The sequence below is a fragment of the Bos indicus x Bos taurus genome, chromosome 7 (assembly GCF_003369695.1).
Source record: "Bos indicus x Bos taurus breed Angus x Brahman F1 hybrid chromosome 7, Bos_hybrid_MaternalHap_v2.0, whole genome shotgun sequence".
Taxonomy (NCBI): Eukaryota; Metazoa; Chordata; class Mammalia; order Artiodactyla; family Bovidae; genus Bos; species Bos indicus x Bos taurus.
The window spans coordinates 88,609,182-88,752,892 of record NC_040082.1 but is presented as its reverse complement, the minus strand read 5'-3'; the positions used below and the strand labels follow the sequence as shown (position 1 = coordinate 88,752,892).

At 46.0% G+C, this 143,711-nt stretch overlaps 3 protein-coding genes across 5 annotated transcripts; 2 read left to right on the top strand and 1 right to left on the bottom strand.

Annotated features, from left to right (window-relative positions):
- The first annotated feature begins 3,958 nt into the window (after nucleotides 1–3,958).
- IL5 (interleukin 5) lies at nucleotides 3,959–7,101 on the top strand. Its single transcript, XM_027548850.1, has 4 exons — nucleotides 3,959–4,144; nucleotides 4,351–4,383; nucleotides 6,407–6,535; nucleotides 6,643–7,101. Exons 1-4 carry the CDS (start codon nucleotides 4,001–4,003, stop codon nucleotides 6,739–6,741), a joined length of 405 nt encoding a protein of 134 aa, XP_027404651.1. The 5' UTR covers nucleotides 3,959–4,000; the 3' UTR covers nucleotides 6,742–7,101.
- Nucleotides 7,102–55,589: 48,488 nt separating this feature from the next.
- Nucleotides 55,590–63,611, top strand: IRF1 (interferon regulatory factor 1). The gene is made up of 10 exons (XM_027547081.1): nucleotides 55,590–55,833; nucleotides 56,870–56,961; nucleotides 58,239–58,338; nucleotides 59,135–59,311; nucleotides 59,434–59,483; nucleotides 59,591–59,723; nucleotides 59,915–60,037; nucleotides 60,345–60,394; nucleotides 61,250–61,385; nucleotides 61,700–63,611. Exons 2-10 carry the CDS (start codon nucleotides 56,875–56,877, stop codon nucleotides 61,810–61,812), a joined length of 969 nt encoding a protein of 322 aa, XP_027402882.1. The 5' UTR covers nucleotides 55,590–55,833; nucleotides 56,870–56,874; the 3' UTR covers nucleotides 61,813–63,611.
- LOC113895646 lies at nucleotides 57,669–133,478 on the bottom strand. 3 transcript variants are annotated; one of them, XM_027547083.1, is made up of 4 exons: nucleotides 132,179–133,475; nucleotides 124,541–124,656; nucleotides 94,916–94,954; nucleotides 57,669–58,369 (listed from the first exon to the last, which is right to left on the bottom strand). In XM_027547083.1, the coding sequence occupies exons 1-3, from the start codon at nucleotides 132,503–132,505 to the stop codon at nucleotides 94,933–94,935; spliced, it is 465 nt and encodes a 154-aa protein (XP_027402884.1). In that variant the 5' UTR covers nucleotides 132,506–133,475; the 3' UTR covers nucleotides 57,669–58,369; nucleotides 94,916–94,932. The 3 variants fall into 3 exon arrangements, with proteins under 3 accessions (XP_027402884.1, XP_027402886.1, XP_027402885.1); XM_027547084.1 differs by lacking the exon at nucleotides 57,669–58,369 and adding an exon at nucleotides 73,607–73,700 and having other exon boundaries at nucleotides 132,179–133,477; XM_027547085.1 differs by lacking the exon at nucleotides 94,916–94,954 and having other exon boundaries at nucleotides 132,179–133,478.
- Nucleotides 133,479–143,711: the final 10,233 nt, after the last annotated feature.

Genomic DNA, 143,711 nt, shown 5'->3' with positions numbered 1-143,711 from the left:
GCCTTAGATTTGCAGGAAAGTTGCACGATTATAGAGAGAGTTCTGAGGTACTCTGTACCCAGTTCCCTCTTTTGTTCATGTTATCATAGTAGCTATTTCACAGCTGGGTAACCAACACCGGCACATTACCAGACTCCACCGTTTTGAGAGGGTTTTCTTAGTTTTTCCTTATCCTTTGTCTGTCTGGGACCTCATCCAGCATACTACATTGCATTTAGTCATCATGTTGTTTTAAATTACTCTGAGCTGTGACAGTTTTCAGACTTTACTTGTTTTTGATCACCTTGACAGTTTAAGAGTACTGGTCAGGTATTTATTCCTTCAGTTTGGGTATGTGTAGTATTTTTCTCATGGTTAGATAGAGGTTTTGAGTTTGGGGGGAGTAAGACCACAAAAATAAAATGCCCTTCTCATTACATCATGTTAAGGGAACACACAAGCAACATGACCTTTGACTGCTGATGTTGACCTTGATCACCCAGCTGAAGTTTGCCAGGTTTCTCCATTGCAAAGTTACTCCTCTCGTAATCCCCTTTCCAGACTGCACTCTTTGAATTGTATCCTACACTTATCTTAAGTGTATCCCACACTGAAAGGGAATTATACTCCATTTCCTTGAGGCTAGAATATCTACAAAAATTACTTGGTTATCCATTTCAAATAGAGCAGAGTGTACACGTTGGTCCCAAACTCCCTGTCTTCTCTTCCTCCATTCTGCCCACCGCCCCCCCAATACTGAACCCCGGCAACCATAAATTCATTAGCTAAGTCTGTGAGTCTGTTTCTGTTTCATAAATAAGTTCATTTGTATCATTTCTTTTTGAAATGGATAACCAACAAGGTCCTACTGTACAGCACAAGGAACTCTGCTCAATGTTGTGGGGCAGCCAAATGCCAGGGAGGTTTGAGGGAGAGTGGATATGTGTATATGTTTGGCTGAGTCCCTTTGCCATCCATCTGAAACTATCCCAACATTGTTAATCGACTATACTTCAATATAAAATAAAAAATTTTAATTACCTGGAATTCTGCACAAGAGATTAAAATGATTAACTTTTGTTTGAAGTTTTACATTAATAAACCTCTTTCAAATACATTATTTTATGGTCCCTGCTCAGAGAGAGTTTGCAATCAGGTTGGGGAGATCAGACTAACAGGGGAATAGTTAATGACTTATGACAATATTATAAGAAATGTAATACTGTACATTCATGTTCATAATGGCATTATTCACAATAGCTAAAAGATGGAAGCAACCATAAATGTCCATTGATAAATGAATGGATAAACAAAATGTGATATATACTGCCATGGCCTGAGTTTAATCCCTGATTGTGGAACTAATCCCACAGGTGGTGTGGCATGATCAAAAAAAAAAAAAGAGGAAGGAAATTCTGCCACATGCTATGAGATGGATGAACCTTGAGGACTCTATTCTAGGTGAAATAAGCCAGTCAGTAAATGACAAATACTGTATGATTCCACTTATGTGAGTTACCTAGAACAGTCAAATCTGCAGAGACAGAAAGTAGAAGCGTGGTTGCCAGGGGCTGGGAGGGAGCGGCGAAAAAGAGAGTTGTTTAATGTGTACAGAGTTTCAGCTTTGCAAGATAAAAAAGTGTTCTGGAAATGGGTTGTACAACATTATGAATGTACTTAACACTAATGAACTATATACTTTAAAATGGTTGATGCCACATTTTATGTCACATGCATTTTACCACAGTTTTTAAAAGCTTTCAGGTATCTAATTTTGAATAAGAGGATTTTTAAATAACTTGCCCTCCAATAGGGACCCATGGTTATACTATAGATCAGAGGCTGAGAAACAGCACCCTGTATGGTTTTGAAAACTATGAATTGCCAAAATTTAAAAATCAGGAGATTGTACATGATACTCAGGATTTCTGACTTCTTTGAGAAATTGGATGATTTGGCAACATAAGCCCAAGGATGTCATATGGCAACAGTCAGCTGGAGCTGAGCAGCGCTTGCCACCTGGAGACAGACCACTCTGCTGCAGTTTTCTGCAGCCCCACCATCTGTGTTGGGTCACACCTGGCCCATTTCACTCATTTTTGTAACCAGCCAGCATGACTCCCCAAAAATGGTGGTTGGTGAGCTTTTCTCCTGCTTTAGTGAATACTAGTACAGTGGTATCTTAGTCCTCCACCACCTAGATTCCCTGTGCAACTCTATAACAGGGAGAAGTTTAAAACTCAGAACTTTGTGTATTTAAGGTACTAAAATAACAAGTAACATGGCAGGTGCTCTGAAACCTTCATCTAAGCCCACACTTTCTCGGCATAGCCCGTAGAAGTCAAGGAAAAACAGCAAACTCTCTGTGAAATCTTCTGGGGAGAGAAGGCTCTGCTATAATCAGCTTTGGTTTTGAGAGCACCATTTTAAGGGCACCATGACCTAGTCCATTGTGATTCCTACCTCACTACCTCACTCCTGAAGTCTCAAAAAAAAAAAAAGGTTTTTCGAGTGTTCAAACAGAGTCCAAAAGTTTAGCACAAACAAAACCAGATGTGAAGGCTGCTACTGAACTCCCACACTACTTTTACCCTATCTGTTCAGAGGTGTGACTACACACACAGGGCATCGACACGGAACCACTTTGGGAGGCTCACTGAAATTCTCCATCACAAGCCATGGCTTACACCTCCATTATGTGTGCTCAGGCCAGGGAAGAAGGAGGAATGTAGTCTAGAAGAGGGCCCCATTTTACTCCCTCCCGGAATTATGTGGCCTACCCAGGGTGTGAAAGGATTTCCCCTCACTTTGTGGGATATGAATGTGATGGGTATTTTTGGTTTCCTTCCTAGGATCTAGGTCCCTCTTACTACTACCTAGGACCCTAGATTTCTCAGCTATGCAATTCAAGTGGGATGAAGCCCACCTCCAGCTACATGGAGAGCTAATCAGTATATCACATAGCCCTGGCCACAGTTTAGGGGGGAACATGGGATCAAGGGTGAATAAGGCTGAATTCTAGAACTTATAATTGAGCAATCAGAAAAACACAATTTGCTTTCCTCTGTGGCTCACGAACAGGGTACATATAGATTTAAAAGTTTGGACATCATATTGGGTCTACAGTGACCCAAGGAATGGGTCACTGGCTGAGAATGGAGACAAAAGTCCCTGAGGCAAGCAACGTAAAGGAGCCTCCACCCTGGATCATTTGACTGTATGAGATAACAAGTCCCTCATTTGGCTTCAACCAGTTTGAGTTAGATTTTGATTACTGGCAATAGAAAGAAAGTTAAAGTTAAGTTGCTCAGTTGTGTCCAACTCTTTGTGACCCTGTGGACGGTATCCCACCAGGCTCCTCCATCCATGGGATTCTCCAGGCAAGAATACTAGGGTGGGTTGCCATTTCCTTCTCCAGGGGATCTTCCCAACCCAGGGATCGAACCCAGGTCTCCCACATTGCAGGTAGATGCTTCAACCTCTGAGCCACTAGAAAGGATCCTAATCAAGAGTGCAGTGAACACAACCTGACTGCTAAGTTTTGATGGTCTCTAATCACCATCTTCAATCACCAGTATTTTCAATTTCTTTCTTACAACTGCATTAGAGTTTACTTGATTTGAAAATAACTTCTCAGTATTTACATATTTCAGCATAAAATTCTATGTAGTGGTTACATTATACTTCTTTTTATACTCATCTTTTAAAAGGAAATTCAATCTTCTGACTTCAAGACATGCAAATGTGGGGCAATGATATATCAGTCTAAGGATTTTCTTTGGTAACAAGAAATGTTTTTAAAGGGGAAAAATAGGGATTTTGATTATTATTAAAAGATAAATGTAAAACTATAAGATACAGGCATTGGAAATATTTAGTTTCATGATATGCCACTATTAAGCATTCTCTATCTGATTGTTAGAAATTATTCATTTCCTCAAAGGGAGAGAATAAATTGGTTGGGTATGCAATCTTGTACTATGCACTTTCTTTGCCAAGGCAAACGCTGAACGTTTCAGTCATGAGAATGCATCTGCATTTGACTTTAGTAGCTCTTGGAGCTGCTTATGTTTGTGCCAATGCTGTAGAAAGTACCATGAATAGACTGGTGGCAGAGACCTTGACACTGCTCTCCTCTCATCGAACTCTGCTGATAGGTGATGGGGTAATTTTCTTTTTGATTCCTACAGCCTTTAAAATATATAGGTAATCATTTGTGGTGGCTAATTTTTAAAGATCTGTCATTAGTCATGAAATTATGAGAGAGTTAATACAAATATAATTGATAACCATACGACTAGCAAGCATTTTTACTAAAAGTTACGAGTGTTAGAGTGCTTTTAAAATGAATGTATTTCCTTTCCTTTTCAGAACTTGATGATTCCTACTCCTCAGCATACAAATGTAAGTTAAATCATGATTTGATAAATGATTGAGTGAATAAGTGAATTTCATATTTTAAGCTATAAAGCAAAGTTATCACTGGAATGATTTACTTTTCTCCATTTTGTTTTTATATGTGTAAATACAAAAGTATGTACTTAAAAATAATAGGAATGTCTTTATAACAAGTAAAATCCATTAAATAAGTGGATCAGGCCCTCTGGTGATGTCAGTTCTACATTTCAAAGAGCCTCGGGTCAGGCATTCTTTTTTTTTTTGGTATTTAATGTCTTTTTTGCTATACTTTAAAAATTAATTTATTTTTTAAATTGAAGTATAGATGATTTACAATGTTGTGTTAATTTCAGGTATACAAAGTGATTCAGTTACATGTCTGTGTGTTTACATATACATTATTTTATATATATTGTTTTTCAGATTCTTTTCCCTCCTTTCCATATGTTATTATAAAATAGAGTGATAGGTGATACTCAATAGGTCCTCGTTGTTTATCTATTTTATATAGAGTAGTGTGTATATGTTACTCCCAAATTCCTAATCTATCCCTTCCTTCTACCTTTCTCCTTTGCTAACCATAAGTTTGTTTTCTATATCTGTGACTCTGTTTTGTAAATAAGTTCCTTTGTATCACTTTTTTAGGTTCGACATATAAGTGATATATGATATTTGTCTTTCTCTGTCTGACTTACTTCACTTAGTATGATAGTTTCTAGATCCATCCCTGTTGCTGAAAATGACATTATTTCATTCCTTTGATAGTTGAATAATAGTCCATTGTGTGTATATATACACCACATCTTCTTTATTCATTCATCTGTCAATGGACATTGGCTATTGTAAATAGCACTTCTTTCTACAAAAATCCCATATTCAGTGAGAGGATCCTCCTAGTCTCCATTCCACTCTGACCACCCATGACTTTCCTCACTTTTATGTCCTTCTGAAACGTGAGCAAGTTAGGGTTATACTTTTAGAATCATGATCAGTAGACATTAAAACATACAATGAATGCCCTATATTAATATGTGTGCCATTTCTACATATTTAAATTATTATGGTTATATAAAGGAATTGCATACATTTAACGGAGAAGGTGATGGCACCCCACTCCAGTACTCTTGCCTGGAAAATCCCATGGACGGAGGAGCCTGGTAGGCTGCAGACCATGGGGTTGCGAAGAGTCGGACACGACTGAGCAACTTCACTTTCACTTTTCACTTCATGCATTGGAGAAGGAAATGGCAACCCACTCCAGTGTTCTTGCCTGGAGAATCCCAGGGACAGCAGAGCCTGGTGGGCTGCCATCTCTGGGGTTGCACAGAGTCGGACACGACTGAAGTGACTTAGCAGCAGCAGCAGCAGCATACATTTAAAGTAAGTCATGGTTGTATTAAAATGTAAAATATATGATTTTATTGCTGCTGCTAAGTCGCTTCAGTCGTCTCTGACTCTGTGAGACCCCATGGACTGCAGCCCACTAGGCTCCCCAGTCCCTGGGATTCTCCAGGCAAGAACACTGGAGTGGGTTGCCATTTCCTTCTCCAAAGCATGAAAGTGGAAAGTGAAAGTGAAGTCGCTCAGTCGTGTCCGACTCTTCTCGACCCCATGGACTGCAGCCTACCAGGCTCCTCCATCCATGGGATTTTCCAGGCAACAGTACTGGAGTGGGGTGCCATTGCCTTCTCCCATATGATTTTATTAGTCTAACTAAAATAAAATTACCAGCTAGAACTACAAAAGGAAACTCATGTGAGGTCAATCAGTATTGTAGTTACATTATACTTCCTCAACATTTTAACTTTGGTTAAGGAGTTAATTTATATCATTTGTAAAACTCCTCAGTTAATTACAAAAATTTTATCTACTTTTGGAAATTATATCTCACTGTGAAGTGGTCTGGAAAAGGAACAAGTAAAACATTCTTTGGAGAACGGAACTCATGTAAACAACACAACTAACTTCTGGGACCAAATTTTTATACCTTGTCTTGATCATTTATTGTTTTTAAATCTTCCTCATTTAGCACCAACTGTGCATTGAAGAAGTCTTTCAGGGAATAGACACATTGAAGAATCAAACTGCACAAGGGGATGCTGTGAAAAAAATATTCCAAAACTTGTCTTTAATAAAAGAATACATAGACCTCCAAAAAGTAAGCTAAAAACATTTAGTGGAAACTGAAGTATACTTGTCTGGCTCTGCCTACATTTATGGGGATTGACAGTTTCCTACAATGCTTATTGTCTGTTCTTTTCACAGAGGAAGTGTGGAGGAGAAAGATGGAGAGTGAAACAATTCCTAGACTACCTGCAAGTTTTTCTTGGTGTGATTAACACAGAGTGGACAATGGAAAGTTGAGATCTACCTCTTTCACTGTAGTGAAAGTTTCTGGAGGAGGAGAAGGAGGTTTTAATGCAACAAGGATGAGGGCCAACCAATGGTGGAGCCTTAATATTCAGTGTAATTAAACTTCAGAAGCAAAGTAAATATTTTAGGCATACAACAGTTTTACCTCACACAGGCAGAAAGTGCATAAAAACAAAAAATTTAAGTTGTATTTCAGATGTCAGAATCACTGAAGTATTTTCCACCAGTTTGCTCCAGGCAAAATAGATACATATATATATATATACTTTCTATCTTATTTAACATAACATTTTGTAAAATGTCTGTTAATTTAATATTATTTATGAAATAATTGAGAACTTAGAAAATTAATATTTATTTCACCTTAAGCTATGTTTCAATAAAACAAAAATAGACAACCCTAGTTCAGTTTGTTGCTGGCCTTTGTCTTACTCCTGAAGTGAGCACAATCTGGGTGAGACCATGCTGAGTTTGGAGGTCTTTCCCATCTCCTGGGTGGCAGACGTGGCAGGTTGCTAGGTGTGCTGCGGGTGGATGTGACCCAGTGGGACTGAATGGGGAAGGAGGCAGCAGGGACAGAGACAGCAGCAGGCAGAGGCTGAAGCCTGGCTTCTGCTCCACTATGCCCAGAGACTAGGATGGTGCAGGCTAAACGGCAGGTGAGGCATGAATGAGTGAATGAACGAATGAATGATTATGAGGGCTGGCCAGAGAATTCAAATGAGTTTCACCACTTCGCTAGGAGAGGAGGGCACTGTAGGAATCTGTATTTAGGTCTCTTTCCAGTCTATGAGAAGCACGTTGCAGACCAGTCGCACTGCCAGTGTGGGGAAGGGGCTGGAAATGCTCTTTGTGGAGCCCGGAGCACTGTGGACCTTGGGGAGTTTTTCACCACACCTGACATTGTGGCCTAACAACGGGCAGAGAAGCACTGGTAGGCAGTTATAACGGGGAGACTCTGTTCTAGAGGTGCCCACCGTCTATATTCCCAGGGAAGAACAGCATTAGGCAGAACAACAACCCAATCAGCCTGTTTACCACTATCGGTACCATATTTGAAAGTTCCTCTGCTTGAGGAAATTTCTGAAGCATTCAGAAAATACGTGTTTTAAAGATGTACTTTAAAACTGAAATCTGGGGTTCGATCTCTGATCTGGGAAGATCCCACAGGCCACGGAACAACTAAGCCCATGTGCCACAGCTACTGAACCTGTGATCTAGAGCCTGGGAGCCGCAACTACTGAAGCCCACATGCCCTGCAGCCCATGCTCTGCAACAAGTCACAGGAATGAGAAGCCCTCCAACCATACCAAGAGCACAGCCCCCGCTCACCGCAACTAGAGAAAAGCCTGAACAGCCAGAAATAAATTAAAAACAAAACAAAACAAAAACCTGAGACCTGAAGGAGAGGCCCAGTAACAACATTTATTATGCCACTAATTCCTTCCTTCGTTTACTGATCACAGGTCCAGTACAGTGAGCTGGGAGAGTGCTGCACACATGTTCTAGAGGGGCTTACAGATGGTGCCCTTAACCTGGCATTAGCTGCGTGGATTGCACATGTTGTGCTCCACTGCTTGTGTGACAGAACTACTCCTGCTGTTTCTGGGAGTGGGAGAGGGGCCAGGGCCATCACACACAGACTCCCAGTGGGAGAATGCAAGTCCTTTTGTGCAAGAAGACGCATTTGCCTTCCAGTGCAAACTCAGGCAAGGTGGTCAGCACTCTGCTGTGGCTTAGGTTCCCAGTCTGTGCACCCACTAAGCTCCAAGAGCTGGGGCTGAGCTGATTAAGAGATGTCAGCACAGCACCACGCTGAGTACTCTCGAAACTGACAGGAAACAGGAAACTCAATTTGAGAAGAGACTGAATGTCAGTTTAACTCAAGTCAGCAAATATTTATTGAGCTCCCATATGTTCCAGGATTGTTCTAGGAACTAGGATTCATCAGTGAATAAACAGGACAAAATTCCCTGCCCTTGTAAACGTATGTGTCTGTGTTAAGTTGCTTCAGTCATGTCCTGTTCTTTGCGGTCCCGTGGACTGTAACCCATTAGGCTTCTCTGTCTATGGAATTCTCCAGGCAAGAACACTGGAGTGGGCTGCCATTTCCTCCTCTAGGGGATCTTTCTGACCCAGGGATCAAGTCTGTATCTCCTGTGTCTCCTACATCACAGATTCTTTACTGCTGAGTCAAACAGGGAAACTATACATATATATATATATACATTAGTTTATATATACATATATATGTATATGCTGCTGCTGCTGCTGCTAAGTCACTTCAGTCGTGTCCAACTCTGTGCGACCCCATAGACAGCAGCCCACCAGACTCCACTGGGACTCTCCAGGCAAGAACACTGGAATGGGTTGCCATTTCCTTCTCCAATGCATGAAAGTGAAAAGTGAAAGTGAAGTCGCTCAGTCGTGTCCGACCCTTAGCATGGACTGCAGCCTACCAGGTCCTCCGTCCACGGGACCTTCCAGGCAAGAGTACTGGAGTGGGGTGCCATTGCCTTCTCTGATATATGTATATAACTCTCTCTATATATATATCTAATGGAATACTACTTAGCCATAAAAAGAATGAAAATTTCCCATTTGTAACATGGATGGACCTGGAGGGTATTATGCTTAGTGAATTAAATCAGACAAAGAAAGACAAATACTGTGTGTTATCACTTATATGCAGAATCTAAAAAATTAAACAGGTGAATGTAACAAAAAAGAAACAGACTTATGGATATAGAGAACAAACTGGTTACCAGTGGAGAGGAGCCGGCAGGGGAGGCAATATTGAGGTAATGATTAAGAGGCACAAAGTACTATGTATAAAATAAATAAGCTACAAGGATATGTTATACAGTACAGGGAATACAGTAAATATTGTATAATCATATAAGTGGAGTATAATCTATACAAATTTTGAATCAGTATATTGTAGACCTGAAACAAATAATATTGTAAATCAACTGTACCTCAATTTTTAAAATAAAAATAAAATTAATTTGGCAAGAAAAAACTGTCATTTTCCCACTTCTTTATCAAGGTCCAATATAGTTATTGTGGATTTAAGGCTGGAATATCCTATCTAAAGTCCTACTCATCAACTCTTACCAATCTACCAGTCTCAGAGAAGCCAAAAGCTATAAGGGTTGCATGGCACTCACAGAAATGGAACTTCTTACACCTACCAAGGATTTTTAAGGTGGAAACAATGATTCCCCAGCTAAGTCTGTAAAACAATTCCAATCAGGTGGCCCCTGGTCAGGGATAGGGGGACTCCTATGAGTTATATGAACCACTTCCTCACCTAGGCCTGACTACTGTGGGGCTCCAGAACCCAGGACAGCAGAGGAGAGGGCCTGGCAGGCTCCAGGTTACAGAAGGACTTGCATGAGTCTTGTTTGCCCTCTCAAAAGCTTATTCCAATAAAAGAGCATCTATTTGCTCTCTGCCTTAATGACGCTGCTGTTAATGGCCAGTGGGAGGCACCAGATTGAGATATCAGGCTAAGTTTTGGAGGGACACAGAGGAACCTTCCCAGAGAATACCTTAACACAATGCGTTTAAAACCAAAGCCCCCTCTCTGTCATCCATCCCCATCTCCTCAAAGCTACTGCTGCTGCTCTTGCTTGTCCTTCTTTGTCCTTTTCCTTTGAGGTTCCCTACGTGGCTAATACAATCATGACTACCTTCGTATTTAACTTATATTTAGAGTACATCACGAGAAACACTGGAAGAAGCACAAGCTGGAATCAAGATTGCTGGGAGAAATATCAATAACTTCAGATATGCAGATGACACCACCCTTATGGCAGAAAGTGAAGAGGAGCTAAAGAGCCTCTTGATGAAAGTGAAAGAAGAGAGTGAAAAAGTTGGCTTAAAGCTCAACATTCAGAAAACTAAGATTATGGCATCCGGTCCCATCACTTCATGGCAAATAGATGGGGAAACGGTGGAAACAGTGGCTGACTTTATTTGGGGGGGGGGGGCTCCAAAATCACTGCAGATGGTGACTGCAGCCATGAAATTAAAAGACACTTACTCCATGGAAGGAAAGTTATGACCAACCTAGACAGCATATTAAAAATCAGAGACATTACTTTGCCGACAAAGGTCTGTCTAGTCAAGGCTATGGTTTTTCCAGTAGTCATGTATGGATGTGAGAGTTGGACTCTAAAGAAAGCTGAGTACCAAAGAATTGATGCTTTTGATCTGTGGTGTTGGAGAAGACTCTTGAGAGTCCCTTGGACTGCAAGGAGGTCCAACCAGTCCATCCTAAAGGAGATCAGTCCTGAGTGTTCATTGGAGGACTGATATTGAAACTGAAACTCCAATACTTTGGCCACCTGATGTGAAGAGCTGACTCATTTGTAAAGACCCTGATGCTGGGAAGGATTGAGGGCAGGAGGAGAAGGGGACGACAGAGGATGAGATGGCTGGATGGCATCACCGACTCGATGGACATGAGTTTGGGTAAACTCCGGGAGCTGGTAATGGACAGGGAGGCCTGGCGTGCTGCAGTCCATGGGGTCTCAAAGAGTTGGATACGACTGAGTGACTGAACTGAACTGAACCTTCCTATCATCCTTCTGGAAGACTCCCTGACTTTAAACCTCTGTGCCCTTCCATCAACCATTCAGCTTCTGGAATGTCTCTCTGATTCCCCGTCTCCATCATGCCTCAGTTGAGGCCCTCACCTGTCACCTAGACTAAGCCATCACCAGCTCCCTACTTCAGGCTCTTCCCACACCTGCCAAGTCAGGGCTGTTGATAAAATAGACTCATGTCCACATGTCACTGCTGCAAACAAAACCCTCTGGCTTTCAAGTCCATTTTCTTTACAGGTCATACCATTGTCCCTTCCAAGCGCTACCATTCAGAAACACAGGCATCTCTCATTAAACATTGCTTGAAAGAAAATGCTGAACAGAGGCCTCATTACCATCATTTTAAATGGGAAAACTTTTCATGCATTACATCTTAATCCAAAATCCTCAACCAATTTTCCAAAACATAAAACACAGTAAAATGCCTGTGTATAACCAATAAGCTGACATACTAGGCTGTAAAATATTTTAAGGTTTATATTTCTGTATTTGTTTGTTTAATAAATTGTAGTGAAATAAGAATGTAAAATATTTAAAACTGTACTTCCTGATCATGAAACCATTACTATGGCTTCTTTATCCTAATAATGTGCTACATGTCCCCTTAGTTGACATTCTGAGCCTTTCCAGTTGTTTTCTGTGAACTTCAATATGCTACCAATTATATTGGGAATAAACCTAAAGGTTTTCTCTGTTGAGCTCCCTGCCTCATCACTCTGTTTAAAAATGCATCAGGGTTGGGGGACATATACATAGTATTGTATTTTGAAAGGCATATGTATTCTATGAATAAATGTTCTATGTGGAAAACTGGGAAGAAGTTCTGTAGGGAACGCAAGCTCTTCCCAGCATACCCGGGACTTTTTTCACCTCTGTGCCTTTACTCACCCTGTCTCAGTACGTCTGTCTTTTCCTACGCAGGGAACCTGCAATTATCCTTTGGATGTTTTCATTCATCCCTCTATCTCCACTCTCACAGCCAGGCTCCAATACTAGCTAATTACACTAATTAGTTACACTAATATCTTTGATTCTCTCTCTGCCTAGCCCAGCAGTATTAGATGCCCTGCATTACTTTCAGCATTCCTCTATCAGAGACCTTGTTTTTATTTTATTTTTTTTGGCTGCATCTCTACAGAACAGCTTGTCAGATTTTGGCTCCCTGACCAGCAATGGGACCTGGGCCCTCAGCAATGAAAGTGCAGTCTTAACCCCTGGACTAGCCAGAGAATTCCCATTTTAGAGCTCTTGTTTTTATATTGCAGTCTTTCAGATCCATCTTATACAACTCTGAATATGCATCAGTCAGAATCATCTAGAGGATGCTAAAGTAATAAATTACCTCTGGATCCCAGCGGAGGGAGACAAGGGGAGTTTCTTTCTTAATTGCACTGTGGGTGTCAACTGGACAGCCCTGCACAGCAGCTGTCCTCCATGGGTTGGCTCAGTGTTCAGGACGCTTCCATCCCAGGGTGCTGCCATACCAATAGCTGCCGGCTGTCCAATGGTTAACCACTGCAAGGGGCATGGGTCTGATCCTTGTTCAGGGAACTAAGATCCTGCATGTTGCGTGGTTTCACCAAAAAACAAAAAAACAAAACAATTGCTTTTTTCCATTATCTTTGGAGAATCACACCTCAGTTCTAGAAATCATACCATCACATGGAGGCAGGAAGACACACATCAAGTCTCAGCAAGTATGTCTGCCCATCACATCCTGCAGAAGCATTGAAAGGAGAAAGAATACCTTAGAACAGTCCAGAGAAAGGGCAAAGGAGAGGGGAGCTGATATGCTGGGCTCCCTTTTCTCTCCCATACCCCATTAGTCAAGGTTTACTCTACCGGAGCTTCCCTCCCTGTACTTTCAAGTCACATCACCTGGTCGTCAGCAGCCACACGAGAGGCCAGACCTCATTTCACAGTGTGACATTCCATCTACATCTGCAAGAGAGGGCATACAAACATGTGTCCTATTCCAGACAGGAATTCCCAAAACTGATGCCAGAAGGCAAAGGAACCCAGAAGGGTTCTACAACCAATAAAGAAATCTGATCAATCATCTAAAATCTTCCCACAAAGAATACACAAAGGCCAGAGAGTTCTCTTGGTAAGTCTCCACAAATTTCCAAGTCAACATGTAATTCCAAACATACATAAACTTTTACAGAAAATAAAATGGAATACTTTACAGCTCATTTTATGAAACTAATACATACTGTAGTAAAATCTGAGGGGGATTGTATAAGAATAGAAAATTATGATCCTAAACTCATGAACATGGATGCAAAAACTGTAAACAAATGTTATCAATTCATGTCCAGTACGTATAAAAATATATTGTGTAATAAACTAAGTTGAATTTATTTCAAGAATTCAAGATTAACTAGATTACAAATCCATTAATATAATTTACCACATTAACCAAAGAGATAAACTGCATTATATTGATGAAATAAAACAATTACTGAAATTTAAAATCCATTTATTGTAACTACTTTCAGCAGGGTTGAAATAGAAAGAAATGTCTTTCAACTGATAAGCTTACAGCAAATACCACACTCAATGGTGATGACTAAATGTATTTCTTAGAAAGTGTGGACCATGCAAGAAAACCTGTAGGACCACTGAAGGTAGGTGTGAACTGCACAGTCAGCAGGAAGCACCGTTTATATCACAGACATTGTAGATTGTAGATTTGAATATGAATCATGAGGGTTTCCTAGTCTTTAGGAAAGACGGTGTGGCCAGTATATTACATCATCTTCCTTCACGTCTTTCTTACCTCACTTCCCCGTTCTCCTCAGCATCACCAACCTAGGCTTATAACTGCCAAATAAAGTGTCAGCTCTCCAATCCTTGCCTCACGTTCTGCTTTCTGAGGAGAACTGGGCCATGACAATCGGTATCAGGTGTGATGAATCCTTGGAATGGAATTTTGGAGTTGGATCACTCACCTCTGTAGAATAATAAGAGCTTTTTTTGCTGAGAATACGTGGACTGGCAATAACTTCTGATGTGTAGAGGCTTGGGAATGTCTTAAGCTTTAAACTCTGGCTAATTTGGGTGAAGGGAAAATGGAGAACAAGGCAATGGCAGTTAAAGTGGCCGGGAACTTATGGGAACCATGTTGTTAATAATTACAAGGATTGCAGAGTACTCTCCTGACCTTACCAAAAGAGAATGAATGATGGGTTCAGGACAATCCAATTTCACTCTAAGATATGCTCCAATTGCTAGAATATTCTATAGCAACTTTAAAGGAGGCCCTTATCTCCTACAGTCTCAGGGCCAATAATCAGAGTCAGATCTCAGATAGCCTGTATAATTTAAGGCCCAATTAGAAGACAGAAAGTGTACTGGTTACTTTAATAGAATTGAATATTAATAACTGTTAAGCAGGTATTTGAATACAGGGAGCGCAAAAAGGGAACAAGAAGGTATTTCATGAAGCTAGCGGCTGTTGGAAGCAGGTCTCACCCCTATGGCTGGGAGTCGAATGGAAGGAGTAGAAATATTAAAACCTAGAACCTTGGAGGGCCTGAAACTCAGGCCCCTGGAGGAGGGGCACTGCCCTACTGACGGTAGTATTTCTGAGCCAGGGGAGAAAAGGGGTCTCTGGGGATGGGATCCAGACCTCTGAGAGGGTGCCAGGTGGCTGGTGCTGGGATCTCAAAGGGAGATGAGTTTGTGCCGAGGTTGGTTCTATGAATGTTGGAAAACCTGCAAAGTGTAATCACTTGCTGCTACCGGAACAAACTGCTACAGCCAGGGTTAACCTCAGGGTTAGGAATACGAATATCAAAGATGCGAGTAGGAAGCAAAAATAAGGACTAGGAAACAAACAGGAAGAGGCAAGTCCCTTCTTCCTCCAGCTTCCTTGTCTAGCACCCGCTATCGACAGATTCTAACAGAAAAACAGCTGGCAAAGAAGAAGTTGGTCTGCGGAACCCAGTCCTAGCCGAGCATAGAAGGCAGGTGTGAAGCTGAAAGGCAAGGGCTTCAAAACTGACATTCAGTCTTGGCAGGGAAGCAACAGGCCCGCAGAAGCTCACTAATATGCGCTGTCCAAATTCAGAGCACAGCGGACCTAAGGCTCTCAGTCTAGAAGAATACAGAGTTGAGCAGGGCTGAGTTCACTGACAATGCGGGCTACTCACTGTGACTCAGGATTTAATGTTTTGGCAAGAACTCTTGGAGCCGATCCTGACAGTTTGCTGGAATGGCGCTTTGAAACCTGACCTCGATGATGGCCTACGAAATAGTGAAGCCAGAACTTCCTTTCTGTAGTGTTGAAGCTCTATGTTCCCTAGACTCTAGGGCCTAGGGAACACAGGGGATGCTCTTTCACTAACACAGCAATAGTAACTTCACTAACACTAGTGAGGAAAACAGGCATCATGACACAGCTTGGTAGTGGATGTTCTCTGTAAGCTGGGTGGAAGGTGGGGGATGCCGCCATTGACACGAGCTTCCTAATATCAATGGGCGTGATGGGATCCCTGGAGTGGCAGTGGTCAGTTTGGGAGTACATGGTCATCAGAGGCAAGGTGGACATCATTCTACAACTGGCAGCCAGGCCATAGTGGCAGTCAGGGTCCCTTGATCTTTGACTCTCAGGGCTTTATTGTGATGGCTATTACATTCAGTTGCTCTTAGAGCAAGAAAGATGGATTATCAAATGCCATTCAATGTACAGTCATCCCTCAGGCTTAAGCAGACCAGCTTTCACAAACTAGCCCTTTGGCTGTAGCCCACCAGGCTCCTCTGTCCACGGGATTCTCAGGCAAGAATACTGGAGTGGGTAGCCATTCCCTTCTCCAGCGGAATCTTCCCAATCCAAGGATGGAACCCAGATCTCCTGCTTTGCAGGCAGATTCTTTACTGTTTGAACTACCCAGGAAGCCCTAAAAACAATTAGGAAAGTTGGTTAAATAGTTTTTAAAATCTCTTTTAAAAATCAGAGCACAACAAGGCAATAAAGACTTAAAATAGCAAAGCCCAGAGAGAGGGAAACTTAGAAGTGAGCCAGTCATGGCATAGCTTTTAACTTGAGACATTTACTGACTAATAAGCATTGGTCATACTCAGCTGAATGCAGAGGTCCAGAGAATAGCAAGGAGAGATAAGAAGGCCTTCTTAAATGAACAATGGAAGTAAATAGAGGAAAATAACAGAATGGGAAAGATTAGAGATATTTTCAAGAAAATTGGAAATATCAAGGGAACATTTCATGCAAAGATGGGCACAATAAAGGACAGAAACAGTAAAGAACTAACAGAAGCAGAAGAGATTAAGAGAAAGTCACAAGAATACACAGGAAAACTATACAAAAAAGGGGGTCTTAATGACCTGGATAACCATGATAGTGTGGTTACTCACCTAGAGCCAGATATCCTGGAGTGTGAAGTCAAGAGGGCCTTAGGAAGCATTACTATGAACAAAGCTAGCAGAGGTGATGAAATTCCAGCTGAATTACTTAAAATCCTAAATGATGATGCTGTTCAAGTGCTGCACTCAATATGTCAGCAAATTTGGAAAATTCAGCAGTGGTCACAGGACTGGCAAAGGTCAGTTTTCATTCCAATCCCAAAAAAGGACAATGCCAAAGAATGTTCAAACTACCATACAATTGTGCTCATCTCACATGCTAGCAAGGTAATGCTCAAAATCCTTTCAGCTAGGCTTCAGCAGTGTGTGAACTGAGAGCTTCCAGATATACAAGCTGTGTTTCAAAGAGGCAGAGAATATGTGTGTGCTAAGTCGCTTCAGTTGTGTCTGACTCTTTGCAACTCTATGGAGTATAGCCCACCAGGCTCCTCTGACCACAGGTTCTCCAGGCAAGAATCCTGGAGTGGGTTGTCATTTCCTACTCTAAGGATCTTCCCAACCCAGGGATTGAAACTCTGTCTCTTATGTCTCCTGCATTGGCAGGCAGATTCTTTACTGCCAGTGCCTCCTGGGAGGGAGCGGAACAAGAGATCAAATGGCCTACGTTTGTTGGATCATGGAGAAAGCAAAGGAGTTCCAGAAAAACATCTGCTTCATTGACTCTGCTAAAGCCTTTGACAGTATGGATCACAACAAACTGTGGAAAATTCTTAAAGAGATGGGAGTACCAGACCACTTTACCTGTCTCCTGAGAAACCTATTTGCAGGCCAAGAAGCAACAGTTAGAACCAGACATGGAACAATGGACTGGTTTCAAATTGGGAAAGGAGTACATCAAGGCTGTATACTGTCACCCTGCTTATTTAACTTATGTGCAGAGTACATTATACGAAATGCTGGGTTGGATGACTTACAAGCTGGAATCAGGATTGCCAGGAGAAATATCAACAACTCAAACACGCAGGTGATACCACTCTAATGGCAAAAAGTGAAGAGGAACTAAAGATCCTCTTGACAAAGGTGAAAGAGGAAAGTGAAAAAGCTGGCTTGAAATTCAACAGTCAAAAAACTAAGATCAAGGCATCTGGTTCCATCACTTTGTGGCAAATAAAAGAGGAAAAAGTGGAAACAGAGACAGATTTTATTTTCTTGGGCTCCAAAATCACTGTAGACAGTGCCTGCAGCCATGAAATTAAAAGACACCTGCAAAAAAAAAAAAAAAAAGACACTTGCTCCTTGAAAGGAAAGTGTCCAAAAAATATGTTAAAAAGCAGAGACATAACTTTGTCCACAAAGTTTCATACAGTCAAAGCTATGGTTTTTCCAGTAGTCATGTATGGATGAGAGAACTGGACCATAAAGAAGGCTGAGTGCTGAAGAATTGATGCTTTCAAATTGTGGTGCAAGAGAAGACTCTGAAAGTCCCTTGGACTGCAAGGAGATCCAACCAGTCAATCCTAAAGGAAATCAACCCTGAATATTTATTGGAAGGACTGATAGTAAAGCTGAAGCTCCAATACTTTGGCCACCTGATGGAAAGAGCTGACTCATTAGAAAAGATCCTGATGCTGGAAAAGATTGAAGGCAAAGGAGAGGGAAGCAGCAGAGAATGAAATGGTTAGATAGCATCGTCGACTCAATGGACATGAATCTGAGCAAACTATGGAGAGAGTGAAGGACAGAGGCGCCTAGTGTGCTGCAGTTCATGAGGTGGCAAAGGATCGGACATGACTCAGAAACTGAACAGCAAACCATCAGTCTAGAGATTGAGGAGCTGAGCCACAGAGACGCTAACAGAAGAGCTATGGCTGAGGGGCTGTGGATAAAGCAGAGTTTTATGAAGTCTCATGGGTAAGGGGAACGAAAATGGGAGTTCCGTGCCCACCAGGTAGGAACTGTTCCTGTAAGTACTGCCATTTTCAGCTGGGACCCTTGAAGATTTATACTCTCAGAATAAGAACTAACACTAACTTAAAATAAACCAGTCTTTTAAAAACCAAAACCCACAACCAAGAAATGGGCAGATCTAAATAGACATTTCTCCAAAGAAGACATACATATGGCAGAAGCCCATGAAAAGATGCTCAACATCACTAATTACTAGAGAAATGCAAACCAAAACTACAATGCGGTATCACCTCACACCAGTCAGAATGACCATCATCAAAAACCGCATGAACTATACAGTCCATGGAATTCTCCAGGTCAGAATACTGGAGTGGGTAGCCTTTCCCTTCTCCAGGGGATCTTCACGATCCAGGGATCAATCCCATGGTCTCCCACATGGTGGGCAGATTCTTTACCAGCTGAGCCACAAGGGAAGCCCAAGGATACTGGACTGGGTAGCCTATCCCTTCTCTAGCAGATCTTCCGGACTCAGGAATCAAACCGGGGTCTCCTGCATTACAGGCAGATGCTTTACAGGGGAGCTATCAGGGAAACCCTCAAAAAGTCTGCAAACAATAAATGTTGGAGAGGGTCTGGAGGAAAGGGACACCTGTGACACTGTTGGTGAGAATGTAGATTGGTGGAGCCACTGTGGAGAACAGTATGGAAGGTTCTTAGAAAACTAAAAATGGAACTAATGTTGTTTAGTCGCTTAAGTCGTGTCTGACTCTTTGCGACCCTGTGGACTGGAGCTCGCCAGGCTCCTCTTTCCAGGGGATTTCCCAGGCAAGAATATTGGAGTGGGTTGCCATTTCCTCTGCCAGGGGATCTTCCTGACCCAGGGATCTAACCTGCATCTCCTGTGTCTCCTGTATTGGCAGGTGGATTCTGTACCACTGAGCCACCTGGGAAGCCAAAAGTGAGAACAGGGTGTGGGAAAACCGTGAAGGAAAATGCAGCCCCTGAGACTAATCACAGGAGCTGCAATGAGAGAGAGAATAGTATCTACAACTTTGAGCTCCAGAGGGCTGTGTGGAGAGGGTCACTGGTAGGAGCCAGGACCCTCAGCCAAGGGACACAGCCATTGCGTTGCACAGTGCTTAGCAACCTTGCAAGATGGGAGCTGGGAGGACACGTATCCTACCTTGACTGAACTCCCAGCCAAACCCAATGGGGGGCCTTTGAGCAAAGAATCATTTCCGGAGTCCACACTGGTATGCCTCCCAGGACACAGGCTAAAGAAGGGTGGCGAGGGCATCTGAAGGGGCACACAGGTGCTCTCCAGCACCAAGACAAAGATTTTGCAAATAAATCCCTAAAGTAGAGATTATTAAAGGAAAGATGGATACAGTTGACATTTCTCAAATGTACCATAAGGAGGGGGAAAACACAAGCCACAATCTAGGACAAATATTTGCATCATGTATAAAAGACAAAGGATTCATTTCTAGACCATGTAACAAAGCCCTCATAATCAATAAGAAAAAGATAAATAACCCACTACAAAAAGAAGGTAAATGACATGAATAAGCACTTCTCAGAACAGGAAACTCAGATGGCCAATAAACATATCAGGAGATGTTCAACCTTGTTAGTAGTCAGGGAAATGCAAAATTACACCGCAATGAGATAACATTTCACACCCACCAGACTGGCAAAAATGAAAAAGTCAAATATTACAAGTCTTGCCCAGGGTGTGAAGTAGAAGGAATTCTTACACGTTGTAAAGTATAAGGGTAAGCAAGAGTGTAAACTGGTACTTTTGAAATGTAGTGCCCAGTAAAATGGAAGATGGGTGCACTCTTGGACCCAGAAATTCGATTTACTGTGTATTCTACAAAAATTCTTGCATGTATACACCAGAAACTATAAGTTTGTGCATAACAGCACTGGCTTTTTAAAAAATAAATTTTTATTTTAGTTTTAGATTTACAAAAAAAATTGTAAATTTTGTGAGGAGAGTACAGAGTACCCCACACTGAATTTCTCCTATTATTAACATTGTATATAAGTAATGCAGTGCTTCCCAGGTGGCACTAGTGGTAAAGAATCTGCCTGCCAATGCAGGAGACGTAACAGACCTGAGTTCGATCCCTCAGTTGGGAAGATCCCCTGGAGGAGGGCATGGCAACCCACTCCTGTATTCTTGCCTGGAGAATCCCACGGGAGGAGGAGCCTAGCAGGCTACAGTCCGTAGGGTTGCCAAGAGTCGGACACGACTGAAGCGACTTAGCCCGCGTGTGAGTAATGTACATTTGTCACATTGATGAACCAATACTGATATGTTATTATTAATTAAAGTCTATACCTTATTCAGATTTCCTTATTATTTATCTAATCCTTTTTGCATCGTTGTTTTTAATAGCGAACACTTGGGACTTCCCTGGTGGCCCAGTGGTAAAAAATCTGCCTGCTAATACAAGGGACATGGGTTTGACCCCTGATGTGGGAAGATTCCACATCTTAGTTGTGGGGGCAACTAAGCCTGTGTATCACAAATACTGAAGTCCACATGCCAAGAGCCTGTGCTCTGAAACGAGAGGAGCCACCTCGACATAAGAAGCCTGTGCACTGCAATAGAGAGAATGCCGCCCTCCGACTCGCCGAAACTAGGGAAAGCCGTCTGGGACCAATAAAGACCCAGCACACCCAAAAATAAGCAAAAAATGAACAAAAAACATTTTTTAATATAAAAGTTGAGGGGAAATGTAAATAAATTGTGGTTTATCCACTCACCGATTATAGTAAATACAGTAAATAAATGTACAGTTATATGGGTCAGCATGGATGAATTTGAAAACATTTTGTTGAGCAGTAAAAGCCAGTTTTAAATACCGATTCCATTATGAGAAGTTCAAAACCCAGCAAAACATAATCATATATAATTTGAGGCTATTTACATATGTGATAAAACTATAAAGAACAGCAAAGAAATAATTACCAGAAAATCAAGATAGTGGTTACTTCTGGTGGGGACTGAGAGGGACGCTGTGGAGGAAACACATTCGACGGGGATAGGGTGGTGGGCACACGGGTTTTTATTTTGTTAAACTTTAAATTGTCCATGTGCACTATATTTTATATGTATGACACATTCATAATAATCACTTTAAAGCTCTTTACCCTTCTGCTCTTCCCCCCCTCCCAAAGCATATTTTCCACACAGTCCTCATCCTCCAGAATTCTGGTTTAAGGGAAAAGGTGATGCGTTAGAGTCAGAGGAAACAGGAACCCCAGCCCTCCATGCCCAAACCAGAGACATGTGATTACGTCTCTTATCGTCCTTTCAAACCCCACCACACATCATGATGCTTCCTGTTTCTCAGAAGTTAAAAAAGGTGCTGACATGATGTAATGAGTGGAAGCCAGGCTGCTGTTTATACAAATCCATTCGCAACCCTGGGTATCAGGCTGGACAGGGTTGGACAGGCTGGACTCCCAGCTGTGGTCAGGAACAAAGGCCAAGCGGAGGCCCCTCATTAGGGAATGACCCCCAGTTTGAAGATTGATGACCTTTGTTGTAAGAGCCAGCAAGGTCACGTCCGTCACTTACCCTCAGAGAAGACTTGTGCCACAGTGATGGCACTGGGCTCTGGGCGTGGCCTCCCGCTGGGGCCTAAGACGTCTGCCACCACCCGTGCCCTCAATTCCTCCACATCCATCCCTCCCTTGTCTGGTCACATGGTTGACTATCCATATTGGTGAGAAAACACTCACCGAGCACGCATGATGCACCACACTGTTCTCAGTACTGGCGACGTGGCAGGGAGCAGGACCCTGGCCTGCTCGAGCACCATTACACCAGCAGAGGGGCCAGACAACAGGCAGACCGAACAACTAAACTGTGGTGAGTGCTAGACAAAGGTGGAGGAAAACATCCGCCAGGTCAAGGTGTAAGTGTGAAAGTCAGGCTATGTGCTAAGTCGCTTCAGTCATGTCTGATTCTTTGCGACCCTACAGACTGTAGCCCGCCAGGTTCTTCTATCCATGGGATTCTCCAGGCAAGAATATTGGAGTGGGTTGCCATGCCATCCTCCAGGGAATCTTCCCGACCCAGGGATTGAACCCGTGTCTTCCTGCGCTGGCACGCAGATTCTTTACCACTAGTGCCACCTTGGAAGGCCCGAAAGTCAGGCTACCTGAGTTCAAATTCTACTGCCCATTCTTTGGGCAAGTTAACCAACCTTTCTAGGCCTCAGTTTCCTTTTCTATAAATTGGCAGTGATAATCAAACTTACTGTATAGAGTTGGCTGAACAGTGATTTGTTCAAAAACTATTTACTGAGCACCTCTATGTGCCAGGCTTCCTTGGTGGCTCAGATGGTAAAGAATCTGCCTGCAATTTGGGAGACCTGGGTTCGATTCCTGGATTGGGAAGATTCCCTGTAGAAGGGACTGGCTACCCACTCCAGTGTTCTTGCCTGGAGAATTCCATGGACAGAGAAGCCAGGATGGCTACAGTCCATGGGGTTGCAAAGAGTTGGACACAACTGAACGGCTAACACTTCCCTGGGCCAGGCACAAAGCATCAGTTGTGAAGATGACAGGCAAGGCCTGCCCTCAACATGCTTACATCATAGTGGAGGAAGCCAGTGGTTAAGGAAAGGACATTTCAGAGAGTGGTAAGGGCCGGGTACTTGATGTGACGGAGGAAGACTGAGGAGGTTGTGGGGAGTGAGGGCCACCGTACGTATCAGGGAAGGCCTCTGTGCTAATGGTGAAAAGGAGCCAGCTCTGTGGACGGCACAGCCAAACAGCAGGAGCAGCAAGCAGGAGAGTCCTGAAGCGGCGTGAACTTGGTGTGGCTGAGGAACAGCAGGAAGGCAGAGACACCAGAGCGTGTTAGTTGGGGGTCTGAAGACAAGGCTAGGGAGAGAGGGAGGGCCTGTACAGGCCATGGAGAAGACTTAGCATTTCTTCTACTGTGGTAACTCACTGAATGTTTCAAGCAGAAGAGGGACATTATCTGACATGTTCTTAAAAAAAAGAAATTCTTGCTTCTGTGTAGAAACAGATGAGGGTACTGTTTAATCAAGGAAATCAGTTAGGAGTCTATTGCTCCACTGTCGGTGGCTTGAATTTGGGTCTGTGATACAGGGGAATGGTGTGGGATGGACTGGTGGGAGCAGAATCCCATCATGTGGGAGCCTGATCTCTGTCTTCTTCTACCCCTGCGGCTTCTTCCGTGGACCTAAGGTCCCTGCCCCCTATCTCCCCACCAGCTGCTTCATGGCCCGGGAGCCCTCTCCTGTAACTCAGAGATGAGTGAATGCTAGTCTGGTCTGGCTCCTGAGACCTGGATGAGCAGGCTTCAGCTCCCATCTGCCCACCCACAGTCTTTGCCAAGGTAGCCGCAGGTTCCAGGGGCTTGTGTTCGAATGATCATCATTGGCTCCCTGCTCCTGCAATTTGTGGTCTATCCAGATACTCTCTGAGTGCTGCTCCGAGCATGCAGCCCTTTCCACTGAATCCTGTTCACACAGCAAAGCTCATCAGCCACCCAGACCTCTATGACAGAAGCAGTCTCAAACTGAGCACTAGTGTTCTTGGTCTTTGAAGTCGTGTGGTGGATTTTCCGCTTCTCCATCTCCTTTTTCACGATCCTCGTCTCCAGCCTCGTGCCGTCTTGCCAACTCCCCTTCCCTACTCACCCAATTCCAGTTCGTTTGTTATACAGAGCGATTTCCTAGAGGTTTGGGGACCTCAGCTCTTTTCACCCAGGGACCCACCACCTCAGCCTCCTGGCTCCCTCTACTGGCTGATTTGGGTATTTCCCTAATAATTCCTACTGAAACCGGATACGGTGACTGGCTGCAAGGCTGCCATTGAAGCCCCTGCACATATAGTGGTCCTAAGAGTTTAAGGTGCTTTAGACATCAGGAAACAAATTTAAACTGTCTGATTCTGACACGGAAATCTGGGCTAAAGGAAACCAAGCTCTCTTTACTGTTCCCTGGCTGAAGGACAGTTTCCTGGCGTATTCACATGACCCAACACTGCCCTCTGGTGGCTGACAGATGTTAATTCTAAAACCCACTGTTCCACCTCTTACCGCAAAGCCTTCCCTAACCTTACGCGGATCGGCTCACTCCCTAGATGGAGACAGAGACAAGTCCTTGGACCAAGTTCTGTCTTCTGCGAAGGGGCCATTATATTTCTGGGGGCCTACCCAGTTGAGTCTCAGCAGTTATCTGAGTTCAGTCAAGGGAAGAGGTCAGGTGGACCTTGAACCTGAAAGGCCAAGGGGAAGTAGAGGTGATCCATCTTCCATCTCAAGTCCTTCTCTTGACCACTCCCTATCTCACAGCTTCTTGATTTCCACCCTAAACATTGGCTCGGTGGGCAGCGAGAACAAATCCAAGGGACAAGGGTGAGTATGGCCAATGGCCTAGCAGCAAATGCACTGACAGAACTAAAATTGTGTCCAAGCATCCCTTTTTCTCTCCTCACCCCTCAGGCTTGTGTCAGTGCTAGCTCAGTGGCGGGGAAGGGCCTGCCCTACTCCCTCAGATCCCAGCACAGTGCTGGCAATCCACAAGTGTTGATGGCAGAGTGATCAGATGCAGGGAATGAATGTGTATGATGAGCCTGGCTCATTCGTTCCCTCCTGCCTTCTCAATAGCTTCCCACTTCACCATCTCCCCTGCTTTCCCATCTCCAGCCCCCAAGTGACAATTTTTCTGGTTCTTCTCCTGGCCTCGGTCCCCAAGATCCGCCCTTGTTGTCAGAACACTGAGCTAGGTGTCTGGACTCCCAGCTCTGCTGTCAGTGACCTCTCGGAGGCTCTCATGGCCCCAACCATAACCAAAATGGGGCACTCCCAGCCCTAGGAAGTAAGTGGGATGAGAAGGTACCCAACCTTCCTTAGGACTGTGCCGTCCTAACCCAGAGTTGCAGTTCTCTTTTTTTCTGCATCAAAAGAGTTATATGCATGGTGTAAATATATATATATGTGTGTGTGTGTGTGTGTATGTGTGTGTATTCATGATGTATAAAGCAAGATTTTCCCAAATGTATCCTCCAGTCAGTTAGGGATATGTTTCTACTTTATAGCCTTGGTCTTTTTCACTTTGCCAGGTGGGCACTTTAATTACCCATCTTTCATAGGTGAGGAAAGTGAGGGTTAGAGAGTCCAAGTAACTAGCTCAAAGTCACACAGCTTGTGAATGGTTGGGATATGGAATGAGGACAAAAGATACGTGCTGGGAGAGCAATCTGAAAAGAGGAAAAGTTTTCTCATGTGTTCAGCTTTACCATGAGCTGGCCTGTGTTTTCTGTCACTCAGGCTGTGGATGCAAAGTTAAAGTGTTAGCGGTAACCAGCTGCAGGAGGATGTCTGAGTTGGGTGGGGATTGGGGTGGGTGGGGGTGTTTCAGCTTTGGGCTCCCACAGTTTCTATTCCTGTAACTCTGGGTCACAGAACTGTCAATTTCCTGGACACCGGAACCTGTGCTCCTTGAGGGCAACCACTGTATTTTATTCTACGGCTTTACTGAGGTATCATTAACAAAGGAGAAACTGAACTTAGTTAAATTGGGCAATTTAATAAATTTGGAATATGTTTGCATCTGTGAAACCATCACCATAATCAAGAGACTGAACAGATCAATCACCCCCAGAAGTTTCATTGTGCCAGTTAGCAATCCTTTCCTCCACTTTTTCTTTTTGGCCTTCCCTCCCCCAGGCAGTCATGAATCTGCTTTCTGTCACTATAGATTAGTTTGCATTTTCTAGAATTTTATAAAAATGGGATCATTCTCAGACTGGCTTCTTTGACTTGGCAGAATTACTGTGCGATTTATCATATTGTTGTATACATCAACTTTGGCCACCTGATGTGAAAAACTGACTCATTGGAAAACACCGTGATGCTGGGAAAGATTGAAGGCGGGAGAAGGGGATGACAGAGGATGAGACGGTTGGATGGCATCACTGACTTGACAGACATGAGTTTGAGTAAGCTCTGGGAGTTGATGAGGGACAGGGAAGCCTGGCGTGCTGCAGTCCATGGTGTCGAAAAGAATTGACATGACTGAGTGACTGAACTGACTGACTGTATACATCAGTAGGGCTGGCTTTTGAACAGCCTGGGTTTGAACTTGGCAATAAATCCGCTTAACGAAGATTTTAAAAAATAAATACGCATATGCGCTGTAAATGTATTCTGTCTTCCTTACTATTTTCTTAGTAACATTACTTTTCTCTAACTTACTTTATTCTAAGAATATACTACATAATACATATAGAGAATATGTGTTAGGAAATTCCCTGGAGGTCTAGTAGTTAGGACTCTGTGTTTCTACCGCAGGGGGAAGAGTTTGATTCCTGATTGGGGAACTAAGATCTCACAAGCTTCCAGGTGCAGCCAAACAAAAACAAAAATATGTGTGTGTGTGTCTGTGTGTGTGTGTTAATCAACTGTTAACTGTGAGGCTTCCAGGCAACAGTAGGATATTAGTAGTCAAGTGTGGGGGCAGTGACAAGCTATATTCATGTTTTGGCTATATGGCGGAATCGGATCCCTAACCCAGCGTGGTTCAGGGTCAACTAGTTTATTCTTTGTTTATTTTTATTTATTTAGATTTATATTTAAATTAACTTACAGTAAAACAAAAAACTTTTAAAATGCTGCTGCTGCATCAGGTCTCAGCTGCGGTGCACAGGATTCTTACCGTGTCATGTGGGATCTTTTTTGTGGTGTGTAGACTCTCTGGCTGCAGCAGTAAGAGCTTAGTTCCTCCGCCACATGTGGGATCTTAGTTCCCTGACCAGGGATCGAACCCGTGTCTCCTGCTTTGCAAGGCGGATTCCTAACCACTGGACCACCAAAAAAGTCCCCCACGGGAAAAAAAAAAAACCCAACCTTTTGGTGAACAGCTCTATGAATTTTAACATGGGTATGGATTTGAGTAACCAACACCACAGAATCAGAATACAGAACAGAAAACTCCTTGATGCTATCTCCACCCCGAATGTCTGGGAACTAATGATCTGATCTCCATCAACATAGTTTCATCTTTTCAAGAATATCATTTTAGTGGAATCAGTAGCCTTCTGAGATCAGTTTCCTTTACTCAGCACGATGACTAAGAAATTCACCCAAATCGTGGGTTCATTTCTCTCTTTCCTTCCTTTTCTTTTCTTTCTTTTTCTTTCTTCCCTCCCTCCCTTTCTTTTTTTGAAGAGTAGTATTTCATTGCATGGGTGTCTGAGTGTGTTTATCCATTCACTCGGTGCATATTTGAGTTGCTTCCAGTATTTGACAGCTATAAATAAAACGGCTATAAACATTTGTGCACAGGTGTTTGTGTGGACATGTAATACATCTTCATCTATCTAGGATAAGTACCTAGAAGGAGGATCGCTGGATCATAGAATAAATGTTGTTTAACTTTATAAGAAACTGTCAAATTCTTTTCCAAAGTGGCTGTATCATTTTGTATTTCCATCTGAAATGTATGAGAATTCCAGTTGCTCCATTTCCTCACCAGTACTTGGTCTTGCCAATATTTTTATTTTATTCTAATAGATGTGTAGTGGTACCTCATCATAGTTATAATTTGCATTTATCTAGTAGTTAATGATGCTGAAATATTTGCATCTAATTACTGATATATTGTGGCTTAAATCTTCCTTTTTTTTTTTGTTCATTTTCTGTTCTCTCATTTCTTTGTTTTCTCTTTCTGAGTTCTTTATACATTAGGTATGTCTTTTGCCTTCCCTGGTGGCTCAGAGGTTAAAGCATCTGCCTGCAATGCTGGAGACCTGGGTTCAATCCCTGGGTTGGGAAGATCCCCTGGAGAGGAAATGGCAACCCAGTCCAGTAGTCTTGCCTGGAAAATCCCATGGACAGAGGAGCCTGGTGGGCTACAGTCCACAGGGTAGCAAAGAGTCGGACACGACTGAGAGACTTCACTTTCACTTATCCAATATAGGATTTCAAATATTTTCAAATCTTAAGCTTAACTTATCATTTTCTTGATGATGTCCTTTGAAAAGCAAAAGTTTTGTATTTTGAGGTCTAATTTGTCAATTTTTCGTTTGTGGATTGTGGTTTTAGTAGTGTAACTCAGAGCTCTTTGCTTAAAGATATTCTCCTGTGTTTGCTTCTAAACATTTTATAGCTTTAATTCTTACAATTATGTCTATGACCCATTTTGAATAGTTATGTGAGGTAATTATATAACTTCTTCATGAATGTAGATAATCAACTGTTCTAGCACCATTTGTTGTAAATACAATTGAATTGTCCTGACAACTTTACTAAAAACGAATTGACTATAAATGTAAGAATTTGTTTTAGTACTGTCAATTCTGTTCCAAATATATATGTGTATAAGTTTGAATAAGATATGTGTTATCTTTTGATTACAGTAGCATTATAGTAAGTTTTAAATTTTTTATTTTCATTGAGTTATATTTGAAACACAATACTGTATAAATTTAAGGTGTACGATGTATTGATTTGGTACAGTTATATTACAACATAATTGCCATAATAGCAGTTATTTTATTGTTTTGATGCTATTGTGAATGAGACACTTTCTTTTGCAGACGTTTTAGTGTATAGAAAAGCAGCTTATTTCTGTGCATTGATTTCATATCCTGCAACTTTACAAAATTCATTGATTAAATCAAGGATATTTTTAAGTTGAGTCTTTGAGGTTTTCAATATAAAAGATCATATAACCAGTAAATAGCAATAACTTTACCTCTTCCTTTCTAATTTGTATGCCTTTTATTTCTTTGTTTTGCCTGAGTGCTCTAGGTAGAACTTAGCATACTATGTTGAATAAGAGTGGTGAGAGTGGGCACCCTTATCTTGTTCCTTATCTTACCAGAAAAGCCTTCCATTTTTCTCTATCAATTATAATGTTAGTTGTGGGTTTGTGGTATATGGCCTTTATTACATTTAGGTATGTCCCTTCTACATCCAACCAATTGAGGGTTTTTATCATGAAGGGATGCTGAAGTTTGTCAGATGCCTTTTCTGCATCTATTGAGATGATCATATGCTTTCTTTCATTCTATGAATGTGAGATATCACATGTATTGACTTGCATTTGTTGAACCATCCTTGTATCCGGGGATAAATCTCACTTGGCCATGGTATATAGCCTTTATAGTGAGTTCTTCAACTAAGTTTGCTAATTTTTGTTGAGAATGTTTGCATCTATGTTCACCAGGGATTTTCGTCTATAATTTTCTTTTCTTGTGGTGTGCTTATGTGGCTTTGGTGTCAGGGTAATGCTGGCCTCGTAAAATGAATTTGGGAGTGTTCCCTCTCCTTCAGTTTTTGAGAAGAGTTGGAGATGGCTTGGGGTTCCTCTTTAGTTGTTTGGTAGAATAATCCTGTGAAGCCATCTTGCCCTCGAGATTTCTATATTGGGAGGTTTTTGATTACTGGTTAAACTTCCTTACTCTTTATTGGCCTGTTCAGACTTGCTAGTTCTCCCTGGTTCAGTCTTGCTAGGTTGTATGATTCTAGGAAATTATTCCTTTCTTCTAGGCTATCTAATTTATTGATGTAATACAGCTATTCATAATAGTCTCTTACGATTGTATGTGTTTCTGTAGTGTGAGCTATTGTTTCTCGTCTTTCATTTTTTATTTTATTTGAGTCCTCTTTTTTTTTCCTACTAGTCTCACTAAAGATTTGTCAATTTTGCTTATCTTTTTAAAAAGCAGTTCTTAGTTTCACTGATCTTTACTATTGTTTTTCTGATCTCTATTTCATTTATTTCTATTATTTTCATTTATTTTCTACTATGATCTATTATTTTTTTCCTTCTGCTAACTTTAGGCTTTAATTTGCTCTTCTTTTCCCAGTTTTTTGAGGTAAAAGCTAAGCTTTCATTTACAATGTTTCTAATTTCTTTTCTTTCTTTCTTTTTTGAATGAGCACTTTCTCTCTTTCTTTTTTATTTATTTACTTACTCGGCTGTGCCAGGTCTTAGTTGCAGCCTGCAGGATCTTTAGTTGTAACATTTGAACCCTTAGTTGCAGCAAGTGTGGTCTATTAATAGTTCCCTGACCAGGGATCAAACCCAGGCTTCCTGCACCGGGAGTATGGAGTCTTAGCCACTGGGCCACCAGGGATGCATCCTTAACAGTTTGGCGCTCAGTTGTGTCTGACTCTCAGCGACCCCATGGCTCCTCTGTCCATGGGATTCTCCAGGCAGGAACACTAGAGTGAGTTGCCATTCCTTTCTCCAGGGAATCTTCTCGACCCAAGGATTGAATCTGGGTCTCCCGCATTGCAGGCAGATTCTTTACTGTCTGAGCCACCAAGGAAGACTTGACTACCAGCAAAGTCCCTCTAATTTCTTCATACAAGCATTTATCACTATAAAATTCTCTCTTAGAACAGCTTTTGCAGAATCCCATAGGTTTGGGTAAATTGTGTTTCTATTTTCATTTGTTCTGAGGTGTTCTTTGATTTCTCTTTGATTTCTCTTGGTTGTTCAGGGGTGTGCTGTTTGGTTTCCACCACGTGTAGTCTCCAGCTTTCCTTGTGTTGTTGATTTCTAGTTTTGTACCACTGTGGTCCAACGGCAAACCACTTCAGTATTCCTGCCTTGAGAACCCCATGAACAGTATGAAAAGGCAAAAAAGATAGGATATTGAAAGGGGAACTCCCGGGTTGGAGGTGCCCAATATGCTACTGGAGATCAGTGGAGAAACAACTCCAGAAAGAATGAAGGGATGGAGCCAGAGCAAAAACAAGACCCCGTTGTGGATGGGACTGGTGATAGAAGCAAGGTCCGACGCAGTAAAGAGCAACATTGCACAGGAACTGGGAATGTTAGGTCCATGAATCAAGGCAAATTGGAAGTGGACAAACAGGAGGTGGCAAGAGTGAACATCAACATTCTAGGAATCAGCGAACTAAGATGGACTGGAATGGGTGAATTTAACTCAGATGACCATTATACCTACTACTGTGGGCAGGAATCCCTTAGAAGAAATGAAGTAGCCATCGTGGCCAACAAGAGTCCGAAATGCAGTACTTGGATGCAATCTCAAAAATGACAGAATGATCTCTGTTTGTTTCCAAGGCAAACCATTCAATATCACAGTAATCCAAGCCTATGCCCCAACCAGTAATGCTGAAGAAGCTGAAGTTGTCTCTTTAACAAGTGTTGCTGGGAAATCTGGTCAACCACTTGTAAAAGAATGAAACTAGACCACTTTCTAACACCATACACAAAAATAAATTCAAAATGGATTAAAGATCTAAACATAAGACCAGAAACTATAAAACTCCTAGAGGAGAACATAGGCAAAACACTCTCCGACATACATCACAGCAGGATCCTCTATGACCCACCTCCCAGAATATTGGAAATAAAAGCAAAAATAAACAAATGGGACCTAATTAACCTTAAAAGCTTCTGCACATCAAAGGAAACTATTAGCAAGGTGAAAAGACAGCCTTCAGAATGGGAGAAAATAATAGCAAATGAAACAACTGACAAACAACTAATCTCAAAAATATACAAGCAACTCCTACAGCTCAACTCCAGAGAAATAAATGACCCAATCAAAAAATGGGCCAAAGAACTAAATAGACATTTCTCCAAAGAAGACATACAGATGGCTAACAAACACATGAAAAGATGCTCAACATCACTCATTATCAGAGAAATGCAAATCAAAACCACTATGAGGTACCATTTCATACCAGTCAGAATGGCTGTGATCCAAAAGTCTACAAATAATAAATGCTGGAGAGGGTGTGGAGAAAAGGGAACCCTCTTACACTGTTGGTGGGAATGCAAACCAGTACAGCCACTATGGAGAACAGTGTGGAGATTCCTTAAAAAACTGGAAATAGAACTGCCTTATGATCCAGCAATCCCACTGCTGGGCATACACACTGAGGAAACCAGAAGGGAAAGAGACACGTGTACCCCAATGTTCATCACAGCACTGTTTATAATAGCCAGGACATGGAAGCAACCTAGATGTCCATCAGCAGATGAATGGATAAGAAAGCTGTGGTACATATACACAATGGAGTATTACTCAGCCATTAAAAAGAATACATTTGAATCAGTTCTAATGAGGTGGATGAAACTGGAGCCTATTATACAGAGTGAAGTAAGCCAGAAGGAAAAACATAAATACAGTATACTAACGCATATATATGGAATTTAGAAAGATGGTAACAATAACCTGGTGTACGAGACAGCAAAAGAGACACTGATGTATAGAACAGTGTTATGGACTCTGTGGGAGAGGGAGAGGGTGGGAAGATTTGGGAGAGTGACATTGAAACATGTAGAATATCATGTAAGAAACGAGTTGCCAGTCCAGGTTCGATGTGCGATACTGGATGCTTGGGGCTGGTGCACTGGGACGACCCAGAGGGATGGTGTGGGGAGGGAGGAGGGAGGAGGGTTCAGGATGGGGAACACATGTATGCCTGTGGTGGATTCATTTTGATATTTGGCAAAACTAATAGAATTATGTAAAGTTTAAAAATAAAATAAAATTTAAAAAAAGAAAAAAAAAAGAAATAAATGAATTGTAAAAAGTAAAAAAAAAAAAAAAGAAGAAGAAGCTGAAGTTGAATGGTTCTATGAAGACCTACAAGACCTTTTAGAACTAACACCCAAAAAAGATGTCCTTTTGATTATCAGGGACTGGAATGCAAAAGTAGGAAGTCAGGAAACACCTACAGTAACAGGCAAATTTGGCCTTGGAATACAGAATGAAGCAGGGCAAAGGCTAATAGAGTTTTGCCAAGAGAACACAATGGTCATAGCAAACACCCTCTTCCAACAACACAAGAGGAGACTCTACGCATGGACATCACCAGATGGTCAACACCAAAATCAGATTGATTATATCCTTTGCAGCCAAAGATGGAGACACTCTATACAGTCAGCAAAAACAACCGGGAGCTGACCGTGGCTCAGATCATGAACTCCTTATTGGCAAATTCAGACTTGAATTGAAGAAAGTAGGGAAAACCACTAGACCATTCAGGTATGACCTAAATCAAATCCCTTATGATTATACAGTGGAAGTGAGAAATAGATTTTAGGGACTAGATCTGATAGACAGAGTGCCTGATGAACTATGGACGGAGGTTTGTGACATTGTACAGGAGACAGGGATCAAGACCATCCCCATGGAAAAGAAATGCAAAAAAGCAAAATGTCTATCTGAGGAGGCCTTACAAATAGCTGCAAAAAGAAGAGAAGTGAAAAGCAAAGGAGAAAAGGAAAGATATACCCATCTGAATGCAGAGTTCCAAAAAATAGCAAGGAGAGATAAGAAAGCCTTCCTCAGCGATCAATGCAAAGAAATAGAGGAAACAACAGAATGGGAAAGACTAGGGATCTCTTCAAGAAAATTAGAGATACAAAGGGAACATTTCATGCAAAGATGGGCCCAATAAAGGACAGAAATGGTATGGACCTAACAGAAGCAGAAGATAGTAAGAAGAGGTGGCAAGAATACACAGAAGAACTGTACAAAAAAAATCTTCACGACCCAGGTAATCACGATGGTGTGATCACTCACCTAGAGCCAGACATCCTGGAATGTGAAGTCAAGTGGGCCTTAGAAAGCATCACTACGAACAAAGCTAGTGGAGGTGATGGAATTCCAGTTGAGCTATTCCAAATCCTGAAAGATAATGCTGTGAAAGTGCTGCACTCAATATGCCAGCAAATTTGGAAAACTCAGCAGTGGCCACAGGACTGGAAAAGGACAGTTTTCATTCCAATCCCAAAGAAAGGCAATGCCAAAGAATGCTCAAACTACCGCACAATTGCACTCATCTCACACGCTAGTAAAGTAATGCTCAAAATTATCCAAGCCAGGCTTCAGCAATATGTGAACGTTGAACTTCCAGATGTTCAAGCTGCTTTTAGAAAAGGCAGAGGAAGCAGAAATCAAATTGCCAACATCCTCTGGATCATAGAGAAAATAAGAGAGTTCCAGAAAAACATCTATTTCTGTTTTATTGACTATGCCAAAGCCTTTGACTGTGTGGATCACAATAAACTGTGGACAATTCTTAAAGGGATGGGAATACCAAACCATCTTACCTGTCTCTTGAGAAACCTGTATGCAGGTCAGGAAGCAACAGTTAGAACTGGACATGGAACAACAGACTGGTTCCAAACAGGAAAAGGAGTGCGTCAAGGCTGTATATTGTCATCCTGCTTATTTAACTTTTATGCAGAGTAGATCATGAGAAACGCTGGCCTGGAAGAAGCACAAGCTGGAATCAAGATTGCCGGGAGAAATATCAATAACCTCAGATATGCAGATGACACCACCGTTATGGCAGAAAGCAAAGAGGAACTAAAAAGCCTCTTGATGAAAGTGAAGGAGGAGAGTGAAAAAGCTGGCTTAAAGCTCAACATTCAGAAAACTAAGACCATGGCATCTGGTCCCATCACTTCATGGCAAATAGTTGGGGAAACAGTGGAAACAGTGTCAGACTTTAATTTTGGGGCTCCAAAATCACTGCAGATGGTGACTGCAGCCATGAAATTAAAAGACGCTTACTCCTTGGAAGGAAAGTTATGACCAACCTAGACAACATATTAAAAAGCAGAGACATTACTTTGCCAACAAAGGTCCATCTAGTCAAGGCTATGGTTTTTCCGGTAGTCATGTATGGATGTAAGAGTTGGACTATAAAGAAAGTTGAGCACAGAATAATTGATGCTTTTGAACTGTGGTGTTGGAGAAGACTCTTGAAAGTCCCTTGGACTGCAAGAAGATCCAACTAGTCCATCCTAAAGGAGATCAGTCCTGGGTGTTCATTGGAAGGACTGACATTGAAGCTGAAACTCCAATACTTTGGCCACCTGATGCGAAGAGCTGACTCATTTGAAAAGACCCTGATGCTGGGAAAGATTGAGGGCAGGAGGAGAAGGTGACTACAGAGGATGAGATGGCTGGATGGCATCACCGACTCAATGGACATGAGTTTGGGTAAACTCCAGGAGTTGGTGATGGACAGGGAGGCCTGGCGTGCTATGGTTCATGGGGTTGCAAAGAGTCAGACATGACTGAGTGACTTAACTAAACCGAGTGATCCAAAAGATACTTGGTATGGGACTTCCCTGGTGGTCTAGTGGCTAAGACTCCTCGATTCCACTGCAGGGGACACAGATTCCATTTCCAGTTGGGTCAGAAAACTAAGATTCCACATGCCACGTGGCACAGTGGGGGAAGAAAAAAGATACTTGGTATAATTTTAATCTTAAATTCACTAAGACTTGTTTTATGTCTTACCATATGATTTACCCTTGAGAATGTTCCCTGTGTAGCTGAAAATACAGATCAAAACAAACAACCTCGATTCCTTCAGAACCCAGCCCATTCTGCTCCCTCTGGTACTAAGAACTGAACTGAGAATTCAGGCTGCTGTCTTCAAGGCCTTCACCAGGCTGAGGAGAGAGGACTGGGCCTTGGTAAGTTAAAACACCACAAAATTCTCCTATCAGGATTCAGCATTTTGTTTTTGTTTTGTTTTTCTTGATGAAGTATTTCTCTTGCTTGCTTGCTTAGTCATTCAGTTGTGTCCAGCTCTGCAACTCCATGGGCTGTGGCCCACCAGGCTCTCTGTCTGGAATTTTCCAGGCAAAAATACTGAAGTGGGTTGCCATTTCCTTCTCCAGGGGATCTTCCTGACCCAGGGATCTAACCCAAGTCTCCTGAGGCTCCTGCATGGCAGGTGGATTCTTTACCACTGAGCCATCAGGAAGCCCAGGCGTTTTTCTAGTTGCTGTAAAATCTTGGTAAGTATCCAGAGTTCCAATAAAGCCAGTTCTGACAGGTTTGCCAGTTTGGTGAGGGACAGGGAGATGTCCAGGTGACGGACAGGCCACTTTTGTGCCATCTGTCCTAGTCTCTTTACACTTTTTGTAATTATTGATATGGTTGGGTTTATGCCTAGAGATTTTATTATTTATTTTCTGTTTTCCCTCCCTCTGTTCCCTTTGTCCTGAGTATGTCTGGATTGTTTGAACATCTCTTTAAGCATTCCAGTTAAATGCATCTGTTGTGTTTTTAACTACCGCTCTCTTTTTTTAGTAGTTACTCTAGGGATTACAAGATACATATTTCCTTTTTTAGGCTTGCTTAGGATAGATATTTTTTACCATTTTAGAATGAAAAACTAGCCATCATATAGCTTCCTTTATTCTCCCTTCTTTCTGTTGTAGTTTTCTTACATATTACATATACCTACATTGAACATACCATCAGAAAATGTCACAATTTTTGTTTTAAATATACATTTTTTTAAAGAACTCAAGAGCAAAAGAGTAAAATGTTAAATTAACCCATATTTTACCATTCTGTTGGTCTTCCTTCATTCCTGATACTCCAAGTACGCTTTTGGTACTATTTCCATTCTATCTGAAAAAATTCTGAAAATTATTTTAGAATAGGTCTGCTGTCAAGAAAGTCTCTCAGATTTCCTTCATATGAAAATTTCACCTTCACTCTTTTTTATTGGATACAGAATTGTATCTAATTCTGGTTGATGGTTCTTTTGCTCTTATACTTTAAAGATGTGATCCTCTTCATTTGGGTTTCCGCAATGAGATATTTTCTTCTGGCAGATACATGTCTGTGTGTGTATGCATATACATATATAAAAATATATACATATTTTAAAGTATTTACACACAAATACATAACATATAACACTGCGGATAGTGACTGCAGCCATGAAATTAAAAGATGCTTACTCCTTGGAAGAAAAGTTATGACAAACTTAGACAGTATATTAAAAAGCAGAAGGCTGAGCACCAAAGAATTGATGCTTTTGACCTGTGGTGTTGGAGAAGACTCTTGAGAGTCCCTTGGACAGCAAGGAGATCAAACCAGTCAATCCTAAATATTCATTGGAAGGACTGATGCTGAAGCTGAAACTCCAACACTTTGGCCATCTGATGTGAAGAGCCGACTTAGACCCTGATGCTGGGAAAGATTCAGGGAAGGAGGAGAAGGGGATGACAGAGAATGAGATCCTTGGATGGCATCACTGACTCAATGGACATGAGTTTGAGTAAGCACTGGGAGATGGTGAAGAACAGGGAAGCCTGGCATGCTGCAGTTCATGGGGTCGCAAAGAATTGGACACAACTGAACAACTGAACAATAAGAATAGTGAAATACACACATACACATATATGTGATGTTATGTATTCTTAAGTTTTCAACAGTTTCGTTATGATACATACAGGCATGAATTTCTTTGGTTTACCCTATTTGGGACTTGCTGAGATGTTTGAATCCAGAGGTTTATGTCATTTGTCGTACTTTGGAAGTTTTCAGTCATTATTTTTGCCTTCATTGCACTCTTTCTCCTCTCTTTATGGAACTACAATGATAGACTTTCTGGGACTTTGAGGCTCTTTTCATTTAAAAAAAAATCTTTTTCTCACTGTTACCCAAATTGGATAATTTGTACTGGTCTACCTTCAAGTTTACTTACTGACTTCTCTGTCATTGCTATTCTGCTCTTGAGCTTATCTAGCGAGTACCTGATTTTGGCTCATATTTTTAAGTTCTAAAATTTTAGTTTCTCTATTTATCTTTTATTTATCTGTTAAGACTTGCATTCATTTCAGGAGTGTTAGCCTTTACCTTTTGGAGCATTTTCATTATAGCAGTTTAAAGTCTTTGTCACTTAATTTTAATATCTCACTGTTGGCCTCTTTTGGTCATATTTTACCACGCAAGTCCAGGTTTTCCTGGATCTTTGTATGCCAAATAATTTTAAGTCCTGGACATTTGAATTTTATGAGAGTCCGGGTCTATTTGAATACTATGGAGAACGTTGAGATGTATATTTTAGCAGGCAATTGACTGCTGGGCTTGAGCCACCAATCTTGATTAGCCTTCTGTGGATTGTGGTTTCAAGGCAAGATCCATTTTCAAAACCTTTCCGGTGCTGTTTAGATTTGTCCTGTACGTGCACCCTCTAGTGGTAATTCTGAGAACAGGCGGTGGTGGTTCAGTTTTAGTCCTCCAGTCTTGGGTGTGCTGCTGAGCATTGAATCCATGCATGCTTTTCTTGCGGGTGAGAGCACAGTTCATAAACAATTTTATGGAATTAATTGCCCAAGGGCCTTCTCCACAATTTCCTTGGTACTTTGGGGCTCTCTGGGGCTCCTCTTTTTGATTCTCCTTTTGGTTCTTCAGTTGCTTTGCTTTGTTGTGTACTTCCTACAACGGTGCCCTCACCCAGGGCTAAGTGGCAAAAGAATGGAGAAAAGGGAAACAGAGCGAGTGAAAGAGGAGAGCAGTTAGATTTGTCCCAGTCTCTTGATACACCTGCAATCAGAATGAAAGTGTCTCTTCCTTAGGAATTTTAGGTGCCTTAATGCCTCAGATGTCACTGTAGCAGGAATATTAGGTGGTTGGGGCATGAAGACCAGAGAAAAAATTTTAAAGGGGTGTTTCTTCACTCACTCTGAACATTAGGAGTTCCTTTCCCATTCTTCAAACCCAAACTAGAAGGGTTCTCCTAGAGTTTTCACTGTCTATGGCCCAGTTGCCCACTTTCACCTGAAAGTTCCAGGCTGCGTTGAGTCTGGCCAGGGAATGTTGTTGTTTAGTTACTAAGTCGTGTCCAACTCTTTGCAACCCCATGGACTGTAGCCCACCAGGCTGCTCTGTCCATGGTATCTTCCAGGCAAGAATACTGGAGTAAGTTGCCATTTCCTTCTCCAGGGGATCTTCCTGACCCAGGAATCCAACCCGTCATCTCCTGCATTGGCTGGCAGATTCTTTAGCACTGAACCACCTGGAGAGCCCAGCCAGGAAATACTGGAGGGAAAACAGGAAACTCATCCCCATGTCAATGGTACTCCAAATTCTGTTTTTCTGCCCCAGTTCACCCACTATTGATATTTACTCTTTTTTCTTACAACTTTTTAAAAAACTTTTTTTTTTTAATGTGGACCATTTTTAAAGTCTTTATTGACTTTGTTACAATACTGCTTGTTTTTCGTGTTTTGGCTTTTTGGCCCCAAGGCATGTGGGACCTCAGCTCCCGGCCCAGGGCTCAAACCACAACCCTGGCACTGGAAGGTGAGGTCTTAACCTCTGGCCTGCCAGGGACTCCCTGATATTTACTCCTGAAAGTCTTTCACACCTTCAGTCTAGGTTTTAATGTTACGTTTACAGGGAGAGACAGGGAGGAGAATGTTCTCTCCATGTTACCTAGTTCATTCCTTCTTTCTGCCAAGTGGTATTTCACTGGATAGATATCTTAATATCTTTTTATCAATTCTCTTATTAATGGCCATTTTTGTTGTTTCCAGTTTCTGGCTTTTACAAACTAAGCAGCCGTAAGCATTCATGTACAAGTCTGCGTGGACGCATACTTTCATTTATTTTGCAAACATACCGAGGAATGGAAAGCTTAGGTTATATGGTAGGTATACGTTAACTTTTTAGGAAAACGCCAAAACATTTTCCAAAGTAGTTGTATCATTTTACATTCCCGTCAGTAGCTTAAGAGCATTCCATTTGTTCCATATCATTGCTCACACTTGGTACAGTTTTTCCATTTAGCCTTCCTAGTAGATGTCTGGAGAAGGTGATGGCACCCCACTCCAGTCCTCTTGCCTGGAAAATCCCATGGATGGAGGAGCCTAGTGGGCTGCATGCAGTCCATGGGGTCTCGAAGAGTCGGACACGACCGAGCGACTTCACTTTCACTTTTCACTTTCATGCATTGGAGAAGGAAATGGCAACCCACTCCAGTGTTCTTGCCTGGAGAATCCCAGGGATGGGGAGCCTGGTGGGCTGCCGTCTATGGGGTTGCACAGAGTCGGACACGACTGAAGCGACTTAGCAGCAGTAGATGTGTGGTGGTATTTCATTGTGGTTTTAGTTTGCATGTTTCTTTTACCAAAGAAGATGTAAAACAGCCATTCAAATCTGACCATTAGAAAATGTATTGTCTTCTTATTATTGAGTTTTAAACATTCTTTGCTTAGACTTATATTCTACATGTAAGTCCTTTATCAGACATAATTTGCAAATATTTTCTCCCATTCTGCAGCCACTGTGTTTTGTTTAGCTCTGTTTGGCTTTCCCTCCATACTCTGCCTGGACCCACTCCTTGTTCTTTCCATGGATCCCACCACCGCCCTTGCTCGTCTCTCCTGGGTCGTCCTCCTCCTCTGGCCTCCCCCATGGTCTTCTTGCTTCACACTTGCAGAAAGACTTGGATTGGACCACAGTCCAATCTGCAAATGGACTGAGCAGTCACTGAGCATTTAAAAATGCACACTGAATCATTTCTCCTCTATGCATAACATCATAAAAAGGCTCTCTCTTCCCTTGGCATAATGCTAAAGCCCCAAATGCCCCACGCTATCTGACCCTCGCCTATTTTACAGGATGCTTTTTCTGTCATTCTCCCCTTGGCCGCCATGCTGGAGTCACAAGAATCTTTTTCCTTAAACACACTGAGTTTGTTCTCTTCCCAAGACCTTTGCACCAGCTATTCCTTCTGCCTGGGGTGCTCGTCACCCTGTTTTGCACATTGCTGCCCTCTCTGTCATTTAGAAAGTTAAAATATTAACCCCTTAGAGAGATATTCTTTGAACACAAAACCTAAAGTTGCTACCTCCACACTGTCTTGACCTCAAGCTATTTTATTTCTCTGCAGAATAGTTACCACAGTGTGACACTTTCCTTGTTGTTGCCTGTCTTCACTAGAATATGTTTCATGGGAGCAGGGACTTGATCTCATTCATTTCGATATCCCTAGTGTCTAGAGCCATGCTTGGCACATAGTACAGGCTCAATAAATTCTTGTTGAATGTCTGTGCCCATAGCACCTACCTCTGTGCCTGTCACCTGGCTAGAAAGCAAGTGTTTGCTGTCTGAATTTGTCAAGTAATCCACCCCCATGGTACCAGTGATCAAAAAGCATCCCTGGGCTAGAGGAGGGAGAGAAAAGACACATATTTAGGAAAATGACCAGAGAAAAATTGCAGAGAAGCTTGAGAGAAAATTAGTCCCTCTAGAAATGTGTGGGGAGTTTCATGACAGAGTTGTCATATCACTGGCTTTGGTATGGGCTTCCACCCAAGGGAGGCCTCTACCTTGGTTGCTGGTGCTATTAGGCCCACCCATAATGCACACGAGGTAATGGTGCAGTTTGCAGGCACAGCCCAAAGGCCTGCACGAGGCGTGCTTGTCAAAGGAAATTAGACCCTTTGACCTAATCCACTGTTCACTCTGCTCCTCCACTTCCTGGAGTCTGCACGGTAGTTTTCCCACTCCACAACCCTCAGCATGGTGGGTGAGCTCCCCCATGAATGGGTGATAGCTCACTGCTCCCACGGTCCCCACTCTCTCTCAGGCCATTTGGCACCAGTCCTATTGGCTGAGCCACGGAATTAAAAAATGCTTGCTCCTTGGAAGAAAGTCTATGACAAACCTAGACAGCATATTAAAAAGCAGAGACATTACTTTGCTGATAAAGGTCCATCTAGTCAAAGCTATGGTTTTTCCAGTAGTCATGTACAAATGTGACAGTTGGACCATAAAGAGGGCTAAGCGTTGAAGAACTGATGCTTTCGAATTGTGAAGCTGGAGAAGACTCTTGACAGTCCCTTGGACTGCAAGGAGATTACACCAGTCAATCCTAAAGAAAATCATCCCTGAATATTCATTGGAAGGACCGATGCTGAAGCTGTAGCTCTGATACTTTGGCCATCTGATGTGAAGAGCTAACTCACTGGAAAAGACCCCGATGCTGGGAAAGACTAAGAGCAGGAGAAGAAGGGGACGACAGAAGATGAGATGGTTGGATGGCATCACCGACTCAGTGGACATGAGTCTGAGCAAATTCTGGAAGATAGTGATGGACAGGGAAGCCTGGCGTGCTGCAGTCCATGGGGTCACAAGGAGTCTGACACAACTTAGTGACTGAACAACAGCAATGAACAACTGCTGGGTGAGACGGCACCTGGTGTGCTAGGCAGCTTTAGCACACAGCATCATTCTCTTCTCTGCAAGGACCCTCCTCTAGGGCTCATCTCTCCCCAAGAACCTGGTAGGTGAATGCTCTGAGGAGTCTCTGTGAGGAGCTTACCTCGAGCCACTGAATCAGGATGGCTGCCAAGGCCACGCCTGGGCCATGGAGAGCAGCTGCTCTCCTGAGCACTAGGCCCCCTCCAGGGCCCAGTCCCAGAGAGGGCAGCAGACATCCTGGCTCGGCCTGGGAAACAAGTTTCCTGGGGGGTCAAGACTGCTGCCTGGGCTCCAAGGAGCCAGGTGAGGCCTCGGCCTTCACTCTAACGAGAGTCACAATGTAGACAAACTCCCAGCAGCTCCTTACCAGAGGTGGGGGCTCCAGATGCCAGGGTCACGGGAGGGCACGACTCACTGGGGAAAGTCACCTTCTGGGAAGTGGCTGCCCAAGGTATGGCCCTAATTGTGGACTTCCTGGCTCAGAGATGGGGGGCGGAGGTGGCGCCTGTGGGGTCCTCCCACCCCTCTGTCCACTAGGCATCTCACTGCACTCCAAATTGGACTGGGACTCCAGTCCCAGGCACTGGCCTGGGGCTCAGGAGGGAAGTGAGTCCAGATAAGGTTTGAATCTGAGAAGCCAGGCAGCTGCTCATGGACTCTGTGACAGGCCCTTGTCTCCATTCTCAGCCAGGATTGGATGGTTGGGCAGGAATTCTGTCTGGGGATGACTCTTCCTCTTTTTAGAGTGCCTACGGCACTGTCTGTTCCCTCCCAGGCCTAACCCTTGGCCCTCAGTCCCAAGACAAATCACTCTAGGGATCAGAGGGGTTGCTCTGGGAGAACCTGATGGGGTTCCTGAGCCCACCTGAAGAGATGTGTGCTCAGCCTAGGTTGCGGGCCTTCTTGGGCCATGACCCCGGGGAGAAGACAGGATCCTCGTTCTCTTGCCTCCCCCAGAAGTTACCTTCAGTTCAGTTCAGTTCAGTCGCTCAGTCGTGTCTGACTTCTTGCGACCCCATGAATCACAGCACGCCAGGCATCCTTGTCCATCACCAACTCCCGGAGTTCACTCAAACTCATGTCCATCGAGTCAGTGATGCTATCCAGCCATCTCATCCTCTGTCTTCCCCTTCTCCTCTTGTCCCCAATCCCTCCCGGCATCAGAGTCTTTTCCAATGAGTCAACTCTTCGCATGAGGTAGCCAAAGTATTAGAGTTTCAGCTTCAGCATCAGTCCTTCCAATGAACACCCAGGACCGATCTCCTTTAGAATGGACTGGTTAGATTTCCTTGCAGTCCAAGGGACTCTCAAGAGTCTTCTCCAACACCACAGTTCAAAAGCATCAATTCTTCGGTGCTCAGCTTTCTTCACAGTCCAACTCTCACATCCATACATGACCACAGGAAAAACCATAGCCTTGACTAGATGGACCTTTGTTGGCAAAGTAATGTCTCTGCTTTTTAATATGTTATCTAGGTTGGTCATAACTTTCCTTCCAAAGAGTAAACGTCTTTTAATTTCAAGGCCGCAGTCACCATCTGCAGTGATTTTGGAGCCCAGAAAAATAAAGTCTGACACTGTTTCCACTATTTCCCCATCTACTTCCCATGAAGTAATGGGACCAGATGCCATGATCTTAGTTTTCTGAATGCTGAGCTTTAAGCCAACCTTTTCACTCTCTTTTTTCAGTTTCATCAAGAGGCTTTTTAGTTCCTCTTCGCTTTCTGCCATAAGAGTGATGTCATCTGCACATCTGAGGTTACTGATATTTCTCCTGGCAATCTTGATTCCAGCTTGTGCTTCTTCCAGGCCAGCGTTTCTCATGATGTACTCTGCATATAAGTTAAATAAGCAGGGTGACAATATACAGCCTTGACGTACTCCTTTTCCTATTTGGAACCAGTCTGTTGTTCCATGTCCAGTTCTAACTGTTGCTTCCTGATCTGCATATAGGTTTCTCAAGAGGCAGGTCAGGTGGTCTGGTGTTCCCATCTCTTTCAGAATTTTCCACAGTTTATTTTGATCCACACAGTCAAAGGCTTTGGCATAGTCAATAAAGCAGAAATAGAAAACCCCATCTCTTCCTTTTCTTGCAGTCGGCTAAAGGCTACTGACCAGGAAACAGGTGCTCTGTTTACCAGGTGGCACCTGCCTATCTCCCTTAGCCAAAGTCCACCCATAACTCCTGCTCATACCCTTTGAGCCAGCATTGTCTCTGCACCCTTTTTTCTTCCCTAGACTCCAAGAACGGAGAAGGCAATGGCACCCCACTCCAGTACTTTTGCCTGGAGAATCCCATGGACAGAGGAGCCTCGTGGGCTGTAGTCCATGGGGTTGCACAGAGTTGGACAGGACTAAAGCGACTTAGCAGCAGCAGTGAGCGACTTCACTTTCACTTTTTACTTTCATGCATTGGAAAAGGAAATGGCAACCCACTCCAGTGTTCTTGCCTGGAGAATCCCAGGGATGGGGGAGCCTGGTGGGCTACCATCTCTGGGGTCGCACAGAGCTGGACAACGACCGAGCGACTGAACTGAACTGAAAGTGACTTTGGGAAATAGATGGGGAAACAGTGAAACAGTGTCAGACTTTATTTTTCTGGGCTCCAAAATCACTACAGATGGTGACTGCAGCCATGAAATTAAAAGACGCTTACTCCTTGGAAGGAAAGTTATGACCAACCTAGATAGCATATTCAAAAGCAGAGACATTACTTTGCCAACAAAGGTCCGTCTAGTCAAGGCTATGGTTTTTCCTGTGGTCATGTATGGATGTGAGAGTTGGACTGTGAAGAAGGCTGAGCGCCGAAGAATTGATGCTTTTGAACTGTGGTGTTGGAGAAGACTCTTGAGAGTCCCTTGGACTGCAAGGAGATCCAACCAGTCCATTCTGAAGGAGATCAGCCCCAGGATTTCTTTGGAAGGAATGATGCTAAAGCTGAAACTCCAGTACTCTGGCCACCTCATGCAAACAGTTGACTCGTTGGAAAAGACTCTGATGCTGGGAGGGATTGGGGGCAGGAGGAGAAGGGGTCGACAGAGGATGAGATGGCTGGATGGCATCACTGACTCGATGGACGTGAGTCTGAGTGAACTCCGGGAGTTGGTGATGGACAGGGAGGCCTGGAGTGCTGCGATTCATGGGATCGCAAAGAGTTGGACACGACTGAGCGACTGATCTGATCTGATCTGATCTGAAAGTGACTTAGCAGCAGCAGCAGACTCCAAGAAGGGTGCTATCCAGCAGGGGGCGCTGCGGTCACAGGGTCAGCGCTTTCAGAGGGCTGGGGCTCGTGAGTAGAACACAGATGCCCTGGGAACACAGGTGGACTTGGGGGTGGACTCTGGTCCTGCTAGAGAGCAGAGGGATGATGAATTTATAGAACACCGCATCCGGCAGTGGGGCACCCTTATTCAGCTTTCCTGGCCTGTTGTACCCACACACCCAGTGTCCAAAGGGCAGGGCCAAACAGTGCTGGTATGTTGTTTAAGGTTCTGGCTGTGATCACCAGTGACCTGGGTATTCCTGGGACAATGTGTGAATTTTAATCACCTGTCCTACACTTTAGCTCAATGCCCTCAGCTCCCCAGACTCACAACCTGAGATCAAAGCAATAGCCCCTTAGGCAAAGTGGGGAATCTCCCTACTTTTCTCTCAGAATGGGGAACCTTGGGAAGGCCTGGGAGGGGTTCTACTCCAACCCATCTCACATCCGGGCCATCCACGGATACTGCGGTCAACTAAGCTGGCTTCTCTCCATCCCTTGTGGCCAGAGCCCCAATCCACGTGGAACGACCCGAGCTGCCTCCTATCCATTGCCCTGCCTCGGTTTGCAGCAGGGTCCCAGACAAGGGCAATGCAAGTAGGGTCCTGCGGTATGACATTCAAGGGGAGGCACTCACTCTCATGGTCATGTAAGAACAGGGTTGCGTGAGCGTCTCCTCCACAGACAGATTTCTGAAGCACAGATCAGACTCTCAGTTTCACCCTGCACAGCCAGGATCAAGTCCATACTTCTGAGGAGCACTCAAGCCTCTTCGTGGTATGGGTCCTGTGGGCTGGTCCAGCCTTAGTTCCCAGAGCGGCCATATGAGGCCACAAGGCCACACCACAAGCAGGATCTGTCCTGCAATTGGGAGCCTCCAGGCTTTTGCTTGGGCTGTGCCTACAATCTAAACATGCTCTCCCATGGCTAACTCATCACCCTTCAAGGCCCTTGAACGCCAGTTCCTCAGAGTGGCTGTGAACTCTGGTTGAGATAAATCGCTTCTGTCTCCACATCCCAGCATCTCTGCTCCTTCGCCTCATACTCCAGGTAGGATACACATCTGTCATTCTGCAATCAAGTGCACTTACTAATTGTCTGCTGTTTGTAAGGAATGAGCTGGGTGCCAGGGAGGGAGCTCTGAGGGTAATAACCCCATCATCTTTTGTCCCCAGAGAGCTCATATCCAGGGTAGCGGTGGGGACCGTGCCAACTCACTCCCAAGTGCCTCTGTATGGCTGGTACGGGCATGGGCCTGAGAAACATTGCGTGCCCATCAGATGCCCCTCTGTCTTCAGGCTTCTAGAGTCACCACTCAACTAGCAACAAAGAATACACGTGTGCTCCAGCCCATGAGGCTGTGGGATGTCTTCTCCAACATTCTTGAGAGTTCTTGAGGAAAGGACACTAACTTTTGTTTCCTGGCAGTGGTGAGTCACCAGGGGCCTCCTGGCTAAGAGCTCCTTCTCTCAGCAAACCCTGGTCTATTTTACCCCCAATGTGGACCGAGTCCTCTGAAATACTCTCAGAGCAGCAATCTAGGAGTTAGCTATCACAGTGGCTATCTGACCTGGTGACATGATCATTGTAGTCTCTCACTTGCCAAGCTGGAGGGCAGTCAGTCATGCTTTCTCCGGACTATCCAGGCAGGTGGGTCTCTGCTGACCCTTCATCCCTCCTGCCAGTCAGTCAGTCAAGAGAGACTTTCTTGATACTCACTTATGCAGAGAAAGGACTGGAACCTCTCATACTTAGCTGAGGTTCTATCTAAATTGAGCCCTTTGTGGACCTACCTTCTAGGAGAGGAAGAAAAACCCTACCTGATGTTAACATCCCCTTCCCCTCGTTATGTGGCTGGCTGGCCGATGTCACCGGACACCCAGTCTCTCTGCATGATTGGGAGAGGACACACGTGTGAAGACAACTGGAGAGGGAGCAAAGATCCTCTTGGAATGACAGAACCACACAGAAATGACCACAGTGATGCTCAGGAAAGCCATGTCCCTCCCTTCTTCCTTCCCACTGGGGGCACACTGCTAAGACAATCCGAATCCATCATCCATCCATCTATCCCCATCCATGCCACACCTCGCTCATAGCGTATCTGCTGTGCTCAGGCAAGGCTGGATCCTGGGGTTACAGCAGTGAACAGGACAGAGCACCTGCTGGGCCAACCCCCTTTTCTCCTGTCTCTTGCCCTGTTTTCCTTCTGTGAACATTCCTATAACTCAGCAGTTGCTGAATCCAAGCTACAAAGACATATTCTTGTTGATATTTTCTAGCTTAAGCTACATCTACTGTTTTCAAAATGAGACAGCAAATGAAGTCGGACGTAGACACTCGAAGACCTGGTCCTTCACCAAGTCCACTTTATGGGAGAGGATCAGGGATTGGGGTTGAGTTCTCTGCCTCAAAGAGACTGTTTGGACTAGGCAGAGGACCAGCAACAGTGGGTCCAGACTTGGGCCACAAGAGAAGGAGGAGACAAGACCTTATTTGGTCTGGAGCCTCACTCAATTGCTGCCATGGTCTCTGGACCCCTTAGGGGCACCCCCTCAATGTCTTAACCCTTATTTCCATGGCAGGCCCTGGAGTTGGGATTCCCAGACTGAGTCACCAGGGTCACCAGGGACTGTGCTCATAGCACAAGAGCCACTCTTGCAGCATTTGGAGTTTCCCTGGCCCTCTCCCAGGCCAGCCACCCTGCTCCCGAGCCTGGGCCAGAGGAAACCAATGCTGGACTGGACAAGGAATGCTTGAGGGTCTGTCTGCCCCTCCACCAGCTAGCTGGGTGCCTCAGAGTGGCCACTGCTGCTCACTGCTCCACCCTCAGCTTCTCTGGACTCAGGGAGCTCTACCTGTTTGATTTGTCTTTCCAAGAGCCATGTTCTCAAGGCTACAAGCAGGGAGATCTTTATGCAGGAGCTCCAAAGCAAGGATTTAAGAAATATGTGTGCATAGCCCACCTTAACCGCAGGCATGACTTTGGTCTGAAGAGGTCAAGGTAGGGTGTTAGACTCTGCCGCACCATCCCAAACTCTCAGCCTCCTTGGCTCAGATACAGGCCCAACCGCCAATTATCCCTGGCCTGAGCTGCAAGCCCTGGGGAGGGAAGGAAGTGGCCGACCCCCACAGCCAGCATTCCTCTGTGATGACGACAGTATGCTCACTGCCCAGCCACCCCATCTGGAAGGCAGTTCTCTGGAAGTCACAGGGGACTCCCTCCCAAGGAGGCTGAGGCCTCTTGTACAGAGTGGGGCTTCCTTCAGCTGGGGGCATCAGCTTGACCTGACCAGGTTAGGGCACAAGAACAGCTGGGGGCCCAGAGGTCCCCTGGGAGCAGCTCAGAAGGCCACAGGGGCCACCCTAAATGCCTCTAATTCATTCCATTTCTTCATGCATTCAATAAGCACTCACCGGACATCCTTCTTGTGTTAGGCCCATTGGAGGCTCTCAGGACCTAGCAGGCTGGACTAGGCAGGCAGGGCCACACCCTCAAGGGGCTTCAAGATAGGTAGGAGGAATCCTCCAACACATGCACACAAAGGATAATTTCAGCAGTGATAAGTGCTATGAAGACAATGATAAGAGTTATGAAGACAATACAACAAGCCAGTGTTAAAATTGGGGACCTCGGCCCTTTGAGGGGGACCTCCACATTCCTGACTCCTCCAGCCTGCATACGCTCCTCACATGCAAATATAGCCAGCATCCACACAGCACCACGCTCCCTTAGGAACGAACGCCACCCGGGAGGAGGCTGGGGGCAGGTGCATGCAGGTGGGGCTTTTCCAAGGCTGGTTTTCCCCGGCTCCCGCTGGAACTTCCAGAGGGCCACCGGCCCCCGACACTGGACACCCGCCCGTCCCCCTCCTTCTCCCGCATCCGCAGCTCGCGAGCCTCTGCGCTCCCGGCGAGGTTCCCGGAAACTCCTCGATTTCCCTGTCGCCGCCGAGTTTGCAAGAAACCGAAACCCAGGCCCCGCCCCCCCGCGCCAGCCGGGAGCTGGCAACTGGGGCCTGCGCCCGGGGCTGGGTCAGAACTGGGCGGCCGGAGCAGCCCCTCCCGGATCGACGGGGCGGAGGCGGAGGTGGGGGCCCCTTCTGAGTGCCAGGGCTGCGCTCGGCGCCCACCCCCTGAGGGTATCGTCCCCAGCGGCTCAGCACCGCCCGCGGGAAAGCTGCAATTCTAACCCGACCGTTTAGGTTACATCCGATGGCGGAGTGCCCAGCGAGGGGTGGCAAGCAGCACAGCCACCCCTACAACAATGTAGAGGTGGGCGCCATTTGTGTGCGCCTACTGTGCGTCTGCCAAACCAGGGGAGGGGCGCAGGGGGGGTAAGAAGGAAGGCCAGGGGCGTTTTCAAAGAGCTCTGTGCCAAGACTCTGCACCCCTTCATCGTTTGGGGGGGGGGGCGGGCGGCGGGCACAGAGCAGTTTGGCAACTTGCCCGAGATCACACAGCCTGTAGCTGAGAAGCTGGCTGCAAACCTGTGGCGCGCAGCGGGAGGCTGGGCGAAGGAGGAAGTGCCCCGGCCGGCTGCCGGCAGGTGAGCTGCCTGGCACGGGCGGGGCAGCCAGCTGCGGAGGGGGAGGGGCGGTCCCAGGCCGCCACCCGGGCCGCGAGGACTGGAGGCTTTGCTTTTCTCCTTCTCTCCCTCCCTTTCCAGGAAGCCGGCCAGCCCAGAGCCGGCCGCTCACCCCAACTCACCCCCAGCCTGGGCTGAGCAGGAATGTGGAAGTTGGCCGGAAGAGCTTGCGCCCCCTCCCCTCCAAAAACACACCCATCTCAGACCTCGGGAAGGGCGAACTTGGGTCACCTAGGGCGAGGGGCTCTACACCGGGACTCGATTACCCAGGACGAAGTAGGGGTGCTGTTGCCCCCAGCAAGGCCAAGAAGCCTGCCAGGGGCGCTGGCCGTGGTGCAAGACCCATTGGCGGGGGTGGAGTGGGAGTAGGAAGGGTGGAGGAGGGTGCTGGTCCCATCCAGCCCCACTCCGGGTGGCCACAGAGCTTCAGCCCCGCCTCGGGGCCCCTTGGGGTGGTTGGAGTGCCGAGACTGCTTTTCCTCCCAACGCGGTGTTTATAAGAAATGAAACTGCAGAGGGCATCAGTGGCAGCCCACACTGACACCCGCTCCCCCTCCGGGGTTCCGGTCCCGGAGCGCTGGAGCAATCCTCGGCCCACTCTTACATCGCCAGACCCCTAGTGCTTTCCCAGTCAGCTGCAGCCTCCCACTCTGCGTTTAGGATTTTTATAACAGCACAACGTTTATTCTGCTGTGTCATACACCATTTTTGCCTGAGTTGTGAGAGGGGAGGGGCTAGTCTCGTGCCTGAGCACATCCCCAGGGCCAAACCTGTAATTGACCCAGAGCAGGAGTGCCATTCATATTTGTTGAATGAATTAAGAAACGACTTTCTTCATCTCCAATTAGGCTCATTTCAGCTAGGGTGATGATGCCTAGATTCTATCTTAAAGCTTTGGGTTGCTTTTAGATTATTTTATGCCTGACTTTGTGTTCTGCACTTCATAGTTTAGGACTGCCCTGCTTCCAAGTTGCTGTGAAAATAGATGATGGCTGGGATGGACTTTTAGCATCTAAGATAGCCCTCCCTCTGGACCTGGGGGGTGAAACACCTGCTGGGTTTCATCTGCTTTGGGGACTGTGCCCTCTTCTCTGGGTAGCAGGCCCTACAGGGGCTCAGGACTGCATTACTCTCAAAAACCTACTTAAAGCCTTGCTGGGTCCTGTACTTTAGGACTAACTAGAACCCACCGGGGGTGGTGAACACTGAGAGCCTCGGAGAGCCTGAGGGAGGGGACTGGGGGCATGATTTGGTCCATCAAGGAAAAGGTTTCCAGAGAAGTGATCTTGCCTTCAGCAGCCTGATTGCAGAGGCCATCTCAAAGCTGGTTCTGCCAGCCAGTCAGCCTCATCTGGCAGCCCAGAAAACTCCAGACCCTAATACAGAACAACTGCAATAAATGTACCCTTATCGAGTGACGGTATAGATGGAAGCTATCCTTGAATGAGACCCTGCTCCGGATCTAACTCCAGCTGCAATGTGAGGAACCCTGCAGAAAACCCTCAGGTCTCTTGCAGAAAAACCACAGACTTTGGGACTTCCCTGGTGGTCCAGTGGTTAAGACTCTGCACTTCCACTGCAGGGGGCAAGGGTTTGATCCCTGGGAACTAAGATCTTGCATAATGTTCGGGTGGTTAAAAACAAAACAAAACAACAAATGCAGACTTTGTTCTACAGAAAGTCACCACCCAGAAGGTGATAAGTAGAAGAGAAAAGACAACACGAAAGTTGAGGGCTAGGGGGTTTTGAGGAGGGGAAGGATTTCTGGTTGGCTGCTTTGGAGGTGCTTCATAGAAGACCAGGCATTTGCTCTGGGCCTTAAAACAGAGACTGAAATTGAAGTGGGGGGAGTGAGGGAGCAGCAGGTAAGGTGAGTGATGCTAAGTATCCTAGGAAGTCAGGGATGAGGAGCAAATGGAAAGAGCAAAGACAGGGGAAAAATACAAAGTGTGTTCAGAGAATGGAAATACAGTGAAAGGTTCATGCATTACTGTGAATACATGTCATTTGACTAATGTCTTACACTTGAGAAAGGAGTTTGATAGTCTATATAATTTCTTTCATCTTTGTAACAATTAGGACAGATGTGCAGAGAGTGCTTCTATTTTACAGATGAGAAAACTGAGATCCAGAGGACAGTAACTTGCCTGAGGTCACACAGCAAAGTGGCAAAAAGCACAAGAATGGAACGTCACAACTCAAATTCTGTGTTCTCTTTCCATGGCCCTATAGTCCAAGGGTAGGGGAGTTGTGGGACAGAAGGTTGGAATGGGACGCTTGGGACCACAGTCAGCAGTCTCATGTGTACCCTGAATGTTAGGGAGATCATCAAAGTTACAGAAATAATCCTAGAGCAGAGGTGCCTGGAGGGCAGGCCAGAAAGGGAGGCATTCCCAAGGGGAGGCTGTGGCAACAAGAGTCTGATCCTCAAATGTGAAAGCAGGACTTGATGTACGGAAGAAAGACCCAGAGGACTAGGTGAGGCCAAGAGGGGAGGAGGATGGGAAAGACTTCATCAGAGAGGGAGCTGGAACTAGGAAGAAATCTGCTCTGGGCAGTGTGGAAAGGGGAGGCCAAGAGTTCTGTTTGCTGTGTGTGGAATCTGTGGATAGGTTTGTAGGGGAGCAGCCAGAAGGCAGCCACAGTGTGGTTTTGGAGGTCACCTGCCCAAAGGGGATGGCTGGAAGTACAGAAGAGTATTTTGAGTCAGAAATGTGGAAAGGCCAGCCCTGAATTACTAACAGAAACCTAAAAAGGACAAAACGCATCTGTCCAGCTTCCCAAGGAATGTGTGATGCATCTTAGAATTGGATTCATCAAGAACAGTTACAATAAAAATGTGAGATGCTTAAACAGGGGTTAGCTTTTATTTCACTGATTTGGAGTATAACACCCCCAATCATAATAAGCATCAAGAATATGAAAGAATCCCTACAGTTAAAAGTTAAAAAAAAAAAAAAGGCAAAGATCACTTCAAAAATGTAAAATGACAATTTCACTGGTAAATACTAACACTGGGGAATTTCTCCTTAGCAAAAAAATGATTGGTGTGTGCAAAGATTTAGCTACACAGTGCTGTCTGTATTATGAAAAAATGGAAATAACCTAAATGTCCTACAATAGGGGATTAATTGGGTAAATTTTTATTTATCCTTATGGTAGAATAATATATACCCATTACAAATGATATTGTAGAAGTACGTTTCATGACACAGAAAGATGCTCATTATAGATGTATACATACAGATGATTATCTATGAATTAAAATTTTTATTTTAAAGCACACTTTACTCTCTCCTGTTGCCTTCCTAAGGTCAATGTCACTCTGCATTTTCCAGCAGCTATGTCAGTTTCCTAGGGGTAGGACAAGCACTCATTTGCTGCACAGAAAACAGATTTAGCAACTCAGGAGACACTTGTTTTCTTCTCTTCTTGCTCGAAAGGTCTTGGTTTCTGTAGTGCATTCCCACTCCCTTCTGTCATTTAAAGCACCCCAACCCTTCTCCCCCTTCCAGGGCCTCAGCACCTTCCATCTGCTTAACACCCAGGTAGTCTCATTCCTCACAGTTTCTCCTGTCTCTCTGCCTCTCAGCTCCCTCGCCCATCAGTATCTGGGAGACAGCTCTGACCCATTCCTATGGGTTTCCTGGGAACCAAGTGTGGCCTTAGTCACAGCATCAGATTCTGGTGTACCAGAATTGGATTAACCCATCCATTTCCTCTGTGGGAGGAAAGCTGTAGTGTGACTGACAGGTGAATGGTGCATCCACGTGTCTGTTTATAGCCTGCAACACTGCAGCTGGGTGCTGCTATGGAGGGAGAGCTGGGATGACAGGAAAGACACACCAACCTGACCTGGAAGAGAGATTTACTTCTGAGTCAGCAGCTTTGGGGAGATGAAGAAAGAAGCCTGCTGGCCAGAGCTCTGGAGAGAAAAATGAACATTCAGCCCGGCCTCTAGGTGTACAAGTAGGGCAAGGTCTAGTTGTAAGCACAGGAGTTCGATAGCTATCATTCCCAAAGCACCTGGGACCTGGGCTCCCCAACCCTTTAGCTAGACCCATGGCCTTGATCAACGTAAGCAACTACCCCCATTTGCCCAGAATCTCTCTGGACCAAGCCCTGAGGCCCCAGAAACTAAACCAGTGCTGCCAGGGAAGGCTGTCATGCGAGGGCCAAGGGAGTCTGTGGAGGTGGCCTAAGGCAGGAGTGCTAGGAGGAACCAAGGCCACCCCACCCCCACCCCAACTCAGCAGTCCTGGCTTCTCTGAAACCCTTCTCTCCTTCCCTAAGGCCAGCAGTGGGGCAGTCCCAAGGATGTAGATGGAGAAGCGGAAGAGGTCTCTCCCTGGTCACAGACTCTGGCAGGGGCCTCGAAAACCACGCATCATCTGCTGCCCAAGTAGGGCATGATGTTTCACAGACATCCTCTCTCTGTCACGGTAAAGCAGCAAAGTAGGGCTACTGTTTTGGAGTTGAGGAAACTACAGCTGCCAAACTGGGATTTCTTCTCGTCTTGGCAGCCCCACGCAGGGTAGGCTTTCCTTCACTTCCCCGGGGAAGGTGAACCCCCCGGAGGTGGGCCACCCCTCGAAGGTTTGAAGGCTGAAACCCTCCCTGCTTGACACTCATTAACGGGCTTGAGGAAGCAGGTTGGTTTTCAAGGACTCAATCCTCGCGTCCACTCTGAAGAGGACGGCAGGTGCCGGGCTGACCCCCTCACCGGGGCTGGGAAGACAGAGATCCCGGGGCATCCCCAGGAAAGAAGGGCAAGGAGATGGCCTCAGGAGCTAGCAGGCTGGGTGCGCGCCGAGAGAGGGGAGCAACTGCGGGCCGGGGGCGTTCGACTTTCCAGGAGCGCTTTCTCCCGGGTGCACTGGTATGGGGGTGGAGTGGGAGCCGGCGGGGCGGGCCCGCGGTCGCCCCGGGGCGGCGGCGCCAGGCCGGAGGGGGTGGGGAGGGGCAGCCGCCCTGTACTTCCCCTTAGCCGCTAGCTCTACAACAGCCTGATTTCCCCGAAATGATGAGGCGGCGCTGGCCAATGGGCGTCCTCTCGGCTCTTTAGGAGGCGGGGCCCGGCCCGGGCTGGGGGAATCCCGCTAAGTGTTTAGATTCTCCGCGGCGCCGCGGTTCAGGCAGAGCGCGCCACTCCTTCGTCGAGGCAGGACGTGCGCCCAAGTCGGGCTAGCAGAGGCCAGCGAGAGCCGTGCCAAGTCAAGGCCAGCCGTGACCAGCGGCTCCGCGACCTGGGCATCCTCTGCCTTCTCCCTGTTCCCACTTGAATCGCGCTCCTAGCGCCCGCAAAAGCAGTCCTCGCCGGGATCCTCGGTTGCTGCCGTCGGGTAGCGCTTGCTGTCGAGGTGAGCTCGCCTTCGCCGCAGTGGGCAACGGTGGCATCGGACAAAGGCGCGCTCGGGGCACCAGGAAGTGGGGGACGAAAACCCTTGCCGGGAGAGTGACGGGCGCGCGGCGTTGCCTGGGCCCCCGCGCGGGCTCGGGAGGGCGCTGGAGGAGCCGCAAGCAGCTCCGTGGGGAGGGCGAGTAGCGGCGTGGACCGCCCACCCCGCCGAGGTTGCCCGTGCCTGGCCGCTGTCTCAGACCTGTGCGCGAAGCCGCTGGCGGCCTCTGGGTGGCCCTCTGTGTTGGTTGCACGCATCCAAGGGCTGTGCGGGGGATTCGACTGTATATCAGCGCGTGGGCGCCCTTTGCTCCCTGCGCCGGCTTTTCGGCGGTTCCAGCTCAGGCCCAGCCCCCAGGTTTCAGGCTATCTCTGCAGGTGGCGGGGCTGGGGCCGGCTGCGCTGGGTGGTTGGAGGACCTCCCGGGACCGCGGGAAGAGGCGCCACAGGTGTTCTTTGGGCCACTTTGCCCACGGAGGGCAACCAGGGCGAAATTGTTAGCGTACGGGCCTTGGCACTGTGGCTGTCAGGGAGACATAGATAGATTGGGGGGTAGTGGTGACGAGGATGCAGGGTGACTGTCCATTAGGGAAGGTGCACGGCTAGTGACAACCAACTCAAACAGGGAAATTTCTTGGCATCAAGCAAAAGAAGCCCCTCTCTTCCCAAATAATTTGAATTTGGGGAGAAAAGTTCTAGTATTTCGATATCTGTGTGTTTTCTCTCTTTTCCTTAACATAAATCTTGAAAGTATCACTTGGCATGTCTGTCTCCTCCCAAGACTGTCTAGGAGGGGCTGAGGGAAGGAGTGTGTTGCTCAAGATGCTGAAAAGATTTGGAGGGAGGTTTTATTAGAAAGTCCCCTTCTGCATGATTGTAGTACTTGGTATCTAGAGGAGGGCAGGGGAGGGTAACTGAATGACCTGGGGTGGGGCTGGGTAGTGGCCAGGGAGTGCTCAACAGACTCCAAACAGGAGCCTTCTGTCTTCTTTTCACAGCCAACATGCCCATCACTCGGATGCGCATGAGACCTTGGCTAGAGATGCAGATTAATTCCAACCAAATCCCAGGGCTGATCTGGATTAATAAAGTGAGTGTTACTCTTTGGATTTTTCTGCCACTGTTTTAACCTATGTTCTTCAGGGGTCCAAAGCTTCAGATGCAGTTCAAAAAGGGAAGTGATAGGGAGTAGGTAGATGTATTTCCCAGTGGATCCTGCAGGGAGTGTATAAGACCCAGCCCAGGCAGGGCCCCACTGGCTGCCTTCTGCCCACCTCCCTTCTTGAGGTATACATGGGGCATCCACCTGACAGTTTTCCAGCAGCAAGATTCTCCCAGCATCTGCAGAGCCAGAGTTCTGGCCTGTACTGAGGGAGACCTCTACAGGCACACACAGCCTTCTAGAGGGCTCCACTTGGGCAGATAGGAGACAGAGAAGTGGGCACTGCTGGCAGGAAGAGGTGGCTGACCCAGCAGGTGACCCAAGAATTAACCTTGCACCAGTTGTCTAGACCCAAGAGGTCTCTTGCTGTTGCAAAAAAGAACAGACCCTGAAGGCTTAGTAGTACTACTAATAATAGCTAATGCTTACTATGCTCACTTACTAGGAGTGAGCATGGCACCATGTTAAGTATGTTACTTACACTGTGTCATTTAATCCTCAAAGTAGCCATGCGAGGAAGATTTTACCAGTATCTCCATTTTCAGATGAGGAAACAGGCACTGAGAGGTAGATTATGAGAGCACACATTTGAACCTGAGCAACCTGACTCAAAAATCCATACTGTGAACCACCAGTAATGAGAACAGTGGGACCTTAGCTTTTATATTTGTTACTGGGTTGTTGTTGGTTTTTTTTCCCCCCATTTCATGAAAACTAGTGAGGGATAAAGAAGTACAGTGTCAATGCCAGGGTCACACAGGTAGTCATCATCCAAGTCTGGTCCTGGGCTCCTGCAGGTATATGACCAAAACCCCCTTTGTAGGAGCCAGTGCTCACAGTTGTTCTGAGAAGCCCCATATAATGGACTGAGTTCTCACTTCCATGTTGGTGCTGACAAGCCAGAGAGAAGCATCCAGGGGTCCTCCGTATGGGTCCTAGCACATCTGTAATGAGCAGAAGGAGGTCTTTGCTGACCTGATGATGCCATAGCTCATCAGAACCCAGAGCCTCTTCTCAGAGATCCAGAGGGATGGACCAGTCTGTTTAGGCCATTGTCGGGATGGGTCAACCCCAGCCAGATGTCAGGGTGAAAAAGGGAAGTCAGTCTTTTCCCAGACCTGGGGGGCTGGGCAGATTAAGGCCAAAAACCTGCGGTCTCTGAGCTGACACAGCTTTGTGTGTACATGTGCTTGTGTGCTGTATAGGAGGAGATGATCTTCCAGATCCCATGGAAGCACGCTGCGAAGCATGGCTGGGACATCAACAAGGATGCCTGTCTGTTTCGGAGCTGGGCCATTCACACAGGTGAGTGTGCTGGACTCTAGCTTAAGAGGAGCTGGAAAGAGAGAAAGGGAGGCACTTCTGTTAACACAGAGGATCTTCACTGGGGTCTCTGAGTTCCCTGAGATGTATATAATTCAGGGTGGGCAGGGAGCAGGTCTTTGTTTTGGGGGAGAGGTTCATCATTTCAGCAAGTTCACAAAGGAATTTATAAAGCCAAAATCTTTAAAAGTATGGCTTCATGGAGTTTGTGGCTGAATTAAAGTTCTTCCTGGCAAAAGCAGTGGCAAGCATGGACACTGAAAAAGATCCAGGCCTTCCTTTTTCTTGATGTTGACTAATGGTCATGGGCCCATCTGGTTGGCAGCCTCCTTTTATCCTTCCAGGAAGGGGCTCTTGGCCCATCTTGGACCACTCAGTCCACCTATCAGCAAATATTCTTTGTTGCCTACTCTGTGTCCTCTCCCATGTTTGGAACTATCAGACAAGCACCAGTCCCTTCATTCTGGCTGCTGACAGCCAAAGAGAGACTGCCTTGATCTGGGACAAAGATAGCACTTTGGGCTTGGGCTCTCTAGTGCTTCTGGGTAGGCCTTTCCCAGAGGCTTGCTGGGTGTATCAAATGCCCAAGTCTGGGCATTTGAGAAGCCCAGGGCCTGCACCAGTGTCATCCAGGAATACCTGCTGGTTTGATCATTGTGGATCTCTGGCAGCATGCAAGCTTTAGGGGTACTCTTGTCTTTGTCCTTCCGAGCCAGGGCACAAATGAGGATTCCCACCTAGAGCCCTGACGATCCTCTCCACCTTTCCTGCCCACTAGGCCGATACAAAGCAGGGGAAAAGGAGCCGGATCCCAAGACCTGGAAGGCCAACTTTCGCTGCGCCATGAACTCGCTGCCAGATATTGAGGAGGTGAAGGACCAGAGCAGGAACAAGGGCAGTTCAGCTGTGAGGGTGTACCGGATGCTCCCACCCCTCACCAAGAGCCAGAGGAAAGGTACCCAAAGGGCTCTGGGTCCTGGGGAAGCCCTCAGGGAGAGAGGGAAGGAGGAGGAAGGGCAGCTGGGGCCGCCTGCTTGCCTGTACCAGGGCTGGGCTGACAGCCTGTCTGCCCCACAGAGAGAAAGTCCAAGTCCAGCCGAGACGCTAGGAGCAAGGCCAAGAAGAAGGTGAGTGTGATCCTAAGCACTTAGCCTTTGGTCTCCTGAGGGTCAGGGTGGGTAGTGAAAGGAGTGCCACAGCAAGCCTGGGCCTAAGCGTCTTTCTCCTTCTACAGCCATATGGGGAATACAGCCCTGATACCTTCTCTGATGGACTCAGTAGCTCCACCCTGCCTGATGACCACAGCAACTACACAGTTCGCAGCTACATGGGGCAGGACCTGGACATCGAACGGACTCTCACTCCAGGTGAGGAGGGCTGGGTCTGTCAGGGGACCGTGTAGACTGGTGGGAAGGCTCTTGCTCTTGGATCTAGCAGGCACTGAGCTTGTGGGTGGTAGCCTGTTGGAGCAGGCTATGAGTGGGGGCGGGGGGTGCTGGGTATCCTGGCAAACTAAGACAGCACACAGCTCTGACCCTCGGTTTCTGTTGTCCTGAAGCGCTGTCACCGTGTGGCGTCAGTAGCACTCTCCCTAACTGGTCCATTCCGGTGGAAATTGTGCCAGACAGCACCAGCGACCTGTACAACTTTCAGGTGTCGCCCATGCCCTCCACCTCTGAAGGTTCGTGCTTCTGGGGCCTGGCCTTCCTGTTGGGGTCCAAGGAGGGGTTGGAACTCCACTTGGCACTGAGCTGACTGGTGGGCTGGAGAGGAGAGGGAAGAGGTGGGAAGAGGTGTGGCTTCAGGGTTCAAGAGGCTGAGTCACCGGGACAGCGTTTTCCTCTGTGATCTTCATGGCAGGCAGACATCTGCTGGGAGGCCAGTGTGTGTGTGCGCGTGTGGGAAGGGGCAGGGGGACCGGGTGGGCTAGCACTTCAGGGTGAGCCTGGCTGACCTCAGCTAACCTCTCTGCTGTTCCCCATCCACAGCTGCAACAGATGAGGACGAGGAAGGGAAATTAACTGAGGACATCATGAAGGTAAAAGCCCCTTCCTTCCTCCTTTGGTGCCCTTTAGAGGTGGCTACTTCTCAGTGAGGGCTTCCAAACTGGAGGGTAGGCAGCTGCTGCTGCTGTTGTGACCTGCTGGCTTGCATAGTCCAACAGGTGTCACGTCCATATGGTTGGGGACCACTGACCTTTTTGGCTGATGGGAAAGAAACACTGTGGGAATGAGGGGAGGAGGGAGGCTGGGTTTCTGACATGCTGTCCTAAAGCAGGCCTCAGATAGCTCTGACTCAGCTCCCATCAGTGCTGGGTCCCTGGCCCGCGTCCTCCGCCCCAACACGCCCCAGTCCTGTTAGTTTGGGAAATGCACATCAGGTTTCAATAATCACCCTTTGGGATCTATAACATGATGGCTTGTTTTTTTTTTTAAGCAAATTATTCTCCAGGTTTTTTTCTGCTTCAGTTTTTAAAATAAATACAAAAAAGTTTTTGTAGTAGCTGTACCCAGGCTGTGTTCCTTCAGCACAGAAAATGGAGATATGGGCATAATTCCCTATCTCTAGCTGAAATTTCAAGGCATCTTTTCTTAGCATGTTAACCATTGCTGTAAGCCACCCTCCCAGTTGATATGTCCTTACCCTTTAGAGAGGGAGATCTTGGAGATTCTATGCCAGAAGGTAGATGTGGGGATGTTAGCCCAGGGTCCCAGGGCAGACCCTCACCTCCAGGCCTTTATCCTAACTGCACTCCACATATGTATCTGTCTGAGAATATGAAAATAGCCAAGGACCTGATCCTGGCTGAGAAGCTTTGGCTCACTGGGGGCAGGGCCAGAGGGTGAGTCTGTACTGGAAGTGACCTGATGGCTTCTTATTTATCTGTCCCCAGCTCTTGGAGCAAACAGGGTGGCAGCAGACAAGCGTGGATGGGAAGGGGTATCTGCTTAATGAACCTGGGGCCCAGCCCACCTCTGTCTATGGAGAGTTCAGTTGCAAGGAGGAGCCAGAAGTTGACAGCCCTGGGGGTAAGAAGACCCTGGATCCATATGGTTTCTCAAAGATGGGAAACCCATGGAGGTGGTGGGGGAGACTTGGGGGCAGGACGAGATAGCAGCAGAGGTGAAGCGTCCTTCTTAAATCCATCTGGGTACAGACAGCTTGCAGACTGGCTGTGGCTCCCAGGCCCTCAGGTTTGCCTAAGATGAGGCTGCCGAGGGGTCGACAGCAGGAGCTGCTGTGTCTGTGCCTTCCAGGAATGGGCTGGAGGGTTGGTGGGGTTGGGGAACACACCTGCCTCCTCACCCCCAAGTCCTCACACAACCTTCTTTATATCTTCTAGGTTATATTGGCCTGATATCTTCAGATATGAAGAACATGGATCCCAGCTGGTTGGACAGCCTGCTCACCCCAGTCAGGCTGCCCTCCATCCAGGCCATTCCTTGCGCACCATAGATGGGCCCCCTGACCCCCTTTGACTCCTTTAGGCGACAGGGCCTGGCATCATGGTGGCTGTGGTGCAAAGAAGCAGGAATGCTGCGGCCCCTTGATATGATGAAGTGTGACCCCACTGCTGACCAAGGATGGGTCTTTCCGACTCGGGACAGCGGCCTCTTGCAGTCCGGCAGGGCAGGGTCTGGACTCATCTTGTGGGGTGAAGCTGGCCCTGCCTCTGGGGAAGATGGAGTTCTGAGACTGGTGTGTCAGGTGGCAGTCTCAGACAGGAGTCAGCCTCCAGCTTTCCCCTTGGAGCCCCACTGCCTGGAGAGGGTTTTGCTATTCCTGAGCTGGCCCGAGAGAACGGACCAGTGACCTCAGAAAACGGCACCACCTCCAGGGCTGGCTCTGCACTAAGAGACAATTGCACTAAGTGAATCCTGTTCCCAAAGTAACCGCCTCCCTTCCTAGATGAGCCCTGGGGACTGTTCCAACGCCAGTGAAATGTGAAGGAAGAATGGGGTCCCTGTGGGACAGTGCCCCCTCTGCCTCAGAGGAGCTCTGCCCTGCTCCCTGCCTAGGCTGAGGGGCTTGTGAAAAAACCTGGCACTTTTTCTTGTGGACCTTGCCACATTTCTGATCAGAGGTGTACACTAACGTTTTCCCAAGCTCTTGGCATTTGCATTTATTTATACTGTGCCTTGCCCTGCAACCACATGCCCCCTCAGGCAGGCCCCGGCAGCCCCCAGCAGGCCCAGGGAGGCAGGCGTGAGCGCCTTGGTGTGATTTAAAATTGGAAGTATCATCTGACCACTAAGTCATGTGTGACCACACATGTACATGTATGTAAATATGTACATTTGTCTTTTTATAAAAATTGTATTGTTTATAAGGGTTGTGGCCTTTTATTTAGAGATAAATCATAGGTGATTTTACTTTTTATAGATACATTCTGATGGATTCATTGTTGGCATCCTGCCTGAGCTTACCTTTGGGATGAGTGGTAACACACCTTTTGTGAAATCCTTTCAGCTGTGGTCATGGAGAAGAGGGCAGGAGAAAGGACAGTTGTGCCACAGGGATATGTTCATGTAAATACAGTCATTGCCCTTGGCTGTATAGGTAGAGTTATGAGTTGACTTGGGGCCTGGGGCCCAAGGAGTGTTAGGTTTTGAGTTCTTCTGACGAACATGCTATAAACTCCAATGTTTTGCTATAAACTCAAATGCAAGTGTACTCAGGTGCTACTTCACAAAGGTATCAGTTGGCACAGCATGGTCACCATCAGAACAGACCCCAGCCCCATAAAGATCCCTGAGGCCTTCCATGCTGAGCATAACTTGCTGTCTGTTTTCTGCAGTGATGGGAATGTTCTCTGTCTGCGCTGTCCACTACAATAGGTAGTGGTGTAGTCACGTGTGCTAAATCAAACACTTGAAATGTGACCAGTACAATGGAGGAACTGGATTTAAAAATTTTTTTTTTGGCTGTGCTGCTCACATGCAAGATCTTGGTTCCTGGACCCAGGATAGAACGGATGCCCCCTGCAGTGGAAGTCTGGAGTCCTAATCACTGGACACCAGGGATTTCCCTGGGTTTTTAAAGTTTCATTTAATTAATTAAAATTCAAAAAGCCACACGTGGCCAGTGGCTACCATATTGAATAGTACAGGTAGATACTGGATTGGGAGCAGATTTGAGGGGGAGGGGCTGGGGTGGCTGGAGGACACTGGGGACTGGGGCTTGGGACTATTCACCTGACTGTTCAAAAGTATTTTACTGTTTTGACAGCCAATAAAAACTGGTGCTGAAAATCAGCCCTGCAGTGTACTATGAAACAGCTCCATGCACAAATGTGTTAGGAAAACCTTGGATAAACTTACATGAAGCAGACATCCTTATTCCACATCTTTTCAGGGTTCTGGCTAGGCTAACACACACAGAATCTGAAGAATCAGGACAGTGTTTCTGAAATCTGCAGGTTGGGAATCACTGATACAAGGCAATGAAGGACCAAGTCAGAGTGAAGAGTCAGAGGTCTGGAAATGGGCTTTTCTCATTTCTCTCTGCAGGCTGGCTCTGGGGCTAAAGAGCACCCAGTAGTAGGCAAGCTGGCCCAGGAAAGCCAGCAGGCATCACTAGTATCCTCCAGGGAATGAGGCCATGGCAGTGAAGGGGTTGCTCAGGAAAATCAAGCCCTGTGGACACATCTTCCATATTCTTGGTCCAAGAAACCCCTTGTTGGGCCGAGCTGTCTGGAAAGAGTGTGAGAGGGGGAAGGCTGAGTGGGAAAATAAAGAAAAAACTGGAAAATGGGTAAAAGTTCAGTCAGCTGTTCTCTGCAAAGCTTAGGAAGTATTGTTCCTTGAATGGCAGGTGGCCTCCTGCTGGGTGGGCCTTCTACTTGTGGAGGCCTAGACAGACTTGTCTCAAGCCCTGCCCATCAGAAGATCCACCTGGATTTTCCAAGAGTAACATCATCTGGCGACAGAAGGAGAGGAATAAGGCCTTTCCCAGCTCTTCCAGGGCCCAGCCCTTACTGTGAAAAATAGTATTTGGGGAGGCCAGCCTACTGTGGCTTCTAACTGGGGGCTTGGCAAGGCCTAGTGGGTGGCTTTTCCAACTAATGATGGCTGGAAGTAGTGTGAAGCCAGGTAGATCAGACCTAGGAGGGATGTCGGGGAAGGCATGCAACCCAGAGCAAACAGCAGGGACCTCAGACTTAATCCCTGACAGTTAAGTAGGCAGTGGATATGCTGAAGTCCAGGTAGGTACGGAAATCTCTCAAGTTTTAGTACACAAAGTTCATCACTTATAAGTTTCCAAAATGGGAAAGGAATTCCATCAATGCAATGAGCTCCCAATCTCTAGAGCCAAGATGGAGTTTCTAGAGTCCTGGTCTCCAACTCTTCATACCCTAGGCATCTGAGACAACTGGAACCAGCTCCTTGGAATGTCCAGGAGGGACCCCAAAAATATCCCCCTCCCCATCACAAGGGAGCTGGGTCCCAGGGGCCAGACCTGGAGGGGTAGTGTGAGATGGAGCCAGATTTTCCAGGATGGTGAGCTATCTTACCACACCCCACCACGCCTGAGATGGCAGCTGATACTAACTCATTAGCCAAATAGTATCTGAAATGGAGCAACATCAGTATAATCTGTGTCAGATTTGGGAATAATAATTTAAATTCATTCGAAGACCCTGCCAGTGCTTTTGTGGCTTACTCCCAAGAACTTCAGTTGAAGCACTGATGGTAGAGGCTCTTGGCTGAGGGGCTAGGATTTTATAGAAAGATCTGCTTTGCTGGGGTTGTGATAACATCGTTGTCATGAAGGACCACCTTCCAATGGGATAAACCAGCAAAGTAGGATTCAGGCACACCAGGCAGAACTGCCAAGTCTACAGATGTTCCAGGGCATTTCTGGTTAGTAAAAGGAATTTCCTCACCTTACTCTGAAGGTGTCACTTTAATTGGGCTGTTACTCATTCTGCTCACTTGGCAACAGAAAGAAAGCTAGAGGCTAATATGCTAGCTTCCTAGAAGACCTTTAGGGAAGACCTGCCAATCATCCCTTCTTGACATACCAGTGTGCAGTATCTCAGTGCGCTGTGTGCAAGATAAGCGCTTTCTCAGATCTTTCTGGAAGTCTTGGGTGGGGACTGCCAAAGACAGAACTGAAGTCTTGGAAAAAGTCCTGCGCCTGGTTGGAGGTGGAGTCCCTTCCCCTGGAAGTGATGCCCCCAGGCTGGTGGGGCTGAGTCACACCCAGGCTGTCTGTCATTCTCTGGGAACATTTGGTCTTTTTCTACATAGTCTGCACACATCCAAAAATCCCTGTGTTAGCATGGTACGGGATTCCTCAGCAGCCCTGCTGGAGCACCCAGGAAGCTTCTGTCTGTCAGACGTCGTGCCCTGTCTTAATCTGGGCACAACTAACCCTCCCATGACAATGACATTTGAAATTCATCAGAACTCTGCACTCACCTTTCCCACTTGTGCCAGTCAAAGGGGCAGAGGCTTGCAGGGAGAATGAGGAGCTCATGGATTTCTTTTTCCAGGAGTCAAAGTACAGGGCAGAGTGAGGCTTGCCTTTGTCAGCCAGGGCTCGCCTGGGAGGCCAAGTCTAAGGCAGCACGAGGGTACACATGGCCACATGGTCTTTCCAGCTCTAGGCAGCTCCCAAGAGACCCATTTCTGCCCATTTCCTAGGGGTGGGGAGTTGTAGAAGAACCCCCTACTTCTGTAAGGTCAACGGTGAGGCAGGCTGAGGGAGTCTATGCTGAGTTTAATTTAAATTGGGAAGATACTGGAGGCAAGGAGGCCAGGACATGGTGACTGAGTACAAGCGGAGAGACAGACATTTGCCCACTGCAACATCCCTCATCCAGCTCCACAAGCTCAGAGAGGAGCAGAACTGATAAAGGACCTCAGAGTCTGGCTAGGTAATGACAACATGCCCTGAGTGCTCACTTTGTACCCGGTACTTGCCAAGCTCCCTGTACGCATCATGGCTCTGGCACCCCACTGCAGCCCCTGTTCACAGACACGGAAACCAAAGCTCAACTGGCACAAGGCGCTTGTCCGGGATGATTCAGCTAATCAGCATGGGGCCTGGACTCCAACCTACATCTGTCTGCCCAGAGCCCAGACTGGTTCCACAGTGTCAGGCTGCCCACAGAGGAGGAAACTGAGACCTCGGGAAGGTGTCTGGGATAGCTTGCCTGGGGCAGCTAGTATCTCATGCACAAAAATCATTTGTAGACATAGGGAAGGCAGCAGAAGCTGCAGCTGCCCCGACACCGCGTGGGACCCCGTTCTTCAGCTCTCTGCCCTCACCCCAGGCAATGAGGCTGTGGGCCACCAGCCCCGGGGTTGGGGGGGAGGGGTTTGCCCAGTGAGGTGAGGCTTGACTTGGTTCTAAAGGGAAGTGATGCAAATGCCCTGGAGGCCACCTGCAGTTCAGTGGGTGGGGCCCCCAAGGGTGGAACACAGACTGGCCTGTAACTTGGCCTCAGAGCAGGGCTCAACCCTGCAAGTCTCTGTGAACCATCTCCCAGCTCCAGGGAACTCCAGCCTGCTAGGCCTTGGCTCAGCCCTAGGGATCCAAGAGGACTTTTTCAGCTGCGTTTCTGTCTGAGCAAAGCAACCAGGTCTCTCTTGTTCTGTTGTAAATCAGAGCCTTTGCTAAGTCCTTGGGGGCCCTCAGAGATCTGGACTCCGGCTCTGGGTATGAGCCAAGCCTGTCAATGGTGCATCTTAACTCTCAGACATAAGGCTGGGGCCACCCTCTGGCTGTTTTGAGTCTAATCCTGGCTTTGTGACCCCTGAGAAAACCCAGCACCTCTGGCAGCCCTACATCAGCTGGGCTCTCAGATGCACTGGAGAGCTTCCTTCAGGGAAGGCCTCCCCCGCCCTTCGGACCCCGCTGAGAGACAGCCTGGGCGCTGCTCATCTCCATTTCCAGCCGTCTACCTTTGACTGGCCCGGGGCTTTCTCTGTCTCTGCTCTCCCCTTTCCCTTACCAGCCAAGGGGATGTGGGGTATGTGGTTCTACTAGCAACTTCTCCCTCACACTGTCAATCCCAAATCAGCCTGGAGCTATAGGGCAGGTGCACAGCAGTTAAAAATTTCCAGCCACACCTTTGCTCAGACTGGTGAAGGGCTATGCTTGGGATCAGAGTTCAGGAGCAAAGTAAGTGGGCCAGGCCATCTGAGTCCTCAGGTGGGGATCGGGGGGAGGGAATTGTGTGTCAGGCTTCTCTGAGAAAGCTGACTTCATGGAACGAGGAAGTTGTGTGGTTGTGTGGAGCTGGTCTTCAGGGATCTAGAGTGAATAGGGAGGGAGAGAGTCATTATGCCAGAAGAGCAATTGCTTTCCTTAAAACTGAGAGAAGTCAAGAAGTCCTTTCATGTCGCCCATACCACGGCGATGGTGAACTGGGGTGGGGCTGCTGCCCTTGCCTGTGGGAGGTGGAATGTGGTTGCCTCTGATGGGGACTTGGAACTCCCCTCCCAGTGCTGCTGCTGAGCTTGCCAGGCGGAGGGGTGTGGCAGAGAGAGCCTGAAGGGTGTTCAAACTTCTAGGACTCAGAACAGCATCTGAAAACAGTTCATCGCCACACTTCTTTCATGAACTGGCAAGCCACTTGAGTTCTCCTCCTAGGAGACCATCTGCCACCCACTTGAGGGGCCTTCCTCAGGACACTCAGGAGGACCCCAGTTTTGGTCTCTGGCCAGACTGAGACACATGCAATGCAGTCTTGGGGCCCTCGCAGATCTGACTGTTCACACAGGCAAAACCTCACCAGCCAGTGCCTCTTCCCTTTCTGTCTGTTACTTCCCCACGTGCCCAACCTCTCTGAGCAGACTGGAAGCTCCACCAAGGCAAGCAACTCATCTCCATATTGTCACAGGAGGAGATTCTGTTCAGGCAGGACTGGCGCTTGAGAACGTTTCTGCAAAATGCTGGGCCAGCAAAGCCCTGCAGTTAGCGTCTGCTCCCGTTCTCTACCCACAGTGCACCTGGCTTGTCTGAGTCCTTCCTTGGGGGACAATCATGGCTGGGAGCAGGGAGCAGGCGGAGAGACAGGGAGGGCACAGAGCGGTGACTAGCTCGGACCCTGCAGGGCAGCCTTGGGCAGAATGGGCCATGACCAGCCAGAGGCCAGAGGCCCCAGAACAAGGGCCACTGTGTCCCACGACATGCGGCACAACCCATCTGTGTCCCTCAGCGGGACTGCTGGAGATGGAAGGCTGAGTCATTAATTACTTTCTTTTATTAAAAATGTACACAAGTAAAAAAGAACATGGTTTAATTGCACAGAGTTAAGAAATACGGATGAGTAAACAGAAACATTAATTAAAGCCACCTGCAATCCACCACCCCAAAGTAATCGGGCTGTTAAATGTCTGGAGACCAGGTGCAAGCCCAGTTTTTCAGTCCCCTGTCCATATATTTAGGAGCTCTGTCCCATGGAGGTACGTGGCATGGGTCCAGGACTGCTGCCTCTGCTGGGAACACTGCAAGCCAGGATCTATGCTTCCCCAGCACTGGACTGGAGCCTTCACCAGCCCCCAGATCTCTGCTCCCAGACACCAAGCAGAGGCTGGCATCAAAGAGTCCAAAGGGCCAGCCATCCAGGCTGCTGAGGTAATCTAGAGTAGATTAGTAGGGGCAAAGGGCCTTGGAGGCAGAATGACTAAGTATTCTAGTGTGCTCAGGACAGATGAGTTTCACGGGATATGGGAATTTTCAGTGCTAAAACTGAGAAAGTCCTGTCAACTGGGGTAAACTGGTCACCTTACTTGGAGGGCAGCCCTCCTCCTGGGTCTTAGATCCCTGGGGACCTCAGCAGGCAGCCCAGGGACAGAGGCTCCACAGGGCCCATGGCTCCCTCAGGCCCCCACAAAGTTCCAGCCTGAGGCCCAGAGAAGGAGTGGTAAAAGGGAATGAGTAAAGGCAGACAAGTAGGAAGGAAAGAGGCTGGGTAAGCTCTGGCTGTCAAGGGCAGTCAGAGATGCTGAGGCAGAGGGGCTTCAATACTTGGCTGCCTGCCCCTCCAGGCCTGGACCTACCCTTAGACCTCAGCGCCTGAGTGCTCTGCGACAAGGCTCAGGCCCCAGTCCTTAGAAGCCCAAGGGTCTTTGCATGGGAGGTGCTCAGCTCCCAGGGCTTCTTCCAGCCCTGCTGCATCCAGCCTTGCACCTCCCCTCCTCCATGTCCACCCTCCCTGGCGCTTCCTACCTAACTCCTCTCTACCTAAGACTGGGAGCAGAGGATGGGAAAAGAGGAATCAAGGACAGGTTGAGCTGAGGGAGAGGACCTAAGCATAAAGGACCTCTCCTCATAAGGGTGGGCACATCCTGACTGTGGTCTGGTCTGGCCTGCTTTCTGTGCCTCAGAACAGGGCCTTTGGAGAACCCAGAGGAGTGGGCAGAATAATGGTCCATGGTGGAATCAAGACGTCCACATCTTAATGCATGCAACCTGTGAATATGTTCTGTTACACGGCAATGGGGAATTATGGTTGCTAATTAGCTCACTTTGAAATAAAGAGATTATTCTGGATTATCTGGATGGGTCTAATGTAATTGCAAGTGTCCTAGCGTCTTTAAATGAAGAAGGAGGCAGAAGAGTCAGCATCAGGGAGACAGCATTATGTGAAAGACTTGACCAACCATTGCTGGCTTTGAAGATGGAAGAAGGGGCTACAAGGCAAGGAATGCAAGTGGTCTCTAAAAGCCAGAATGGGCAAGGAAGCCGACTCTCTACTAGAGCTCCCCAGAAAGGAACGCAGCCCTGCTGACACCTCGAGTTTAATTCAGCGAGACCCATTTTGGACTTCTGACCTACAGAAATACAATAAACTTATGTTGTTTTAAGCCACTTAGTTTATGGTAATTTGTTAAAGAAGTAGTACTGGGACACCACCTGAGGGATGTAACTGCTCAGAATCCCTCGGTTAGAGTTACCCTCACAGAGTTCCACAGCCTCTCTGGGAAGGAGCTGACTGTCCTGGGAGACACTGTGATTCTGGAGTCCAGGGCAGGGCATGCGCCCCATGACTGGGTGGGTCAAGAAGGATGCCTGAAGAGTGGTGCCTTTGTGGGACTAGCCTACAGGAAGCAGCTGCCTGCCTAAATCCACTCCCCAAACCTCCAACAGTGCTGGCTCTGAGTTGTCCTGAAGAGCTGCCCTGAGGTCAGGCCACCCAGCGGATCCAGCCAGAGCCGACAGCACTTGGCTTAACACTCCCAGGGCGGTATTCTGTGTCCTTTCCACCCATATCGAGCACAGCTCTGTCGGTCTTTGGCCTCACTAAAGGGATTTTCTTTCAGTTTAGCTTAGGACAAGCTAGGACTAGAGAGAAAAAAAAAATCACCAAAGTGATTTAAAGTCAGCCAGATCTTCATAAAATCCCTGCTTTGCTACTTAGTGGCTGTGTGGCCCCAAATAAGGTGCTAAACCTCTCAGGAGACTGCCTCTTCATCTGTACAATGGGTGAGACAGCCTTTGTCTCATCTGCCTGACCGTGTGTGTGAGTCTCAGGAAAGACAATGCATGAGGAAACGCTGTGCTGCGCAGACTGAGATGCTGTTGTCATTCACGAGCAGTAACTGCAGTAACGATCGCAGCCCCGCAGGCTTCTGTATGGAGTAGGTGACACATCCTGTGTCAGGGAAGGGAGGCTGAGTGCAGACTCATCACCTCTGCCTGCCCGCAGGCAGGAGGCTGCAGCCTGGGCAGGAGAGGAGAGAAGGACTCGTCTTTCTTGGTGCTGCTGCCTCAGAGCTCAGACCGGACGTGAGACGGAGCCACCCTGTACCTCCGGATGTCCTCCCACCACTGCAGACTGGGGCTTTGCACATTTTTTTTTTTCTCCTAAGCAAAGTAGTTTTCTAGAATTTCTTTTGCATAAAAAATGGTCCTTCTTTCTCATGAAACACAATTTTACAGAGAAAAGGTGGAACATGAAACTCTACACAATACAGTTCCAATCTAATGAACATATAATGTATAATTTTATACATGGGACACCTACTAGAAGAAATGCATCAGAATACTAATGGTGATATCTTTGGTTAGTAGGACTGTAGGCAGTTATAAGTTCTTCTTTATATTGCTATAACTTAAAAATGCTCAACAATGACCTATAAGTACTTTTACAGTTAGAAAAAAAATTATATATATATATATGTACGTATGAAAAATGCCAGGTACTTCCTTTTGTGTAACCACATGCTGGACTGGAAGTCATCTGAGCTGGGTGCTGCAAAGGCAGGAGTCCTGACTCTGGTCCTCGCTGCAGAACCTCAGAGATTCAACTGCTTTCCTTCCCTGGTCTCTGCTGGCCCAGTGAGACTGGATGTTGGACAAGATGCTCTAGGATTCTCTGCAGCTCAATAATTAAAGCATTCATCTTAGTCACATCCATCTCTGCTCCATACCCAGCTTCCAGTGGGCTTCTTCTAGAGAATTCCTTACCACCTCCCTCACCAGCTTCCTTTCCACCAGATCTGCCTGAGGGTCGCTGCCTCCTGGCAATTGTCTGCATCACAGTCTGTGCTTCTCAGAGCCCTGCCCTTCCTTGAAGAACAAAGCCTGGTCAAATCCCAAGCAGCCTGCCAGCCTGCAGTGAACCCTACTCCCCTCCTAACTTGTACATAACAATAGCTACCATTTATTGACCATTAACTTCAGGTCACACAGCAAAAGTGGTCTCATTTAATCCTAGGCCACCAGCAGCTGCAGAGACTAAAATGTGAATGGCACCCCCTGGAGTTGTGCATGCAGGGACCCTATTTGATCATCTTTGTCTCTGAGGGATGGATTATTTCCATTTCACTGAGGAGATAACTGACACTCAGAGAGGTCAAGTCAACTCATCCATGGTCCCACAGTGGGTCTGTGGCAGAGCTAGGACTTGATCTCTAGACAGTTCAGCTTCAGAGTTTTTTTACTCCCACAGTGGTATCTTCCTCAATAACTCTCACAGTCTATCACTGGAGGGCAAGGAGGATGCATTCTGAACTGAACCCGCAGACAGCGCCCAAGGAATGTCTGAATGTCACTGATGGTGGTGTGGATCACAGCACATTCAACCATTCAATCAACAAGTCTTCCCAAAGTGTCTGGGAGCTCTCAGGGAGCCACGGACAGGTCTATTCTGTTTACTGTTATATTCCAGCACCTAGCAGAGCCTGGCGTATAGTGCATGCTCAGTAAATGACACTGAAGTTATGTCTGTCCATTCAAATAAAGAAAATAGTAAAGTAAATAATAGGAGCTAATATCTATGGAGTGCCTACCTTTAGCCAACAATCACCTCCACAAGATTTGAGGAGAAATATGACACTGTGACAAGGGTTACAGCTTGGGGCTTTACATCAAAAAGTTGTCATGCAAAGGCCATGAGAATACCAAAGAAAGAAAGACACTCAGCAGTAACCATGAACCTTCCGACCATGTCCGAGGCCACGCCAGCTGCTGTCACCATCACAGATTCGATACACTGACTGTCAAAGCACACAAACTTAAATCTTCCATCTGCAGGCATGTTTCTGCCTGTTCAGACCATGTCTGGATATTTTTATTACCTCTCCAGACTGGATAACCAGAATACTGAGGGCTATAAGACAAATGATTGTGGAAACTGGTGATATTTAGGTTGGAAAGATAAAAAAAAAAACAACGGAGGGCTATCTTTGATACCCAATGGGCTGCTGTTGGGCCAGAGCCCTGGGGCCTCCTGAGGAAGTCTGCTGTAGCTGGCTGGGATGGCTAGAGATGGGCCAGAGAAGCAGGCTGCTTGGCAGGCTGCACCTCTGGAGCCTGATGAGACTTTACTCTCTACAGCATATATTCTATATAAAGGTTTATTAACAGTCATTCATTGCCTACTTCACGGTAGGGAAATGAGGATAAATAAAACAAGCTTGCCACCTTGGAAATGCCAGCACCCCCAGAGGTCGAGTCGGGAAAGCTGCATCCTGTAGCCTTCGACTCTTTGCTGTCTTCCTGGATCCTGAAGGGGTTAGGCATACAGCGGATAATCAACAAATACACACGTCCCTAAAGAGGGGAGCCTGGGATGGGAGCTCTGGCTGAATCAACCCTCTATGGGGGCCAAGCAGTCTGGGTCCTGGCTATGGTCTTTGAGTGTGTCCTTCTGCCCATTCAGATCCCCTCAAGTGCAGCCAGGTCTTCACCATGGTGTGATCCAGCCCCTGTTTCCACAACCACTGGCTACCATGATTCGTCAAAGGACATATCATCGTCCAATCCATTGAATATATCATTGTCAATCCTAAACTCCACAATGGCCTTTATTTTCAATTCCTGCCAAGGCTCCTCATCTGCAGTTAACAGCTGTGCTTCAGCAAACAGTGTGGAACTCCTGCATGCTGTTTCAAAAAAAAAAAAAGGCTCACGTCAGGCAGAGCTCATTCTGCTGCCCTGTCCATTCACTGCATGGTTTAGTGCTAGAACTGACATACACACACTTTTTTTTTTAATTGCAAAACAATAATTATGCAGAAAAAAATGCACAAAGCGCATGTTCAGTTTAATAAGTACAAAATATAAAGCAAATACCTGTATCACTGCCAGGTCAAGAAATAAAATAATGCCAGCACCCTCAAATCACAACCTCAACCCTCCCCTGTGGTCATGACTACACTGACTTTTGTGGTAATTTCTGTGCTTTTTATAGTTTTACCTTCCCTGCACATATCCTTAAACAAACAATACAATTTAGTTTTGCCAGCTGTTAAACTTTCCATGACAGGAATTACACTGTGTGTATTCTTTTGCGGTTTCACTTAAACATTGCTGATGAGAGCCACAGTATTATTGTGGTATTATCATCCAATATTACAGTATCATGGGTCACTGTGGTTCATTCATTTTCACTGCAGGAATATTCCACAGTTTATTTGCATTCTCTAGTGCTGATGGGCATTTGGACTCTTGCTGGTGCTGTGTGACTATTGTGCTGCACACGGGTGAGACTCTGGTTAGAGCAGATTCTGAGAAGTGGGGTTGCTGGGTTATAGGGTTCATGTATTTTCATTGTTACCAGATCATTTACGTATTTTCAATTCTGAAAATGTTTCTATCTGGCATAGAGGAAATGAAGGATTCCTGCCCTTGCTTCTGACCGGCCCACCTCCTGTCCTCCAAACTTGTCTTGTTCAGCCCAGCCATCCTATCCACTCTGGCACCCATAGGTCAGGGCCTCTCACAGCAGACTCCTCTCCTGCCTCCCTACTTCAGTGATACAGTTGGGTGAGGGTGGGAGGAGGCTGAGAATGAGGAAGTGGAAACCAAATATGAGGGCCACAGAGAAGTCCAGCCCACAAACCTCAGCGTTTCAGCAGCACACTCGTGGGAGAGGAACGTGCAGGCTGCACACCTCTCAGGCTCCAAGCTCACAGGTGCCAAGGTGCCCCACTGGACAAGCCACCACTTTGCACTAGGTTCCTGCACATAAGTTATGCCACGTAATCCTCACCCCAAACCTTTGAGGTAGGTGTTAGCATCTCATGCCACAGAAGGAGGGACTGAGTCAGAGACATTGAGCAACTGGCAATACAGTACGACAGTTAATAGCGTGGGGTCTGGATTTGTTTAAATTGGGTTTAAATTGTGGCTGTCCTACTTACTGGTGCAACACCAGGCCAGTTACCTCTACTAGCCTCAGTTTCCTCATCTGTAAAATGGGGCTAATTCACTCACCGGGTTATTGACAGAGCTGAAAGAGATAATGAGTAGAAGGAGCTTAGCAGAGTGCCTGGTGCAAATGAGGAATGGACAGAGCTATGAAATAGGAACTACGGAGTTCCAAGCTAGGAGATGGCGGGAGTGGGAGGAAACAACTCATCCTGGCAAGCTGGGAGCAGGCCATTAAGCTGAGGATGCAGACCAATGCTGTGCAGAGACTCAGTGGCACGCTGGCCCAGTGGACTCTGAAATGTGGGCACCCAGGCAAGTCCTACTGTCTTGGCACCTTTGCCCCGAGCTCTCTACCTATCTGTGCTGCTTCAAAGGGCAGTGATTTGACAGGTAGCAGCTGGATCCCTGCTCAAGAGGAAGCGTCAGCGCTGGCCTGCAGGAAGTCTCATTGGGTAGCAGCAGCAGTGGCAGCCAATGGGCAGCGAAGCCTGTTGCTAGGGTCACTGGTGAACCTTATTTGACAACATCGGGCTGACCCTGCATTCACCTCTGAGAACCCTGGGAAACGCCAACCACAGATGTGAAGTGAACATCTTAAAACCACAACTGCATTTCCTTTGTGAAAAGATTCAGCTCTCTTCTCTGGCCTGCCTCTCTTGGGCTGGACGTCTCGTGTACAGTGGCTTGCAACCTCAAGAGAGAAGAGCCTGGGTGGAGAGTCTGCTACAAACCCACTCTGGACAGGCCCGGGCAAGGAAAGGGCAGGGTCTACTGCACAGGTGGCCCTGGGACCCACCAAGGACCCGGAAGGCTTCTGTTCTCACCCTGGCAGCTGCCGACCTCCGGCCCAAGCCTCCCCACACACACCCTGAAGTGTTCCTGGCCTCACTTCCTGTAGCCTTGGGAAGCGGCTGGTATGAGGAAGACCCGTGGCACGCAGGGAGGAAGTGGGCCTGCCCAGGCCCTCACCATCTGCACCGGCCACACGTTTCAGTGCAGCCTACAGCTCAAACGGTTGGCGGTTTCAGTTCGTCACCTTCCTTTGGTGCATCTTCTAACTTAACATTAAATAAGCTAACTGTTGCCCCACCCCAGAAAAATGTGGGAGAGAAGCTGTGCCTTCAGTATTTCCAACATATTCCCCTCTTTTCTCATATTTGCCCAGCACCTTTGGGTCTGGAAACTGTGCTCACATTTGTCATCTTGTTGGATCCTCACAAGCCTTGGTAAGGTAATAATAGCTAACAATGACTGAACCCTCAATCAGTGTCAGGAACATGAATTAGTGCACAGAATCCACTATGATTGTTCCCATTTGACAGAAAAATGAGGTAAAGATAGATTCAGTGACCGGCTCAAGGTCCTGTAGTCCGTAAATGCACAGCTGACATTTTATCCCAGATGGCCCAATTCCAAAGTAATCCCTATTATCTTCTGTTATATTGGCTTCGAGGCATATTCAAAAGAACAAATCCTATTTCTGGATGAGAAAGTGAGGCTGAGAAGAATAAAAGACAAGGGGCCTGAAATCAGAGTTGCTTCCATGTCCACGTCTTCTCCCGGAGGACCATTCACTGGCATCTTCTTTTTTATTTTTTTTAATCACTGTCACACTTCCCCCTCTCCCCACACCCAACGCCAGCTTGTCTCCTCCTGACCTATATGCTAACATGGCCTTTCTTGGGACTTCCTTGGAGGTAGAGTGGTTAAGATTCCACTCTTCCACTGCTGGGAATGCGGGTTCAATTCCTGGTTGAGGAAAGATCTCACATGCCTCGCAGCCAAAAATAAAAATAATCATAAAGTGGCCTTTGTTTTTTGGGGTAGCCCAGAGAGCCAAAGTCCTGGTTTGCTAGGAAGAGTATATGCGCCTATCTGTCAGGTGAAGGAGGCAAAGCCGGGACTATGGAGGATGAGCCACAGAAGAACCCAACACTAAGCCCTCTCCTGTACACACCGGGACAGTAAAAGCAATCCACGGGCCTGGAGACTGTGGACAGCCAAGCTGGGGCGTCTATCTGTCCACCGCCTCCTCAGCTGAAGGTGCTCTGAGGGGCCAGGGTGGGTGTGGACACTGATACGCCAGTGTGCTAGAGCACCGTCCTTCTGCTGGGCATTTCAGGCTGCCCTCACTCATGGAACGTATATTTTTGTGTGTCCCTGCCAAGTGTCAAACACTATGCAAAAGATCAAGGATTCAGCGGAAAATAACACAGGCCATGTTCCAGGCCTTGAGGAGCCTTTAGTTCCAGTGAGGGACACAGACATGAGGCAAGTAATTACACAAATATCTGGAAAACACAGTGTCTTGTGAGAGGATTCACCCTCAAGGTCCTAATCAAAGAAGGAGTCTGTGGTATGGGGGGCTGGGCAGCCAGGATGGTGTGGAGTTAGTGGGTAGGGACAGTTCTTGGCCCCTATCCCACTGGCCTCCTCTCCCCCGCATTCCAGGCCCTTCAGGAAATCTGTTTCCAGGAAGGCTGCTCTGCGAAGTATCTTCAAGGCTGCCTCAAGCGGTGTCTTTGTGAAAGCTCTTTTAGCTTTTGTGCCTGGGTGAGCACAAACTCAGGTGTGTGTGGTGTGGGAGACCAGAGGGGCGGGCAGATGAGGGTGCTTGATCTTTGATCCTCAGCTAAACTCAGACCTCTTCAATCCTCATCAAAGGCCTGTGTGTGCGTGTGGGAGAGCCTGGTGGGGCAAGAAGTTGCTGGGATGAAGTGCTGGTATGAAACTTTCAATTCTGAGAAACATTTTCAGATTAACTGAGAGCCAGGGCTCTTCCTAAAGTACCTCTGAAATTAGCTGTTCAACATAAAGCCTGAAATTAGCTTCTGCAGGAGATGAAGCCCTCTAGGGCTGACAGCAGTCAGCCAGCTAGCCCCCAGAGACATCCTTGCTGGCACCGCCCGGCCTGCAGGGCGCCACTGCAACCCTGCCTCAGTGTGCCCACCGGCAGGCTCCTTAAGAAACACTTTGCGGCCTTCACTAGACATGCTTCTCCCCGCTCATCTGCTTCTTTTACCCTCAGGGACTCTCCCTGTGGAAAAGAAAGCCCACTTCCTTCGGCTGTGAGGGTGTGATTTCCAGTTTCATTTTTCAGTTTTCATGTAGAAGCTATTCTGCCAGCTCTCCACTCCTCATGCCCCAGGGCACCAGAGGGGCCAAGAGGCAGAAGGAAAAAAAAATATGTTCCTGTCAGTACCCTGCTCCATGGAGCTCACAGAGGTGGGGACTGGGCGGACCCTGGGTAGGGGAGATTGTTAAAATGCAGATCCCTGCTCCCCTGTCTCCGAGGTGCTAGATTTGGGTCCTTCTGATTCTGACGTGGCCTCTGGACCCTACAAGGACTCACGGCCTCAGAGACCATCAAAACAGCCAGACCTCAGCTGAGCAGAGCCCAATCACTCCCCAAGGCTCTTCCCACATCTGCGTGTGAAGCTTTGTTCCACATGCCCTGCCTCTTCCCTGCTTGGAACTGGACATGTTTCAGATGTCAGTTCTTTTCAGGGGGAGATATGAGGAAGCCCAGGTTGTGGGTCCTCACACAACTTCCTTTCTTCCTCACACTCCAGATCTCCCTTTAAGATGCTAATTTGTAGTAGACATTAAAATAGGCATTAATAGAAACAAAAGAAAGAAAAATTCTATTAAAAGCCCTCACGCCCTTTTGTTCTGTCCCTGCTAATTCCAGAAAGGATTTAAGAACATTTACACATCTGTATTTTCCCCTATGTGTGTGTGAGAGAGAGACAAACAGAAACAGAGAGAGAGAGAGAAAACCTGTGTGTGGGGTGGGTCTTCCAAAGTACCTTGCCCTGGTATGACCATGGAGGAAGCAGGTGGTTAGGTCCCCAAGCCCGGCAGATGTAGGCCTTTGCTAATCTCTAGGGCAAATTTGTTCTCCAGTGTTTCTAGTATCACTTTTTGATCAATCATTAATCAAAGTTGCAATAAAAAGATAATCTTCTCAGGACTGGGCTATAAAGGTTTTGGTTGAAACCTTAAATAAACCCTTTTGTGGAGGCCTCAAAGCCAAGAGAGAAGAGTCTCGTGTCTGTGGCTGGATTTAGAAACAAATGAAGGCTGGGCACAGACATGAACTTTAGTCACCTGAGTGACGGTGGCCTCTTGATTGACCTCTCACTGCTGGTGAAGCTGGCTGTGTCCTGGCTCCTGGACCAGGTGGCAAAGCTGGGAGGGGAGGGTGCAGCTGGGCCCAGATGCGAGGGTCTGGTGCTACAGCTGTGGCACAGCTCTGGAGGCCAGGCCTGAAGGCAGCCCCCAAAGCCCACGGAGCCCATGTGGTGGAAGGCACCCTTATCTCTTAGCTGGGCTCATTCCTGCCGACTCAGGGCTGTGCAGGGCAGAGTGGTGTCTGGTGTGAAGAAGAAGGCCCACTTCTCAAGGGAGGAAGAGAGGAAGTGGCTGCTTCTCCCAGGACCCAGCAGGCGTAGAGTCTATGGGACCCTACTCCTCTCTGCGCTCCCTCACAGTAGAGAGGGTGGATCTGCTCACTGGGGCCTGGGGCTACAGGCTCTTGGCTGCAGAACCTGGATCTAGGAGCTAGAATCAGCAGCGATAATGTGAGGCTCAGCACCAGGTCCAAGAAGCAAGGACCTTCCCGCCCAAGGCAGTGCCTGTGTATCTGGGCTAAGTGCAGCCTGGCCCAACAGGCTTAGCGTTTAGTTGTCAGCGACTTTTGCAGGAGCCACAGCAACTGCATCATCCAAGAAAGCTGACGTGCTCAGAAGCACGCATCTAAGACCTGCAGTATCTGAGAAAGTGGGAGAGGCACTCGCCGTTCTCTCCAACCCCTTCAGACATATTACCAGGCCTGCTCTGAACCACATTTCACACCCATGGAAGAAATGGGCATTTTCAGTGAAGAGTAACCCTAGAAGCGGTGAAATTATAACAAGTGTGAGAAATTGTTCAAAGGATTGCTGTACAAAACAGGGATAGCATCGTTTTGAATGTCTGGAAAGGAGCAAGCAGCATCAACGGGAACAATTAAGACAATTGAGGGACACGTGATGAGGCTTTCTATAGGTCCAGTGTGGTCTCCAAAGATACACACACACACACTCACTTTTTTTTTTTTAGAGAGAGAACGAGAAAGGAATGGGAAGATACACACTGAAATTTTAACAGCAGGCTTTCTCTAGCTGGTAAGATTATGAATGACTTGAATTTTTTCCGTTTGAGCTTATCAATAGTCTCTAAAATGTCTACAGTGTACCCAAATTACGTTATAATGGCAAATATACATATGACATAACATTTACCGTTTTAACCATTTTTCAGTGTGCAATTCAATAACATTAAGTACATTTACATTCTGGTGCAGCCATCACTACCATCCAACTCCAGAAGTTTTTCATCGTCCTCAACATAGACTCCAAACCCAGGAAACTAACTCCTCATTCTCTCCTACTGCCGGTGGTTGGTAACCCCCATTCTCCTTCCTGTCTCTATGAATTTGACTATTTTAGGTGCCTCATATAAGTTGAATCATACAACATTTGCCCTTTTGTGTCTGGTTTATTTCACTTCCTACTTTAGAAAGTGAAATAGCTTTAGTTTTCAAGGTTTATCCATGCGGCATGAATTTCAGGAATTTCACTCATGCGTGTGACAGAATTTCATTCCTTTTTAAGACTGAATAATATTCCACGTGTGTATATACCACATTTTATCTATTCATCTGTCAGTGGATGCTTGTCAACTGTTTGTGCCTTCAGGCTAATATGAACATGGGTATACAAATGTCTCTTTCAGACTCTGGTTTTAGTTCTTTTTAATTCTACCAGAGGTAGAATTGCTGGATTATATGGTAAGTTTATTTTTCATTTTTTGAGGAACTGCCATCCTATTTTTCACAACGGCTGTACCATTTCCACAGTGGCAGGGCATCAGTTCAGTTCAGTCACTCAGTTATGTCCAACTTTGCGACCCCATGGACTGCAGCATGCCAGGCTTCCCTGTCCATCACCAACTCCAACTCCCAGAGCTTGCTCAAACTCATGTCCATCGAGTTGGTGATGCCATCCAACCATCTCATCCTCTGTTGTCCCTGTCTCCTCCTACCTTTAGTCCTTCCCAGCGTCAGGGTCTTTTCCAGTGAGTCAGTTCTTCGCATCGTGGCCAAAGTATTGGGGCTTCAGCTTCACCATCAGTCCTTCCATAGGGGTTCTAATTTCTCCACACCTTCACCGACACTTGTTATTTTCTTTCTTTTTTTTAATAATTGTCATTCTAAAGGGTGTGAAGTGGTATCTCATTGTGGTTTTGATTTGCATTTCCCTAATCCAAACTAATTATTAAGTTTAAAAAATATTTATTTATTTGGCTGTGCTTAGTTTCAGCATGGAGATCAAGATTTTTAGTTGTGGCAGGAGGGATCTAGTTCCTTGACCAGGGATCAAACGTGGGCCCCCTGCATTGGGAGCACAGAGTCTTGGCTACTAGACCACCAGAGAAGTCCCAAACTATTTATTTTTAATCCAATTTTGCCTGAATCAAATCATTTGTCCTTTATTTCTTAATAATATGGACCTTTCCTCATTTTTTGCAATACTTAATCTTTGCACTACGGTTTTTTAAATTGTGGTAAAATACACATAACACAAAATTTACATTCATAACCATTTGTAAATGTACAGTTCAATATTGCTAAGTAAATTCACTGTTGTGACCAAATTTTACAATGATTCGAAGAACCAAAAGGCTATTAAAAAAAAAGGAAGAAGGAATACGTGGATCCTCAGGCCTTGAAGATGTTCACACACTTTGGCTCAGCCTTGGCCGAGACGTGCGTTCATCTAGAGCACTGCTGATGTGCTGGGCTCTGTGCCAGATAGGAGGAGGCACTAAAGTGAGTGTAGTCTGGTCTCTGCTCTCAGATTTCAACCCCTGTGGGAAGTAGTTATACCCAAGGCTTCTGTGGGCCCAGTGGGCCACACTGTCTTCAGGTACAGTGTGGAGAAGGCAGCACAGATGAGGTGGCTTGTGAGCTGTGCCCCAAAAGAAGAGCAGACGTTTGCAGGTGTGTGAGGGCAGAAAGGAACTGGTCTGTGCTGTTGTGCTGTGGCAGCCCCTCCATTAGCACTTGGTAATGATTTATGCCTCTCTTCCCTACTTGATTATAAGCTTCATGAGAGCAAGGCCACGTAGTCTTGTTCACTGTTGAACAAGACTAGCAGGCAGAACCTGCTCTGCCCAGCGCAGACAGGGATAAAATGAATACTTGCTGAGTAAATGAGCAGGTGAGGAGAAGGAAGAGGGGAGAGGAGATGTCTCCTTCCAGAATCTTGGCCATGAGAGGCAGACAGCACGGCTGTACTCCGTGGGGAGGGGGGTGGAGGGAAACATCACAGGGATGATAGAGATGGGAGCATGCCAAGTACTGCACCCCAGGAGCCAGGGGAGAAGGAGAGTTTGAAGACCCAGGTTTGAGAGAGCTGAAGGCCCTGACTGCTGGATAGGAGTCTGGGTGAAATGGGAGAGACAGGGCTGCAGGGTCAATGGGAGGAGAGGGGTCTCTCACTTTATGATACGTGGATGGTTAATATGAAGAAAACAGGAAATGCAAGTTGCTGACAAGGATGTGAAGCAACTGGAGCTCTCACACACTGCCGGGAAAGTGCTCTTCCAAGCTTCAGACAGCACTCTGGTTGCTGGTTGGTTCAGGCTACCATTTGGGCCAATCAAGGGAACCATAGCATCTGCACTTGGACTATGAGACATGAAATACTTTATGTCCAGAGCAATTTCCAAGATGGGCCTGAATCCAGGGGACATGGAACAACCAAGAGCCCATAGTTGGCTCTGTGCTCACCAGGCTCCAAACTGTCAACTTTGCCCATATGTCTCCATGGACCTCATCTCATGTCAGAGAGCTGGCAGGACTTCAGTCAGCAGAAGGTGGACTCTGCTCTTTTCAAGGGCACATGGTGCCAGCTCTGGGCACTGTGGTAAACTCCACCAGGGTATGCACACCCAGTCAGGCACCAGCATCTGAGCCCTCTACCAGATGAGTGGCACGTGTGCCAACACGGAGCCCTCACGGGATGCACTGCTTGACACCTGCGGAGCTCCAGGCTGAGGGAAGGACTGTGTATAATCTGTATTTTTTTGCATCTTCCTTTCCAATTTGGAGGACATTATCACTGAGTTACCAATTGCTACTTAATCCACTGTTGGGGAGCACAGAGAAGTGTCCAGCAGTCCTGGATGAGGCTGCAGCAGGGGAGGAGAAGAGCACAGATGATGCAATGAAGACTTAATAAAAGGCAAGGTGTAATTGGGAGCAGGCCTCCCTCAGCTTCACATGAAGCACATGCTCCATTGCCCTCAGCCTGACCACAATGCCACACCAGCTGTGTCCCATTCATGCTGGCCTGGAAACTGGGAAGTACCTGGCACAGGGCCCCTCCACTTCCTCCACATGACTGCCTAGAGCTCCACGGGGACCAGAAAGGGGTGATTTTTGTGGTCAGGAAATGCCTGTGGCAGCTGTGGACACCACAGGCCCTCCCTGAACCCGTCTGAAGTGGAGACCACATTCCCAAAGACTTTCAACTGCCTGAACTCTAGCTCCAATCTCTTGCTTTTTCCTGGGAGGTTCACTGTGGCATGGCAGGTAACAGGCATCTTTCTCTATGTCCATTAGGTCCCTCAGATCTAAAATACTCTAAGCTCAAAGGCAGAACACTGAGAAGCAGAACAACAGATTTGAAGCTGTGGTTTAGCTCAATGGTTTTTAACCTTGGCTGCACACTAGAGCCACCTAAGGAACTTCTTAAAAGTACTCATGTCCAAAGACTTCAACAGGCACTTTGCAAAGAGAGGATCTAATGGCTAACGTGTGAAAAGGTGCTCAACTGCATGAGTCATTCAGTTCAGGTCAGTCGCTCAGGCGTGTCTGACTCTTTGCAACCCCATGAATTGCAGCACGCCAGGCCTCTCTGTCCATCACCAACTCCCGGAGTTCACCCAAACTCATGTCCATCAAGTCGGTGATGCCATCCAGCCATCTCATCCTCTGTCGTCCCCTTCTCCTCCTGCCCCCAATCCCTCCCAGCATCAGAGTCTTTTCCAATGAGTCAACTCTTCCCATGAGGTGGCCAAAGTATTGGAGTTTCAGCTTTAGCACCAGTCCTTCCAAAGAACACCCAGGACTGATCTCCTTTAGAATGGACTTGTTGGATCTCCTTGCAGTCCAAGGGACTCTCAAAAGTCTTCTCCAACACCACAGTTCAAAAGCATCAATTCTTTGGTGCTCAGCTTTCTTCACAGTCCAACTCTCGCATCCATACATGACCACTGGAAAACCATAGCCTTGACTAGACAGACCTTTGTTGGCAAAGTAACGTCTCTGCTTTTCAATATGCTATCTAGGTTGGTCATAACTTTCCTTCCAAGGAGGAAGCATCTTTTAATTTCATGGCTGCAATCACCATCTGCCGTGATTTAGGAAATGCAAATTAAAACCACACTCTGATATCATCACACACCCACCAGAATGGCTAACATGAAAAAGTTAGAAAACACCAATCACTGGCAAAGATGTAGAGCAACCAGAACTCTCACACATCACTGAGAAAGTATAAATTGGTGCAGTCACTTTGGAAATTATTTGGCATAACGTAATAAAGCTGTACAGACTGATTTTCATACTTGCCCAGCAACTCCATGTCCAAGTATGGACCCAACAGAAATGCAAGCAAATGTGCTCGAAGACACCAATGAAGGCTCATAGCAGCAGTAGTCATAATACCCCCAAATGGCCAACTACAACTCAGATAGTCAAATATAGAGAAGCAGAGGAATATCCACATGGTGGAACAACCTATAGCAATGAGAATGAACTAGCTACAACAACTACAAACAATTGTAAAATAGCTTTGATGAACCTCACAAATACAATGTTGAGCAGAAGAAGGCAGATATAAAAGAATATATTCTATTTGATTCTACTTACATAATATAAAGCATGAAACAGGTAAAACTATATTTCTACCATTAGAAATGAGAATGGTGTTTATGCTTTGGGGCACCAGGGGATGCAAATGATATTTCTTGATCTGGAAGCAGCTTAGGATAAATTCACTTTGTCAAAATTCACCAAGCTTTACACTCATGTTTTTTTGTTTTCTTATTTTTTTGCATATATATTATCTGTCAATAAAGACTTAATTTTTTTTTTTTATAAAAGCCCAGATCAATTCAGTCAGTATCTTTGGGGTGAGGATGAGTACTTTCAAGTACTGAGGCATCAGTACTTTCAATATTCTAGATAACTGTAATGTGCAGCCAGGATTGAAAGCCATTGGTTTAATTTCTTAGGAGAAGCAGATCTACTAAGAGGCTGTAAATGGTCTTGATAAAAGGCACTTCCAGCTTGGTGGAGTGAGATGCTGGGGTGAGAAGTCCAACTTTGTTGATGCGATGAAGCCTCCTGCCTGGGCAGAGGAAGTATTGCAGTATGCTTACGTAATGTGTTTCTTCCCTGGCAGGGTCTGCTGAAAGCTGGTTGCATCAGTTTGCAGTGGTGCATGATGGGAATCAAGTGGGCCCTGGCCCCTCCTCAGGCAAGGCGGGGTGTGTACGTTCCATTCAAGGTGTCTGTGTTTGTGGGTAACAGCCCGCTCTGGGCTCTAGATGACGAGCAAACTCTCTGGCCTCTGCGTCCAGATTAGCAACTTGCGACATCTTGCTGAGGACCACGTCAGGCTTGGTGCATGTGCCTGGGTTCAGAATTTTCCTTCTATTCCATGTGGTTAGTGGCAGCCGCCCAAGCAATGGCTGAATTCTGGCACACCCTAAGCTGGGCTGGATGAAGCACAAGCTGGAATCAAGACTGCCGGGAGAAATATCAATAACCTCAGATATGCAGATGACACCACTCTGATGGCAGAAAGCGAAGAACTAAAGAGCCTCTTGATGAAAGTGAAAGAGGAGAGTGAAAAAGTTGGCTTAAAGCTCAACATTCAGAAAACTAAAAGATCATGGCATCTGGTCCCATCACATCATGGCAAATAGATGGGGAAACAATGGAAACATAGACTTTATTTTGGGGGGGCTCCAAAATCACTGCAGATGGTGACTGCAGCCTTGAAATAAAAAGATGGTCGCTCCTTGGAAGATATGCTATGACCAACCTAGACAGCATATTAAAAAGCAGAGACATTACTTGGCCAACAAAGGGCCGTCTAATCAAACTATGGTTTTTCCAGTAGTCATGTATGGATGTGAGAGTTGTACTATAAAGAAAGCTGAGAGCCGAAGAATTGATGCTTTTGAACTGTAGTGTTGGAGGAGACTCTTGAGAGTCCCTTGGCCTGCAAGGAGATCCAACCAGTCTATCCTAAAGGAAATCAATCCTGAATATTCATTGGAAGGACTGATGCTGAAGCTGAAACTCCAATACTTTTCCACCTGATGAGAAGAGCTGACTCATTGGAAAAGACCCTGATGCTGGGAAAGATGGCAGGTGGGAGGAGAAGGCGACTAGAGGATGAGGTGGCTGGATGATATCACTGACTCAATGGATATGAGTTTGACTAAGCTCCAGGAGTTGGTGATGGACAGGGAAGTCTGGTGTGCTGCAGTCCAAGGGGTCGAAAAGAGTTGGACATGACTGAACAACTGAACTGAACGGAAGCAAACTATGGGCAGTTTGGAAAAGACAAGACAGGACATGGGCTTACAGACTACACAAGTGTTATGCCTGCTTGGGGCCCATCCACCCTCCCAGAAGTGCATGGACCTTGAACCTTCGGCTATAGGAGGAGTGCAGGGAGGCCCCAGAAACCTCCCCCAGCTCTCCAGGGTCCTCCACTTTCCAGGCAGGGGCTGGCTCTTCTGGCCACATTCCTACATATCTGTCTCCCAGTGGTACGTTTACAGAGCAAGAATGAACAGGATGGGGCCTGGGGCCTCTTGCAACTCTGTTGGGTGGGACGCTGGGGGCCTTGGTTGGGCTCACTTGGCTGAAGGACACAGAGTCGTGTGGGTTGAAAGAGACTAAGGTAAACTGAAAAAGGCTACATCACTTGAGGGTAGCCACACTGAAAACAACAAACCCTTCTCCAACTGTCCAGTCCCCACTCCTCAAATTATTAATAAAATAATTTTATTTATTAATAAAAAAAAGTCTTTAGAAGTAAGAGAATCATGAATAAGGAAGCCAGGGTATAAGCATGTATCTCTACTGAAGCTGCAACTCTCGACTTTCCTGGCTTTGGGCTCCTTCCTGTGAAACAGGGTAATGCCTCCAGGCTCTCCCTCCTGCCCAGGAGGGCTGAGGGTCCAGGAGTCAGCTGGTGTAGGTCGGGGAGGTTGGACCTTGAGGGCTGTGCCTGTGCTGCCCCTGGCTGGGACATCAGCCCCCATGTGCCACCTCACCGCCTGTGAACTGCCACGGTGGCAACCTTGGCCAGCCAGAGTGACACTACCCCTTCCTGTCATCATCTTTGAGAAGTATTTATGATACATTTCCTTTTTCTGCTTTCAGAAATGGATGCCCAGGAAGAGTTCTTGCTTGAAAGGGGTACATAAACTCACCAAGGGTTGACTGGACAGCAGGTGAGGAGGTAAGAGAATCCAGAGAGCATTCCAGAAGGTGAGTTGTGAGGGCTGAGCTCAGAGGTGCCACAGGAGAGCTAGGCTGCTGTATGGTGTGAGCTCTGATGCTGCTACAGGGCCATGAGCCTCACTGGGCTCTAGTGGACAGCCAAGCACATGACACTTCTCAGAGCAAAAGCATCAGAGAAGCTACTGACCGGGAAGCACAGAGGCCTGGCAGGTCTGAACTGAGGGACTTCTAATGTCACACTGGGGGAATCCCACTCAGAATTGCTCTGGATGTCCCCCAAATACCCACTTTACCTTAAGACCCAGCAAGGATCTGTTAAGCAGGAAGGGATTTAATCCTTTTCTAAAACCCCTGATATTTTCCAGCCTGTCATTATAATTTCTAAAAGTCATCATAAACTCTCTCTCCTGGTTTCCTTCCATTTACATGCTTATTTTCCTTTTCAAAACACTCCAGTAACATTTCCCCATATGAAGACGTCACTAATCCCGTACCCTCTACTATCTATTCTGCTTAACAACTAGGAAGTGAATTTTCAAAAGCCCCTGAGTAACCCAGAGATGTCAGGGAGCTCACACAGAACATTTCAAAGCGGATGCTTCAGGGCTCAGGCAGGGACCATTCTTGTCTTAGAAGCAAATCAGAAGTTTCTGTCTGGGCAGGGTCCCGGTAGGAAACACACACACACTGCACAGGTAACTGAGCAGAGCTTAAGGAAGGACTGTTTCCAAGGGGCTGAGCAGCATCGAGGGAAGGAGAAACACCTTGGAGCCAGTGACAATGGGGAGCTGTGACCATGGCTTGGAGGGAGGAGGAGGTGGGACTGTTCTAGGATCCTGAGAGAGCTGCAGGGAAGGGCTGTGGAGAGTTGCGGTGGCTTTAAGGAGAAGAACACAGACTTGATCTGAGGCCTGGCAAGGGAGGGAGCTGGCAGAGGGGAGGGGTGGATAAAGTACCCTAATATACCCCAACATTACTCTCTTTATCTCCTGCAGGGGCCTTCATCTGGCCAAACCCAACTGGAAGCACAAGGGCACGAAGCCTGGTTGGTACAATCCACAAAGGTCAAATACTGGGAGGTATGGGAAAGGGTAGAAAATGTGTAGGGGCAGGCTCATGGGGGACACCCTGCATGTGTGCGTCCTCAGTTACTTCAGTTGTGTCTGATTCTTTGTGACCCCATGGACTGTAGCCCACCAGGCTCCTCTGTCCATGGGATTTTTCAGGCAAGAATACTGGAGTGGGTTACCATGCCTTCCTCCAGGGAATATTCCCGACCCAAGGATTGAATTCGCATCTCCTGCCTTGGCAGGCAGATTCTTTTCTGTTGATCCACCAGGGAAGTCCATATCCTGCATAGTCATCTAGTTTAGTAGCCATTTAAAAGGAGTAAATTAGAAGTTGATGTGCTGTAATGTGGCTCCCTCACCACATATAAATGGGAAAAGAGGCAGTCAGAGATAGAGATGTTCATGAAATAGGTTTAAGGAATTTTGGTCATCCTCAACATGAAGGGGGACAGATAGCTTTACTTAGTTTAATAATTCCGAAGTAAACATGTATGTTCATAAAGAAGATCCTAAATTATCAATAACACATTAAATGTGGTCACTGTACTACTTAACAGAGCTCCAACAGGGAAGGGAAGATTATAACACAATTTAGAGATACCATATATCCACTCAAGGGGATTCCCAGGTGGCATAGTGGTAAAGAACCCACCTGCCAATGCAGGAGATGTAACAGACCCAGGTTTGATCCCTGGGTTGGGAAGATCCCCTGGAGAAGGAAATGGCAACCCACTCCAGTATTCTTGCCTGGAAAATCCCATGGACTGAGGAGCCTCGCAGAGGGTTGCAGAGAGCTGGACACAACTGAGCGCACACACACACATACACACACACACATCCATTCAAAAGAAGTATAACCATTAAACATATCAGGTTATTCACATGTCTCTACCTCCTTTCTCTCCTGAAGTGTCACTAAAAATGCCAGACAAGAAGTAAAATGGTTTATATGCTCAAGAGCAAACAGAATGGTAAAGAGACATTAGTGGATGAGAGATCTCAGCAAACTCTGGGAAACTGGGAAGCAGATGGAAGAATGAAGGAGGGCTGATATGGAAAAAGTTAGTCTCTTAAGGGCTCCCAGAGTGGGAGACTGACATGAAGCAAGCCACTCCTGTCTCAGAACTGTGGGGGAGCTCAGACCTTGGGGAGCCCAGGTATTATGATGGTGGGGGTCAAGTACAAAGAACGTATGGAAAGAAACCAGGGCAATTGTTTGGAATCCTCCCAGATCACACGTCATACTCTGTCCAACACAGCAGGAGACTGAAGACACTAAATGGGAGAGACCCTGGCAGAAGAGAGGGCAGATGAACACAAGGATGTAAATGGAGGAATGATGGCAAGTCTGCATACCCCACCTTGCCCAGGCGTGTATCGTCCTGTAACAAAGTATAGTGAATTTAAAACATGGCTACAAAAATTTTTGAGAGGGAGGACTCTTCTCCTTTCCTTAATCTGGGTGGGCATGTATTACAGGGGAAGTGATGTTATGTGACTTCCAAAGCCAGGCCATAAAAGGCCCTGCAGCTTCCATATTGCTGGCAGGAACATTCACACTAGAATCCTGAGCTACAACACAAGAGGTCCAACTACCAGGCTGTCGCTCTGGGGAGGCCATGTGTCGTCTGCCTGGTCTCTAGTCCTGTTGCGCCCAGTCTTCCAGCTTTCCCTGCCAAGTGAAGACCCATCTTGGAAGTGGATCCTTCAGCCGCAGCTGGCTCCAACTTTCAGCCATCTCAGACGCTGTCGAGCAGAGAAGAGCCATGCCTTTTCCCAATTCCTGACTTGCAGCACAGCAAAGTGGTTGTTGTTTATGCTGCTAAGTATTGGTGAGGGTTGTTAGGCAGTAACAGTAATTGGAACAGGAGTTAGAATACTTCTCTTGAGAGGCTGTGTAGCTCTAGAGCAATGGTTCTTAAGGAGGTAATTTTGCTCCCCAGAGAACATTTGGTGAGGTTTATTGATATTTTTGGTTATCACAATTCTGGGAGGGGGGTTACTAGTGGCACCTGGTGAGCAGAGCTCAGTGATACTACTAAACATCCTACAATAAAAAATTATTTGGCCTCAAGTGTCAACACGCCAAGGTGGAGAAAGCCAGCTCTAGAGAGACAAGTCTTACATTTAGAGGCTTGTTAATGAAAAGACTGGCTTGCTGCCTAGAGTGATGCCCCAGTCAAGTTTTCCCCAAATACAGTTTAATTCAGCTTTTTATTGCTTTACTCATAAATATCAATAGATATTTCTAGTATTTGAGGAAAACTTTCAATGTGGAAGAGAGAGAGAGAAAATAAAAAGAAGCCGGGGGAAACAAAGACAATTTAGAGAATAGAAAAATATTAAAATAAAACCAACAGACAAATGAAAAATAAATAATACCTTCAGAGAAATAAATGGGAGACAGTGTATTCATAAAACAAGACTGTAATATTATGAAAAAGAAGCAATCCGAAACAAGAATGAGTACTTGTATATTAAAAATATAAAAGCCAAAAAATTTTAAAATCAAGAAAGTATTTCCAAAAGGCAAATGGAGGGGAAATAAAAAAGAAAACATAAGAAAATTAGATGATTAATCCATTAGGTTCAACAGGTAAAAGAGAGGGGATAAAATTATCAAAGAATTAATTTTTCCCCCCAGAACTCAAGGACAGATACATCACACATGACTTAGCACAGCAGTAAAGAATGTCTACATTCACTATGTATCGAGTTAACCAAAAATCTTGTTAGTCTTACTGGAAGAATGGAAGAAGAACTGGAGGTGGTTTTGTAGGTGAGCTCAATTCTCAGCTACCACAAGAAGTCCACAGAGGTCTAAAACTGGTAAATCAAGAAATAACATCATAAATAGAAACAGAAAATAATAAAAGGTTAACTCTATTCTCTGAATAGAGTGGGGCAGAAAAACATTGAGATAGGATTTTTATTAATATTATAAGCCTCTATTTTGTTTAAACCATGTATGTGCATTATTTTGATAAATTTGATAAAATAAAAATGTATTAAAAATGAATCCAATAAACAAATTGCAGTATGATGGGATTAAATTTAATTATTTGGAAAATTCACCCAGGTGGGCAAGCCATGCCCTAAGAATGCTCAATAAACTGGCATGGGCAGCACGTAGCTCATTCATGTGGAAGAAGTCTCCTGATATCACTGGCCAGCAGCTGGTGGGTGGGAGTAGGGGTGGGGACAGGGGACGGCAGAGCAGCCCTTGGGCAGTCATCACCAGATCCCTTTCCCAGCAGGTTGTATTTGCTTGGGAGACCCTGCCCTTGAGTGTGGATTCTGAGGGTGGGCAAGAGCTGAGCCCATGGCTGGAGCCACAGATCCCTCCCTGCAGGTGCACGAGTCAGGTTGTCTCAGCAGCCAACGGTGACTATATACACCCATTATCATCTGATGGGTCACCATATCTTTTACCAGAGGCTCCCTGGCTGGTGGTGGTGGCGGGGGTGGCAAAGTGGGGAACGTGCTTGTGAAGTCCGGAGCCTTACCTCTGAGGTACATCTAAGTGGGCAACAGCCCTCAAGCCTAACCATCCTTTTCCTTCACCCACTGCCTGTTACCCTTCTCCACTACCTTCTACCTCAATCCTCAGGAGCTTTGCCTTGGAGACTGCTCAGTTGGCCTGCCTGAAGTTTGTTTTCTCTTTTAAGCCTTTTCAACTGTTACTTCCTTTTTAAAAATTACATCATCATTACATAAGTGTGGATGAAAAATATTGCCTGCCATATCAGCAAACAAGGGATGCTACGATCATCAAGCCATCAGTCATTAACCACCACTCCCAACAGTGAGCCTGAGATACTGGCCAGAATACTGACCTTAGACAGCTAAGGTCCATATCAAAGGAAGGATTTCAATGAGCCCAAACTCTTACATCTTCCCATACACAGAAAAGCGCTAAATTCATTAACTTGAGGTGTCTGGTTTTCTTTAATTAACAGTAATTTTTGGATGTTCTTATTACTTGCTCTTTTTGGCAAAACTCCTTTGTATCCTGGCTCCTCCCTTACCTTACCTCTTTGAGTACAGTCCCTCAGAGCTATCTGAAAGGCTGACTCCTAGGCTTGAAGTCCTCATAAAATTCATGGAATAAAACACAATTCTCATTTAGGCTGCATATTTTTTTTTTTCAGTCAACGTAAGTAACATGTATTCCTTGCAGAAAAATTTTAAAATGTTGAAAATCATCTATAATTCTAACCGGCCAAATAAAATCAATATTTGTCTATGAACTTGCAGAATGTTTCCAGGCTTCCTCACAGGTACCCAGGAAGAGTTCATGTCTCATCTGAATACCACCGGCACTCAGTACATGTTGGACTCTGAGCTGGGGCTTTAGAGGCGTTAATCCCACTAAATCCTCACAACTCTGTGAGGCAGGCCTTACTATGCCCATGTTATAGGTAGGAGACAGAGGCTTAGGGAGATCACATCACTTGCCTGAGTTCTCATGTGGGTTAAGAGACTGATCTCGATTTAAACCCACTAGGCTGAGTACAAAGCTACTTTCCTTACATGTTTTGTTAAGATTTTTCTTTTTCTCTCTGTTGGGCTGCATTTCACAGGCCTATAAGGCCTGTACTTACCCAGTTTCAAGACTGAAAAAAGAGCCTGGAGTTAGTGAAAGAGACATCAGTGACATAATGGATAGGAGGATTCATCTTACAAGTGTAAAGCAAAGTCCTGGAGCAACACCTCACCATGTGATGGTGAGCAGGACAAGGAGGCAGCCTTCGCTCCTGGGGAGGGGAGACTGCCTGTTACAGGGGGAATAGATGGCAGGTTGGCTCATCGGTTACCAGGGAAACTAGCAGAGGGGCACGCCCTTCACTGCCTCTTGGACAAGAACAATCTCTAGTTGGGGCCTGTGGCAAGCAAGTAAATAGGAAGGTCAGTCATGTGAATAGGGTGTAGGTGAAGCAGGCACTGATCCAGCAGGGCATGTACTGAGAGCAAGAGAACAGCCATTCTGGGCTTCCCTGGTGGCTCAGTGGTAAAGAATCCACCTGCCAATGCAGGAGACATGGGTTCAATGTCTGATCCGGGAAGATCCCACATGCCGATGAGCTACTAAGCCTGTGTGCCACAACCACTGAGCCTGTGCTCTAGAGCCGGGGAGCCGCAACTACTGAGCCCATGTGCCGCGGCTACTGAAGCCTGTGTGCCCTGGAACTCGTGTCCCACAAGAGAAGTCACCACAGTGAGAAGCCCTTGCATCACAAATGGAGAATAGACCCCACTCTCTGCAACTAGAGAAAAGCCTGAGCAGCAATGAAGAGCCAGCAAAGCCAAAAATAAATAAATAAAATTATATTTAAAAAACAAAACAAAAAAGAGAAGAGCTCTTCTGAGTGGCCTGAACATACACTTTTTTTTTTTAAACCTAGCAATATATGCAAACATTGTTCTTATTAATTTATATACACCCCTAGGTGATGCTGCCGCATGCATGACATGTCTTTGTGTAGATATGCCAGATTTTAAACAACCAACTCCTTTTTGTTGGGCTTTCCAATGTTTCCTTTTTTTCTATTATACACAATGCAGTTATAAATATCTTTATTCATCCACCTTTGCAAAAATGTGTTTATTTCCAGAGGATAAATTCCAGATGGTAGAACTGCTTGGACAAAAGCTAGATATGTTTTTAAAAGTGGCCCCTTTTCCAATCACGTCAGCAGTACACATCGTTGCACATTCCCCCCACATTCGTTATTTTCACTTTTTAATTTTCACTTTTTAAAATTTGGACTGTGATTTAACACAGAAACAGAGACCCCTCTATGCTGGAAGCATCCTATATATTGCTCTAGATTTAGAACCAAATCATTCTTGCTTTAAAAAAATACAAAAAGCCCAAACACTCTGCCAAGGTCTGCTCTGACTTCAGCAGACAGGGTAGAACCTCCAGAGAGACCAAAGAAGAGGAGCGGCCTGGAGGGAGGGAAGCAGGGGAGGAGGACCAGGCTGTGGGCCCATGACTGTCTGTCGTGGGGGAGGCTGCCAGGTTTTTCCAAGGGAAGCACTGTCTTCCTGGGTCTGAAGACTGGATAGCCACCTCTGCTGACCCATTCCTCAACACTTAGCTGTTCCTCACTGTCCCCAGCTCTCACTCTAACCAAGAAGTCAACACGAGTTCCCGCACCTTCGTTTTATTTGGCTGCCAACACTTTCAGCCCTCTGGGTCTTCATTGAATACATTTCAAGGCCTTTTAAGTTGAGAAGTTTTAAACTAGACACAGTCTTATTGTTCTTTTACCTTGATGTTGTTTTCCTTCAACAGGCTGCAAACTGGCACCTGTAGGTAAAAAGGAAAGTAAGTGATTAAGGGAGAGCACTAAGGGGGAGCCTTGGGGCAAAGTAAACCTGAATGGAAGTGATGAGTGCTCATCTGCAGCAACTCAGCTGTGAGTTGCCTGCATGCTGGCCCAAGGCAGAAACAGGCCCCTGACGTCCACACAGGGGTATTCTCCTGCCCAGGGCAGTTCTTTCTCCTTCAGCTCATTAACACTCTTTTGCTGGCAGAAACTTCTTCCCCCTCGTCTCAAGGCCTTATATAAACAGTAAGTGGTTTTGTCATACTTTTTTTTTGCAGGGGGTGGGGGGTGGGTGGGGGTGGGCATGTCATGTGCTATATGGAATCTTAGTTCCCTGACCTGGGATTAAACCCATGTTCCCTGCAGTGGAAGTGTGGAGTCTTAACCACTGGACCATGTATGGTGGGGAAGTCCCCACCATACATTTTTATTCATATATCCATTCATCAAATATTTACTGAGCACCTACCATATGCCAGGTACTCTCCTTGGGCTCTAGAAATATAGCACGAGACAAAACAGATGAAAACTCTGCTCCTGTGGAACTTGAAGACCAACCAACCAAATTAATTAATTGAATAGTAATCAGAAAAGTTAACTGCTCTGGAGGAAAAACAAAGTAAAAGATGGTAGAAGCAAATGTTGGAGCAGAAGGTGGAAAGGAGTGCTAAACCTGTAAATATCGCACCCAGGGAAGCCCAGACATCTGAGAAGATGACTTGTGAACAAAGACCTGAGAAAATGAGGACATGCACCCTGAGAATAAGAGGGGAATATGCTTCCCAGGTGGGGCAACAGCACGTGAAAAGGCCTGGAGGGAAGAGCCTGTCTGAGATGGTAAAGATCAGAGAGGAGGGGAGTGTGGCCCGGGAAGAGTGAGTGATGAGGCAGTAAGGGAGGGGAGCAGAGAGGCAGTGAGAGGCTCCAGAGTGTGCAGAGCACTGAAGTTCATCAAGCACTGACCTTGAGCTTTGACTCAAGATGGGGGCCGCTGGAAAGTTTTACACAGAGAAGGGACACGATGTGTCTCACACTTTAACAAGGTCACTCTGGATGTTGTGTTGAGAGTAACCTGGGGAGCACAGGTCAAACCAATTGGGAGGATACTGCAGAAATCCTGGAAGAGACAATGGTGGCTTGGACTGGAGAGGTAGCATGGGGCGGGGGACCGGTATTGAGATCTAGTCAGATACTAGAAAGCAGAGCTAACAGGATATGTTGATGGACTTAGAAGAGAAATATGAAATAAAGGAGTCAAAGAGGACGCTGAGATTTTGGCTTGAGCAAATGAGAAGAAGGAATAGTCATTATTTACATGCAGAAGCCTGATGATGGAGCATGTCTGGCAGGGAGATAAGGAACTCAGTTTTTATTAAGCATGAGATGACTTTTAGACACTCAAGTGGAAAGGTGAGTAAGCAGGTGGATATATGTGTCTGGAGTTCAGGGGAGAGAGATCCGGACTGGAAGTGAAGATTTGCAAGTGCTCAGCTTGTAGTTCTTATGAAGCCATGGAGTAGGAGGAGGTCACCAAGGCGGTAACTGTCAATATACAAGCTGCCTTCAGTTCATGAAGACTGTGTGTATATGTAGTTGCTCAGTTGTGTCCAGCTCTTTGTGACCCCATGGACTGTAGCCCGCCAGGCTCCTCTGTCCATGGGGATTCTCCAGACAAGAATACTGGTGTGGATTGCCATGCCCTCCTCCAGGGGATCTTCTCAACCCAGGAATTGAACCCAGGTCTCCCTCATTGCAGGCGGATTCTTTACCATCTGAGCCACCAGGGAAGCCCTCATGAAGGCTAAGCTCCATTCAATTGCTCAGCAAAGGAGACTGAGAAGGAGTAGCAAGTACAATAGGAAGGAAACCAGGAAAAAGGGTTTTGAGGAGATGGAGCAATTCACTGTGATAGGTCAAGTCATATGAGGACAGAGAATTAATAACTGGATTTAGTGTCTTGGAAGCACAGGCGATCTCAGTCAAGGGCAGAGTCAGCGAAATGGTTGGGATGAGAACCTGACTGGAACAGGTTCGAAAGAGAGGAGCCCAAGTTGTGAGCTAGGGGACAGATGGGGCTGGCAGCCTCAGGAGCTCTGGAAGCAAAGGGGTAAGGGATGATCAGATAAACTGCTTCTAGCTTTATTTCACTCATTTATAAGCTGTAAAGCATAAAGCTGGCACTTCCACAACACACGTAACAATTTGGCAGCTGCTGTTACCAAGCTGGACCAGGTTCTCCATGTTGCTGAGCTTCAACCAGTTCTGGTCCCCAGAGAGAGTAATCAGCTTGTCTCTAGACTCCCAAGATGTTAATCCCATTTTCTCCAGGTCACCTGGAGCCTTAGGATCAATGCCCACAACTTTAGAGGGCTGCTGAACAGCCTGGTCTGCTTCTTATAAACCAAGATTTTGCTCAGGTCTCTTCTCCTGATGGGAAGTCAGAGGAGCAAGATGGCAGGGGTCCTGCTCTCACAAAGCCTGCCTTCTGGTGGAGAGGACAAATAACCGCCCAGAACAGATGAGCAGCAGGTCACTGCAGACATAGTTAAGTGCAATGAAGACAATAAAATGGGGTGAGGGAGGGAGAGAGAATGTGGGAGGGGCCTCCTTCAGCCCGGGTGTGCGGTTAGGAGGACTTTCTGGCAGACGACATTTCAGATGAGACCCAGGGAAGCCTGGCGTGCTGCAGTCCATGGGGATGCAAAAAGTCAGACATGACTGAGCGACTGAACTGAATAGAGGGCAGCTCATTCTCCTTGAGCTGTCACCAATCCTACACTACTCTTGAGCTTTCAAATCTCCCAAGGCTAGGTAGGGACTGGAACCAGCTAAGTACAGGTCCAAAAAGAGATAGTCTCTTCTCTCTCTAATACATATGGTGGGGATTCTTCTCTCCATAATTAGAAAACACACATATTTCTTTCACTGAAAGATTTGGAAATACTGAAAACAGAAGTTTCAATTCTACTACCCAGAGATCGTTATTGCTCACACTTTTTATTTTTACTGTTCACATTTGGTGTGCATCTTTCTAGACATTTTTCTATGCACATATATACACATTTTTAAAAAATGGGATCATGTTGTATATTCTGTTTTGTGTACACTGTTTTAGTCATGAGTTGTGACTAAATTATAAGCACTCATATAATTTTATTCTCCATTTGATTCTTAATGGCTGCATAGTATTTCACTGAAGGCATACTTTTATCATATTTTATTTAATTCCAAAACACTGGCCATTTAGATTATTTCCAGGTGACTGCTACTATGAGTAAATATTATAATGAGTAATCCTATATGTGTCTTTTTTCTTCAGTGGAAGAGGCTTGCAAATTTCTCATTGTTTCCTTGGATTAAGAGAAAATGTCACTGCCCAGTGGGAGTGCCACAGATCTCAGGCATCAAGAGGCAGCCTGAGGCCAAGGGCAGAGGGAGGGCGGGGCTGGGGCCTGCACCCAAGAGCCCCAGAGCCTGATTTAATCCTCTGACATAGCCCAGGCCCGACTTCCTCCCTAGAGGACCTGAGGAGTAGGAAAATAACAGGCCCCTCCCACAGGCCAAGTGAAATCCAAAGGGATTCCCCACGGGAGCCAGGAAGGGGGTGTCTCTCTCTGACCTGAGCATAGACAGCACCACCCCTCCCTTGAAATCCCCTTGGGGAAGCTCCTCCGTCCACCTCTCCCTGGGGAAAATATCTGAGGGGTCAGGCCGGCCGTCTTTCTTTGGGGCAGGGCTGCTGGGGAGTGCTTGTGAAAGACAGGGTTCTACAGAAATAGCTCCTCTTTTACTCCTGATCCAGCCTTGGTCCCGAATCCCTGAATTCCTCAGAGGAGCTGGCAGGGACAGTTTGTGCCTCCCATGAGAGGAGTGTCCTCAGACACAGTGAGTTCTGGAGTGAGTGGGAAAAGCACAAACCCAGGAGGTCCTCAGACCTGGGTTTGAATCTGTACTCTGGCACATTTCAGCCTCATCTTGAGCAAGTGACTTCACCTGCAGAATGTAAGCTCTAGGAGGGAGGGACTTGGATCTCTCTTGTTTACTGTTATATCTGTAAAATTTAGCATGTAGTAGGTGCTCAATAAATCCTATGCCAGGTCAATATATGCTCCTTTTGGAGCCTCAGTTTGTTCATCTGTAAAATGGGGTGATAACACCTCACTGGTTTGTTGTGAATTAAAAAATAAAACACGGGTAAATACTTAACACAGTGTCAGGTATTCAAGAAACACTAGCGGCCAAAGCCCTGGAGAGGTGCTTCCACCATGCTCTGCACACGGTGCTGCCATGAGGCTCTGCAGTTCACCCTTGCTAGAATTAGTTTACCTTTACTCTGCTCACTACTGCATCCCAAACATGCCTCTGGTGTGGTACACATTACACTGTGTGTGCTTGTCCAACTACCCCGTTAGGCTTAGGGCAGTTTAAGGACAAGAATTCTGTCTGTATCCTGTGTGTCTCTGAACAACAGTATCAAGTAATAAGCAAGGCTGTTGTTCCCATTCTACAGATGAGGAAACTGAGGCTGAGAAAGGTTAGGTGCCTTGCCCTAGGTGCACAGACAGGGAATGGCAGAGCAAGATCTAGACCCAGTTCTGGTTTCTGGGCCCCTGCTCACTTTTAGGTGACTCTCTTACAAATAATGTGGGGGTAAGGAGGAAGCAAGCTGGTTCCCAGGGCCCCTGAGGGAAAAGGCCAGCAGAACTCCAAGAGGAGTGGGGTCTTCAGGGAGCTGGAGAGTTGTCAGGGCACCAGCAGTCACCGGAGCCCCCTCTTATCCTCCTGTGGATCACCATGCATGCAACAGCTGCAACCCCCAGAGGCCTATGGTTTAGCTGGCCTGGGACAGGCTGATGCAAAGGTGGGGACTCCAGGCAACATCTATCAGTGTGGAACCCAGCTGGTAAGGGGACAGGTTTCTCCAGCCCAGAGCTGAAGGTCTTGGCCCCAGCAACAGGGGTGGCAGCTTCAGGGTATCTGCTCAGGGATGGCCTGGCTTCAACTGTGGTGTAGGATGAGCTCCCTATCAGACCACAAGCATCTTGATTTACTCATCTCTGTGACCTCAGGATCCTACTGAATGAGTGAGAGCCCCCAGCCTCCAACAGTGGTGACTAAGGGAGAGGGAGCCGTTAGACCTAAACCAGGGATGTGGAGGGAGGAAACAAGGGACCAGGCAGGAGGGCTTTGAATGACCAAGAACAACCTCTGTCTCCTCTCCCCTTTATTAAACTGTAGTTTCTGGAGGGCAGGTCTGTGGCTGATTCATCTGTGTCTCTACCACACCCAGTAGAATACTTTGGAATTCGGTAATAGCAACTGAATTGTAGCTTACTGAGGTATAACTGGAAGCCAGTATAGAGGAGGACAGATGGCATTGGTTCTTTGTGCCGGGGTCATCCTGGAAAGGGCAGTCCTGCTAGTCCAGTGTCCTGACCAGGATGGCCCCAGAGAGGGGCAGGGACTCTTCAGCTGGGCTATTCAGGGTGTGTGCCTCCCTCCCCAAATCCCACCCAGGTGACTAACTCCTTTCCCGAGCCAAAGAAAGACCATCTGGGGGGAATCTCCTGACTCTGTGTGTCTCTCTGGTGACGGAAACCTGTCCCAGGCCAGCTAAACCACAGGCCTCTGGGGGTTTATGGGTGTATGGGGTGTATGGTGTAACATCCTTGTCCTGAGGAATGTGGGAGGGCTGTGGGCCATGAGAAAGAAACATTCAGAGCAATTATCTCTTCTTTAAAGTAAAACTGCTGCTTTGGCCTGAATGGTCAGATCAGTAGGTTCTTTTTCCACCTGCCATTCCCATGGTATGTGTTGTTGTTTTTGCGTGCTCAGCCGTGTCCAACTCTTTGCAACTCCATGGACGGTAGCCAACCAGGCTTCTCTGTCCATGGGATTCTCCAGGCAAGAATACTGGTGCAGGGTGCCATTTTCTCCTTCAGGGGATTGTCCCGACCCGGGGATTGAACCCATGTCTCTTGCAGCTCCTGCACTGGCAGGTGGATTTTTTTACCACTGAGCCACTTGGGAAGCCCCTGCATGCATGTGTTACATGGCTACAAATAATCCTGATGTTGCATACTTAAACTAATGCCTTTCTTCAATCCTTGTCAGCCCATCAGTGTAAACTGTGCTGCCCTCTGAAGGTGTGCTTTGTGCAGGGCTCGTCTCTACAAGGCCAAACTCGGGATGCATTTTATCACTGGCACAACTGTACAGCCTTAAGCTAAAGACTTAAGCTTTAAGGCTGAAGGTATCTAGATCCTGTAGGGGGACACCCTGGAAATCAGATGTGACACACATCTATCCACGTGGCTCTAAATTAAGTCTATAGGATTAGGTCTAAGCTCAGACACTGCCAAAGGCCTCCAGGCTATGGCCCACTTTACCTGCCTAAAAACACCCTCCCATCTTGCACTTCACTTACCTAAGCAAGTGAATGTGACTCATGTGAGATGCAATTACCTGGACCAGCCAGTGGGTCCCAAAGTGTGGTTCCCCGACCAGCAGCATCAGCATCAGCTGGAAATTGTTGGAAATGCAAATTCTCAGGTCCTACTCCAGAGCTACTGAACCAAGATCTCTGGGTGGGGCCCAGCTGCCTGTGTTTTCAAAAGTCCTCCAGATGATTTTGACACGTGCTAAAGCCTGAGAACCGCCTGGATGTGCCATTCCTTAAGCCTGGGGTGTCCTTCTCAGGCCTTCTCTGCTTGTTGTCATCTCAACCCCTGCCAAAGTTCTGCTCAATACTGTTCCTTTCAGGAAGCCCTCCTCGTCCCCTGAGCATCGGTGAATGCCTCTTCCTGAATCCCACGGCCCCTTTGTTATTCCCTTCCCCATTAAGGTAAAATGGATTCATTTCTGCTTTTTCTTTTTTTTTTAGCATGTATTTTCTGCTTCATTTTACAGCAAACTGAGCATTTGTTAACTGCATCCCGAACTAATTTCACCTTAACACACACACCCAAACGTTACTCTGAAAACGAGAGTAAAGGCCACGTCTTCCTTTACTCACTCTGTCAACAAATATTTACTTTTAGAGATAAAAGGTGTGGTCCTATTCTCCAGGAACACAGGATCATACAATATGTACTTTTTTGGTGTCTGGCTTCTTTTACTCAACACGCCTGAGATTCATCTGTATTGCTATGTGCCAATGTAGTTTGTTCTTCTTCAAATTGCTGTGGTGTATTCCACTGTATGCATATGACACAATTTACTTATCCGTTCTGTTGCTGACGGCCACTTGGGCTGTTTCCAGTTGATGAATAAGAGCACTATAAACACTGGAGGATATACACACTCGTTCCTACTGAGTACATACTTAGGAGTGGAACTGAGAGTTTATGGAATGAGTGTAATCTCAGCTTTAGTAGATCCTGCTAAATAGTTTTCCAAATTTCCAAACGCTCAAATTTATACTCCTATCGCCAACACGTGAAAGTGAAAGTCGCTCAGTCGTGTCTGACTCTCTGGGACCCCGTGGACTGCATAGTCCATGAATCCTCCAGGCCAGAACTGGAGTGGTAGCCTTTCCCTTCTCCAGGGGATCTTCCCAACTCAGGGATCAAACCCAGGTATCCCCCATTGCAGGCGGATTCTTTACCAGCTGAGCCGCCAGGGAAGCCCACCAACACATGAGGATTTGCCAATATTTGGTGTTATCAATCTTTAAGGTTTTGGTCCTTTAGGCTGGATATACAGTGTTATAAGTTCTAACTTGCAAAGTGACTATTTAGCTATCCACTTTAAACATGTTCTTGCTCAAGGCTTTTGCTGATCTTGCCTGTCTTTTTCTTATTGACCTACAGGCATTCTTCGTATATTCTGACTACAAGTTCTCCGTCAGGTATGTTACTGAAAGTACCAGCCTGTGGTTTGCCTTTTCATTCGTTTAATGGTATCTTTTGACGAACCAAAGACCATGAAAGTTCAATTTATCTATTTTCTCATCGATGACTATTGCTTTTTGTACAGTTTAAGAAATCTTTATTTTAGGGGCTTTCCTAGTGGCTCAGTAGTAAAGAATCCACCTGTCAATGCAGGAGACATGGATTCGATCCCTGATCCGGGAGGATCCCACATGCCAGGAGCAAGTAAGGTCAAGCGCCACAACCACCAAGCCTGTGCTCTAGAGCCTGGGAGCCATAACAAGAGAAGCCAGTGCAATGAGAAATCCAGGCACTGCAACGAGAAAGTAGCCCCTACTCACCAGAACTACAGTGAAGCCCACGGAGCAACAAACGTCCAGCACAGTCAAAAATAAATAAATAAACATAAAAATAAAAATAAATTCTTATAAAAAAGAAATATTTATTTTAATATCAATAAATCCAGTAAACACAGAAATAATCACAAAAAGCTAATGTTTAAAAATACAAAGAATTGAAAGGACAAAGTCTGACTGAGTAGGAGAAAGACTGCATTTGTCCATGAGGGTGTGCCCACTTGAGTGTGACATGCAAAGCCTGTGCTTCACTCTAGGATGTGATGTAGGTGAGACGTGAGCCTCTGATCAGTTCAGCAAGCAGGTGTTGATGTCCAGTTTGGATAGGGTGCTGTGCTAGGTCTGAGCATGGCTCTGTGGGGGCAGGGGGACCCTGGCTGACTGGCTCAAGAGAAGGACCACCCCCTTTCATGTGTGTTAAATCAGGTCCAGCTCTGCAAACCCTGGCGGCTTCCCCTAGTCCATGCCCTGCTCCTCCTCCTCCACGCTGGAACCTGCAGAGAGAGCAGTGTTGACACTTGTCCAGCTGGCTCGCAATGGGGGAATTCTCCCTTCCTCGAGTCACCACAAACAGAAAGAGCTTCACATCACAAGCATGGGACTACAAATGATTGCATGCTTGTTTCACTATGCTGCATCACTTCCAAAATCCCCTGCGAGGCTTTCAGATGAAGTCTAGATCCAAAAACTTCCCCCATGTTTCCCCCAGTTTGAACAATACCCAGAGAATCACAAGCTGCCTCGTAAAGCTGACTTCCCCAAAGAAAATAAAAGAGATCTCAGACTCAAGGTTATGAGCACGTAATCCAGAATGACCAAGCCACCACCTCTTCTGCTGGGGGGTGGTGGTAGCAGGCTGTTGGCCCCTATCACCTTGCCAACAGGACCTTGGCCCACTGGAGGAGACACAAGGCTCCTCCAGCAGAAAGCCAGTCCAGCATCCCCAGGGTAGTTTTCTCCTTATGCAGCTTCATAGAGACACACATACATGGTCTTGGGAGCTCAGAGATGTGGTGCACAAGTCCCCAGCATCACTACCCACAGAAGCACAAGCCAGGTGACAGACTTCATTTCTGACGTATTCACATGATGGGTCTTGGGGAAAACCACAAAGTGATCACAGCAGCAGCACCCAATTTCCTTGTTTGTCCCAGTTCCTACCCCTCACCACTACCTTCTCCCATTTACCAACCTCTCATAAGAACTCACAACTCCAGGGTAAGGTTAAAGGGCTCCTTGAAATCCACAAGTGGTATACAAAATCCTGCATGTTCATGAGTTTTCCTGAGGGAATGGTCCATCTATTTCCTTAGGTTCTGAAAGAGGTGTGTGACTTAAAAAATGCTGAGAACGACTGGACCAAGCCCTCTATTTAAAGATGAAGTTAGTTTACAGTATAAAGTGAAATTACACTAATGACTTATATGCATCTTTAGCTAATTGGATTTTCAAAACAACACCTCGGGAAGGAGAATGCTTAACTGAAGGCGTATTTCTAAAGGGCAAAATTGAAGTACAGTTGAAACCTGAGGTGGAGAGGATGACACTGAGGCAAGAGGCCTTCCTGCTATCCTTTCAGCTACTCCCACCCATGCAGAAGATCGGTTTTTCTGTCTAGATGGCTTCTTGAAGGCTACTACAGGAAAGACAGGCGTTGTCAAAAGAGACATAGGAATTTCTCAGATGAAGCTCAGTCCTTCAGGTTCAAGACACCTCCAAGGCCACTGAGGCTGCCAAGGCCTTTGAAAGAAGGGAAGGTTCTCACTGTGACTTAGGGGCCCAGGAACCCTGTTTCTATGATCACAGCAGTCCTCAAGTGGGAGGAACACACCTGAAGCTTATGCTCCTTCGCAAAAGGGCCAAACCTTCAGAAAAGTTATGGCTGCTGCATCCTGGTTCCCTACTCTCTGCTGGTGATAAGACACAGCAGCTGTCCTGAGGAGGAGCAATCTGAGGCCTCCTCGCCCCTCCCACCATGCCCTGCTTGTCCTTCTCCGCCTGGTCAGTGAGCTTCGTGATCACACCAGGGCCCTGCCCCCGCTGTGGCCAGGAGGAAGTGATTCTGCAGCAAGGCCTCCCAGGGACTCCCAGGGCTGGCTCAGGCATCACGCTGTTAAATAAGTGGGATTTTTTCCCAGTGTTTTCAGAAACTGTCGGGTAAAAATATAACCATCCCAAAACTGTTTATGTAATTCCTGGGAAGTCTCAACAGATATGGTTCCCTATTTATAATTGTGGCCAAGACTTAAAAAATAAAAGTAGGGGGGGTTGTCAAAATTGCAGACGCTGTCATATTAAAGTTCTGTGCTTTTGCAGCATCAGAACTGTTTCCCTAATATGGAGACCAGAATCTGCCCAGAATTCAGGTTTTTAGGGGATTTTAGCATGGTTATGTTGGAATTCATTTAAAAGTCTGGGAACACTCTATTCTCATAAACATTTCCGTGCCCACCAGAGTCAACATGGCTCCCTTGTCCCCCTCCACACACCTGCAGGGGCTGCTGTGTTTCTGGGTTGGTCTCCTTGGAGGTGGACATCAGACTACTTGGCACAACTCTCAGGGGTTCAGCTCTCTGGATCCCTACCAACAGAACCCATAAGGTCCTGGTCCCTAAACCACAAACCTTGATTACAGGGGAAATGCAAAGTTCCTGAGGGACATTCACAGTGTGAAGGTGACAGTCTGGGCTTCTTTCTAGAATCACCCTGGGATTGCCTAGTTGGCAATCCAACTAGAATCCAGCCTTTACAGAAAAACATCTCCTTTTTTTTGGTTGTTGTTTTAAATTAGAAAGGCTATTCTTCTTTGAGCTAGAGTATTGTTTGGATCACGGACTTTTTCAGTAAAAAAGAATCTGATGAGAGCTATGTCTCCACCAAATATAGTTAAATACCACTTGAGGGGGAGAGAATGGGTTCACAGCCCACGAAGATGAGCCTGTGAACCTAGAGATAAGAACCTCAGCCTTGGAGGGGCTTTCTGATAACATAAAGCCTCTAAGCATTCCTAACCTCCGCCAAGCAAGCACCAGCAGCTGAGGCCTCAGTCCAGGACCCTACCTCCACTTGCACTGAACACCCTGGACAGAATGCAGAGGCACAGGACCATCCCACCTTGACAGAAAACCCTCGTGTTTCTCCTCAGGCCCCACAGCTTGGAGAGGTTGAAGAGAGGAGGGAGAGTGTGGCCACCCCAGCCCTAACCTCCTTCAGATGAGGGACAGTGGCCAAGGGACACATAAAGGAGGCTGAAGAGTCGGGGTCAGCAGCTCTTCCTCTCTGCTCTCTCCACTCACCCTTACCCCCACACCAAGCCCTAATGTCAGCCCTACTATGTCCACCCTGAAAACCCTCTGCCACTTCCCACAGGTCCCCTCCCAGGGAAGTTCTTTAACTGGTGGGTGTGGGAAAGAGGAAGAGGAAAAATATTTCTATGGCTTCCCAATTCCCTCCACTCTCTAAATATACTCAGTTAGAAAATAACTGGAGATCTCATGCCAGGTACCCTAATGGCTCTTCTTACATCCATAAAGAGAATGACTGATGAAGAAATGCAAAATCCCAACACATAAAAATGTGTTTGAAAAAGGGAAGCCCCCCAAAAGTTCCCATCTGTTGACCAGAGGCAATAAAATAATGACTTAAAAACACACACACACAAAACCTTTGGGGTCTTTCCAAATCACAGAGGAAAATATAAACAGACAAAGACATGCTCTAGTCTTAAAACTCTGACTTGGTACCAAAGCAAGTGTTCCCTAACAGCAGTAAACAACCTCTCCCCAGCACCCTTCAGCCCACTTTGCCTCACCCACATGAGGTCCCGGATAATTCTGCAAACATTTATTGACCACTGACTTTGCATCCTACCATTCTAGGAGCTGCAGTTACGCAATCTCTGGGCATTTTGGGAGGAGCAGGAAAACAGTTCAGTCAACATTTATTGTATACCTACACTGAGCTAGGTTTTAAAGTTTGAGGGGACAAGAATCTGAGAAAAGAGTAGTTAGGAATAATCCAACCTGGGAAGCACTAATCTACAAATGGCACCTCAGGCGCAAGGAGCAACTAGTTCTGCATGGTGGGATCAGGGAAGGTGACCTAGAGAGGTGACATTTAAGTTAGGCTTTGAAAACATACTAGGACTTTGATGGGTAAAGCTGGGAAGGAGTGGCATTCCAAGCAGAAAGAACTGAGAGAACAAAGCTTAGGGTTTGGGGAGAGAGTGGACAGTTGGTTGCATGGGGAACATCATGTAGTTAGGCCAGCGGCACCAGAGCCTGAGGTCTGGGGGCAGGGAATGAGAAAATAAAAGGCAGGCTGCAGTTTATGATAGCCGTGGATAAGTGCCATTCAGAGGACCTGCTGTGTGGAGTGACCACCTGCAGCTTCAGCATCTGCCATACCAACCATTCAAGTCAAGGCCCCACTGCCTCCTAGAAGTTCCCAGCCAGGAGCAGATTGTGGCAGGGGTGTTAGGGCCTGTCCATTTCTGCTCCTAGTGGTACTCCTCTAACGGGCAATCTTTGTGCTGGAGCTTCCCAGTGAGCCGACTGAGAGGTTCTCAAAGCTGCGTCAGGGCCAGAGGGTCTTCCTGCTCAACCCTGCTGCCTCCCCCTCTCCCTCCCCAGGAGGTCGGCCTCGGCTGCTGGGCTCCCCTCTGGAGGCTGCCTTCTCCTGACCGACTCCTGCTGCCTGCCCTTTATTTATTTAAAAGAATTCAATTGATTTATTTATTTTGGCCACACTGGGTCTTCAGTGCTGCTGTGGGTTTTCTCTAGTTGTGGTCAGCAGGGGCTATTCGCTAGTTGCACTCTGCGGGCTTCTCATTGCAGTGGCTTCTCTTGCTGCAAAGCACAGGCTCTAGGGCACCAGCTCAGTAGTTGCGGCACATGGGCTTAGCTGCATGTGGAATCTTCCAAGACCAGAGGTGGAACCATGTACCCTGTGTTGACAGGCAGATTCTTAACCACTGGACCACCAGGGAAGTCCTCCTCTTATCTTTCATAGGCATTATCCCCCAGCCCCCGTGTCATCTCCTGCACTTTGAATTCCATCTTGGTGTCTGCTACCCAGAAGATCCAAACTGAGAAGGATCCTGGATGAATCTTCAGTGTCCGGACTCTGACTTGTTGGCAAGGAGGAGCCACTGACGTCTTTTAAATATGGGAAGCATGATCAAATATGAATTTTATAAATGTTATCTAGCAACAGAGTGAGGAATGAACCAGTAGGGAGGGAACGTGGTGGTGAAAGGGCCATTTAAAAGGACAGTGCATTTACGGGTACAAGACTTTGACATGAAGAAACTGGCAGCGTGTATAATTTACTATGTATATACTCTAACTCAACAATCCCAATTTTAGAAATCTGACAGAAATGCTAGGACAAATGCATGAAAATATAATGATGAGGATGTTTATAGTAGCCTTATATACATTAGCATGACATTAGAAAGCTCCATGTTCATCTGTAAGAAGGAAGATAAAAATGGTACATCCACACAATAAAATAATATACTATGCAGTCTTTAAAAAGAATGTAGCAGGCCTCTCTGTACTGTCTTAGAAAGAGGTTTACATTATACTGCCATTTGTAAAAAGCCTGTTGCTGAACAAATGTACTGCATGATCCAGTTTTCAAGAACAAAAGTGTGCATATACATATCTTCTAAGGTGCTTATATATGTAAGTCTGGAAGGAGATACATCAACTGTTGATAAAGGTTATTTCTCAGGGTAGAGGGCTTTCACTTTTTTACTTTATGTTTTTACAAAGTACTATTAAGAGAGAGAGAATCAGGCTTTTATTTTTACTGATTTTGGTGCTTTTCTGTATTTTCCAATTTTTAAGATGATAAACACAGATAATCTCTCTTAAAACAAAATCGCAATTTAAAAAGCTCCATGTTCTCCTGGGAAAAAATATATAAAAATTCTTCATATCTCTTATCCAGAGGAAAATATAACAAAAAGCTTCTGGGATATTGGGGAGGTCTGTCAATGTCAATAGCCTCGTCTAGGTAAACAGTAATTAGAGATGATCGGGAATAGAGCTGAATGCAGGGTGGCAAAAACAGAAGGTCCAGAAGAAGCCCAGAGTGCTGTCCTGGGTAGTACGTACATGACCCGCAGAGGAGCGGGTGGAGGAAGGAGATGGAGAGGGGATGTGTGCTGAGTGTGCTGGCCTGAGTGCAGAGGCTTGGGCCAAGCCAGGTGGTGTAAATGAGAAGTGATGCTGGCTTCTGCCCCACAGCTAGGAGGGTAGCTGGGGATAGAAACTTATGACCTATGGAAGAGTCACAACTCACCAGCAGCACTTACCAATGGACTAAAATGCTAAATATAAACAGTGAAACTGTTAAAAAAAAAAAAAAACTAGAAAAAATATTGGTGAATGTTATCTGATCTGAATGGAGAAGGACTTTAAACACAAATGCAAACAGCATTTTAAAAGTCTGTTAACTTTTTACAATATTAAAAATAAACACCTATTCTTTAAAAACAAAACACAAAATCAAAAGGCAAGCAAAACCAGGGTGAATATTCACAACATTTACAGAGAAGAAATATCATTCATATGTTAAAAAAAACCCACTAATAAAAAAAATGGCTCAGACAAAAACAAGCATTTTGTATTGATTAGAATTTTGTCCAATTACACATAACAGAAAACAATAGGGGCTTAAACAAGATGTAAGTTTATTTCACTCTTACATTAAAAAAAAAGTTCACAGTCAGTTCAGGGTTAGGATAGTAACTCCAGGAGTCATGAGAGACAGGCATCTTGCTCATTCTGCCCCATCCTTAGGGTGCAGCTCTCAGCCCATGCCGGTTGCTAGGGCTCTAGTCAACACGCCCTCATTTAAGGAGGTAGGATGGAGAAAGGGAGGGTGGGTAGAACAGTACACTCTTCTCCTTTTAAGGGAACTTATTAGAAATCCCACATAATGATTACATCTCATTGGCCAGAGCTCGGTCACATGGTCATACCGAGCTTCAAGGAAACACAGACTTTAAATCATGTGGCAAAGGGCTCAGCTAAAAAATTGGATTGGTTACTAAGAAAGGGGGTGGGGATGGAAATTGGAAAACAACTAGCAATTTCTAACATACACGTGAAGAGAACTAAAATCCCACATGCCTCATGATATGGCTGAAAAGAAGAAAAAGAATTCTCAAAAGAAATACAAATGTAAAGTGTTTTTAAAAGGTCAACTTTACTAATAAATAAATGTAAAGAAGCCTTCTTATAGTCTTCTCATGCTAAGATCTTGAAGGGTTGGCCAGACAAGCCATCAAGAGGACACTCAGGAGCTGACAGTCTTTATAACAACTTCCATACAGCTGCCCATCAATAAGAATCCCAAGGTAAAGGCCCTTCCACCTGCTGAGTGTCTCCTGGCCTTTCTCCCCAGAGTCTCCCTCCAAACCCAAATGATGTCAGATTCTATAAACACCAGAGGTGGAGAAAATTGTATACCCAGGGGTTCTCTAACTCAACTATGGCTACAATTAAATTTTAGGTGTTTTTGAAAGTTCCTTAAAAAGTAATATCCTCATGCAAACTGAATCAGAAGTTTCAGAACTAAAAAGAACCTCTGCCCCTTTGCTTGGAGTGTCACAAACCAAGCATGAAAACTGGCCACTATGATAAGGAATAGCGTGAGAGAGAACTGGGCAACCCCAGCTTAACTCTTCTGGCCAACTGAGAAGTTTTACTTTGGGCTCCAGTGGACTATAGTGTCAGCACTACCATCCCTCAAAACGTGGAGAAGACACAGCCAACTGTGGACTCTGAAAGCTTCTTATGCTTTTAGGCCTATTTTTAACAGCAGTTATGCCTTTTCTCCATCTCAAACTGTCACCATCACTTCTCACTATTTAACTGAAAGCCTGCTTTTAGCACTGACTTATAATTTCTACTCTTTTTAAATGGCTATGGATTGGGAGACAAAATACAAGAGCAAACTGATATTTAGTGGAGTTTGGGGGAGGTGGTATTTAGTCCTGGGAAGCAATGTGACATATGACTGAACATATGTGTGTTTAGTCACATGTATCAGGAACACCCGGATTGAGTGCTAATTCTACCATTTGCCCGCTGTGTGTTAACACTTGAACAAGTTACTAAATTTCTCTTAACCTCAGGTTCCTTATCTTACAACGGGATAATACTGTGCTTCCCTCTTGGCTGGATGACATCACTGACTTGATGGTTGGATGACATCACCGACTCAACGGACATGAGTTTGAGTAAGCTGTGGGAGCTGATGATGAACTGGGAAGCCTGGCTGCTACAGTCCATGAGGTCGCAAAGAATCGGACATGACTGAGCAACTGAACTGAACTGTGCTTCCCTCAAAAAGTTTATCGTACCGTCAGAGTCCTGGAGGAAACAGATGGCACACTCACACTGGAAGGGTTTAAGGAAATCAACAACGGTTAGTGAAGCACTTTAGGGCTGGCGACAATGGGGAGCTGTTACTACTTCTAGCCTGAAGATGTGAAGGAAGGGAGGAGGTAAATGAACCCAGAGAAGGCTGCTGTCTGAACAGGTGTCTGACTAGAGTTGTGGGATTCAGTGGAGGATGCAACTGGCCTGCAGTGAATCGATGGCAAACCAGGAGAATAAATTCTTGATCTAGTTTTCCTGTGTCCACCGATCTCTGGCCAGTACTCCCTATTAGCCAAACCTAGCCAGAAGTCAGAGGCAAGGCAGATGGTGATGCAGTGCATACAAGTCAGTCTTCCACGCCACAGAGCAGGTGGAGATGGTGGAGAACAGATATGGAGGCACAAAGGAAGAGCTTTTGGAAAGATTAAACAAAACAGAGAATGTGATGAGCTTAGCAGAAGGCCTTGAACATAGTAAGTCCACAAGTCCTTAATAAATGTTAATTCATTCTGAACTTTGGTTCTCTCTCTCTCTCTCTCACTTGCTCTCTTTCTGGCTGCCTTTTTAATTTACTGCTTGCTTTCTGGATTTTAATAGGTCACGAATGACTGAGGTGTCTTACAAGTAATAAACTGCTGTTATCACTATTACAGGGTTTTGAGGGTACAATGAGTACATAAAAAAGATAACCAGGGGCTCTGGGGGCTGGAGAAGAGAGAGAGAAACAAAATAAGGGGAGAAGGTAGGAGGAAAGGATGGGAGAAAGCTGTATGTTCCCTATCAGGCTGAAGTGGACATGGGATTATCCTAGTTTGTGATCAAATTAAGCACTTACTGGGATGTAACAACAGCGCCTTTGCAATTTTACAGCCTGGTGAGACTTGCCAGAAAGCCTAGTGAGACTTCTAAGGATGCAAAGAAGTATTCCTACCCTAAATTCAAATCTTGTTCTTACCCATAGATTAATAGGTTTTATCTCAGTACCCTCTTTCCTCCAAAAATGAAGTAGTCAAATTTGTTCACATGGATGTTCATGCATGCTCGCATCTATGTGCCTGGTTCAAGGGAATCTTATATTTTGATTTGGGAAGTGTCTGCTTGGAGTGAGTTGGTCCTCTCATGAGATGACTCCCAGTAGGCAGGGAGGTCCAGAGAGTGGTCTGAGCTCTTGAACCCCAGAATCCTTTCCTTAAGCCTTGGCCTGCTGCTGACGTGACCCCTGAGGAATCTGTCTTAACTCTACAAGCTACTCTTGAGTGTCTGGTATAGGCTACAGAGCAGAACATTCTTGTCTATCTGCTCCTCCTCACATGTGCTGACTCTCCAGGCCTTTGCACAGGCCATCCTCTCTGCCTGGAACATACACTCTGTCTTCTTCACCTGACTAATCTCACCTCATCCTCCAAGACCCTCCCAGATGTCACTGCCTCAAGGAAGCCTTATTGAACTTGTCTGCTTCTCTCAACACCCAAAGGGGCTGGCAAGCCCTCCGTATGCTCTCACTAACCCTCTTTGATCGTCTCACAGTACATACTACACTGTCCTGTTTCCTGGCCTAACTCTCCCAACAGACTGAAAACCTCTTGAGGGACCTTATACTCATGTTGGTTTTATCATCACTCAGCAGAATGCCTGGCACACAAAGGATATTGAATGAAAGAATGTTTAAGAAATACACGTGTCACAAATTAACCTACTTACATGTTCTAGAGCATTCCTCCTCTCCTCCTGTCACCCTGCCTCTCCTGCACCAACAGCAGTCAGGACAGGTAACCTTATGACTGTTTGCCTGCTCTTTCCTCAGTCTTCTTTTTCAGGAATCTCTTAAATGCCACGTCCTCAGAGGCTGCCTCTGACCCCTGATCCAAAGCAGTCACTCAGTCACCTGATTCCACATCAGTTATTTGAATTTGCTATATAGCATTTACTGTGTTGACACTTTATTTATGTGTTTATTTTAATTATTTTCTATCTCTACCACTAGACTCTAAGGTCCACATGAGCAGGAACCTTGTTCATAACTGTATGCCTGGCACCTGGTAAAGTATGTGACATTTAGTGGGGTGTTCATGAAACATCTGTCAAATGAATGATGCATGCAACTATTGCTGTATTTTGATTTAATTTGATGTATATCTTCTCTCTTAGCTGTTGGAGTAGGTGGTCCAGAGAAACTGAGACGAGTCTCCCTCATGGCCCTGGAGGCCGGGAGGGGGACCTCGGTTCCTTCCTAGGCTAAGGTGGGACATGCTGCCTGCTTACAGCATCCTTGTGACCAGAGGCTGAGGAATCTTGGCCCATGTATCTGCAGGCTCCAGATGCTGAGAATGTTCCTCCAGCTTTCTGTGAGAGTGGCTCCAGATGCTCACTGCTCAGACTGACAGAGGAACATGCTCAGGGCTCCCAGCTGGGCTGGCACCCAGCAGGAAGGAAGCACAGTGTCCAGAACACTGAGAACAGAAATCTTCCTTTCCCATATCACCACCCTGAGACTGCACGGAGCTGCCTGGCTGGGTGTAGCAGCTGGCCCTGCCTCACGTGGCTTGGCAGCAGGTCTCTCTGGCTTTGCCACAGAAACAGCCTTGAGAAGCTGCAGCCTCCCTCCTGCCCCTCTGCTCCTGCAGAAATTGCTCTGCCAGCTCAGCGGCGGGCCAGACCTTGAGTCTCTCCCTTGCCCCTGGCCCTTCCTTGAAGTCCTTTGGTTTACTGGAAACCATAAACTGTGAGAGACAGGCTTTATCACATCCTGAACAGTGCACTCTTAATGTTTAACGCCAGAGGCCGAAACGACCAGGGACACTGGCCTCCTGGTTACTCCCAGTGACTGATATTTGCACCTGGTAATTGAGGTCAGATTTGCTTCTCTTAAGTCACGTGGTTTGCTTCAAGGCAGGAAGACGTCGGGGCCACTTGTTGCAAAGGAACCAGGAGGTGAGCACAGAAATGCTGCAAACCAGTTTTGGCAGCAAAGGCTGTGCTTTCCAGGGAGCCAGCCCTGGGAGCATGGAGCTGAGCTGGTAAATGACCCCTGTGAGGTCTAAACCCTAACATTTAGCTCAGAGCAAGCTGAGGATACCTTCTTCCCTCTAAGAAACCTGCTGAATGGAAAGTCACTCTGAATCCTTTCTGGAATACAGTGGGGCATTAATTAATTAACAAACTAGTTAAACATATTGAATAGACCATCCAAAAGATTCTGGTCACTTAAGGGTCTCCAAATCACAGTGCAGTCCCCACCCTATCCAGACACCCTAGTCTTGCTCCAGGATTTGCTTGACCTCAGGTAATTATCTTCCGGTTGTCATGGAAGCTGCTCATATAAACAGCAACACAGCCAACCTGGCTCCTCTGCCAGCCTCAGGTCCTTCTGAGAGCGGTGGTGCTCCCTGGTGGCCACCGGTGGCCCTGCCCGCTGGGCTGGACACAGCCCTACACCAACTGACACCTGATGTCTCTTTCACGTGGGCTCTGGAGGCACAAAATAGGTGCTCAATAAGTGCTTGCTGAACGAAGAATCCCCCAGGGTGGACGCTGGCTCTCAGGCCTCAGGGCGCCTTGGGTAGCCCTGGAAGGGCTGCTGTGGCTGGAGCAGATCCACCACTACCTGGGTCAACCCAGGGACTGCAGGCCATGCTAAACACGGCCTCTCATCTCCTCAAGAGATCCAGCGGGCCCACAGGCCACTTTCTCTGCTCACAGAGCCAGGAGTCCTACAGACCTCTGAGGAAGGAGTCAGCTGTGGTCAAGCAACTTGGCTGGAGGGCAGACAGGCATGAAGAGTGGCCACATTTGCACTGGATGCCAAGCACCGCGGTCAGAGGGGCAGAAGGTCCCACCCTCAGCATGCCAGGGGAAGGTCACCCTCACTGTCAGCGTGTCCACCTGACGACAGAGCACACCCTCGACAGAATGACCCTTAAGGATGGACAACTGGCCTCAAGGGGACGCTACAAGGGGACTAAGAGAGAAGCCACTGCCCCTGCAGACCCTGAAATGGCTACCAAAGGAAGAGTCACAGTGTTCTCAGGGACAGACTCTCACTCTCCCCTCTGTGACACACAGGGAGGGGGCTGGGGGACAGACCAGACTCCTGACTCCTCAACGCCACCAAGGTCAACCACTGCCCTGTTTAGGGAGGCGGTGCAGGGCTGAGCTTGGACTCTAACTGGACCTTCGAGGCCTGGCCCTGCTGCATGACAGCAGAGTAGCCTTAGGCATCATTTAACCTCTGGTTCTTCATTTGGTTATTACGGGAATTAAAGAGATAATGCATAAAACTTTTAGTTATAAAACACTCAATACATTTTAGCTGTGTAACTATTTTTTCTTTCAAGAACAATGAACTAAACAGAAGAGAAACAGGGAATTAAATGGCATGGCATTACACACTAGCAGAAACTTAATTACCCGCCTTGGATAACAGAAATGACTACAAATAACAGTACAGCAAAGACAGGTTTGAGCTCTTTGGCTCAGTCATTCTAGGCTCCTCATGTACAGCCTACAACAGACTGAACCACACAAGAAAGCTGTTTCCACCCACAGACTAGTGGAGCCTACCCATGCGCTTGACAATGATGATAAAAATAGCTAGCATGGGCCATGTACACGCTAAGCAGTGTATGCAGGTTATTTCATTTAATTCAAGCTGCAACTCTGTGAGGTAGGCACTCTTTGTTCCCATTTTACAGATGTAGACAGTGAGAGGTGAAGAAGCTGAACACCTCCACTCACCTGTGCACACACTCAAAGAAGCACACCTGGGATTCAAGCCCAGGCCTGACTGACTGTGGGCTTCTCCACTGTGCTACACTAGCTGAAGCAACATTTTAAGAGCTGTGCATATCCTGGTAAAACCCACTTGGGTAGACCTTAAAATTCCTTTCTAGGAGCAAGGGCCACAACTGTGTACCTCAGACCAGTGGGAGCAGTCCTCGGGCCGCAGGGTGACCAGGGCAGCTGGAAAGGGCATCTGCCATCCCTCCTCCATAGGGCAAGTCAGGCTGCTTTTCCCAGAGGGTCTTAGGAGACTCCTCCCACAGCCACTTTGCAGGCCTGAGGTACAGGGTCCTGCTGTAGGAGTAAGGGCCCAGCTTTGCTCAGGACAGAGAGTTCTAGAGTGCCCACTTGCCCCCTGCGTGTTTGCGCAGGACCCCCACACTCCAGGTTTAGTCTGTGTCGCCCTGGGGAGAGGGCAAGGGTGGTGCAGGTCTGGTTTGGTCTGGTGGGGGATGGGGAAGAGAACTGGAAGCACACTGCCCCCAGCCCTGTTCTGCCTCTCAGAAAACAAAGGAGGCTCCCAGCATCTGTTACCATGGATGCCCTTCTATGAGGGGCTCCTAAGGCCCAAGGCTGAGGGCCCCGTGTGTTGAGAAGGCCTTGTGCTTCAATCCCCTACAACAGCCAGTACCAGCTGCCAGAGCATTAGACTCAGAGCTGTTCCTGTACATTACCATTTTCTCTGGGACACCAAAGTGAATCCTGGGGAGAAAGCACTAGCCTGGGACTCCATGAGCCATGGCTCCTATTTCCAGCTTTGCTCCTAACTCTCCACATGACCTTAAGCAAGTCACTCAACCTCCCTGGTCTAACCGTCATCACAGCTGACGTTCACTGAGGTTTTACTCTGAGCCAGGCCCTATGCTGGATGCATCATCACATTCATCTTCAGAGACTCCTTTGAGGTAGCTATTATTTTCCCTGCCATTTGCAGCAAACTGTGGAGGAACAGGAAAGTTAGGAGACATGCCCAGAGCCACACAGTTAGAAAGGGTGGCTCTGGCTCTCAGGATCATGTGTTTTCTAAGCTGTTCCCCACTGTGACATACAGAGTTACTTTATAAAGGACACCTGTAAAATTGTTTCAAAGCAAAAAAAAAAAAAAAGGGAAGAGGGGCTTCAAAATATAAATAAAAATCACAACCCCCTGGATATCACTTAAGGTATAACCCTAGTCCCCTGCAGCACATTTTGCAGAATGTGTCCACAGAATCAGAGACCTCCAAGACGGGAAAAACCCTCAATAAGTCATTTTTTCCCCCTTCTTCCTTCCCTGTGGGCAAGAATGCCACGACGAGCCAAATTCTATGGATGACAGCAGAAAGGTTAAGCAAAGTTGACCAACTTAGGCCCTCCGCCGGGAGATTAAGAGGAAGACAGAACTAGGATTTCCATTTGTGTTAAGGTAGAGCCCCTCCAACCAAAACTTAAACATTTTAATATAATATTCAAGTACACCCTTTCTAACCTTAAAAGCAAATTTTATTTCACGACAAAGCTGGTCAATATTGAGTTCTGACCGTGGTTGGTCTTCCCTCTCCTGGCAAAGCTCTGTATCAGGGCTCATAGTTGCAGACAACAGAACTAATAATAGTGGCTAATACTGCCAGGGAAGGGTCTAAACAGAATTCTGAGATCGGAGGCCAACCAACCAGGAACAATGCTTCAACCACACCTTAGAGCTGGGAGGAGAGCAAGATCCTACCTTCCCTCAGTGCCCTGCGAGGCGAGCCCCTCCTCCTGCTGCTGCCTCTCCTCCCTGGCAGGAGGAGAGGGCTCTCTGTGCACTGGCCTCCTTCCTGTTGTGCAAACAATCCCGACTCAGGGCTATGAATTTACTGTTCCCTCTGCCTGGAACACAGACATTCACTTCGCTTGCTCCCTGACTTCACCTAGACTTCTGCTCACAGACCCCCCCGTTAAAGAAGTGTTCCTGGACTACCTTTTCACTCTAAGTCCTTTCCCTGCTTGACTCTTCCTCACAGCATCTACTGCTCCCAAACATTGTATAAACCATTGCCTGTCTGAGCGTCCCTGGTGGCTCAGTGGTAAAGGATTCACCAGCCAGTGCAGGAGACATGGGTTTGATCCCTAGTCTGGGAAGACTCAACACGCCATGGAGCAACTAAGCCTGTGTGCCACAACTACTGAGCCTGTGCTCTAGAGCCCACGAACCGCAACTACTGAGCCCCCACGACCACAGAGTGGTGCTCCACAACAAGAGAAGCCACCGCAATGAGAAACCCTTGCAACTAGAGTGTAGCTTCCGCTTGCGGCAACTAGAGCAAAGCCCGCACAGCAATGAACACCCAGCACAGCCAACAACAACAACAACAAAAAGGCATTGCCTGTCTCCAGAATCAGACTGCAAGCTCCAGGAAGGCAGGTTGTTTTGTTCACTGCTGTAAGCTCACAGACTGACACCTTTAAGGTCCTTAGCTATTTGCTGAATACTTTATGAAGGAATAAACAAAGGAATGAATGGAAAATGTCAACACGCGTCCTCACATCCTCTGGCCTGCGTTGGAGGATTAAGGTAGCAGCAAGAGTCAACTTGTGTTGTGGTTGCAGCTGTGCTGTCGCCCTGCCCAGATCTTGATCAGCCTTGTGGCTCCCACTGTGGAGGGAAGGCATGCCTGGGGGCCTGTACCTCCAAAATTCCCCCGTCAGTCTCGCAGCTCTTGGAACTTGTCTGGGCTGTTGCTGTGCAGACCATGAAGGCCTGGCTAGGTTCCTGTCCCTGCTTTCCCAGGGCCTCAGACAGGCTGGCAAGTGAGTTGCCCAAAGTCTCCTTTCCCCTCTAGACTAGGTCAGCCCAGGGAGTGACACAAACAAATGCAGCCATGTATAGATTCAGAGGGTCACATGAGGTCAGAGTTGGGGGAAGCCTTCGTGAACTGGAGACCAGTCTGTGCTCTGCAGATAACGCAGGCCAGCGTGAACGCAAGTGTGTGTGTGTGAACTCTGGGGTCTGACAGATCCAGCCTCCATCAGCCGTGTGATTTTGGAGAGTCATTTGAAAAGACAACATTTGAAAAACACTGCTTTTCTCAGGTGCAAAATGGAAATAAATGTCCCCCCTTTAGTAAGCTTGTCTTCCTGTTCAAAAGTCTTTACTTCCTACTCTTCGTGATATTAAGTCAAACTCCCTGGCTTGATCATCAAATCCCACCATCACCAAAATCCGGTCAACCCAGTGTACCAGGTATGGTCCCTCTGACTCCCTCCGACACTCCTGCTCCTTCTCATACCTGCGCACTTGGGGCCACCACCCACTTTCTTCTCTCCTACCAGAGTCAACCTAAGCCCAGGGGCAGGCAGCACGAAGTCTCCCCAACATGGGCTTTTCTGGGCACTCACTGGTGTAAGTATTGCATGTTAACAGATAGGAACAAAGTTTTGACTCTCCAACCAGAATGTGGGATCCTTGAGGGCAACTGTCTCTTCTCTTATGATGCCTCCTCCTTACCAGGCATTAAATAATACATAAAAATTCTTGCTGACTCATCTGAAGTTAGAATTCAGTTAAAATGCTCCCCAATACTACCTCTATTACCCAAGGGAAGGGGGAAAAAAAAAAACCACCTCTACCTTCAACCCAGACTTGACAAGTAAAAGAACTCCCTAAAAACAATGTGTTGAATAAATCACAAGGACTAGTCTCACTTCAAGATTTCAGGAAGGAAAACACAGTTAAACTGAAAACTGTTAACTGGTGTTCAAAAAAAAAAAAAAAAAAAAACAACACACAACAAACAGACAGGAAGTGTGTTTTAGGACCATGTCTATCAAAGACCCTTAGGGGCTGATTCACCCTTCAGCATATTCTTTCTAACATCTGCTTTTACTAAAAACCAACAGCTCAACACCAAAGCTGTGAGTCAGAAGCAGAGTGAAACTGGACACAGAAGCACTCAGCTGTGAAGCATAACACCCAGAGAGCAAGCAATAGGCACACTAAGAATGACTTGGCCAGCGCCTGTGGCCACAGGGGTGGGCCCTGGGGAAGCTGAGCAACACCGCCTGAGATTTCCCTCCTGCCTTGTTCCTCTCTCTGGCCCATGCCTCCGCTTCCCCCACTCATCTACTAAATACATCTGGAAAAAAGTACTTGCATAACTCCCCAGGTAAACTAATTCTACATTGTTTCAAGTAAGACCTAAGGACCAATGTATATTTCTTTCTTGTGTTTTTTTAAAGAATATTAAAAGATACCACTTAGAAAACTCAAGAGATATATTAGAGTATCAAGATATCTTTTGATTTTAACCTGGTATTAGATAATCTTTTTGAATGCAAATCTACATCGACACGAAGAAACTGTCCCTTTAAATTTCAAACAATGTCAACTTAGTTCTTTTCCTTTATCATATTTTTAAAAACAGAACTTGGTCAGTACACTTACAGAGTCACAAAACAGTCCACACAAAACCTGTACACAAAAATGCTCACTGCAGCGTTATTTGTAATAGCCCCAAAATAGAAATAACCCTAACATCCATCAAATGATGAACAAATAAATAAAATGTGGTATCCCTATACAATGGAATATTATTTGGCAATGAACAGGAATGGAATACTGACATATGCTACAATGTGGATGAACCTTGAAAACATAAAGCTGAAGTGCAAGAAGCCAGACGCAAAAGACCCCATATTGTATGGTTTTATTCATATGATCCAGGATAGGCAAATCTATAGGGACAGAAAGTAGATTCATAGTTTTCAGGGCTGGGGGAAATGGGGAGATTGGGGAGGCAATAATTAGGGGTACAGAGTTTTTTTTAGGGGTAATGAAAAATGTTTTAAGTTGACTTTGGTGATGAATGCACAATTCCATGAACATCCTAAAAACCACTAAACTGTACATTTTAAATGGGTGAATTGAACAGTATGAGAAATATATTTCAATAAAGCTGTTTCTTAAAAAGAAGACACAACACCATAAAGAAGACATCACACCATAAAACTCCTCAAAAAGAACACAGGCAAAACACTGTCTGACATAAATCTTACCAATGTTTTCTTGGGTCGGTCTCCCAAGGCAATGGAAATAAGCAAAAATAAACAAATGGATCCTAATCAAACATAAGCTTTTGCACAGCAAAGGAAATAACAGACAAAACAAAAAGATGACCTACAGACTGGAAGAAAATATTTGCAAATGACATGACCAACAAAAGCCTAATTTCCAAAATATACAAACAACTCATACAACTCAATAACAAAAAAAACCCAAACAACCCAACTGAAAAGTGGGCAAAAGTCCTAAATAGATATTTCTCCAAAGAAAGCATGCTCATCGTTGCTAATTATTAGACAAATATAAATCAAAACTACAATGAGGTACCATCTCACACTGGTCAGAATGGCCATCATTAAAAATATCTACAAATAAAATGCTGGAGAGGGTATAGAGAAAAGGGAACCTTCTGACACTGTTGGTGGGAATGTAAATTAGTGCAAACACAAAGGAAAATAGCATGTGGGTTCCTCTAAAAACTAAAAATAGAGTTGTCACATGATCCAGCAGTTCCTTTCCTTGGCACATATACAGACAAAAGTGTAATTCAAAACAATACACGCACCCCTATGTTCACAGCAGCACCATTCACAATAGCCAAGACATGAAAACGACCTAGCTGTCCATTGACATTTGGATGGACAAAGAAGATGTACCATGTTTATACAATGGAGTATTAGTCATAAAGAATAAAGTAATGCTGTTTGCAACAACATGGATAAACCTAGAGATTATGGTACTAAGCGAAATAAGTCAGAAAGAGAAGGACAAATAATATACAGTATCACATATCCACATACAGTATGTGGAATCTAAAATACAACACAAATAAACATATCTACGCAACAGAAAGACTCACAGATACAGAGAACAGACTGTGGCTGCCGAGGGGGGAGGGCATGGGTGAGGAAAGGACTGGGAGTTGGGATTAGCAGATGCAAACGATTACTAATATATACAGAATATACAAATAACAAGGGCCTGCTCTATAGCACAGGAAACTATATTCAATATCCCATGATAAACCATAATGGAAAAGAAGATGAAAATAATATAGATGCGTATAACTGGATATATCTATGTATAACCCATTTTGCTGTACAGAAGAAACTAACACAACATTTTAAATCAACTATACTTTGATAAAATTTTTTAAAAAGAGGACACAGAAAAAGTACTCCACTCCACTTGAGATTGTGGACTACTCCACAATCTCAAGTTAGTGCCTTGTCCTGAGTGGCCTGAGAATAAGTGCCCTAAAGCAGTCCCAGGGGACAAAGGACAGCTTTTCTTTCACTGACCACAGTTTTAACTGTAATATTTTAAAACATTCAGATATCAGCAGGTACTTATTAGTGACCTGGTTTATAAAACAGCTGATCCTGACAACAATTTAAACTGAGGTTGTGTCAGTTTTACTAGAACTAGGCTGAAACAGATTTACGCTTGGAGTTTGCCAGTTTGTTCCTCCTCAAACAGGTCACTAAACCTCCCAGATGCAGAGGAAGACTTCAGATTTTTGAAATCAAACCTTGCCAATTTACGGAGGTTACAGGTTCTTCAGATAAACTACTGGACTACCCTGCATCAACTGGCACACATAATGATGCACATAAGGCAAACAGTAATAAGGGCAAATTTTACCAGTGTGTGCCAACAGTTCAGGTTAAATAAAATATGAAAAAAGAAGTGTATTACAGATACATGTATGCAAATAGAATTCATCTTCTACCTGTAAGTGGCCAGTCTAACTTTAGAAAAATAATAATTTTATTTATGTTTTGGGGGTCTGTACTGGGTCTTTGTCACTGTGTGGGCTTTTCTCTAGTTGCAGCGAGCAGGGGCTACTCTCTAGGGCACGTGGGCTTCAGTAGCTGTGGCACATAGCTCAGTAGCTGTGGTGCACGGCCTTAGTTGCTCTGCTGCATATGGGATCGTCCCAGATCAGGGAAGGAACCCACATCTCCTTCATTGGCAGGCAGATTCTTTATCACTGAGCTATCAGGGAAGGCGCAGCCTAAGTTTCTGCTAACAGGCAAGAGCTTCGGAGACCTTGGGCTGCCACTATAGCTTGCTACATTTTAGCTCTGAAAGTAACCTAATCTCTGAGTCTTGGCTTCCATATTTGAAACAAATGAATTGTATCACTTATTTTTTTTGTTTGTTTGCAAGGAGACTGAATAAGATGTAAACCATGGGGCATAGTGCCCAACACATAGAGGCTTGAGGCAAAGCTGGCACAGATTGGGGTGAGGGTCGAGGGAACGTCAAGTTCCTCCCAAGGACTTGTGACACTGAGAGGGAAGATGTCCCAGAATTCTTGTCGGGCAGGGCCCTAAAGGGATTGTAGCTAAGGGAAGGACACCAGCATACCAGGCAGATGCTGAAAATCAAGGAAGGCCTTTGTTAGACCCCATCAGAATGCCAAGAAGCGGTGTAGTTGTCCTTAGCATTAAGGACAGAAAGTATTCTTATTACCAAATAGAAAACTTAGAATTACTGCCTGCTGAGGACAAATCTCACAAATGGGGTTAAAATAGAACAGAAACAATCTCTACTCAAACTGCTCAGATTACAACACTAATGGTGGTTTTAGGACAAATAAACTAGAGCTGTGAAATTACCCAATGTGGGATCAGCGGGGAGATCAGGGGAAGAAGCCCTCTGTGGGGGCAACAAGGTCAGGGTGAGTAGAAAGAAGCCCTGGGCCTTGCTGGCCAGGGGTGTCTCTCCAGCAGCACAGGAACAGTCTGCCCAGTGAGCAACTGCAAGAAGGACCACAATGTCCATGCAAAGAACACCTCGTATTTCCAGCTTACCACACACTTGTTGAATTAAAGGGACTGCCTGGGTGGGTACCATCCCCTAGGACGACAAAAGGGACAGGCCCAAGGAGCATAAGTGAGGGGATGCCACACTCCCAGTGCAGAGCATGAGCACCTGGCCCTCGATTCCCTCAGTAACGTTCCAGTAATATTTCTGGTTTCACTGCTATTGCTTTTCTGTTTTTATAAACAAACTGTGAAAATCAACAAACTACCCCAAAATCAAACAAGTATGGTCTACACCAATCCTGTATAACAACAACAGCAAATAATGTGGAACAGATAAGAGAAAAATTCTGGTCAAGCTGGAAGCTCACCCATGACTGGTAGCTGCCATTCTTGTCTTCAGGAGGAGGGAGTCCATTTTCTTGTTTCTCTGCTGCCCAGCCTCATCACTGCCTGCAGTGCAGGGAAGTCCAGGGCCTACCGCCATCTGCAGGCAAAACAGAAAAAAACACAAGTTATGGTTCAAATCACCCACCTGAAGCCCTCCTGCCTGGGCTGAAACACCTGGGTCCTGTCCAGGTGCAAGAAACAGAAGAGCTCACTCAGCTCTGCATCTGGGATCCCACAACAGAGTTGAGACATGGCAAAAATTCTAAACAATCAAGGGCTCAAGTACATCTTAACAACATCAGCAAACCCTTATACGGGGCTCACCATGTGCCAGACACTGCTCTGAATGCCTTATATTTATTAGCTCATTTAATCCTCATAAAAATTGGGTGAATGTTTTAGGAGGTCTCTGCCAATTTGCCTGATTATTGAGTTAGGCTGAATAACTAAAATGAAAAACTTGGTAATACTTGATTTCAAAGAAGGGTCAGACAAGAAAACTCTGGGACCGATTCTGAACATCCCCAGATCATCCATCCCCTGAATATTTATCAAATGCCTGTTATGGAGCAGACGCTGCTCTAGGACCTGGGAATAACAGCATGAATGCAAAAGAGAAAGTCCCTGCTCTCAAAGAGCTTCCATTCTGGTGGAGGGAAGCCACAACAGAGGAGGTGATAAATGTTGTACAGAAGAAAAAAGCAGGGTAAAGGGGATAGAGGGTGATGACCAAGCTGCTAATATTCATTCGTTTATTCATTCATTTCCAAGTGCTTACTAACCATTTGCCACAAGCAGACTCCGTACTGAGATGCACTGATGGAACGAAAATAGACATGACCCCTGACTGTAGGGGTTACTTACTCACATGGGAGAAGCATCTGATCACCTAAGTAAAAGCGAAGATGTTGACCTGTAGTAGGTGTGATAGCAGAATGGCACGGGTCCCAGTGAGAGCATCTTAGGGAGCTCAGGAACCTGGGATGGAGTGGGAGAAGGAGAAGCATCCTTGGTAAAAAGTAGACCATGTGCAAAGGCTGGATCACAGACAGCAGGCCAGAGGCAGAGTGGGGAGATGGGAAGCAGAAGGAGGGGAGGAGGGGAGTGGCCCTTGCACGGCACTTCCAGCCACAGGAGGTCCTTATCCTCTGAGGAGAGCACCACACCAGGGCCTTAGGCAGAGGAGTAACATGGTTGGCTGTGTGTGTTTTTAAACGATTACATTGTGTGGTAGACTGAATAATGGTCCTGCCAAAGAAGTCAATATCTAAATTCCCGGAAGTTATGACTATATTGCCTTACAATGACAAAAAGAGCACTGGAGATGTGATTAAGGATCTCGAGATGGGGAGATTATCCAGGTGGACCCAATGTAATCACAAGTGTCCCTGTAAGAGGGAGGCAAAGTGAGATTCAGAAGATGAGTGTCAGAGTGTTGCAGCGTGAGAAACACTTGTTAGTTTTAGAGGTGGAGGAAGGGTCTATGAGCCAAGGAATGCAGGAAGCCTCCAGAAGCTGGAAAAGTCAACAGAATGGTTCTCCTCCAGGAGCTCCAGAAGGAAAAGAGCACTTCTGAAAACTTTGCAATGGTAATATAATAAATCTGGATTGTTAAAAGCTACTAATTTTGTGTTCATTTGTTATAGCAACAATACACTACTACACACTGGCTTCTGTAAAATCCAGATTATAAGTAAGGGGAAGTGGAGGCAGGGACCAGCTGGAGGTCACTGTGTCCCCCAGACAAGAGATGTGAGAGCCTGAACCACAGCAGTGGCAGAGAGGTGAAGGGGAACAGAAGGACCTCGGGAGGGGAGGTATTGGCCAGTCAAGTTCCAGACATTACTGGAATGCTGAAGCAGGCTTTCTTTAGGCTCAGGACCTGCCCAGCTCACCCTAGGCAGAGCCCACCACCCTCTGCAGAAGGAGGAAGTTTGCACAGGGGGGTAAGACCACCTCCAGACACAGACACCATTTGCTCACTTGACAGGGACCTGTCAACCCCTTTCCCACAAAGAAGTCCAGGGACTTCCAGGAACATGCTCTAAGAAGTAACAACCTAGGAATTTCTACCAGGAAAAAAGTAGCAAGTGTTCCGGCCAAACATGAGGCCTTGCTGTGAACCGTTTTTTCTTCCTAAGAGAGATTTTGTAATCCTGGAAAGGAGGCATCTAAAATTTAAATACACATATCTTAAACCCAGGTGAAACACAAACATGGTTTTACCCAACGTGTAGAAATTTCATGGTCAGTAGAATAATGCAGAAGTTACAGAAAAAGAATAAAGGAGAAACTAAGAGACCCTCTCTCACCATCTCCTCCATTCCTATCTAATGATTCAGACCCGCTAAGAAAGTGGGATTCTAATTTGGCCCAACTTAATAGGGCTATTGAGAAGAGGGAATTTTAGATATATTCTATTTTACGCCAAAAGTATAAATACAGACACACTAAGAAGAAGGACCTAGGAGGACACTGAGTGGTGACAAGGAAGTCTTGCCAACCTGCTGTGGCTCTGCAGGCCAGAGACCCGGCTGGAGGCTTGGAGCATTCACACAAGGACGCAGGAGCGCCTGCAGACGGCAGAACTCCAGGCAGTCCCGGGAACGTTCCAATGGGTTCATTTTAAAACAGTTATTTGTATAAACTTTTTCTATTGACAAAAGTGACATGTTTATTAGCGGAAAAAAACAAACATTTCCTGTAGTCCCAATGGTTCAGAGGTAACTTATTTGTAAATATTTCTTCCAATAATTTTTGAGATTCTCACACACAGACATATATACAAACATACACTTTCTAACAATATTAGGATACTGTGCACAGTTTTCTTTTGCAACCAGCTTTGTTTTATCTAATAGTATATAATTTTTCCATGTCATTAAATATACTTTTAACAGTTGGCAGTATTCTATCACTATTTTTCCATGGTATAAAAATCTCTTAATTAATCCCTAATTGCTGGACAACTAACTGGTTTCTAACTTCATGATAACAGAAGTCAGACTGGGAGGAACAGCCCCATCTATAAGAAAACCTCCTCACTTAAAATCTGTGTCTGAAGCTCAGATTATTTCTTAGGGTCATGTTTCACACCTTTCAGCCATCCATACATCACTATTATTTTCCCATAATTAAATGTCATATATACTGTACTTAACATTCCTCTTTAAATCAATTCATTTCTACCCTTAAATAAATGTTTTAAAAGCAAACCTTATTTACTACTGTAAATGGAAAGCTAGCATTAAATGTCATAAATGAAGACAGTCATAAGAATAAATACAATGGAAAACACAATGGTGTCATGAAAATATAGTTGATATTGCTATCCCTTTGCTCATCCTTTCATATCAAGTGGGATTAGGAAGGCTTAACACGGTGTTAAAGACATACTAGTCCCAAGCTGAGATTTTTCTCCTTCCCTTGATCAGAAGATTGGAAAGGAATCGACCAGAGGAATAACTTTCTTGCCATGGGAGTCAGTGTTATGTGATGCTGCAAATATACCCTACCTAGAATTACCCTGTACCACCTGAAAAAAGCCCAAAGGCAAACATGTTTTAGGATACATGCTGAAAGTAGAATTACTGGGATAAAAACATATGGATGCTTTAAGAAGGTTTTGATAAACTCCATCCAAGTTAGTTTTACCATAGTTTTACTATTAGAGTGCCTGATTTACTTCACCCTCAAATACTATCATAAACAAAAATGTTAAGCTTTGTAGTGTAAGATATTCAGCAGCTGAATTTTCAAAGCTATTTTCATATTCCTCTGGCTAGTTTCTGACGCTTCGGGGAAGGCAATTATATAAACCTTCAGCTAGTGATATTGCAAAACTGATACTGCACTTGGTTTAACCAAGCTAAAGTAAACTCAGTAAAATATGAGGAAGTGACTTTAGCATTTGCAAATATTTTAGAATGCTTTTGTTCTGGCAAAGGTCAAATAAGGATCAGAATAACATGGATTCACATAATACTTCTGAGAAATACAGAGACCCAGAGAGGCACTACTGTTGAGACACAAATCACTAAAAATTTTCAGTATGTCAATCAAAACTCTAAAATAAATATATGGTCAAGCCTTCCTATCTTGGTGTGATAGGTAATTGCAAATATGTTACAAATTAATGCAATTCTTAAGAAAAGACTTCTAAAATAGAAAAATAAAAATGTATTTTGAAGCATGAAGAGTTAATAACAATCAGAGGCTTCCAGATTATTTCAATAATTCTCAGGCAGACACACACATGTGCCTGTGGGAGAAGAAGAGAATTAAAAACATGCTAAAATGTTGCTTATGCTTGGGATGAAATTGGAGATTTTAATTAATTTTTAGCATTTGTAGGAAAATGTTTACCTACGCTTAGGGCTCCTAATAGGATACAGAATTCCAAGTCACTGAATGAAATGAAGGAAGGAAAGAATGGAGCCAAAGACACCTTGATGATTTCAGATGTCATAAGAAAAAAGAAATGATATATAAATAACACAACTCAGTAACAAAATACAATCAAATTTTCCAAACAGACATGAACAGACATTATTCCAAAGAAGATATACAAATGGTTAATAAGTACATTAAAAGATGCTCAATATCATTAGTCATCCAGGAAGTGCAAATTAAAACCACAATAAGCTAGAAATTTACACCTGCTAGGATGGCTATAATAAAAAATATACACAAGTGTTGATGAGAATGCAAACAAATTGAAACACTCATCACTGCTGGTAAGAATGTAAAATGTTGCAGCTACTTTGGAAAAGTATGGCAGCATGGCAGCCCCCTCCAGTATTCTTGCCTGGAGAATCCCATGGAGAGAAGAGCCTGGCAGGCTACAGTCCATAGGGTCACAGAGAGTCAGACACGACTGAAGTGACTTTGCACGCATGAACCGGAAGTTTAAACACAGACATACCATATGATCCAGCAATTCCACTTTTATTAATAGATATATACCCAAGAGATGGAGAAGGCAATGGCACCCCACTCCAGTACTCTTGCCTGGAAAATCCCATGGATGGAGGAACCTGATTGGATGCATGCAGTCCATGGGGTCGCTAAGAGTCGGACACGGCTGAGCGACTTCACTTTCACTTTTCACTTTCATGCACTGAAGAAGGAAATGGCAACCCACTCCTGTGTTCTTGCCTGGAGAATCCCAGGGATGGGGAGCCAGGTGCGCTGCAGCCCATGGGGTCGCACAGAGTCGGACACGACTGAAGCGACTTAGCAGCAGCAGCAGCAAGTGCTGGCAGATGATGGAAAAGGGAGCCTACAGGCACTCCTGATGGGAGAAAACTGATGAAGCCATTCTGCAGCACAAAGCAGCAGTTTTTAGTAAATGACATCATACACGTATTCCAAAATTAGCATCTATCTCTCCATCTATCTGTCTCAGAGAAGTTCTTGCTGGAGAACACATGGCTTTCTGGTGCAGCACTGTTTGTGGAAGCAAGGAGATGAAGATCACCTAACGTCTATTCCCAGGAGACTGGTTAAGAACTTGTGGTGTACACTCTTGATAGAAAAGTACACAACAGCCAGGACTAATGAATTAGACTCACATATATCAAGATGGTTTGAATTAAAAACATGGAAAAAAATCAACAGTATGAGGGAATTATAGCAGTCCAGTGGTTAGGACTTCTCGTTCTCACTGCCAAGGGTCTGGGTTCGATTCTTGGGAAGTAAAATCCCACAAGCCACACGTGTGGCCAAAGAAAAGAGAGAAACAGTATGAGATTTATAGCACGATGGCTTTTGTTCAGATAAGTACAACAAGAGCAAAACATGACATACCTTTCAAAGACACACATTTTCTGAGAAGATATAAGGAAAGATGTAAGAACAAATGTGTCACCATGCCTGCCCAAGTATGCAAGCATGGGAGGGAGGGTGTTGAGAAATGGAAGATAAAAGGAGGAAAGAAAATAAAACAAAATGACTCTAAACAGACCAAGGATTATAGTGTGCACCATTAACTGAAGAATATGAGCAATTTAGTTCTGAAGTCCTGACATCCTATGGAAAATAAAATCCCACGCTTTATTTTCTTCTGAAAAATGTAATGAAGTTCATCGCATACTAAACCAATGAGTAATAAAGCCAGGAGGAAAGAAGGCAGTGGGGAAGACAGAGGCTTGCCTGATCTTTAGTGGAGTCATTCAGTTTTCACCATCATGGAAGCAAGAACCTGGCATGGTGAAAATGCTGTGGATGGTGTCTACTACAACCCCCTCCCTCTCCAGCCACAGACAGAAGAGGAAAGGGAGAGAACCATGCATTACAGCTTAAATTTAGTTAACAGGAGAGAGAGAGGAGAGAGAGACATTATGGAATTCCGAAGAAAAGGAACAGCTTGTTGAAAGTACATCGCACAAATCAAAGAATCTGATTTTCTGGCTCATGATAAAGGTGGTATTTTCTAAAAGGTGGTGAATTCTCACCACCATCCTGAAGCAGAGTACAAAAGAGGAACTCCATGTTTTAAAAATTAGGAAGGACCTATATCTGTTTTCAAAATTAAGGTTATTCAAGTTTTCTTTCAGTAATGGGTGTTATGATCAGATACATGTGATTAGACTAGACAAAAGTTGACTAAAATGGGGGTGGTGTTCTTGGTATTGCCTACAGAAACCATCTTCACTCAAATGTTAAATCAAGTGCCTACAGATTTAGTCACTTTACTCCTAACATTTAGTGTCTTCCCTCATCTACACAACTGGTTTTGCATATATATTTTGTCTTGCCAGGGAATGGGGGGCACCCAAAAGCAGAGACTGTCCCAACAGCCTTGAGGAGGAGTCCAATTCTGAGCGGGCATACAAGATCTGGGCGTTCATCTTTCACCCTTCTGCTGGCGGACTCTGCACAGAAAGCGTCCCTGTCTGGGATGCACTGACTTCCTCCGTGCACGCATCCCTGACCGTTTCTGCCAGCCATGGATAGGGGCTCCTCTAGAGTCAGCCCCTGTTTTCACCTGGACAGAGCCTTGGGAAGTGGGTGGCATCCTGGCCTAGCTCCTCTGCATACCTACGACGAAAAGAGACTAGTCGCAAGCTTCCCGGTTCAGGGCACGCTTGCCAAGTGCGTGCAAGTGCACCAGATATGAAAAACTTGGCCAGACAAGCGAGGTTTGGGGCCGCGTGCGGAAACAGAGGAGTTTGATAGGTAATAAAGGGTAAACTATGAATTCCTCCCTGCTGGGCTCAGGTGAGACACTCTTCTCAGCATTTTATATACATCCTCCCACTTTGATTTTCATCGAAACTCTGTGGGGGTGGGGGTGGGGCGGGACGGGGGAGGGTCGGGGCGGCATTTTACAAAAAAGAAAATGTGTGCTGGGAGGGGTGGCCTGGCTTGCACCCGCCCCACCTCGACCTCAGGCTGCCGGATCCTTGGCACGTTAGTCCGAGGCTCGCCCAGGTCTTCCAGCCCGGCCTGGAGGACCAGAGCCCCGAAAGCCCCAGTGGTGCCGCATCTCAAGCCCTCCCAACCCCGCGGCAGGAACCCCCAGCCGGGCCCGCCACGTCCAACTGCCTCCTGGCGTCCCGCCCGCGCGGTCCGCAAGGAGGAGCCCGCGAGGCGACCGCGAAAGGGGCTGCGCTTACCTCGCCGGGTGCGGGCTGAGGCTCCGGCTCGCCCGCTCCAGGCTGGCCGCCCCGCACGGTGCGCCCCTCGCCCCGACGGCTGCCGCGCAGGCTCTGGACACTGCCACTTTCATTTTCCTCAACGCTCTCGCCAAGAAAGCGAAAGCGAAAACGGCCGAGAGGCGGGCCCGAGTGCGCGGAGAACGCGGAGCGCGGGCCGGCAGCCAGAAGCGGGGGCCCCAGGCCTCGGGTCTGCGCACGGCGGTCCCGGCGGCGTTCAGGCTGGAGCCGCGTCCACCTGAGACGCCGATAAGCCAGCCCATGGCGCTCGTCGCGGCGGCGCAGCATGCCCTCGCCCGGCTACGCGGCCCGCGGCGCCTCGGTCCCCTGGCGCTGCTTGCCTCATCTGCCTTTGGTTTCAGCACCCGCCGGGGCCTCGCGGCTGCAGGCGGGCCCGAAACCTGACTGCCCGCGGCGCTTCGTGGGTTTGTGCCCTGAGCAGGCGGGTGCCGGCCTGTGTGGCCGGGAGCACGTCCCTGAGGGGTCCCCGTGGGAGGCGCTCAGGGAACTGGGGCGGGTTTCGCTCGCAGACCCCAGGGGTCCGGCGCTCCCCAGCCCAGACATGCGCACTGGTCCCTCGGCCGAGCTGGGGGCTCCAGCAAGGCTGACAGCCGGGTCCTGACCGTGAGGGACTAGGCTCTTCATCCTGGGTCAGCGGAGAACGAAAAGTCAGTGATGTCTGTGAAATGAGGGACGCTTCGTTTGATAAGGAAAACTGAAACCGCAAGTTTAAGGTTTGGACCCCCTGGCCTAAGTGGTGCCCATCAATACCCGAGGATTTAGAGATTCCAGGTTCTGTCAAGCACAGATTCTGGCACTTTTTGGCTGTGTGATTTGAAGCAAAATATGTACTCCTTTTAGCCTTAGTTTATTCTCCTGTAGGATGGGGATAAAAACCATACCTACCTCAGGGTTGTGGGAATTAAATTAAATGATATAAGGGAGAAAATACTTGGTATTTTCTATTAGGCCCTAGGTGGGTTCTGTGAGGGCAGCGATCAAGTTGTTTTTCTGGATGCTTGATAGACATTCTCTAATGGTCAGCTGAAAAGCGATCGTTTTCAAAGTTTGAACCGTGTTATCTTGACTTAGAAGAACTGAGGGGGAGGGGGAACACTGCAGTCTTTTTGGAGGGCACCTCACACTGAGCCTGCCAATTAGCCCCTGTAGTTATGCCACTGCTACAAAGTTTGACAGAAGTCTCTACAGCTTTGTCCAGCATCAGCCACTAACATCTGAAAAATAATTCTGTAGGCACTTCCATGACGGAGAAGGCAATGGCACCCCACTCCAGCACTCTTGCCTGGAAAATCCCATGGTCGGAGGAACCTGGTGGGCTGCAGTCCATGGGGTCGCTAAGAGTCGGACACGACTGAGCGACTTCACTTTCACTTTTCACTTTCATGCATTGGAGAAGGAAATGGCAACCCAGTCCAGTGTTCTTGCCTGGAGAATCCCAGGGATGGCAGAGCCTGGTGGGCTGCTGTCTTGGGGTCACACAGAATTGGACACGACTGAAGCGACTTAGCAGCAGCAGCAGGCACTTCCATAGAAACCAAAAAACACTGTCAAGACTCCATACGCTAAACACAATTTACCATGGGTTTCTTTGGTGTTTTTGTCACAGAGTGGTCTGATAACTGGAACAGAAAAACAAAACAAACTGCTTAATCTGCCAGAGTCACTTTGGTTTGCCTGTGTGTAATTTAGGCAGTTCCCTGCACGGAGGCCTTCATCTGTGACTGATGTTGTGGCTTTTTATGTGTCCTGGCAGTGTTTCCCTCAAGAGCATGTGGGGAAGTGGGGCAGGCCAAATGATGACCTTAGAAAAACATACATCTGCCTCCAGAAGATGATGCTTTTGGTGTGTGCTGCTGCTAAGTCACTTCAGTCATGTCCGACTCTGTGCGACTCCATGGACGGCAGCCCATCAGGCTCCCCTGTCCCTGGGATTCTCCAGGCAAGAACACTGGAGTGGGTTGCCATTTCCCTCTCCAATGCATGAAAGTGAAAAGTGAAAGTGAAGTCGTTCAGTCATGTCCGACTCTTAGTTACCCCATGGACTGGAGCCTACCAGGCTCCTCCGTCCATGGGATTTTCCAGGCAAGAGTACTGGAGTGGGGTGCCATTGCCTTTGGTGTGAAGTATGAAGCAAAAAGAAAAAAAAAAAAAACAAAAACAGCCTCGGAGCCTCTCCCTTGTTAAAGGGCAATGATTCTTGACTCTGTAACAGCAAAGTAGACCTAAATCTTATTCTGCATAAGAAATATGTCTGGGAGATAGGGGGCAGGGAAAAGAGAAGAAAAGACACTCAGAGATCCTGGTTACCTTTTATAGATGTTACCCATGGAAACCGGGAGGTGCCAGGAGGTGAGGGCTAGCCTGGAGTCTTGGTGATTTCCCAAGGTCTAGATTTGGTCCTTGACCTTGTGGGATCAAAACTTTCATCTTTTCAGTGTTCCAGCGTTGATTAAAAATCAGTGAAGTATAAAATCAGAATGCAAACTTACTGATTTCATTAACTACTTGCTAGACACTTATGTTAAGTACATTACATCTATAGATGTAATGTATACATTACATTATACATTAATATAATGTATACTTATATATAATATAATGTATAATTAAATGATTTAATTTAATTCTCTCTACAGTCATGTGGTACCTTGTGATCTTTTTTCATTTGGAGAAAAAAGATGAAGGAAATCCCCAAGATCCCATAGTTAGGGTGTATATAAGTGGTAGAGTCAGGGTTCAAATAAAGGTCATCTGATTCCAAAATCTGGAGCCTAACTGTTCCTGTAAGAAGCAAAACTGTCCAGAGAACTGGACTCTGGAGTTTTCCTAATGAATGCATTATCTTCTCCTAAGTGTGCAATTTGGAGCCTAATCATTAGAAAGTGGGTTCAAGAGCTTGACAGAGAATCAGAAGAGTGAATTATCTGCCTTAAATGTTTGATGATAACAGCCTTGGGTAGTCTCCTATGTCTTCGTCCACATGAAAGATCATATGACCTGCTGGGAGGACTGGGCACTCATTCCTGCTGGCCTGGCTGGCCCTTCTCCTTGGGATGGTGCCCGATTGACCCTCAAATTTTATTTATGCTTCATGGGCTGCTCCTTCGCAGATGCACATGTTCCTTTTTTAGATAAAATAAGGCCCTACTGAATAACAGTATTGGTAGGCCTTTTAGGTCCTGGAGTCCTCCTTTCTTTTTATGGAAGCGTATCTTTGCTCTGATTGACTTGACTTATAATCTAATTGTGTGTTCCAACTCTTTGGGGGTAACTCACTTTATTTTCTTACCCTCCCTGACCTTCTAAATCTAGAATAAAATATTATGCAATAGCAAGTTCTGTAATAAGCACTTTATCCAAGCCTGCAGTGCTCATCAATGAAGACCCAAAAATCTAAGTCCAAGGTGAGAGCTCAGAAATTTTATCATGGTCAGAGAGTATGAATGGAAGTGGGGATGGAGATAATGCAGTGTAGCTAGCTGCTACTGCTAAGTCGCTTCAGTCGTGTCCGACTCTGTGCAACCCCATAGACGGCAGCCCACCAGGCTCCCCTGTCCCTGGGATTCTCCAGGCAAGAACACTGGAGTGGGTTGCCATTTCCTTCTCCAATGCATGAAAGTGAAGTCGCTCAGTCATGTCCAACTCTTTGCGACTCCATGGACTGAAGCCTACCAGGCTCCTCCGTCCATGGGATTTTCCAGGCAAGAGTACTGGAGTGGGGTGCCATTGCCTTCTCCATATGTAGCTAGAGAACAATATAAATGGAAATAGATGGTTAGAAAAGAAAATACCTGGTGTGTGATTCAAATAAAAAGTGAAAAAAATTTTTTTTAATCTTATAGATACTTCAGTCATTCAAAAAGTGTTTTGTGGCAACTACAAAATGCAGCCACTCTGCTAATCCTGGGGATTCAATAATGAGTGAAAATAGACAGTCTCTGCCCTCAGGAAACACAGTTTAGTGAGGTAGTCAGACAATCAAATGGTCAGTCAATTATAGAACACTGTCCTAAATGTTACAAAGGGAATTTGATTCTATGAGTAGGATTTGAACTTCCCTAGGGGGAGGGAGAGAGTCAGAGAAGTTTGCTTAGATGAAGGGTTGTTTGAACTGGGAGGAAGAATGAGGATTAGTTAACTGTAAAGGGGGATGGGGTTGGAGAAGAGATAATCAGTGAAAGAAAGCATGTGCAAAGGTCCCAAGGCAGGAAAGAACCAACCTGGAGCATTTGAACCATTATCTATCTGATACCCCAAAGAGTCAACTGAGCAGTTAGGAGAACCCAAGTCCCAGGAGGCTGGAGAGCAAGGCAGAAGCCATATCAAGTAGAGCCTTGAAGGTCATGCTAAGGACTTAGGTCTTTATCCCATGAGCACTGATGTTGTTTAAGCAAGGAGTTATATCATCAGACTTGTGTTTTGGAAAGATTGTCTGCTGTGTGGTGAATGGGTTGAAAGATGGTCACCAGTTGGGAGCAAGATGATGGTGGTAGTGGTAGAGGAGATGGAGAGCAATAGACAGATGTGAGACCTGTTTAGTAGATAAAATGGTCTAGGAATATACCAATGGATTGGGTCACAGAGATAAGAGAGAAGGAGACACCAGGCATGATTCTCAGGTTGCATAATTGAATAAATGATTCTGGCAGCCATGTAAGTATTCAGCTCTCTCTTCAAGAGCCCCTTCTAGGGCTTCCCTGGTGGCTCAGTGGTAAGGAATCTGCTTGCCAGTGCAAGAGACATGGGTTTGATCCCTGATCCAGGAAGATCCCACATTCTGCAGAGCAACTAAGCCTGTGCTCTAGAATCCAGGACCCACAAATATACTGAGCCCACATGCCTCAGCTACTGAAGCTGGGTGCCCTAGAGCCTGTGCTTCGCATAAAGAGAAGCCACTGCAATGAGAGTAGCCCCCGCCCCCTGTAACTAAAGAAAAGCCCTCTCAACAACAAAGACCCAGCACAATTAAAAATAAATTAAAAAAAAAAAAGCCCCCTTCTACGATAAACATAGCTGTGAGCCTGCAACCACTGCACCTTCAGATCCACTGAAGTGTTCACACAAGGCCTCACACTCTGGTTGCTATGCAGATGGTTCATTGCAGTCAGTGAACCATCACAGGGCGGGTTCCAGAGCCAGGCCATTTCTGCCCAAGGTGGGACTTCAACAACAAATCTGTATTCTGGGACTTCCCGTAAGTGTAGCCAACACTTTCCCAGAACTGCTTTGCAGTCTGAGGCTCTTTCTACCTAGTTCTCCTTCCTTTGTTCTCCTCTTTCATAAGGTGACATACCTGCACGTCATCTGAGTCTCTCTGCCTTTTCTCGCTCCCTCTCCTCTTAACCCGTCATGAGCACTTTCCCCGTTAAGCTCACACGTTTAATTCCATCTTGCCATCTGCTCTAGGAGGACTCAAACTGATACAACAGTGCCCTTCACTGAGCTGGAGAGTCTGGAAAAGGACCCTATTTTGGAGGACTTTGGTTCTGCCCATGTCCGGTGAGGTGTCAAGTGGGCAGGGGACCTCTCTCTCCACTTTTCCATTCATAAGATATATTTTACTCTACTATTAAACTATCAGCTGTGTCCTCTGTGTGAGCTGGTATCTTCTTTATAAAATGTTTATTCCATGGATAATCTCCAAACCTCAATTTAGAACTCAGTCCTGTAACTATTGGTCTCTACAGAAATCTGACCAACCAACAGCAAAAATATCTTTCAAACTTCTTGAGGAGGAGGCAAGAATCAAAAAATAGAAAGAAGTGAGCAATTAGTCTTGAACAATCTAAGGTAAATTGTTTTTCTATAGGTGACCCTGGTTTTCTGGGAAAAAGAAGTCTTTTTAATAAGTGTTCCCAAAGGGAAAGACATATATTTGGCAGTACAGATGGAAATCTCTCTCATTCTGTGCGAAAAATAAGTTAGCACACCAAAAGTCACTCTTGCTCTGATATCTTTCTCCCTGAGCAAGTTTCCCTTGGAGAGCTTGGTGGCATAGGATGACCTGGCCATTGAGAATGCCTGTTGGAGTGAATCACCTGTCAGAGGGCAGAGCTCTTTAGGTCCAGCACTGGCTTATCCTACTGAAGCAGGCTTGAACACAAATCATGACTACTACTGCACTTTCTCAAAGGACAAACAATTCCTTCACTAATCCCAGACCCCAGAAAAGCCATACCCATCTCACTGTGAAATGTGGAGGCTGACAGCAAATAAGTTTACATGTTTTGTTACCTAGCTTTTGAGAAGCCCAGATACCATTAGTCTGCTTGGACTAAAAAGAAAAAAGTCTGTGTGAAGTATATGTATTTCTTGAAATATATTTTCCTGAGAGGTCTGTCCCTCATTAAGGAATGAATGAGTAAAAGCATTTGTTGAAAAACAACCAAATGTAAAGTGAATGTACTACTTAAGTACTTTAGGGTTAGAAGATTTGTCTTTTTCTCCCAAAGGTAGTTATAATTCCCTTCATGAAACCAAACAGAAAATAAAGATTATTTGTAGACTCAAAAATTACACTGGAGGGAGGAGAAATAGCAATATTGTTATCAGCACAAATTTAGTTCTGCTACTTACTTTACATGCATGATCCAGTTGAATCCTTATAAAAACCTAATGAGATAGGATAAATTGACCACCTATTCAAAAACTGGGGAAACTGAGTCTCAGAATGGTTAAGTGAGTTGCTCAAACTTACAGAACTAGTAAGTGGAGAGGCCTACTTTTGGATCTCAGGGACCACATATCTGCTCTGGTGTGGACACTTAGCTGTAGCTGTAGTGCCTCCCAGGAGAGGATGTGCTTTAAAGTAAACCTTGAACATGGGTGGAATTAGGATAATCAGAGAGGAAGGAGGACAATGTATATATGAAGGCAGGAGTGACAAAAAGAAATGTAAAACTGAAAGTGTGTCCTATCAGGAGTTGAAATACATTAAAATCTGTGGAAGCTTGGGAGTGGGTGGGAGGAATTCAAAAAATACTGAAAAGTACACAGAAGAAAATAATCCATCCTCATTTTCATCTTGCACATTTACTTCCAGTTTTGTTTTTTAACTAAAACTACTTGAAAATGTGTACATGCTCGTTATAAGAAATATAAATGCTGTAGCAAATACAACAATAAATGTGTTAAAAGCTCCACAAATCCTTCTCTCTAAAAAGATTGCTTCTAATATTAGGAAAATATTATTAGTTTTGCACTTATTCAGACAGAGGGACGAATGGACAGAATAGTTTTCATTTGTACTTCTCTTACTAGGAGAGAGGTACAGAATCTTCTCGTAGGTGTAAAAGTTATCTCTAGGGGCTTCCCAATGGCACTAGTGGTAAGGAACCTACCTGCCAGTGCGGAAGACATGAGAGACTTAAGTTTGATTCCTGGGTCGGGAAGATTCCCTCTAGAAATGGCAACCCACTCCAGTATTCTTGCCTGGAGAATCTCATGGACAGAAAAGTCTGGCAGGCTATAGCCCACAGTGTTGCAAAGAGTCAGATGCAGCTGGAGTAACTTAGCACACACTGGAGTAACTTAGCATCTGCCACAGTGGTAAAGAATCTGCCTGCCAATGCAGATCCGGGAAGATCCCACATGCCATGGAGCAATGAAGCCCATGAACCACAACTACTGAGCCTGTGCTCTAGAGTCCGGGAGCTGCAATTACCAAAGCCTCAGTGCCCTCAAGCCAGTGCTCTGCTACAAGAGAGGCCACCACAATGGACACTGCAACTAGAGAAAAGCCCGACAGCATTGAAGACCCAGTACAGCCAAAAAATAAAAGTAAATGTCATCTGTATGTCAATACAGATTGTTTTTATTTCTTGAGCAATTTTCCATTGGGGTTGTTGATTTCTTATTTTTTATTCTATTATTGTAGTAGATCTTTCTCTACTAGGTAAATTAGCTCTTTGTTATATGAGGTGCAGACATCCTGGAGAGTGAAGTCAAGTGAGTCTTAGGAAGCATTTCTATGAACAAAGCTAGTGGAGGGGATGAAATTCCAGCTGAGGTATTTCAAATCCTAAAAGATGATGCTGTGAAAGTGCTGCACTCAATATGCCAGCAAATTGGAAAACTCAGCAGTGACCACAGGACTGGAAAAGGTCAGTTATCATTCCAATCCCAAAGAAAGGCAATGTTAAAGAAGGTTCAAACTACTGTCTACTTGCGCTCATTTCACATACTAGCAAGGTAATGCTCAAAATCCTTCAAGCTAGGCTTCAGCAGTATGTGAACCAAGAAATTCCAGATTTACAAGCTGGATTAGAAAAGGCAAAGGAACCAGAGATCAAACTGCCAACATGTGGGATCGTAGAGATAGCAAGGGAATTCCAGAAAAGCATCTGCTTCATTGATATGCTAAAGCCTTGACTATGTGGATCATAGGAAACTGGGGAAAATTCCTAAAGAGATGAGAATGCCAAACCACTTAACCTGTCTCCTGAGAAACCAGTATGCAGGACAAGAAGCAACAAGGAGTTTGAACCGGACATGAAACAACAGACTGGTTCAAAATTGGGAAGGGAATATGTCAAGGCTGTATATTGTCACCCTGCTTATCTAAATTATATGCAGAGTACATCATGTGAAATGCCAGGCTGGATGAATCACAGGCTAGAATCAATATCAACAACCTCAGATATGCAGATGATACCACTCTAATGACAAAAAGTGAAGAGGAACTAAAGAGCCTGTTGGTGAAGGTGAAAGAGGAGAGTGAAAAAGCTGGCTTAAAACTCAGCATTCAAAAAACTATGATCAGAGCATCCCTTCCCATCACTTCATGGCAAAGAGATGGGGAAAAAGTGGAAACCGTCACAGATTTTATTTTCTTGGGCTCCAAAATCACTGTGGGTGGTGACTGCAGCCATGAAATTAAAATACGCTTGCTGCTTGGAAGAAAAGCTATGACAAACCTAAACAGTGTATTAAAAAGCAGAGACATCATTTTGCTGACAAAGGTCCATATAGTCAAAGCTATTTTTCTAGTAGTCATGTACAGATGTGAGAGTTGGACCATAAAGAAGGCTGAGTGCTGAAGAATTGATGTTTTCAAATTGTGGTGCTGCAGAAGACTCTTGAGAGTCTCCTGGACTGTAAGGAGATCACACCAGTCAATCCGAAAGGAAATCAACCCTGAATATTCACTGGAAGGACTGATGCTGAAGCTTAAGCTCCAATAGCTCCAACAGCTTTGGACACCTATTGCAAAGAACTGACTCATTGGAAAAGACCCTGATGCTAGGAAAGATCGAAGGCAGGAGGAGAGGGGGCAACAGAGGACAAGATGGTTGGATGGCATCACCGACTCAATGGACATGAATGAGCAAGCTCCAGGAGTTGGTGATGGACAGGGAAGCCCGGTGTGCTGCAGTCCATGGGGTTGCAAAGATTTAGACACGACTGAGCAACTGAACCGAACTGATTCATTGGAAGGGCTGATGCTGAAGCTGAAGCTCCAGTACTTTGGCCACCTGATGTGGAGAGCCGACTCATTGGAAAAGTCCCTTATGCTGGGAAGATTGAGGGCAGGAGGAGAAGGAGATGACAGAGAATGAGATGTTTGGGTGGCATCACCACCTCAGTCGACATTAGTTTGAACAAACTCCAGGAGACAGGGAAGGACAGGGAAGGAAGGACTGGCGTGCTGCAGTCTATGGGGTTGCAAAGAGTCAGATATGACTTAGTGACTGAACAACAACAAAATATGAGTTGTAAGTGGATTCCTTTAGCAATGGGCTGGATTTAACTTTTAAATAATTTCCTTCAAAAAGGATTTATGGATACTTTATTGCTTGAATTTTGTATTTGAGAATGTTTATTTCCATTATACTTGAACAATTCTTTTAAAATTAATTATTGTGGTAAAATATATGTAACATAAAATTTACCATGTTAACCATTTTTGAGTGTACAATCGGTGGCATTAAGTACTTTCAAATTGTTGTGCAGTCAACACCACCATTCATCTCCAGAATGGTGATGGTGTTTTTATCATCTCAAGCTGAAACTATTTACCCATTAAACAGTATTTTCCATTACCTCTTCCTCCTCAGCCCATGGTCACCATTATTCTGTGTTTTGTCTCTATTAATTTGACTATTCTAGGTGCCTAGTATAATGAATTCATATAGTATTTGTCCTTTTGTACCTGCTCTATTTCACTTAACAGTGTTTCTATGGCTCAGCCAGGCTATAGCATGTCTCATAATTCCAGTCCTTCTTAAGGCTGAATAGTATTATGTTGTGTATACATACCACAGTTTGCTTATCCACCCATCTGGTAATGGAAACTTGGGTTGTTTCCACCTTTTGTCTATTGTAAATAAAGCTGCTATAAACATAGTTGTACAAATATGTTTAACTGTGTGCTCTCAATTTTGTTTGGGCTTATACCTAGAAGTGGGCTTCCCTTGTGGCTCAGCTGGTAAAGAATCCACCTGCAATATGGGAGACCTGGGTTCGATCCCTGGGTTGGGAGGATCCTCTGGAGAAGGGAACACCTACCTACTCCAGTATTCTGGCCTGGAAAATTCCGTGGACTGTATAGTCCACAGGGTTGCAAAGAGTCGGACGTGACTGAGCGACTCTCACTGTCACTTTCATACCTAGAAGTAGAGTTTCTGGATCATATGGTAATTCTGTTTGGGGTTTTTTTTTTTTTGAACAATGGCCATGTTGTTTTCCATAGTAGCTGTACTATTTTATATTCCCACTAGCAATGCACAAGGGTTCCAGTTTCCCCACTTGCTCACCAATGCTTAATATTTTCTGTTTTGTTTTTAATAACAGCCATCCTATTGGGTGTGGAGAAGGCAATGGCACCCCACTCCAGTACTCTTGCCTGGAAAATCCCATGGACGGAGGAGCCTGGTAGGCTGCAGTCCATGGGGTCGCTAAGAGTCGGACACGACTGAGCGACTTCACTTTCACTTTTCACTTTCATGCATTGGAGAAGGAAATGGCAACCCACTCCAGTGTTCTTGCCTGGAGAATCCCAGGGATGGGGGAGCCTGGTGGGCTGCTGTTTATGGGGTCGCACAGAGTTGGACACGACTGAAGCAACTTAGCAGCAGCAGCAGCATCCTATTGGGTGTGAAGTGGTATCTTATTGTGGTTTTGATTTGCATTTCCCTAATGCAAATCTTTTCATGTGCTAACACATGTTTCATGCCTAACAGATCTTTTCTTGTGCTTATTGGCCATTTGTATATCTTGTTTGAAGAAATGTCTCCTCAAATCCTTTGCCCATTAAAAAAATTTTTTAGTTGTTGAGTTGTCGGAGTTCCTTATATATTTTGGATATTAACCCCTTATTAGATATATGATTTGCAAACATTTTTTCCCATTCTGTAGGTTGCCTTTTTATCTCTTGGTAATCTCATATACCAAGGACAAAATATTGGGCGATACACAAAACTTACCCTCCCCAACTTGATTAAAATATAATCAACATACAACAAAAGTTTTTCAT

Excerpts from the sequence above, each read along its gene's own strand:
- LOC113895646 (XM_027547084.1), bottom strand. The coding sequence starts at position 132,505 with ATGCTGCGCCGCCGCGACGAGCGCCATGGGCTGGCTTATCGGCGTCTC. Across the intron at positions 124,657-132,178 it reads CTCAGCCCGCACCCGGCGAG|ATGGCGGTAGGCCCTGGACT; the intron begins GTAAGCGCAGCC and ends TTTTGCCTGCAG. Across the intron at positions 94,955-124,540 it reads ATGGCAGCTACCAGTCATGG|GTGCCAGTTTGCAGCCTGTT; the intron begins GTGAGCTTCCAG and ends TTTTACCTACAG.
- IL5 (XM_027548850.1), top strand. The coding sequence starts at position 4,001 with ATGAGAATGCATCTGCATTTGACTTTAGTAGCTCTTGGAGCTGCTTAT. Across the intron at positions 4,384-6,406 it reads CTACTCCTCAGCATACAAAT|CACCAACTGTGCATTGAAGA; the intron begins GTAAGTTAAATC and ends TTCCTCATTTAG. Across the intron at positions 6,536-6,642 it reads AATACATAGACCTCCAAAAA|AGGAAGTGTGGAGGAGAAAG; the intron begins GTAAGCTAAAAA and ends TTCTTTTCACAG.
- IRF1 (XM_027547081.1), top strand. The coding sequence starts at position 56,875 with ATGCCCATCACTCGGATGCGCATGAGACCTTGGCTAGAGATGCAGATT. Across the intron at positions 59,724-59,914 it reads CGAACGGACTCTCACTCCAG|CGCTGTCACCGTGTGGCGTC; the intron begins GTGAGGAGGGCT and ends GTTGTCCTGAAG. Across the intron at positions 61,386-61,699 it reads AGAAGTTGACAGCCCTGGGG|GTTATATTGGCCTGATATCT; the intron begins GTAAGAAGACCC and ends TATATCTTCTAG.